The sequence below is a fragment of the Lissotriton vulgaris genome, chromosome 1_1 (assembly GCF_964263255.1).
Source record: "Lissotriton vulgaris chromosome 1_1, aLisVul1.2, whole genome shotgun sequence".
Lineage (NCBI taxonomy): Eukaryota > Metazoa > Chordata > Amphibia > Caudata > Salamandridae > Lissotriton > Lissotriton vulgaris.
In genome coordinates, this window is record NC_141685.1 from 1840092270 (window position 1) to 1840236448 (window position 144179).

The window sequence follows — 144179 nt, forward strand, 5'->3', positions numbered from 1 at the left end:
CACCCACCTCCCCCCGACTAGTTGACAAGGGAATAGGAGATGAGGGACCACCAGAGGACAATAAATAACCATTACAACCATCCCCTTTGGCAGGAGAGAGGTCATCAGAAGAAGAATCTTTACATTTCTGGTAGAGAGCTACCCTCCGGTAATTCCAACTCTCACCATTGGCCAGTAAGATGAAGTGGGGAAAAACTTTCTTGACCTTGTAGGGACCTCTAAATTTGCCAAGACCCTTGGTAAATCTGCCAGGCTTAACTTTGACTAAATCAACCACGGAGATGGGCAAGGAGGCACTGTCATGAGTAAAGGGATCACCACTACTAGAATTCAGCCAAGAAGGGGTCAACTTACTCACTGGTGTGCGACCACGCATAAGCTCAAAGGGAGACTTTTCACCAGACTTATGGGGTGTAGAGCGATAAGCCCAGACCAGTTCTTGGACACGCTCATCAGAGAAACAGCCAGACTCTACAAACATCTGAATCACGCCCTTAATGAGGCGATTCACCCTCTCACAAAGTCCATTGCCTTGCGGATTGTAAAGACTCGTCTTCTGATGTTTGATACCACAATCATTAACAAAAGAAATCATTTTTGAGGAGGTGAGCTGAGTACCATTGTCTGAAATGAGGACAGAGGGGTACCCTTCATTGTTAAATATGCCCTCCGTCCGTAGTAATCTCCTTTACAAACTGTACACACAACCACTTTGAAAAACAGTCAATAAGAACAATTGCAAAGCGGTGATCAGTGGGAAGTTCGTTCATGGGGCCTATGAAATCTATACAGACACTATGCCAGGGCGTATTCTCGAAGAGAATCTTGTGAGTGGACTGGGAGCCTAAAATTTTGAGCCGCTTCTCACCCTCCTTGCAGAAGCTACACTTTAACACGCAATCTACTGCTTCATTATCAATAGAGGGCCACCAAAAGTTCTGTTTGACACGGCGTTGTGTGAGACTTTGACCTAAATGCCCCTCGTGGGCCAAGTCCAGAATTCTCTTTCTTAACGAACTAGGGGGAACAAAGCGATCACCTCGCACTAGAACATCTTTTCCTTCTAAGGAAAGTTCGTCCAAAATTTTCAGGAAGGGTCTGACGGAAGGACTAACAGTGCTTTCCCTCCTAGCACCACTAGACATGAGACTGATTACGGCCTTCAAAGTCAGATCCTCCTGCATGCCCTTGGACCATTCATCACGGGAAAATGTACCACCACTTACCGACAAGACATCTTCCATAACAGCAACTGCAAGGTCATCTGACTTGACTTCAGAACTACAAACAGTGGAAGGCATAGGGAGCCTAGATAGACAATCAGCTTGGATGTTTTTCCACCCATGAATAAATTCAATCTCGCACTGAAAGTCTTGTAAACGAGAAGCTAGTCTCGCCAACCTCGGAGAACCCTTACCAGCACCACCAGGGGCTAGAACGTTAACAAGGGGTTTGTGATCGGTACGTAAAACAAACTTATAGCCCCACAAATAGGTCCGAAAATAACTCGTACCCCAGACTGCGGCAAGGGCCTCACGTTCTATCACTGAGTAGTTTGACTCAGAAGAGGACAAGGGTCTAGATGCGAATGCAATTGTTTTTTCAACGCCACCATGTCTCTGTAAGAGAACTGCGCCCAGACCAATGGCACTGGCGTCCACCATCAAGATGGAGGACCGAGTAGTGTCAAAAGGGGTGAGAACATTTGCGGATTTGAGCTCCTTTTTGATCAATTGGAAACAGGACTCATGTTCTGTGGTCCAACTGAACTTGACACCTTTTTTGAGTAATGATCTAAGGGAAGCCGTCTTGGAAGAAAAATCCCTTACAAATTTCGAGTAGAACTCGATCAAGCCCATAAAGGATCGAAGTTGATCCTTATCTACTGGGGAGGGCGCTAGTTCAATAGCTTCAATTAAATTCTTTTTGGGTTTGATGCCTTCTTCAGATAAGCAAAAACCTAAATATTCTATCTCTTTCAATAGGAAGGCACACTTCTCTTTTCTTAAGGTCAATCCAGCCTCATCTACTCTAAGTAGCACATCGTGCAAGATATTGTTGTGTTCTTGTAGTGAACTACCATAAATCAAGATGTCGTCTTGAAAAAACAGTACTTTATCAAGACCCTTGAAAACCTCAGAGACAAGCCTCTGGAATACGCTAGCAACAGAGACTAGTCCAAAAGGTAGTCTGGTGAACTGGAATGTGCCTTCGCTGGTGATAAAAGCAGTTAAGTGCTTCGAGTTATCATCAAGACATATTTGGTGGTAGGCGTGTTTAAGGTCCAACTTACTAAAGAACCTTGCTCCTCTAAGGGTTGACACCAATTCGCCGATGTTTGGGAGGGGAAACACATCGGCCACAACGCACTTATTAAGAGAGCGAAGATCCACACAGAACCTGATCTTGTTGTCCGGTTTCTGCGAGATCACTACAGGCGAAATCCAAGGAGAAGGCTCGATGGGTTCGATGATGCTTCCTTGGAGCATCTCCTCAAGAGTAGCCTTAACTTCATTGCGTAGAGCAAAGGGCACTCTTCTTACTTTGTGTTGTACAGGTGAGCTGCCATCCTTAAGGATTATGCGATGAGAGTATCCAATAAGCTCACCTAGCTGGTCCCTAAACACATTTTTTAAATCTGACCAAAATATCCTCCACAGATGAGGTCTCGACAATAGAAACAGGGTTATTGGATCTGGGATGAATGACAATGTGTAGATCGTATTGGTGATGACGGCCTAGAATAGCTGGCCCATCTGCTGATATATATATCTTCCCATATGCTGATCTGCCTTTGAAAACAATTTCCGCTTCAAAGAAACCCAGCATGTTAATTCTCTCACCCTGGTAGCCAGACGGGAAAATATCACACGTTTTCAAGGTTCTTTTTCCCCATACTTTTTCCATCAAAGAAGTGGGAATTATGGTCCACTTTGAACCGGTATCGACCATGAGTGTAACAATTTTCCCATCAATAACAAAATCATCTTTAAAAGGATTACCCCTCTGGTTATCACACGCGCACACTGTGTCAGGTAAAACTAAGATTTTGTTAACATCACGTCTCAGAGAATCACATTCATCAACAACTGTAACCTTTGAGTTATTCCTATTTCTACACATTTTAGCAAAATGTCCTGTTTTGCCACACCGTAGGCACTCTTTGTTGTTAGCAAAACAAAATTTCCCATCTGAAGGATGAGAAAAACTACCACATCTTGAACACGTTTTCTGGTTGTTCTTGAGAGATGTCTGTGGCATATTCTTTTTCTGAAGAATGTAGCCCTTCTTCCTGACGATTGCAATGGCAGCAGATTCATCATCGCTATTATCGCTAATGGAATTCTTATGAGAGATTTCAGCCACTTTGGATTCCAAGCCGCTTTTTTGTAGTTCCCTCATACATTTTTCGCTCTCCTCTACGACCTTGGCCAGCTCTATGGCGTCTTTCAATGTCGGGTTCTTAGCCGCCCACAAAGGTTCTTGCACTTTCCTATTGTTGGCTTGAACAACCAATTGATCTCTTATTAATTCGTCTGCCATCTGGCCAAAGTTACACTTAATCGACAGCTCGCGTAGTCTTGCCACAAACTCGTCAATTCTCTCTTCAGCTAATTGTTTGTTCTTATAGAACTTATATCTCTGCAAAATGAGATTCTCTTCTTTACCAAAGCGAGTTTCTAATCTTGTTACAGCCTCTTTAAACTCGTCAAAGTCAGCTTGAGATCCTGCAGGTAGAACTTGTGGAAGGTATCTGAACAAGCGTTGCCCCTCTTTGCCCAACGTGGTCATTAACAGTGCTTTCTTTCGCTTGGGTGAATAGTCTTCCCCATCCAGGGCTTCAATATAGTTATGGAACATGACTATCCAATCTTCCCAAGGTATAGGGGGGTTACCTGGCTCCGACAAAAATTGAGGGGGAAGAGCAACATTGATCGATTGAGCCATGTCTTTTGGAAGTTATCACCAGATGAACAATAAACAAGTATACCAAACAGTAGGGTAAAAATAAATTAAGATGTTAAACAGTTACTGATATCACAAGTGAATTGTGGTAAATTGTTGATGCTTACTAGTTCCTCACAGGCGTTTCCAACGATGTCAAAACAAGAATCTGCACGAAGATAAGCTTCCAGGCTCCGGCAACTGAAGTGACGTTCTCCTGTTTTGTTTTCTTTTACCGTGTGCGCTGGGCGTGAGCGCTAAGTTTCTGTATTTGCCGGCGCGTAACCAGGGTAACGACGATATCGCCAAGATGGCCGACAGCGTCGTGCGTGTGCGTGACACGTCAGACGCTTCACGTCAATTACAGCGTGAGACTGCGTGCATAGGAAAACACGCTCAGCGCTCAGTGACGCAGCGTCGCTAGGAGACTCACCGGCAATGATAGCTGGCTCAGGTGACGTTGATTACGAAGTCCGAGGACGTAGGCTGATGATGCGGCTGTTGGTGGCCAGTTGCTAGGAAACACGTTGTATAAGACGTTAGTTGAGATGACGTCATATACCGTGCCACAAGCAGGAAATCAATCTAAAAGTCCACAAATCTTCACCACGGAGTCGCTGTCACTGAGGAAACAGAGGCGATACTCTGTGTTCATGATGTAGATCACACGCGGGTTCTTTAGGGAGTTGATGCGCTTCTACTTCTCTGGAAATCGATTCAGGCTGCAGCATCCAGGAGGGGACAGTGGTCAGACACTTCTCCAGTCCAAGTCGCCAAATGAAGTAAAATAGATTGCAGACCACAGGAACAGGTAAGCTTTGTATAAGCTTTATTGCAGCACAGAGATTAGTAGATCAGCTCCCTGTCTGACCAGAGCTCCAACTGCCAACAGGGCAAGGGAGAGCTCCAGAACCTAGAACACATGGCGAGATCTAGAGTGCTAGCTCGGGAGGGAAGCAAAGCACTGTACAACAAAGCACAAACTCAGGATTTAAAAGGTACCTCAGTGGTTGGGGTTGGCTTTAATATCAAGAATATATTTCTACCCAAACAAACCTTTTTTTGCAGCATTTGGATAATGAAAAACTGGGCAAAAAATAATGTTCTAACCTATAGCATGCAGTTTGCCTGCAGCTCTTTGATGACAGTTTATTGGTCATTGCGTTATATTAGGATTGTAATTTAGGAACTGCTGGTTACAAAAACATCTCTGTGGCAAAAGTGGTAACCCACTGAGCTACGCACATAAAATACAGTTGTGTGATTTGCATGGTACATGTTCTTTGTAGCAGACATATTAACCCTTTGTGCTACTTTGTGTTGAGTCAAAACTGTCACTAGCCCAAACTCTGATCTCTCTAGCAGGAACATTATCCACCAGAGTTAACTTGCCATTTTTATTGTTGCCTGAAAACTGCTGGAAACAGTACACACAAGGTACTTTGCAGCAGGTGCTATTAAACCCATAAGTTATTTCTTTACACAGCGCCCCCCAGGTCAGCCTCAGGTGCGGCTGCACCAGTCAGTCCTCCCCAAAGAGGTTGGTACCTACCTGATTGTCTGGTAATTGCACTTTATGTATTTATTTATTTTTGAGGTTTTATATAGCGCTGGCTGGACCAGAAGTATCAGAGCACTTTACATGAGTATAAAATAATTGCAGTCACAGGAACCAAAAATCAGCAAACAATCAACAGCATTGAAATATAGCAGATTATAAAATGTTTAACGATTTGTAACTATACACAAACAGGTAAGAGATCAGGAGCAATTTACAATACTGAGAGGAATGAAAGGACGAGGAGTTAGGGTTAAGGCCCCCAATATTTGTTATGGAGGTGCACTTACCAACAGAAAGGGAAAGCAAATGAATCCCCAGATGATGAGCATAGCCAGTCGCACTCATATATTTAATGCAGCATAACGACACAATTGATGTGAACACAGGTTCCTGCGGTGCACGTGCAAATCAATTGCATCATTATGCTGCATTACATATGCAAGTGCGAGGACAGCAATCTGATGCCTGGTATGTGAGGGATGATTTGACATATTTAACACTTTGGATCATAATATCAGATTCAGTTATATATGTAAGGGTAAATATTTTTATTTTCTCAAGTTTTGTGAAGTGAAGGAGTTATTCATTATCCTGTTTGAGAGAGATACATTGTGCAAAGCTTTTTAGGGATGGTTTCACATTGAAAAGATCCCAGAATGTGATATTTCCCCGTAGGGGTGATTATTTAAAGTTTGCTTATCAGTTAAAAAGTTTTGGCAACTGTCACCCAATTACGCTTGCTCCTTTGGGTCTATTTCCAGCAGCGATATAAAGTGTTATAGTTATTTTGTTAAAAAAAGGGTAATACAAGCCATTTCAGCCCAAGACATAAAATTGTTTTTGCAGTGGTTTGCTTGTATAATTGTGCCCCCTTGATAATCACAGGGTCTCTCTGGTGACGTGACTCATTGATCGGGCCCGGTGGGGTCAGTGTGTCACGAGTTGTTGTTGTGGCCAGGTGGTGCCGAAAGTGAAAGTGCCTGCATGCCCTGTCCAGTAATTTAATAGTGGGTACGCAGGCAGCACGGACTCCAGGGAGGGTGCTGTTGCTGCGCCCTAGGGAAGGGATGATGTGAGGGGAGGGGGGGTGTGCAGTGGCCAGGACAGTGTAACAAAAACTTCAGTCGGCCCCTCTGCAAAGCGCTCCTCAGGCTCTCACATTCAGAAACTGGCCTGGAGTGGCAATAATATAGCATAACATGGGACCCAGCCCTTTTTATAACTAAGATACTTTGCATCATAATATGGGTGAAGGTCAGCATGGACTTTGGCAGCTTTCCAGAAGGACACCTGACACTGATGTTAATCAATGGACATTCATGGTTTCCTTTAGCAGAGATCACGAAATCGACAGCCATGTGCAAGATACACCTGCTCCTACACATTACGCCAACTGAAATAAGGCAGACAGTGGGCCCCCCCATTCCCATTGGCTGGATTTAGTGACTTTCTAAGCCACCTTGGAATCAACATTGTGAAATCATGCCGCAATAGCCACAACCCAACTGTGAGGTGGGACACTTAATGTATACCGTCAACAAGTTCCTATGGATTCCGGTGGACCATGGTGAAGGTATGAAATGGAGTCTCCACCATTTCTCGAAAATGTATCACAACACACTGCACAGCACCCCAGTGCCCACCTTAGGAGCTAATGTTCAGAAGACCATCACAAGATGGATTGACCAGGCAAGCACTCATATGTAGCCAACATCGAGGTGCAAATTGCAAACACCCTTCACCAAAGGCCCATGGACCGTTGATGACGTCAGGAGTTCCATGGGGTGGCCCACTTAGATGGAGAGCAGGTAACCCATAATGTGTCATGGTTTATGAGGGTGCGCCGGGGTAAAATGCAAACAACTTTGAGGGAGACACAATGATTGGGGCGGATCTCCCCCTCACCCCACAGCTAAGGAAGACCTAACCCTAGGCCCTGACCCTAGGCTGGGAACAACTAATGCTGGGGGACATGCCCCAGAATCACTGGGGGAAAGAGAAGAATAGGATTCGGGGATGGAAGAAAAACCAGACACCATAGGATGCCAAGCCAGCCCCTAAAGATAAAGGTAACACCAAAGACCAAAACAGATCCCTAACAGGGCTTACGAGACCTTATGGGGCAGATATCATGGTGGTCAGAAACCTGAAGGAGTGCAATGGACTGAGCTAAAGTGGGAAGGGATATGGTGAGCCATTCAGCCCCTATGTAAGGGGGGCTCACATGTGTGCGCACCCCTGTAGCTGGGTCAAGCGAGCAGATAAATAAAAGGGAGCGGGGCCACCCAAGGTCACCCCTGACCGCAAGTGTCTGTTGTTATTACTGCATATAGCGCCGACTATAAGCCCAACATACTACAGCACAATATAAAAGTCCTAAATATATAATTAAATAACGAGCAACAAAATGAAATTTAGACGAACATTAAGCGTGTTTTATCTCTGTAATTCATAATCTTTGTTATACATATTCAAACACGATATTTCATCACGGGCTGCTTTCTGTGCATTACTTTTACTGTTGACGACGTTAATCACTGGGCAAGGGGAGCACCATGCTTTATGCCCTTTAAAGTAAAACAGACACGAGGAATTACTGGTATGAGTGCATCCAAGAAGATTTCAGCTACCCCGTTCTTGTAAAAATAGAAAGGGTTTCAGAGAAAAGGAGGTTTAGATGGAGAAAAGATGACCTTCAGATGAAATATTCTACACCTTCTAGTCCCCAAATAAACTCCTTTACCGGCTGCTCTCCGGTGTATGTTCTAATAAACACATGAATAATATGCGAGAGGTTAGAATTAAAACACGGGAGGAGCTCTGGGTTAAATTTTGTATTTGGAATACTTCAAAACATGGCGTGTTGACATCCTGTAAGTGGTGGTGGGGGGGGGGGGGGGGCGAGCGGTGCCTCCCTGCCCTGAAAGGGTGAAGAGCCTTGTGACTTAACTAGTTCATGAGGCTGGAATTCTACCGGAGAAGCTCACCTGCTGTGTTGGTCAAGAGAGACAGTGTCACTGCTCCAAGTCGGCACTCGTGATGCTGCTGCAAATACGCATGGGGGAATGACATCAGCGCCTGCACCCGGGCCTAGAGAGGCGCGCAGGCATGGCAGAGGAGGAGACAGTGCGCACAGGCAACCTCCTCCTCCTGAAACGTTAGGTTGCTGCACTTAGTTGCACTGCACACACACCATGGCGTCGGGCGGCATGGGTCAATCAATCTGCAAGTTGCTTTGCTTGTTTTCCTCCTGGCTGCAGCTGCAGGCTGCTTGAAGTGACTCACGTCACTCGTCACCAGTCACCACAACTAGTAATAAAAATCAGCCCGCCACAAAACCGGCCCCTGACGGAAACCGGCCCCCACCCCATCCAGCCTACCGGGGGATTGCCCGGTGCCCGACAATACCAGTCCGGCCCTGATTGCTATACATCAAGGGGGTGTTCCATGATTAGACTATTAGCTGCATTAACGGTTCCCTGGCTCCCCACTGTTGGCCTGATAAACGGACTGCTCCGGGACTCACGGGGGACCACAACATCCAGCAGGACTAGCGTACGGACGCGATATAAAGGTAAGACGCCAGCCCGCGACGCCTTGTAGCTGCATTAACTGTTCCCTGGCTCCCCACTGTTTGTCTAACACACGGACTGCTCCGGGACTTATGGGGGACCACATTATCCAGCAGGACTAGCGGCGCACCGCTATAAAGGCAAGACGCCGGCCCGCGACGCCTTGTAGCCACATTTACTGTTTCCTGGCTTCTCGCTGTTTGACTGATACACGGACTGCTCCAGGACTCACGGGGGACCACAACATCCAGCAGGAGTAGCATGCGGATGTGCTATAAAGGCAAGACACTGGCCCGCGGCACCTTGTAGCCGCATTAACTGTTCCCTGGCTCACCGCTGTTAGCCTGATACACATACTGCTCCGGGACTCACGGGGGACCAGAACATCCAGCAGGACTAGCAGGCAGATGCTCTATAAAGGCAAGACACCAGGCTGGGGCGCCTTGTAGCTGCATTAACTGTTCCTTGGCTCCCCGCTGTTTGCAAGATACACATGATAGAGCACGGGCTCACCTGTTCAACATACTCACCTGGGCCCATATATCTATGTATACATTAAACAGGTAAACCTTAACTCAATCAATTAGGATTTTTACAGTTTGGTTTTTATACCATTTATCTTACCAATCCAAGTCACCGATACCTATAGTCCTAAAGGATCAAGGGAGTTAAAGAGAGAATAGGTAGCAATAATAATATTTGGCATTTCATAAATGACCACTAACTCGGGAAAGGTTTAAAATCTTTATCTAAGTAAATCTTTGAAAACTTATAAACATGAAACTCAAATTAATTTCTTATTCTGTTTAGACTAATGAAGATTTTGAAACATAAACATTTCCAAAATGATTTGGAGAGAAAATGTCGTTAAGCATTTAATCAGAGGGTGGGTAAGAGAAAGGGAAAACAGTACAATGACAAACCCACACTTTGTAGTTACCTAGAACGGCGTGATGACCAACCCTGGTCATAGGCTGAGTCAAAGAATAAGAATCCCAAAGTATAGGTGCCAGCAGGAAAGAACAGGTGCAAGCCAGAATCAGGACAAGTTACGGACCAAATTGAATCAGGATAGGACCACCACAGGCTAAGACCAGCACCACAGTTAAAGTTCAGAACACCAGCGTTGTAAACCCTCTCTGCAGCTAACAGTCGAACCCCCATTGGGTCATCGATCTCCTTCCCAGAACCCCAATTGGGTTATTGAATCTTCTGACAGAGTGCTCCGCCAGCAACTCTGCTCCCGATCACCTATTGAGTGCGTTGGGTCAGTGACCGGTCAGCTATTCGGACAAGTCGGATAATCTAACTAGCTAAGCCTACCCTAGTTATACTATTTTTCAGGTCAGTGTACCACCTCCAAATGTTGCAAATGTGTGAATCCCACAATGTTATTGGACAAAGAACGAGGAGTAACCATCACACCATATTTTTCTAGAAGCAACTTGTCAATCATGTATCCAAGTCGTTCCTTCCCATACCTTTATCTACCCACGTTCTTTATTCCGCCCGGTAGTGAAATGCATCAATAATAATTTTAAAACATGTAATCAATTTAGCTTCCTCTGGCAAGGCAAGGAGTTCCCTCTTCTCTGCCTTCCATGTCCGTCTTGGTTTTTGATTCAAGGCTACAGCTTCTGTGGCTTCAAGACTTGTCGCGCAGGCGCAGTTTCTCCAAAGATGGAGTTCAGCAAAGCATTTAGGCCTGTAATTTTGTAACATGTAAAAATAGAAAAGAAACAGTTTTAGAGAAACAGAATAAATGAATGCTCTGTATACCACTTCTTTCTACTCTATTCCCAATATTATATTTTATACTATTGCATTAAATATTAGGCTAAAACAAACAGCTTAGCGAAGCAGCGATGCAAGCTTCTTGCACGTTAGGAAACAACAGCCATCTTAGTTCTATTGCGCAGAAGCAAAAGTTTTCCCACCAAACATGTCACGTGGGCATGACAGACGCATGCGCAGTAGAAAATCCTGCGTAGCAGCAGCCATTTTAGTACCAGCGGATTAAAGTTTGTAAAAGCACATTGGCAATCTTTCACTAGGTGCCTAATATGTTGTGTAATGCAATATTAATAAGACAAAACATGTTAGTTAGTACATTAATATTATTACCAAGAGGGTTGAGTTCGAGCAAGTCACTTTAACGTGTGAAACCTTGCTCCATCACACGGACTGCTCTGGGACTCGCGGGGGACCACAACATCCAGCAGGACTAGCCCACGGAGTGCTACAAAGGCAAGACGCTGGCCCACGGTGCGGGACGCGGGCAGGGACGTGCCGTGGTGAAGCCCGAGACAAGGGCGGGCCCGTCCATGCCTGTCGGAGCCTAGAAGAGGCTAGGCTGGGCCCCCTCTCTAACATCAGCATAACGGTCAGGTACTGTTTTATTTTGGCAGAATTATGTCGAAAAGGAGGGCCCTGTGGGACAAGAATATAGGAGGTGTAACTGCGACCCTAGACTCTTTTTTGATTAGAGTAGCATGTATTCTTACACATGAAATAAAGCAAACTGAAAGGCGCCTTTCAATGGAGCTGCATCTTTTCCCTCTGAGGGTAACACCTGATAGATCCAAAGAAGTTTTACAGGCCATGCAAACATCTCCAATATTGCTAACATCATCGGATCTCCCACCAGACCAACAGGGGTCTTGGCCTTCTTCTTCACCTACTCAGGCCACACTAAGGAGGGAGATAGCAAAATCCCCCGTAAATACGCCCCAGAAGGAGCTTACTCCTAAACTACCGGCCGGGGCACTAGAACAGGGGGGTACTATAAACACGAGTTGGTGAACGTACAGCCTCTTCGAGAAAATCCGAGTGAATCACGTCAGTTGATGGGCAAATGTCTTCATTGGCTAACAGGCAAATTTGAAGGGTTCCCAAATGAGGAGGGTTAGATCTGGGGGTCTCTAATTGGCAGAGGTAAGTACCTTAGACCAAGTAGGGACCCTTGCTTCTAGTCAGGGTGAAGAAGTATACACAGTAGATAACCCCTGCTCACTCCCTAGGTAGCTTGGCACGAGCAGGCAGGCTTATCCCCAAGGAAATGTGTATAATAAATGCACTTAACACAAACAATGATCCCCAATCCACCACAAACCGAGACCACACAGGTAAGTATATTTATAAAAATATACCTTTATCTAGTTTATGCAGTAAAAATCAGCAGTTATACGATGATAGCTCTTTCTCATAAGGTTGCACGTAATCTTGATGGCTGCACTTGTACTTGTCAGGAATGTCCTAATATAAAAATAGTCTCAAGTCTCTCTTAAAAGCAATTATCAAAGAATATGTTTGTAGGTAGCCCTATTCCGATGAAGCGCTGAAACCCCAGATGGGAAAAGATCCCCATTAAGGCACGGCCCACCACAGGGGCTGTGACTGTCCTGAGAGGGACTGCTTCCGGGTACCGGGTGGCATGGTCCACCAAGACCAGGATAAACCTGTTGCCTAAGGCTGTCTTGGGGTTCAGGGGCCACACGATGTCGATGCCCACCCGCTCAAAAGGGGTGCTCACCACAGGAAAGGGTTGGAGGGGTTCCACGCACTTCCCTCCACTCTTGCCACTGGCCTGACAAGTTTGGCAAGACTTACAAAAGGCAGCAACGTGCTTCTTCATCTGGGGCCAGTAAAAGTGGGTGACAAGCCTGTGATAGGTCTTGTCTTACCCCAGATGTCCTGCGAGAGGCACGTCATGAGCCAGACCCAGTAGGAAATTCCTGAAGCGCTCGGGTACCACCAGCACACGGGCTGCACCGGGCTCAGCGAACTTAGGCTCACTATAAAGTAAGTCATCCTCTCAGTAAATCAAATGTTCCTTGGACAACAGGCCTGCTGCCTGGTCTGCAGCCTGCTGCCGCACACCAATGAGAGAAGGGCACTCCTTCTGAGCCTGGCAGAATTCCTCCCTGGAGGGACCACCATCTTGCTGCCACTAGGACAGCTCAGGCAATTCCCCCAGTTCGCCCACCTGTTCCCCTGTCGGTTCCAGGGCATCCCCCTCAGGTTCTGCTTCCTCCTGGACTGTGGGAACGGCGGGGGCTGGTTTTTCCGCGCCCTCTACCCCTTCTTCTCTTGGCAGGTCCCTGGGCCATTGTTCCAGGCTCCAGTTCTGCTGATTCACCCCTACTGGCTGCCATAGCACGTGTGGTCACATAGATCCAAGCAGGCAAGCCCAACATTTCCAAATGAGTTCTGTGCTCCACATCTTTCCATGGAGAGCTCTCCAGGTTGTTACCTAATAGACAATCTACAGGCAAGGCATCACTTACAACAACTTCCAAAATACCTGAGACCCCTCCCCATTCAAAGGGAACACGTGCTAACTTGCAGAGGTGCACTGAACTGTCAGCTGCCACCACAGGACGGAGTACATTGGGAATGATCTGCTCTTCAGACACCCACTGACACCTGACAGATATCACGCTGGCCCCTGTGTCTCTCAGAGCTTCTATCTCTTTTCCATTGATGGTCACCTTCTGCCCATATTTTTTAGTGTTAAGGGGCAGCAAGGTTTCCCGGGCCACCTCTTGGTCTCCTAAAGAGACAAGGGTCATCACTGCTAACCCCTCCTCCCCACTGGAAATCAAATCCCCTCCCAAAGCTACACTGGCTAACCCCGGGGTTGGAGCACAAGTGGGTGCTGGAGTTTTGTTTGGACATTTGGAGGCAATGTGCCCCACCTCCCTACATGCATAGCAAGTAGGCGGGGACCTGTTGTCCTGTTTGCCCTTATGGGGCCAGGACTTCTTAGGCTTGGGGGGTTAAGACTCCTTCTCCTGGGAACTATTTTGGGGCCCTTTAGAAGACTCCTTTTGATTACCCTTGTCCCCCCCACTCTTCTGCTGGGGACCCTGTCCACCTTTGGCTGGGGTACTTACCACCCCCTTGTGCACCCTGGTGCTAGTCCAGCGGTCCGCCTCCTTAGCAAGCTCACTGGGATCAGTTAACTTGCTGTCTAAAAGATGCTGGCGCATATCTGGAACACATAGACTACTCAAGTGCTCCCAACTAATCAAGTGACACAACCCCACATAATCAGTTACTTTGCTGCCCTTTATCCAACCTTCCAGTGCACACGTGTACATACTCACACACTCCACCCAAGTACTAGAATCAAGCTTCTTGAAGTTCCTAAACTTCTGGCGGTACTGTTCTGGAGTGAGTCCATACCTGAGGCATAAAGCCTCCTTCATAGTGGGGTAGGATAAAGTACCTGCTGCTTCTAAGGGTGCCAAGACATCCCTCCCAGAGGCCTCAAAATGCTTCCACAAACCTGCTCCCCAACTCTTCTCAGGCACTTCATTCATCTTCAAGGTAAGCTCATACGATCTAATTCTGTACCAGATCTTTTGGTATATATACTTTACCCGCCTGTACTGGTTGTGCGCTGCCACCATTAGGACTGGACTCCACCTGTTTTGCTTTAATATCCAGCTCCCTCATGCTCAACTCGTGAGCCAACTGGAGTTTCCTCTCTTCAAAAGCGAGAGCATTCCTCCTCTCCTCCGCCTTCTTTTCACTTTCAAGGCGCAGTCTACTCTCTTCTGCTTGGGTCTTGAGTTTTAAAAGCTCAATCTCATGGGCCCTAGCTCTCTGATTATCCTCAAGCTCCTCTGGAGAAATAACCCTACTGGAGTGGTTGCTGCCATCCCTAGAAGCTGGCCTATTCACTGGCAAATCACTGGATTCAAAAGCTTTCTCCTGTGTGCCTCTCTCTCCAGTGACATCCTCTGAATCAACATGTTTGGCCTCCCACCAGGCCCTTACAGCTTTCTGTAGCTCTTCCTTGTTTGCGCTGCCCTTCACTGGGCATCCAAGCTGTTTGCAGAATTGCTTCAGCTGCTCCTTTTTACAGATGAGCAACTCCTGAATTTCAGATTCCAAGTCTACTCCTTCGCTTACTGCTTTCTGAGACATGATGCTTCCTAGACTTTCAAAAATAGGTTTCACCAAAAAGAAAAATCTTGTGCAATCTGTGCTGCTAAACTAGACTAGTGATGTACAAGAAATCACTGCAGGTCAAGTGCAAATATTAGTACAAAATCCACACCGCTGTCCAACAATGTTAAATGTGGGGGTCTCTAATTGGCAGAGGTAAGTACCTTAGACCAAGTAGGGACCCTTGCTTCTAGTCAGGGTGAAGAAGTGCACACAGTAGATAACCCCTGCTCACCCCCTAGGTAGCTTGGCACGAGCAGGCAGGCTTATCCCCAAGGCAATGTGTATAATAAATGCACTTAACACAAACAATGATCCCCAATTCACCACAAACTGAGACCACACAGGTAAGTATATTTATAAAAATATAACTTTATCTAGGTCATGCAGTAAAAATCAGCAGTTATACGATGATAGCTCTTTCTCATAAGGTTGCACGTAATCTTGATGGCTGCACTTGCACTTGTCAGGAATGTAAAAATAGTCTCAAGTCTCTCTTAAAAGCAATTATCAAAGAATATGTTTGTAGGTTATGGTCGCTTTTCAAACGATCATGGGGCCGTGCCTAGCACTATTCCGATGAAGCGCTCCTTCCTTGTTAGACACTCGGATCACACGGACTCCCCCCTGGCCTTTGCTGAACCCGCTAGCTCCCTGCCTGCTCCTGATACGACAGCGAGCGGCAGAAGGCTCAAATACCTTGCTAACACGGAGGCGGCAGGCCGGGGGTGATCGCTGCGGCTTCTTCGTTGTTTTCCAGCTTCGGCGAGGCTCCCGGTATCTCCAGGCGATGACACCTCGCTTGGACCAATCCGGTCGCGGTTCCTCTGGCGAGCCCTCCTTGAGGACACGGCGTTCTTCACAGCGGAGCAATCAGCAGGCCGCTCCACACGCCGAGCTTACCGCAGCCCACCAATCCCAGCGCGGCGCTCGGACGAGCCCTCCGTGACGTAGACACTTCTGCAGGGAGGATCAGCCAACCAGAGTGTGGTGCCTCACGACCAGCCTTCGGCAGCAGCCAATCAGAGCGCGTCCCCTTTGGTGTTGCGAACGGACCCTCGAGGTCGATTTCAGGACCCCGCCCGCGGCGGTGTTTAGGCAGACAGGCTGAATCAACACGCCCGGCACTAGGGAGGCTCACAACGCTTCGGCAACCACAAAACACGTGTCAATGAACACGTCGATCTTGTAACACGGCAGGCAGCAGTCAGCGCGGCACTCTCAATCAGATCAGAGAGCAGCCAGCGCGCTACACGGGGAAAGCAGCAGGTCTTAGTCGAGCAGCCCCCGATTCCCACCGCACACAGCAGCTCACGATCTCTTCAGCCCACAGCAGCTTCAGGGGACACAGCAGAGTTTTGTAGTCCTTAACAACCTTTCTGTTCATGGGTTGCAAAAAAGGAGGCCAGCTCTTCTCAGGCCCTTGGAGATTCAGAGACACAGCACACAGCAAAGTCTTTCTTAGGTTAAGCAGGCAGGGTTAAAACAAACAGCAAAGTCCCTCTTCTCCTCAGCTTCAGTTGGTCAGCAGAACAGGTCAGCCCTTAGAGCACACAGCAAGGCAATCTTCCTTTAGTTCTTCAGCGGTCCTTCTTCCAGCAGAGGTTCCTCTTGATTGTAGAATCTCATTTTTTGTTGTCAGGGGTCCTTCTCTTATACCCCTAAAAGTCTTTGACGTCTTTGTGCAAGTGGGCCCTGAGCCCTGTCTAAACCAGTTCTGGGTGTTGCTGGAGCCATTGGGCTTCCTGGCTTCCTTATTTCTTTCAGTGTGAGGGACAGAGGTGACAGTCGCCCAGCGGGAGGTGGAGGCAGCATTGTGGTCAGGCAGGCACAGCCCTATTCACTCCCTGGTGCTATCTCCTCCCACTTCCCTGGCAGCAGATGCAGCCTTTCAACCACGGGCTGACTCAGACAACCTCCTGGGGCACTCCAGCTCCTGTCACCCTCAAACCAGACAGTCAATCCACAAGCAGGCCCAGGCACACAGAAAGGTTAGACAAGAGAACAGCCACTTTCTAAAAGTACTATTCTCAAACACAGAATTTAAAAACAACCTTGCCTAAAAGATGTGTTATTAAATTCTGAGTTCAGGGATATCAATCTCTAATGTCCCATCTTGTTCCTATAGGAAGATAGGATGGTATCCATTGGAACCATCCTCCCCCATGTTAGTCTATGGAGCAAGATACCCTTGCAGCAGTGAGCACACAAAATGGCTGCTGCTCACTACCAGAGCATGTTACCTGCACTAGTACATGCTCTACCTTACCCATACACTGCACCCTGCCCAGGGGGGTACCTTGAGCCTTCCATAGGGGTGACTGATGTGCACAGACAGGGAAGGGTTAGGCCCAGCCAGTGGGGACACTGAGCAGGCGGACATGGCAGTCCACTGATTGCACACAGGCACTGCGGTGGCAGGCCTGAGACACCATTTTAGGGCTACTTATGTGGGTGGCGCAATCAGCGCTGCAGGTCCACTAGTAGCATCTGTCATCACCAGCCCTGGCACACACAGTGCACTTTACTAGGGACTTCATGGTGATACAAATATGCCAATCAGGTATACCCAATCAATATGACAATTTACATAGGGAGCACTTACACTCTGGCACTGATCAGCAGTGGCAGATTGTCCAAAGCATCTAAACCAGCAAAAACTAAATCCAGCACAGCATCAAAAATACAGGAGGCAGAGGCAAAAAGATGGGGGAAAACCACACCAAAGGTGTCAGGTCTAACAAGGAGTTATCAACTGTTCACTAAACTCATAATGGCAGGGAGAGTGGACTAGGTGGGTGGGACAAGAAAATCGTTTACTGGTGACTGTGTGGTTATTAATTTTAATGATCCGTATATGGGACCTTTCCTCTTGGATAACCTTCATAGATTTTTCCCAAGGATTTTGCAGATCATCCCCTTATCATTGAATCATTTTTATAATCAAAGTGCTAAACCACATAGGGATTACGGGAATAGTAGAATTCCAGTAGATATAGGCTAGAGACTAAATGAAGGCTCCAATGCTAGTTTAGGGCTAAGGCTGCAGAATAGATTTGCACCTCTCTCAGATTTGGACTTGTGTGATTGACTAATTCTACCACTAGTACTATCAGGGAGTGAATATATTCCGGTTCTTCCGGCGCTAAAACCGTAGGTGAAGCCCCCAAACTCATCAGTTATAGAGAGGTCTAGCTCTGTAGCAATTCCAAATCCAAGTAGTCAGGAGAAAGATATGAGTATTTTACCTTCGCTGACTAGTGTAGAAGAAAGTGGGTATACCATGGGATCCTGGAATATAGCAGGAATAGCCTCCAAGCTAGGACATCATGTTTTGCAAACCCTGTGGCAATCATTGGAGATTAAATTTTTTCAGGAGAATTGGGCCACACAGGATTTAAAAACCACCTTTCCTAAAAGATGTGTTATTAAATTCTGAGTTCAGGGATACCAGGCTTTTATGTCCTATCTTGCTGCTATGGGAGGATATGCAGATAACCACTGTACACAGCATTCCCCATGATAGCCTATGGGCAAGATAGCCTTACAATAGTGAAAAACAAAAATGGCTTTAATTCACTACCAGAGCATGTCACCTGCACTAGTACATGCTCTTACTTTCACATGCACTGCACCCTGTCCAGGGTGTACATTGGGCCTTTTATAGGGGTGTCCAATGTGTACGGAAAGGGAAGGCTTAGGCCTGGTCAATGGGGACACTGGCCAGGTTGACATGGCAGTTCACAGACTGCGCACAGGCACTGTGGTGGCAGGTCTGAGATACCATTTGAGGGCTACTCATGTGGGTGGCGCAATCAGTGCTGCAGGCCCACGAGTAGCATTTTCATCACCAGCCCTGGCACACTTAGTGCACTTTACTAGGGACTTCTTGGTAATACAAATATGCCAATCTTGGATAACCAATAACAATAACAATTTACTCAGGGAGCCCAAAGCATCTAAACCAGCAAAAACGAAATCCAGTACAGCATCAAAAATACAGGAGGTAGAGGCAAAAAGACAGGGGGAACCATGCTAAAGATGCCAGGTCTAACACGCAGTACTAATGGCTAGAACTGGAAAAGTAATGCAATCTCTAATTACAGCTTACGAAACGAAGTCAATCATAATAGCAGCAGGGGCAGCTGGAGGGGAAAAACACCCCACTTTTATTTTGGCATCAAAAAAGTTTGAGGTGGTCAATTGCTTTTCATACCTATGAGTACTTTTTGATAAAAATCACTTGTGGTATAACTTGGTGGCAGCAAGAGCCCAGAGTATGGAAATGAGTCTCCAAACATTAAAAGCTTTGCAAAGAAGCTAGGGGTGAACCTCCTGGATTCAGTCAAAAAGAACTACTCCGCAAAAACCAAGGCTGCTATAACTTATGGGATGGGAGTCTGGGGGATGGTTAATGTTGAATATCTTCAGCAATTGGAAGACACCTTTTTTTAAAAACGGTTATCTTAACTCTAATCTTCTTTCAATTATATTTTGCATTTGGAACTGGGGTTACCATACCTGAGTGATTGCATTATACTGGCACCGCTCTTATTGTGGCTTTCGATCTGGCGGAGATCTACTGTAGATCTGACCCAGTGCGTTATTAAGGGCTGCTGTAAATTGGAACATTATAAGAAGATTGGCTTGTTAAACTACGAGGAGACACAATTGACTGTATTAGGGTTAGGTGAATTATTTCAGGACTATGAAAACTGTAAAAAGATTACAAAGATCAGGCTAACCAAGCTATTTTTGCAAAGAGCAAAGGGTGTCAGAAGGGAAAAAATTGTACTCAAAGTTCTTCTGTTGCCTATGATTTATGGGACAGTTCATGAGATAACACACTACATCCCCCGAACAAGATCCTTGTAAAATGATTACTGAATAGCCTGTTTAAAAAGCAGCTCTGACATAAGAGACTTGCATATGACCAATTCATGTAGAACGATGGGTTCCACACTTACATTTCATTACTAACTACCTTTGAGATATTGCTGCAATAAATAAGTGTGCTGGAAGGAGGTTTTCCAATTTTCTAGCGTTAATTATAGAAGGACATTCAAATGCCATATCTAAAATGGACACCGGAGTAACACAACTCGATGTGAGTTTGATCACCACAAGCACTTAACAACTTATTGCTTCCAAAATGAACGATGAGTTCCTAACTACCTTTAAGATACTGCCAGAATGAATAATTGGGTATGAAACATGGTCCCAAATGTTAACTCTAAAGTAGATTCGGATGCCCTATCCAAAATGGCTGCCGGAGTAACACAACCCAATGGGAGTTCGATCCCCACCATCGGATATAACCAATTAGTAAAATAAATACATAAGACATGCGATTTCAACCATAAACATAGGCAACAAAAAGTTTAGTCAACTGGGCACCCATATATCCACGAAGATACACTGATAAAATACTAGAACTGATGGCCCTCACGATATGCCACAATTTAACAAAGACGTGCTCTAGCCTTTACAAAGCGCTTGTAAGATGACAAAGCGAATAGTAATACTTAAGATGGCCCCCGGCTGAGACACGCTAAGATGCGGTCAAGCCTGGGAGACAACAGGTTGATTTCCCGGAGGGTTGCTGAGACAAGTAAGAGCTACTAACCTTTCTGCTCACAATTTAATCCCTTTGGCAGTAGGTTGTGGTCTTTAAACGAAAGCGTCAATTACGAATGGGACATTGACACGCCGAATCGCGGCCAAAAAAAGGAGATAAAAATGTTTTCATAAATATCGGCAATTTGTCTTCTCCAACAGGGCCTTTTTGCATATACACATTTCTCACTAGAAAACAAATGTAATACAGATATTGTTTTTAAGACAAGAGACATTTTTATAAGCAGCGCATCTTTTGACAAAAAAGCATACAAAACTGTGGCATTTTGCGATAATAATTCTAATAATAAGAGCTCTAAGGCAAACCAATTCTCAATGGACTCAGTAGATACTCATTTTCCCGGACAGGTTCAACGATTGAGAGCACTTCTGAACAACACAATGCGGACTCGTTCTTAAGAACCAGGTCTCCTTTTTCCACTCGCATTTTTCAAGTTTAAATTCTTATATTGTAGCAAATTATACATCTTGCCCATTGTGTTTTTTGACCCACGGAGTCTACAGGCCCCTCCACCCAGGTGGATCATGGGGAATAAAACTGCTAACTAAAAAGTATGTTCTTTTTCCAAAATGAACAGGGACAATGTTTAATGTTGCATGTTGTGTTCGTTTATTGTGAGTTTTCAGTTTTAAAACAAGTGTATGTTTTGTTTATACATATTAATCCTTTTGAACAGGATCACTATGGACAGATGGAGTACCACCCACTATTTGTGTTAGTTCATTTGTTTTAGGAGCACAGGAGCATGCACCACAGTCTTTGTTTTTATATCTTACAGGCACAAACCACAACAATCAACAAATGTCTGCTTACTTGGTGTACCATTATGGGCAGGCATTGTGTACTAACCTACAAATCTACATTTCTTTCCCATCATGCAGATACTGCGGGTACAGCGTTAACCGTATGTATATTTACTAGATACACACACTAGGTGTGTCTACTTTATATTTTCCTTAAAATATAGGCTGAATCACAGGAGTGGCATACATGGGGCTGGCCCTCATGTTGTCCTGAAGAAAAGGTGTAGGGGACACCTTGAAACATGTTGAAAGGATTTTAGGGACTACGACCACTTAACAGTTATATTTCCTTTATCCACCCCCTCTTTACCATACCAACTAGAGGCAGGAATAAAAATGTTGGCTTACTAGCTAGGTATTTTTAATTAACACCAATCACCACTCCACCACATACTGCACTACACATAGATTCACAAAAAAGTGCTCCTACGTATCTCTCGCAAGTCGCAGCACGCCCCAAGCAGTAGATGCTTGGGATGGCCTACAGGTCGAGGCCAGCGGTGGATGACTCCCTCCACGACCAGGAGATCGTGGGAAACCCCCTCCGGAGCAGCACAATAGAAGCGATGCCTCTCCGATGCCAAGCGCGATCCTTCGCGCCAAAAGTGACTCGGGAGTGCGTCCTGAAGGCTGGGCCAAGAGAGCCAAGAAAGAAGGAACTGGGAGCCCACCCCAGCCCTCCTGAAGTGCCCTGTAAGGGTGGGAAGCATCTGGCGAGGCGAACAAGCCTGCGGAGGCGCCAGAAGAAAAGCGCCGATTTTGCCGCCAATCGGGTCTCACCCCCGAAGCGTGGGAGAGGGCACGCGGCAGATAGAAGAAACTGGAGCTCGACCCTTGCCTACCTGGACGGTGAAAGTAGCCTGGAAGTCAGTGCTGAGGCCGTGTAAGTCCTGGTTTCTGGAGGAGAAATACTCGGTGAGTGTTCAGCAAAGCTGAGTGAGCTGGAAAGTGAATGAAAGTAAAACTTCGTGGGTGATGAGAACTTTCTGTGTGGCGGCCATCTTTGAGTCAGGCGGTTGGGAAGGACACCCCTGTGAAGTGCATGGGTGCATGGGATGTCAGGCATTCCCAGTGTGAGGCAAAAACAAGCATTGAAAAGACAAAAAAAGCATTGAAAAGGCAAAAACAAGCATTGAAAAGACAAAACAAGCATTGAAAAGGCAAAACAAGCACTGACAAATGCAAACAAGCACTGGTGAGTGCACAGAACAAGCAGTGACAAGTTGCAGAAATAAGCAGTGGACATTGCAAAGGCGAGCACTAGTCGGAACGCAAGCACGTTGGTGACACATCAGACCAGCCATGTCGAATTCACTAACCCGGAATTGAGGTGGTGCTGCAGCAGCCGCGACGGCCCCGGTCGCGTCCATCGTCTCACATCTACGCCCCCCGGAACCATTGACCCTGGTGGCAGGCGGAAGTATGGGTCCTCGGTGGCAGGAGTGGCTAGAGGATTTTGAAGATTACCTAGAAGGGTCGAAAGTCACAGGAGACAGAGACAAACTAATTGCACTCCGCAATCTTGTTGGCAAAGAGATTGGGAAGGTCATCAAAGAATTACCGACGGATGACAAAGGGACTTATGATAAGGTGCGTGATGCACTCAACAGGAAGTTCGTGCACAAAAGAAATGTGGACTATGAGAGGTACGTGTTTCATCAAGCACATCAGGAAAAAGATGAAATGATGAGCACCTTCATCTCACGACTGCGCCGATTGTCGCAGTATTTCAATTTTGACTCCTTTTCAACTGAAGATGCCATCCGACTGAGAGTCATTGAAGGCTGTCATTCAGAGACCCTCCGCAGGCGTCTGCTAAGAAAAAGACATGATCTCGACAAGATTGAGGAGATGACAAGAGTATATGACCAGGCGGAAGAGCACGCAAAAGACATGGAGACAGGCCGGGGAGAAAAGAAGGAGCAAGCATATTGGACTCAAAGCTCCAGCAGTCAGAGAAGATCAGGTGACCATCAGAGAAGGTCTCGTCCAGCGTCCCGACACACACACCAAAGCCATCGACGCTATGAATCAAGAAGAAGAGAAAAGAAAGCGAATTATAACAAAAAGCCAGAACGTACACGGAAATGCTACAGATGTGGGTATGATTTTCCACACACAGACACCTGTCCAGCGATGGGTCAACAGTGTCGAAAATGCGGGCGCATGAACCATTTTGAAGTTATGTGCGGAGCATTCAACAAGGAGAGAAGAAGTGAGACAACCAGATCTCGACCAGAAGGAAAGCGACACCACGTGAAAGCTGTGCAAGACCGAGCACTGTCGTCGTCTGGCTCATCACACTCCAGCAAAGAATCTCACAGATCTCAATGGGGCAGAAGGTCACTGTCGAGGGAATCGAGGTCAAACTCTCGAGAGACGACATACATGGATGAATACATATGTATGGTAGCTGACCCGGATCAACTGAAAAAGTATCCTCTGCTAGACATTGAAGTGGGAACTCATGCCTCCAAATTTGTACTGAATGCAAGAAGATGAAACCACCGCCGACACTGAGTCCCGCACATGTCAGTGTGTTCACTTGGATTGCGAGAAAACCACTTCCCTGTCTGGGCAAGTTTGCAACGACGCTCAAACATGAGTCCACAGCAGTACCAGCATACATTCATGTCATTGAAGGACCGGAGGCTGATTGCCTCTTCAGTCTACCCATGGCAGAGAGACTCAGACTGGTGGAAATACTATACCGAGTACATGACAATCCAGACATTGTCCGGAAGTTCCCCAAGCTGTTCAGCGGACTCTGCAAGATGAACAAGTGCCTGATTCGCCTACACATAAATGATCAAGTGCGCCCCATTGCTCAACACCCAAGGCGAGTACCTTTCCACCTTCAGCAGGCAGTGGAAGACGAGATTCAGGAACTGCTTCAATCTGACATTATTGAAACCAGTTGTAATTGTCCCCAAGAAAGGTACCCCTGAGAAGGTACTGCTGTGCATGGACATGAGGCTCCCCAACACCGCCATAGAACGAGAGAGGCATCCAGGACCCCACCTGAGTGACATGATAGCGGCACTAAATGGAGCCCGGGTATTCTCAAAGTTAGATCTCAACAAGGGATACCATCAGCTGGAGTTACACGAAAAATCAATATACATTACAACATTTGCAACCCATCTGGGCCTATTTCATTACAAAAGACTGAGTTTCGGAATTTTCTCCGCAGCAGAAATATTTCAAGAGGTGATACGCCAAACCATCAGGCACATCCCAAATTCCCTAAACTACAGTGATGACATACTGGTGTATGGATCGAACACACAAGAGCACGACCAAGCCCTGGATCGAGTGTGCCATGCTCTCCTGGAAGCGAACCTAACTTTGAACAAAGACAAGTGTGAATTCCATCAGTCCACTCTCAAGTTTTTCAGTCATGTGTTTTCAGGGGCAGGAATGAAGCCCGATCCCGAGAAAGTAACCGCGCTTAACACCACCAAAAGCCCTCAAGACGTCAGCGACGTCCGATCATTCTTGGGCATGGCCAGCTATTGCTCCAGGTAGATCATGGATTATGCAACAATCAGTCATCCACTTCGCGCTCTCACGAAACAAGGACAACCGTTCGTGTGGAGCCCTCAGTGTGAGCGAGCTTTCCAAGAAATCAAGCAAGCAGTGGAATCAGCGAACAACCTGGCCTATTTCAACACCAAAATAAAGACGGAAATAACGGTGGATGCCAATTCCGTGGGTCTGGGTGCCATCTTAGCTCAATATGACAACGACACTGAGCAGCGCCATATCGTGGCCTATACCAGCCGCAGCCTCTCCGACACCGAGAAGGCTTATTCTCAGCCCGAGAAAGAGAGCCTAGCGGTCGTGTGGGCCTGTGAACATTTCCACGTGTTCATCTTCGGCAAACACTTCACCACGATCACGGATCACCAGGCCCTTGTCACCATTTTCGGCAATCCCAAAGCCAAGATGCCGCCCCGCATTGAAAGATGGGGTCTGAGATTGCAAGAATACACGTTCACCATCATTCACAAACCCGGAAAAGGTGAGAATCCGGCGGACTACATGTCCAGAGTGACACCCGCAGGTATCCCATGAATCACATCCATCGATGGCTGAGGAATATATACACTTTGTGGTAGATGTCGTCTGACCACCGGCAGTCCCAATAGATGCGATCAAGGACGCTACGGCGCAGGACAGTATCCTTCAGAAGGTAATACGCCAAGAAATGCAAGCCTTCCGACATGTCAGTGACGAGCTGTCAACCACCTCAGAGGGGATCCTGCTGAGGGACCATCGGTTTGTAATCCCGAGGCAGCTACGGCAAGGAGTAGTCAACCTCGCGCATGAGGGTCATCGGGGAGTGGTTGCCACAAAGAGAGCTTTAGGGAGAGAGTCTGGTTCCCGCAATTAGATCAAATGGTTGAGCTCACCTTGAAAGACTGTCCCCAATGTCAACTGGTGAGATCGGGAGAGTCTCCAGCTCCTCTTCAAATGACTCCATTGCCGGAAGGGGTATGGCAGGAACTTGCCATGGACTTCTATGGACCCCTCCAATCAGGCCGGTACGTGGTGGCTATCATGGACGAATATTCAAGGTTCCCAATAGCTCAGTTTGTGCCCTCCACCAACGCCTCCAGTACAATTGCTGTGCTGGACGAAGTGTTTGCCGCATAGGGCGTTCCCAAGGAACTCAAAACAGACAATGGTCCACCTTTCAATAGCCATGAATTCAATGAATTTGTGAAGGATCTAAACGTTCGACATCGAAAGGTTATGCCGTTGTGGCCGCAAGCCAATGGCACCATTGAGAGGTTCATGGCCACCCTCAAAAAGACCTTTCAGCAGGCCACATTAGAAAAGAAAGACTTGCAAACAGCTCTGAATGCAGTGTTAAGAGCGTATAGGACTACTCCACACGATACCAGTGGAAAATGTCCTGCCACACTCATGCTAGGGTGACCTATCAGGACAAGGATCCCGACGTGGGAAGGAGCTCTGGCACCGGTGTCCCCAACTCGCACCCATCGAGAAATAGCAAGGGTTGACCAATCAGAGAAGAAAAGGATGAAAACATATGCGGACGCTAAAAGGCGCGTGTTAGAACTGGGTGTCTCTAGTTGGCAGAAGTAGGTACCACCGTCCCAATAGGGACCCTTGCTTCTAGTCAGGGCAAGGAGATAACCCTCTGAGATAACCCCTGCTCACCCTCTAGGTAGCTTGGCGTGAGCAGTCTAGGCTAATCAGAGGCAATGCGTAAAGCATTTGTACCAACACTCACAGTAACACAGTAAAAACACCACAAACTGATTCCACAACAGTTTAGGAAAATAAAGGTATTTATTCTAAACTACACAAGACCAAACGACATAAATCCAACATACACAGTTCAAGAATATGGTTTCAAAAGAGTTCTTAAGGTTATAATCAAAGTTCTTCAAGTTGCGGTAAAGTAAACCACAGATGCGTGAAAAGTTCACAGTTGTGTCACGTTTATTCACAGTACCTTTTAGTTGCAACAAAGTTCCAAAAGCAGGAGCTGGTGCGGTGGAAAAAAAGCGATGCATTGCTCCTGAGACCCTGGGGAGGCGATGCGACAGCCCCGCTGCAGCAGCGGGCGTGTTGCGACGAATCCGGTCTGTATGGGGAGGAAGGCCACTTGTATGGATTCCGGTGCGTAGGTTCTGTAGGAAGTCTGTTCTCGCAAAAGGCACGATGCAACGGTCTCGTAGGTGCTGCGACAATCTCCGGGGCGACGATGCGCGGTCCAGCGGTGATCCTCTCTCTCGCAGCTCCTCGATGCGATGGTTCTGCGACGATGCTCGCAGCGACGTGATGCGGTCTGCCAGCAAGCGGTGCGGCGATCTCACCCAGCGACGACAGGCTCTGCGATGACACTCGCAGCGATGTTCGATTCTCCTGCACCGGTCTGGTGCGTCCCGCAAACGAAGGATGCAACGGTTCTGTCAGCGGCGTTAGGCGCTGCGACGATCTCTACCTTCGTAGCGGCGGAAAACTTCTCGCACTGTCGGGGCTGCGCTCCGCAAGCGAGCGATGCAACACTTTTCAATTTCAAAAGTCTCTCAAGCTTAGTTTCAAGCTTCCCAGCTCAGGTACAACTTCCAGAGGCCCCACAACTGGATCAAGCACTCTAGGAAGGACAGAACTCTCTCAGCAGGGAAACTGGGGGTGAAGTCCTTCTGTTCCTGGGACTTCAGAACCAGGAGCCAGCTCTTCTCAGGCCCTTGGAGGTTCCTTCAAGACAGGGGACACATCTCACAGCAAAGTCCTTCCCCTCTCCTTGGCAACAAAGCAACAGGTCAGTCCAGCAGAGCAGCAGCAGGACAGTCTTCCTTCTTCAGTTTCAGCTTTCTCCTTGGCAGAGGTTGCTTCTTGATTCCAGGATGATCTAATTTTCTGTTGTCAGGGGTCCTGTACTTATAACCCTAAAGTCTTTGTTCTCTCTGTGCATGTGGGCCCTGAGCCGTCCTGAACCAGTTCTGGGTGGATCCTGAGCACCTTTTTCTGCTGGCTGCATCTTTCCTTTCAGAGTGAGGGGCAGGGTCCTCGGCCGCCCAGCAGGAGGTGGAGCCAGCCTTATGGCAGGCAGGCACAGCCCTTTCAGGCCCAGGTGCTAACTCCTCCCGCCACTCAGGTTGCAATTGCATTCATTCAGCCTAGTGCTGACTCATCCAGCCTCTGGGGGAATTCCCCAGCCCCTGTCACTCACAAACCAGACAGTCAATACACAAACAGGCCCAGGCACACAGAAGGGTCAGACAAGAGAACAGCAACTTTCTAAAAGTGCTGTTCTCAAACACAGAATTTAAAAACCACCTTTCCTAAAAGATGTGGTATTAAATTCTGAGTTCAGGGATACTAGATACTTATGTCCTATCTTGTTCCTATGGGAAGAAATGCTGTTCACCACTGTAGCCAGCATCCCCCATGTTAACCTATGGAGCAAGATGGCCTTACAATAGTGAAAAACGAAAATGGCTGTAAATCACTACCAGAGCATGTCACCTGCACTAGTACATGCTGTACCTTTCACATACACTGCACCTTGCCCAGGGGGGTACCTTGGGCCTTCCATAGGGGTGACTGATGTGCACAAAAAGGGAAGGGTTAGGCCTGGTCAGTGGGGACACTAACCAGGCGGACATTGCAGTTTCTAAACTGCCCATAGGCACTGCAGTGGCAGGCCTGAGACACCATTTTAGAGCTACTCCTGTGGGTGGCACAATCAGTGCTGCAGGCCCACTAGTAGCATTTGCCCTCACCAGCCCTGGCACACTCAGTGCACTTTACTAGGGACTTCATGGTGATGCAAATATGCCAAACATGTATATCCAATCAGAATAACAATTTACATAGGGAGCACTTACACTCTGGCACTGATCAGCAGTGGCAGAGTGTCCAAAGCATCTAAACCAGCAAAAACGAAATCCAGCACAGCATCAAAAATACAGGAGGCAGAGGCAAAAAGATAGGGGTAATCACGCCAAAGATGCCAGGTCTAACAGCGCGCAAAATCTCCCTCCCTTCAGAGAGGAGATTGGGTATTAGTTAAACAGGAGCAGACCAAGAAAACGGATTGTCGGTTCAAGGATGAACCTCTAATTGTTACTCAGCAGAAAGGCACCATGATCCCTGCCGAGTCCGAGCAAAGAAGGATTACTCGAAATGTGTCTCATTTTCAGAAGTGCACACCAGGCCTGAAAGAAACACTTGAGAGGGACACAGCAGAACGAGATGGTGGAGGACTAGGTCAGCCCAGTCCAACCTTGAGACTTGACAGGCCACAGGAAGATGCGCCTATAGACTCTGGAACACGTCTCAGACCACGAAGAGATGTACTCAAGCTAAAGAGACTGATTGAGAATGGACTAGAAATAGCTCTAGTTTCTTTTGTTAACAAAGGGGGAGATGTAATGTTATATACGGTCTAGTAGTTGGGATGGGAGGAGTTTCGGGGTTGGAGGAAGAGGAGGGGCAGTAACAGGAAATGGGGCAGTTAGAGTAGGGACAGGGACATAAGAAGAAGCATGGAATAAAGCTCTTACAAACATATACCTTTGTCTGTCATCATTGCTGCCACAACATGACACATTGGTCGCAATTTGAAATTTCTGTTGATCAAAAAGGATTGTTGAAGTACACATACTGTTTTTGTTAAATAATTTTTGGCAAAAAGTCCCTTGATTTGATGTTATGTTATTCAATTTTCATAATTGTTTGCAATTTAATTAATTGGCATTGAATATAAGAAATACAGGATTTAAAAACGTATTGTTGTAAATATTTTATTTTTTTACGAGAACTGCATGAAATCAGATAAAAGCGTATGAAACCTTAGGGACTTAGCTGTGCACTGCGTAGGCTCAGATGCTTCCGGGTCCTCGCACTTACAAGTGGTATACAGGGATTAGGGCTATACCCCATAACGCAGAAACACACAGAACACAGATCATAATAATTTTTTTTAACTATAATTATTACGTTTCAAGTAGATAAATCAGGCGTGCAGGTCTGTTCACTTATGTGGCAATCGTTAAAGCACCATGCTTATGTTTTATTCCATGGAAGAAATACGTTCTCTGAGAACCATCCATTAAAATTCTTCCATTGACTGGAATATGTCTTCAAATTAGAAGAATAACTGGATTGTTGAATTGCAACTGCTAAATGCCCAGGTTTTCCTTCATTTCTTACCTCTGCACTTCCAAACCAAAAATGCTGGGTGATATAGAGATAGCCATCCAAGAGCTACCAGAGGATAGGGGTTTCCAAAAAAGCAGAAAGACCTATTGACCGAGAAAAAGGAAACAAGGATTTACTTGACCAGAGTGGGACCACCAATCTCATCTCTGCCCCTTTCCTCTACATTCTCAACAGTAACCAGGAAATTAGAGGAAAATAAGGGAAAAATGAAGAAGCCTGTGTGAGCACTGAACATAGTGCATCTGCTTCCGATGCTTCTGGAGTTGAACAGAATTTGGTCAATTGAGAGTTCTTGTAAGAGGTCAACAGGTCTATGTAAGGTTCTTCAAATCTGTCACATATCTTGTTGAACACACTATGTGAGAGACAGAGGTCTTAGGATGTTAAAACGTTTTTGCTTACGGAGTATGCTTGAATGGGTCCTTCCTCTGATGTATGTAGCTGAAAGATATAGGAGTCATTCTCTGACCAGGCTCCTATCTTCATTGCCACAAACATCACAGATAGTGATTTTGATTACCCCTATCTGTTGGCATTGGGTACATCCACTCTACTGTTCATTCATATCAACAAGTGATAATGTTTCATAATATCCTGAAAACATTTCAAGAGTCTCCCTGATATGGGGCATTTATCTCCAATTTGATGATTGCTGTCTCTGCTTCATTTGCCAATTTCTCTGAGCTGTTTTATTAAACAATATTGCTCTCCAACTTATTAGGCTAGTATTGGTTGTCAACAAATAAGGATTCTTCGGGTTGAGAGGAAAATATTATGTCAAAGAGGGTGCTTTTAGCCTCCATTGAAGTTGAAGCAAAATCTGTTTTGTCACAGGAAGCTTTTTGTTGTACAATGATGAAACACTTCCGAACTCATGTGTAGTCTTTCCCAAAGAACCAGGAATATATAGGGGGCCATCTGATCTTGCAACCTCATTCATTCACTGTTGCTTCCTTCTTTTTCAGAAGATAACATAGGGAATGTCTGAGTGTCAATGCTCTGTGACGTTGAAGGTAAACCATATCCTTGTTTGCCTTAAAGAGTCCCTATAAAACCCCTGTGCTGAGGTGGATTCTGTTGCCACTGTGCATAATTCAAATCAGGGCAGGACCATTTAGATAATTTTCCTTGATCTTCACTCGATTTGGAGTTTCTTTGTTTGATTTGGCTACCAGAAGCCAACTCTCTAGGAACAGAGCAACTTGAAGACCCAAAGATGAAGGGCTGCTACCAGAGTGTCCACCATCTTAGTAAAGATTCTTGGGAGAGATTTGATTCCAGTTGGCAATACCTAGAACTGGTAATGGGTTCCAAAAATTATAAAAGCTGAGATACTTTTGGCCTTTTACCCCAGTAAGATGTGGAAATACGTATCCATTAGATCCAATGTTACCATTTAAGAACCTGGAGGAATTTAGAGAGCCGAACTCCATTTTGGAAATGTATACTCTTTACCTATCTGTTAGAAATTGGGTTACTGATGGGCTGAGGTATGCACCCTGTCCAGTCAGGAACCATATTCATAGTCCGGGAAAGTTAAATCCATTCCATAAATTAACCTGAGCTTCCTGTCTTGTATCTTGGCACAGAGCAGGCAAGCTTAACTTAAAAGGCAATGTGTAAAGTATTTGTGCAACACTTCAAAAAGTAACAGTGAAAATACCACAAAAAGACTCAACAGATGCTTAGAACAATAGCTAATATTTATATGAACACAACAAAAATCCAAAATGTATAACTGGAGTTAAGAATTTGTGAAGAATAGAGGGAAATATAGCGCTTAAAAGCTCAAATCACCAGACCCTTCGCACGAACCTACAGGTGCACAGACACGAACGGCACTAACATGACAGTGTTTAACCCCACATACCCCTAACACGCATACAGCAGGGATTCTACGACACACGCTGTATATGCATGTAAGAATGTCCGTCACCGCGGGCTGCTATAAATGTGAACAGGAAGTGCCTGAAGGGGGGAGGGCGAGGGTGGGGGGAGTTTAGTTTGGGTGTTGTAGTACCATAATGGAAAATGGAAAAATGTGTATATCCTGTCAGTGCGAACATATGATGCAAATATGTGACTCATGTACCGAAATGCTCTGCACTGCTTACTATAACTGCATTTATCCTGCCAATAAAGAAATTTTCAAAAAAAAGCTCAAATCACCAAACAAAAACATCTGGTCGTGCTTTACGGGGGTACATCTAAAAGTTCAAGCAACAGTGATGGAGTGCGGGTGGGATACAGGGACCAGTCTTGGCCCTCTGAAATGTACCTGGAACAGATTTGAGATGTGTGAAGCAAAGAGGCAATGATTCAAAGGCAATGCATTTGTATAGAACAACTTAATTGAAGGCAATGTGTCTGCACTGAGCTGCGTAAGGTCGGAGATGCGTCGGTGCGGAGCTGCACAAGGTCGGAGATGCATTGGAAACTGGAAACAATGCGTCATGCAATCAGCGCTACTATGTCCACGGCCCATGCAGCAGTGGTGCTGCGTCGGCTATAATGGAGGTGTGCGGGTTTCGATTGGCACAACATTGCTGATGCATAGATTTTTAGCAGTTGTAGCATGTTATACCCACTTGCAATGACCCCGGACTGGATTGGAACCACTTGGCAGGGCAAAACTTGCAGCAAGCAAAGCCCAGGTGCTGTTTCAGGTAGATAATGCCTTTGATGTTACTGAGACTTTGAACAGGGGAGAAGCTAGCATGAACTTGGAGTCACTCTGAGTTCAAGTGAGGTGGGTCCAGTCCTTCCTTAGCAGGGCAAAATGTAGCAGGCAGCAGGGCAGCACAACAGAAAAGCAGATCCTCCAGAGCAGGAATTCAGCAGAGTGGCAGTCCTTGTAGCAGCACAACACTCCTTGCAGAGTTCTTCACAAGTCCAGTTGTGTGCGATTGGTGGCGGTCAGAGACCCAGTATGTATACACAGTTGTGCCTTTAAAGTGGAGGTGACTTGAAAGAGGGACTTTGAAGGGCACATAGGTCCTCCCTCACAGCTTTTGCTCCATTCTCACTGCAGGTGAGAACAGGACACAGCATATGTAGGTGTGTCAGCTCCTTCCTTCCGTCCTTCCCAGGGCAGCCCATCAGTACGTAAAAGCCGACTCAGTCAAACCTAAGTTCTCTTTGTGTATGGCTGTCAAGAGGGAATGTACGAAGTCCTGCTGTCACCCACCCCAGGCATGTATTGGAGACAGGCTACAAGCACACAGGGCTAAGGGCAGAAAAATTGTAACAATCGAAAACGGTGATAAATTGTTCTCTACCAGTAAAGAGGAGTTATCACTACCATTCCAATTATATGAAACATGGCAGAGCTACTCCTTTGTGTTAGACCGGGCATCCATGGTGTGCTTTCCCCTGACCTTTTGCGTCCTGACCTCCTGTTTTGCTGACTTCATTTTTGCTGGCTATAGAATTCTGGGCACTGTACCACTGCTAACGAGTGCTAAAGTGCAAATGCTCTGTACTTCAAACATGATAACATTGTTTTATCCACAGTTGGCATGTTTAATTTATTTCTAAGTCCCTAGTAATGTGCACTAAGTGTGCCCAGGGCCTATAAATTCAATGCTACTAAAGGACCTTTAGCACTGATTGTGCTACACACTCAAAACCCCTTTAAACATATCTCTGACCTGCCATTGCAGAGCCTGTGTGTGCAGTTTTAAACTGCCATTTTGACCTGGCAAGTTAACCTACTTGCCCGGCCCAACCATTTCTTTTATATTACATGTAAGGCACCTCTAAGGTAGGCCCTAGGAAGCCCCATGGGCAGAGTGCGGAGTATATAAAAGGTAGGGCATGTACTTTTGAGATTGGCATGTCCTGGTAGACAAAACTGCTAAATTGGTTTTTCCCTACTGTTTTATGTTGCAGTTCTGAAAAAGCACTTTTAAAAATTTGGCATTTCCTTACTTTAACCCTTCTGTGCCTCTGAATACACGTCTGGGTTAGGGTGACAGCTGGGCTTTGTGCATTCCCTCCAGACGGTCACACGAAGGGAGCAGGGATCTGACATTGGCATCCCGATGGTCCATCACCAGGCTGATGGACCTCCCTGTTATTTAAAAAAAATTAAGGCGCACAGCTACCCCGAGGGGTTTCCCGGCACCGGCAGGTAGAGTGAGCAAAGTAAATGGACGTAAATTACTGATTGAACAACTAGGTCTTCATTTGCCTACTGAAACTACTAAGGACAGTTTGCTCCCATATAAAGATCGGAAGACAGTTCCACAGGGATGGGCCCAGGAAGGAGAAAGACTTACCGCCCATCCTTGTCAGTCTAATTCTAGGGATAGCAAAATTAGACTGTCCAGCTGAGCATACAACTAGATTCACAATTGTTAGTATTGAAGGGCTGTGCCAGATTACATTTTTAACATAAAGCTCAAGGCCTTAAATTTGATAAGTTTCTCCACTTTCAGCCAGTGTAGTGTGCGGAGAGAATCAGTGGCAGACAACATCCTGAGAACCTGACACTCGAGCCCTGCAGCTGCATTTTGCACCACTTGCAGGCTACGTATTATAGTTTTATCAGTGCCTATATATAGGACGTAGTCCAGCTAGACGTAAACAGGGCTTTAACCACAGTACGTTGAACAGAGAGGGGTAACATCCACATCATTTTTCTCAACCCTCTCAGAATGGTAAAGCATGTCGCAGCCACCTTAGTGATTTGTTGCTTCATTAACAGATGGTCATCAATAATGATACCCAGGCTACTAACCTGATGTACAGACTGGGGTAACAAGCCCATTTCAGTGGGCCAATGTTTCGGTCTCCAGAGATCTTGCTCTTTTCCTAAAATCATAACCTCCATTTTTTCTCCATGTAGTCGGAGCAAGTTATTCTGCATCCAAGATGCAATTTTGCTCAGGCCGACTTGGAGAGCAGATGAATCAGATCCCCTAGATGAAGTAAGGGAAAAGATTATCTGTGTGTCGTCTGCATAGGAAAAAAGGGACAGCCCAGCCTCATCGGCAATATATGCCAATGGGCGCACATAGATATTTAACAACAATGGACTCAATACAGAACCCTGGGAGACTTCGTAAGGAGAACAATGGATATTAGAGCTTGCACAGATAAAGAAAACCTGAGACGTTTGATCAGCCAGGAACAAACAAAACCATTGTAAGGCTGAGTCTCCAAGGCCTAAAGACTGCCAGGCCTTTAACAAGACCATATGATACACTGTGTTAAAAGCGGCACTGAGATAAAGTAAGATGAGAACCACCATATCACGGTGGTCCAAATGCTGTCTCAACATTTCGGTAACCCCAAGTAAAGTCAGAGTAGAAACCTGCTCTAAAACCAGACAGAGAAGGATGAAGGAAACTCAGAGACTCCACCAAACAAGTCTGCTGGAAGTTTACATGCTTTTCAAGAAGTTTAGAAACAACCTTAAAGCAAAATAGGAAGAGAGCTAGATGGCTTAGAAGGACTCGCATTAGGCTTCTTTAAGAGAGGGGTGACCATGGCATGCTTCCAGTCCGGAGGAACAAAGCCTTCCATTAAGAATATCCATGATCAGCCGGAGAGTTGGTGGCTCAAGCTGTTTCACAAAGGAAAAAGGAGGTTGATTCAGAGGAAGGAGATGACACTTGCACCTAAATAGAGATTTGACTGCACCCACAGAAAGAGCTGAATAGCCCCCTGTAGTGTGTCTGGAACCAGGATAGGAAAGGCAGGGACCTTGTGATCTTCAAAGGCCTCTTTGATGTCTCCCCAATTCAAAGGCACATTTGGCCATTAGTACTAGACCCCTGACACCGCTGGATCAGATCTCTACTGAAACCAAGGACATTCTGTCTGGAGAAAGAGCTGCTGTGCTATAGGAGGGAATGCCACTTTGCTACTGGCCCTGCTGTGTTTGCCTGCTGACTGCTGTGCTATGGGAGGGACTGACACTTTGCCACTCTCTCTGCTATGTTGACCTTCTGCTTTGTGCCTGAAGTGAGAGGAACTGTGCCTGCTCTCCACAACCTTGAACCCAAGATTCACCAGCGGCTTGATGGCTTGCCTCGTGTCTGGAGAAGTCTCAGTGCCACAAAAGACTACTGCAACCTTCCTGGTGCTGCTGGCCTCTGCCATCTGTAATCCTTACAGATGGCAGGTGCCGTCTCTAGTCCTGCGCCTCAGAAGTGACTTCTGCAGTGGATTTCTGTAAACACCGCCACATCGCCTGACTGCATGAGAAAAATAGATGCATTGCTCTTCGACGCAGTGCCGGATCGACAATGACACTGGTTCGACTGCAAGACGTCAACACTTTTCTCCATACAAGCTACTTTTTAAGCAGACCCAGCATTGGTACTGTAGCCAGCATTCCCTCCATCGCGGTTGGTCTGAACTTTGGATTTGCACCTGTCCCCCACAACCTCACATAACCTTATGTAACCTTTTGACTGCTAGTGACTTCTAAGCACTGTTTTTACTTTTACGGCCATAATACGATGTCAGGCAGACGTTGCAGAATCCGGACTGACCAAACTCCAGTCAGCGGTCCTGACTGCAGCATTACAAAGTGACTTCACCATTTCTCTATGGTAGCTTCTGCTGTGCCTATAAAGGCACTTCAAGGTGCCTGCCACACAGTGCAGGGATTAACAAGGGGGTACAATAGGTGCTCCCAACCGGAGGCTGCAGGGTCAATGGGCCCTGCTGGGGCACCCAAAGGCACTTTCCAACAGGATTTCCATGTCAGAAAGCCCAAAATGGAAATCCTGTTGGAAACGGACATTGTAATCATTACGGCAGAAGCACCATCCATAGGGATTACGGGCAGGCCTCTGACTGACTGACGGGCTCCTTAAGCCCATTGGAATCCAGCTGGAATGACCAGACAGTTTCATTTTCTACTGCCTGCATCGTAATGTGGGGGCTGAAAGTGAAACCTGAAATGAGACTTGGAAAGCCTCCAACATGGGTTCGGAGGCTTTCCTTGTCTCATCATAATGAAGCCCTCAATATTTTAATAATCATATGTCGACTTCTACTTATTTGATTTTTGTTGTTGTGCTCGTGTTAGTCAGATAAATGATATTTATGTTTCCAAACTGGTTTGCAGGCTTTTGTGTTGTTTTCATTGAGTTACTGTAACTAAACTATGCCCAAATACTTCCAACATTGCCTCTTAAGTTAAGTCTGACTGCTCTGACCCAAGCTACCAGAGGGTGAGCACAGGTGAATTTATATTTTGTATCTGACTTCCCTGACTAGAGTGATGGTCCCTACTTGGACAGGATACATAATTCTGCCAACTAAAGACCCCATTTCCATCATTTCTTAATCAGGATTTACAGCTTATAAGTGTGGTGCAGCGGCTAGAGTGGCTGACTCCGGCTTGCTGGGCTCAAGGTTCTATCGCCGGCGGCAGCTGAGCTTAGTACCCTGTGATTGTGGGCAATAGATCACTTAGTCTCCCTGATGGCCCACAGTGCTTTGAGACCCCCAGGGGTGATTAAGCCTTAAACGGTGGGTGTTAAAGGAGATTTGTAGTGCTCATGTAGAAATACACTTGAAAACCTCGTTTTTTAGGTACAATTCAATTGGGTGCTTGCAATAACAATGGGAGAAGAGAACACCCCACTTCTCTCTGCGTAATCAAAAGATTAGGCGCACTTGATAATCACACTAATTGCAACACACCCCTTATCACAAAAAAATTTTTTTTCTTTTCTCTCTAAAAAAGCATTAAACAATCCAAGGCTCTTGAAGTTTTCTTCTTTTTAATTATTTCCAACTCCAGTCCCATGCCAACCCGTTTCGCCGTGGTTAAACACAACCCGTCGGTTTTCTCAAGGCTTGAATCTGTGTCACTTCAGTACCTCCTGTATGGAAACAACTCCTTATCCAGTGTCCTTGCTTCATTAAGAGTTTATAAAATCTATAAATACGCCTGCATTCGTTCTGCGTTTTCAAAGCAGGGCGTGCAGTAAAATAGCTGTATTCCGAAGCTATACCTTCCAATCCCAAATTAGGCTACAATCGCCTCATCTCAATCTCATCTATCAAAATCCGAATTTCATATCTTGCCACCGCCTGCTCATTCACGTCTCTCCCTTCCGTGTTGTGTACCACCCGAGTGCAGATCGCCTGCCCTAGGGGTGATTAGTTCATGCTTTACAAATACCGGATCCATACATACATAGGTGTAATTAGGAATTCTCAATTTGAACCTAAGAGGGGTAAGCCTCACAGTAGTGAAAAATGAATTTGGGTGTGCCGTACTACGAGGACATGAAAACTTAAATTTACATGTCCTACCTTTTGATTACACAGTACCCTGCCCTGTGTGCTACCCAGGGCTTACCTTTGGCGTGACATACATGTAGTAAATGGAGAGTTTAAGAATTGTCATGGGGTTTTAAATTCCAAGTTGACATAGCAGGTTTAGACTGCACACAGGCTCAGCAGTGGCAGGCTATAGACTTGTTTAAAGTGCTATTTGTGTGGGTGACACAGGTCCACTAGTAGAATTTAACTTACAGGCCCTGGGCACATGAAGTGCGCTCTATCTGGGGATTATAGGCAAATTAAATATGCCAATTCTGAATAAGTCCATCAATCCATGTTTTAAGTGCTTACACCTGATTGGCATATTTAGATTATTTGTAAGTCCCTTATAGAGTGGCATGCTATATACCCAGGGCCTGTAAATTGAATGCTACTAGTGGGCCTGCAGCACTTATTGTGCCACCCACTTAAGTAGGCCCTTAAAACGCATCCTAGGACTTCCATTGCAGCCTGGATGTAGTTTTAAACTGCTATTTCGACTTGGTAATATAACCCCCCTTGCAAGTGTGAGAAATTGGTTTGTTGGTTGACGGGGATGTGAACCCTGATCAAGCGGCAACCAAAATCTTTGTTAGAGTAAGCATATGCACTGTTGCACTGGCTGGCAGTGGGAAAGTACTCAGAGTCCTAAGGCCAACAAACATAATTCAGAAAAATTGGGAGCAAACAGTTAAAAAGTTTGCGGTGGAAATCCCCCATAAAGTTGTTGGGTCTAACAACATCTGTTCCCCTCCTTTAAGACTATCACTAGATGAAACCCTCCTGTTATGTTTAAGATCAGAAATATCCTGGAATAGGAGCCTCTGCCCTGTTGCCTCTCTACTACCCTTGTGATTGTTTTCTTGTTCAGCAAAGCTTGAGTCAATATTTCCAGTCTATCCTTTGTATGCTTGTTGGATGGGTCTTGCATTAAAATGGCCCCAGTCTCTGGAGAAGTTGAGTGAAACATAATCAAATGTCCTATTGTTACTATTTTCAGGATCCAGGAGTCTGAAGTAGATTCCACTTACTGGACCTTCATGACCACCTCCAGTAGGGTTGGGACATCTGTGATTTCCCAGTAGAGAGGATCTGCTTTTGTGCTCCCATTGAGTCTGAATGATTCATCTTGTTGTCCTTTTTCACATTGATTATAGTGTTACCTTGAAGGTAGTCTAAATAAAGACTATTTTCCTTAGACAAAAAGGAGGACTGGGTCTATTCGAATAAGATGTTTCTTCCCTTTTAAAATTATCTTTTAGTTCCCTTCTAGTTCAGGTCCAAAACCTTTCTGTACAAAAATAATCACAAGTGTCTTTTTCCGCTTTCTATGTGTGCTGCAGAATGCAGCACACATAAAACAATTAGAAATAAAGATATTTCTCCTCATTGTGCCTCCCTTACGCCTTTCCTTGGGAGGCGTAAGGTTTTGGTGCTACCTCAGATTTCTCATAAATCTGGGGCAGTGTCAAAAGGCCATGGATGTTGCTGGGATCACCCCTAGCAAAACCCATTAGACGTCCCTTTAACCCAGAACACTGCGTTAAAGGGACTGATATTTATCAGGCAACATTAAGCCAAAAAACGTGGCTTAGTGCAGCCTGATAAATATCACTCCAGATTCCGCGCCATGGAATGACTCACAAAGTGACGTTCCAGTGGCGCAATGAAGTCTCATAAATGAGGTGCCCAATCTCTAAAGATGCAGTAACATGTTTTTAATATGGCCTCACAGGAATCAAATGCCCAAGTGTATGATATCCTAAAGTGTGGAGATAATAAGGGCGCCTCAGCAACGTCGGAGTCCAGGAGAAGGCACTGGAGTGGATCATCTCCTTCCTCGTCGGAAGAACACAGAGAGTCCGCCTCCCCCGTTCAGATCTGAAGCCACCGAAGTCATCTGCGGCGTCCCTCAAGGCTCCTCGCTCAGTCCAACCCTCTTCAACATCTACATGAGCCCCCTCACAGACATCGCACGCCAGCACAACCTCAACATCATCTCCTACGCCGACGACACCCAGCTGATCCTCTCCCTTACCAATGACCCCGCCACCGCCAGAGCCAACCTTCACGAGGGGATGAAAGAGGTAGCCGAATGGATGAAGAACAGTTGCCTGAAACTGAACTCAGATAAGATGGAAGTCCTCATCCTGGGATCCTCACCAGCCGCTTGGGATGACTCCTGGTGGCCCCCCACCCTAGGCAGCGCACCCAAACAACAGACCACGCACGCAACCTGGGCTTCATCCTGGACTCCTCACTCTCCATGACCAGACAAGTCAACGCCGTCTCCTCGTCGTGCTTCAACATCCTGCGCATGCTACGTAAGATCTTCCGGTGGATCCCCACCGAGACCAGGAAGACGGTCACCCAGGCCCTCGTCACCAGCCATCTGGACTACAGCAACACCCTCTACGCCGGAACCACCGCAAAACTCCAGAAGAGACTCCAGCGGATCCAGAACGGCTCTGCACGACTCATCCTGGACATCCCCCGTCGCAGCCACATCTCCGGACACCTGAGAGATCTGCATTGGCTCCCGATCAACAAGAGAATCACCTTCCGTCTCCTCACCCACGCACAAAAAGCCCTACACAGCCAAGGCCCAGGATACCTCAACAGCCGCCTCAACTTCTACGCTCCCAAACGCCAGCTTCGTTCGACCAGCCACGCCCCCGCCACCGTCCCCCGCATCCGTAGACCCACCACAGGGGGACGGTCCTTCTCCTACCTCGCCGCCAAGACATGGAACTCCCTCCCCACCCACCTGACCCAGGACCACCTCGCCTTCAGGAAGCAACTCAAAACCTGGTTGTTCGAGCAGTAGCAGATCCCCCCCCCCAGCGCCTTGAGACCCTCTGGGTAAGTAGTGCGCTATATAAATACGATGATTGATTGATTGATTGATTAAGATAATGCAAAAGAAGAGACATCAGTCTTCCGATACTGGTGAGTATACTTTTTCCAATATAGAACCACAGAAGCAGCACAGCAAGCCAGGTCTGACCGTCTCCAGAAAGCACCTTTCCCAACTTCACCCACTCCAAACTCCTCGCCTACAACTAACATCATCATGCTTTCCACATTTTCTTTCCAAAATCCAGAATTTCCACACCATCTACATGCAACACGTCATTTTTTTCACATACACAACTGAACATACTACAATATGCTAATTAAATAAACCAAAGAATTAACCGTACTCGCAATGCTGAAATGATTATATTTTTCTGGAATTCTACAGAACGACTTTCCAACCTCAATGGATTCTATCCAGGAGGTGAAACGGAAAGTGAAAAACCTTTCACATACTCTTCCCTGTAGTACATCTACACCATCGCAGCACACATCGACTCTTTTCATGCTCCATTTTTGCCCCTCCTCAACCGTCACCACTGACTTGGATCTGGGCACATGCCTCCACCTTCCTGTAAAACTCCGAGACCCAGATTTACCAACATTTTGTGCCATCACAAAGTGATGCAAAGTCACCCAACTGGTACAACGCATTGGTTTCACTTTCCAGCACAAAAGGTATGGTTTAATTTCCCCAAAAACACATGCATTGCATGAGTGGTAAAGGTCAAAGCACACATCCACATCCAGTATGTGGGACCTCTCTATGTTTGTCTAGTCATGGGACTTTCCACAGAAAGGGTATGCTTTGAGTACATATCTTATGCTAGACAGCACACACACTGACTTCTGCCAGGCTGTGTGTCGCACAAGGCATCTTTTAGGAGTGCCAGAGCAAGAGAAGACAGCAGCAGGTCTATCGTGATAGATATGGCTCAGTGCTGTGTTTTCCCCCTTGCAAATAGGCAAGGGGAAATCCAAAGGAGGCAGCCAAAGCCTTAGTAGTCACATTATTGTCAGCTTTTTGACGCTTTCCATATGCAAGCAGTTTATGAAGGTTAGTGCTGGAGATGAACCATTTTCCATCTAAAGGTTTGCAAGTGGGTGCTGAGACTTTCCGTTATGATGTATAAATATGTGGTGGGCAAATGCACAAATTGGGTGAGCACCCAGAATATCGATACCAGAATATCGATGGGACACAATATCAAGGACAAAATATCAAAAATAAATTATCGACAGGTAAGTCTAGATTGTCTATACAACCTCCACATATATGCACCATAGCAATATACAAATCTTCAAGGTACTTTGTTGTGGAGTAACACATATTTACCTATATGTACTAACATTAAGATATTTTGTGCTTCGATAATCTGTCCTCAATATTCTGGTACTACAATATTCTAGGAGTCGATATTCAGTATTGCAACCCACAATAGTCCTTCCCATTATAGAAGGTGCTATCATTTGAGCCGCAGACACAGAACTTTCATTTAGTTTACTAGGCCATGGAATGTCATCCACTTAAAACTACTACTACTGCATAGATATACCTCTGCTCAGTGATGGACATGACTAGTCAGTGTGTGACATAATGTAAAGCATGTTAACCCATTAGCCATCATCATGAAAGGGCTGCATGACCTTCCAGCAAAGCAGCCTTCTCATACGAGTTATTTTCTGCAAACACAGCAGTGAATTACAACCAGACAGGATTCTACCTCCGAAGAAACTGAAATTATTAACGGTCTGCGCACTGATGGCCTTTATACTATTAGAGAAAACTGTGTAATGCAGAGATCCGTCTGATGCGGGTCTCGACTTGAAACTATCAATGGAAGAAGTGGCAACCCAATTCCAAATGATCTAGCACATTGCACACACTGTGACTGCTTATAGGTCTGCATATCTTGCTTTTACTTTAACTTGATGTCTTATGCTAGTTTGTTATTCTAAGGGTATCCTTCGGGGGATGGCTACTTTAATCTCTTAAAAATAAAGGTGTTGATTTGAAATGCATAATTGCAGAGGTAGAGCGAATGCAGATATGAAATGTTACTAATTCGGAACTGATTTGTATATCCGTAATGGTACCAAAAGAGACTCTTTTCAATGTGATTAGTGGTGATGGAACAGGGTTTTGCGTACATAAAACCTGCTTAGATTAAACCTTCCATAGTGTGAGTTATTAACAAAGTTTGAAATTAATTGAACATAATTAGCATGCCGTCGAGAAAAATAATTAGATAGGTGCTGGAAAATGACACTGTGACTAAAGTAGGCCACAAACATTTTCTGAAACATGAGTAAAATCTGAAAGATATGTATTGTTTGTTAACATAATTAAGCAAATATTAAATACTGAATAAGAGTTTTAAATGATTTTGTTGTATGATACTACTGAAGAGATTGAAATGAAAATACTGGAATGGGGCTTTTGTTTTTGAATAAATAATAAAGCCTGTTTATTTCTCCTAGAGAAGCTGCACGTTTTACAAGAAGGCCTCAGCATTGTCATTAGGGTTAATTTTGCTTTAGGATGCAGAAATACCGAAATTGAGGTTGTTTCTTCAAACTGTGTATTGTGTTCTTTATTCTCGAGTGGCTGCTATGATTCCAGTGTATCTATGATGCTTCCTACTGTTGCAGGAAAGACGAGTTTCTAATGATCAACTGTACTGCCAAATGTTTCCAAATGCTTCTGAACATGTTTATGCGGAGGAAGGAGAAAATTTGAATTCCTCTGCTGAAAGACGATGGTGACATCATGGAATTAAACAATGGACATTTGAAAGGGAAGAGCGACGGAAGTCGGTGACTTAACACCCCATGCATGGCAGCCAATCAGAGAAGAATTTTTCTAGATTATGTTACAAGAATAATTCAAAAATGATTGTAATTAGGGTATAATTATTAGTGAACTTTTACAAAAAAGAGTGTTTGTCGGTTTGTAGGTGAGGCAGAGGCAGAGTGGGGAGAGCGTTGGTGTTAGATTTATCTGAGGCATTTTGAGTAAGCTGTTCTTTGATGTACTTGGCTGATGCTGTCTGTAAGCTGACTTCTTAACTTGGCTCCTTATTTCTCCTGAGGGTAGCCCCAGCCTTCCCTCTCGACCAGAGGGTTGGCATTTCCAGCTATTAGCAGGCGGTGCTATAGTTTTAAGGTTCTTTTGAAATTCTGTAATTGCATTATTCTTATTGAAAATGCTCTTTTGTTTCTTGCACTGTCCACTCTACTCATGCACCTTGATTGAGATGTTATTGTGTTCTTCTGTAGTGTGTTCATAAATGAATATCCAGATTTGAAGTTGTATTTCTGTGTGACCAATTAATATATGATTACGAAGAATATAGATAAAAGCAAACTAACAGAGAAACTGAGTTTGACATTATTCTTTATAATTATGATAAAGAGATGTATATACATGTATTATAGTAAGGTGTATATATAAATATTCTTTGTTTTAGGTCCTCATAAGGGTAATATTTCATTTACAAAAAAATGTGGCTGTGCACAGTAAGGTTTCAACTCTGTTTTTAATCTATTTAAACCGTGCTTCTTGGCATAACTCCCCGCCCGGAAGTAGGCAATATAACAAGAAAGTAGCACCGACTCTGTTGTGTGGGTGTCCCCTAGGGCACTGGTACCAATGGGCTGTGAAACACCTGCAGTTCTTCAAAAGAGACACAAGTTTCTTTGCGTATCATTCAAATTTAATGATGACAATTCCAATGTCAAGTCACAAATATCTTATGATTCTTAAATGACGTGATTCCAACAGTAGTAATATTTTATGGGTCATCATAAATCCATTCTTTAATCCCAATGCATTTCGACTGAAGCCTTCATCAGGGGATATCAGTTAAATACGCAAAGAGTTTTGGCGGGTGAACCGGCAGGTACCAGTGCCCTAGGGGACACCCACACAACAGTGTTTGTGTCCTTTCTTTTAATATTTCATTTAGTCATTTGCCAATCCCTTTCAAATTCTCCAGTCTGTCAGAGGACCTGATATAAAATGGGCCAAAATGTAGTCTTATAAATAGAGTGAGAACAATATAGGCAAGTAGACAAAGAAGCTGAATATAGCACCTAGTATAAATGATTATACACTCTGCTTTGGCTACCAGAATACCGCTGTGCTGCACACTATCAGTAGCTTTAGCTTTCTTTGGTAAAACTCTTTCCTCTGTTTCAGAAGCCGCTGGCATCTTTTCACTCTTCACAATGGTACCATCTATTTTGGTGGCAGTTACAACACATCATCTATCATGCCTCTGATATTCACAATTCTGTATTGTTCTACTTCAACTGGTAAAAGTACATTGAAGCAGTGATAATTTAAAAGAGTATAGTAGAGACCGCTGTGTATCCTAAACTACAAATATGCCGAACATGAACGTCGCCATTTATGATTGTCAATGGAACTTACAATGCATCTCCCGTCTCATCTTTTCCACTTTGATTGAAATCTGTAGCTAGCATACATTCTGGACAGTTGCAGAGCAGAAAACGGTCCTATGATTACATTCTATTTCTATGATTTCTTACAACATACTCAAGCCTGAAGTACAAATGAAAAAAATACAGCCAAGAGAGCTCCTGAGGAGCCGGTAAGATAGTAAATTAATTCACATTGAATGGAAATCCAGCCTTCAAAACATCACAGAGGCATAGGTATCATAAGTCACAACTGAAATAAGAGTTTAGACTTACCAGCAAATTAAGGCCTTCAACCTTTGCAGTGAAAGTTTCTCCTATATTTCACCCAAAAAACTCCCACTCTGAATATATAAAATAGGCCACTATGCCTTTTGCAGAAGCCCAATGTAAGAAATTTGTGACAACCCTACTCAAAAAAACAACAATCAAAACCCTTGTCATGGTGAACCACAAAAGTCACTAAATTAACAGGTGATTAACCCTCTAGTAGCTTGGCACAAAAGCAGTCAGGCTTAAATCGGAGGCAATGTGTAAAGTATTTATGTAGCACACAAAAATTAATAAGGTGAAAACACAATGACATGAAAATACCAAACTAATTTAAAATACATTTTAATAAACGAAATTTCACAGAAATGAAATAAATCCAATAAGTAGACTAGGTGATATACAATTTTTATATGTATCTAAAAAAATGTTTTAGATAGATATAGCTCCTAAAAGTATCAAGTGCCACAAGGTGTCACCTCATGGTGTTAGACTGGTGGATAATCACAATTTCGGACTGACAAGGATAATTTCTGTGTCTTGGAGCCTTGGAGTCAAGACAGGCCTCTAGCAGCAGGGCAGTCCTCTGGGCAACAAGGCAGTTCTTCTTCTGTAGTGTTCATATGTCCAGGAGTGTACTGAAGAGTAGAAATGGAGGTCCAATATGTATGCCTGGTTTTCAAAACTACCCCTACGTCCCTCAAATTTGGGTCTGGAAAGTGCTTCCCATCCCCTGCCAAAACTTCAAGAGGTGGCAAAAAACACTGGTGTTCTGTTACTTTGTGTGTGTGCTGGAGAAAGCCTATTAAAATGTAGCTGGGGCAGGGAGTAGTTCCAGCCCAGCCAACCTGGCAGGATTGCCCATCCTGCTGACAAGTAGTCAGTCGATGTCTCATTGTCTGGGAGAAATACACAAAGGTCAACAGTAATCCTTTTGCAGTCATGTGACCCAGGACACTGGCAGCATGCACCAAACGGATAGGATAACAAATGCCATCTTTCTCAAAGTAGTATTTTCAGAATTGTGACTTGAAATCTGACTTTTCCATTAAAGAGGATTAGAAATTATAATTAATCTGAGCCAAAAAGTGATATTTTTACCTGTTGCCAATCAAAACTTAGCATGCAGTAAATACGGTAACCCAATGTTATCCTATGGGAGAGGTACCACTTACAATAGCGAAAAACACATTTAGGAGCTTTTTCATCACCATGGCAAGTAATACCTAAAAACGCTTGTCCTACTTTTTAAATGTGCTGTTTTTTATGGGCTATTCAGGGTCTACCTTAAGGATGACTCATATGTATTAAAACAGAAAGTTTAGGCCTGGCAAGAGATTTATTTTGCCAGGTGAAATTGGCAATTTTAAAACTGCCCCAAAACTGCCAGCATCCTAACACTCACAAAATCTCCTTCTTTAAATGCACGCATCCCCTCACAAATCTCTCTACATGACGATCCAATCTCAGTCACCAGAAATCTTCCTGCACTTTCTTCCTCAAAGCAGACATTCCTCAGTGCCCCTCATGTAACGTAACATCATCAATTTTCTTTCCATAATTCCAATGATGCTAACAAACTGTTACCCTACTGTTGAATTCCTCCTTGATAGCACAATCCATGTCACACTAATTTATAATCAATTACTTCCGAAATTTCAAGAGAAGAATGTGACCAGTGCTTGGGCAATATTTCAATGATTTTCTGCATAACCACTTCATATGCCAAGGTTTGTTTGCCCTCGATTTCCATTATCACATTCAAACTAACAATCTTCACATCCACGACCACCGAGTCATTTTCTGCCTCTCAATCCTCCTCTGCAATTGAGAAAGACAGTCCGCAATGCCATCACTGACACCAGGAACACACTTGATAACAAAGGAGAATCCTTGTAATCTTTCTATACAACCACTTTGCAATACTTGGAGATGCTTTGTTTGTCCCTTTTTTAGTGGACAAATCAATTAGGGCTGGTGGTGTGTCCTTAACTCAAATCCTGCACCCCCACACATCATTTTTGAAATTGTGGATGCCCCACCAACATGTCTGTGCTTCCTTCTCCATTGTGGAGTAACTTAATTCTGCATATTTTGTTTTAGAGGCAAAAGTTACCACCCTTTCACATCCTTTAGTTGACTACATCAAAACTAGGGGTAGGAATAACTCACATATTTTGCTATAGCATAAATACACAAACTTACAGCAAAATTTCACAAGATTGCACAGAATTACATGAGTAATGTAACTAAGATTTTGGCGCTATTATCTTAGTGCAAAATGCATCCTCACATCTAAAATGGACCTGAGGATATGTTTTGTGCTTTTAAAATAGTGCTAAATGTAATAGAATAGTCGCATCTGCTCGCTAATTTAGTAATTCCTGTGCTCCTAGTGTAGGACTTTGTGCCAAATTACTCAAAATGATGAGAATGGGCATAATCCATCTCATAGGCATAACACATCAAGCAGCTCAAAACCTCTTCCTCAACCGATCCCCCCCCTCCCAAATAGCTAGCTACCGCCCAACCACAGAATCTTGCCCACAGCACCTTTAAGGCTTTTACCTCACCCTCCGCCTGACTCCCTCCTCTATTCCCCCCCCTCCTTGAACTAGTCTAGCCACAAGGCTATGTGCTCATTATGTGATGCATCATGAATCATTGCGTATACCACTGTTATAATGTGTGAATTCCTCGATACTAATGCTGTATAGCTCTCCAATACCTTCTGGTCTGGCCAGCGCTATATAAAACTCTTAAATAAATAAATTATTGTTTTCCATTTTGCATCGAGAGAGTAATGTTAAATTACAAAATTACTCCAATTACTCCTGCCCTATTACAACTTGGTTCAGACGTAGTCAAAACAGCTTTCAAGCTGTGCATACTTGCATTGTAGCTATAATAATGCGATCAACTGAATAAAATGGTTTGTTTGCCACAGCACTCACAATGCACTTTTTGACTTTCTCAAATACACTCTGGCATTCCTGTGATAATTTATACTTCTGTTCCTTTTTCTTTAAAGCTCTCATTGGTTGAATTTTATCAGAAAAGTGATCAACAAATCTAGTATAATATCCTGAAAAGCCTCAGAAGGACCGTAGTTGTTCTTTGTGGTGGGGACACAGAGCCTTTCTATAGCCTTCATTACTTTCATTTTATATCCTCACTTGAAATAGTGTACCTCAAACCTTCTACCTTATTCCTGGCAAATTTTCATTTTTCAGTTTCTACCCTGAACCCAACCTCCACCAAAATGCTAACCACCTTCCTTAGCAAACTGTCATGACTTTCCTTACTCACACCCTGTATGAACACATCATCCTGAATTTTTTTAATGTTCATTAGCTTCCCAGAAATCGCTGTACAACTCTTTGGAAAACAGTAACGCGGATGTCAGTCCAAAGGTTATTTACCCAAAATGGAATGTACCCTCTGGTGTAACAAATGAGGACAAATGTTTGAAACCAAAGTGTAATAGTATTTGTTGAAACATTCTTGACAAGTTTAACAGAGAACAATACCACCGATACCCGTAATTCTAGTCAACTACTTGTTGATGTTGAGGAGAGGATATCTATTCATCCATATGTTAAGGGCCCTAACATCTATGCACACCCTGATCTTGCCATTGGGTTTTCATACTTTTACAACAGCACTTAACTATTCTGACAATTCTATCTGCTCAATGATATTGTTCATACACAATCTGCCAAATTCCTTCCTCAAGGAATCTCTTGTTGGTAAGGGCACAATGCGCACCTTGTACACACAATTAATGTGGCTCCTTCTTTGCTTCTTTTTTGTGTGCAAACATCCTTAAACACCTGAGATGTTGTCCAAACAATTTCAGAAACTGTTCCCGCCACCTTTGAGTTTCATACTAAAACTTCCAACTATTGGTATCCAATACCATCTCTAATGCCCCTTGATCTCATCAGCCCAACAGTATCCTACCTTCCTTAAGCACATATAACTCACCCAACATACTCCTACCTTTGGATCAATTTCATTAGGAAATATAAGTGGCGATCTCAAATCACAATTCCCCTCTGGGTCAACACCAGTCTCCAACAAATCACACACCGAACTACTCCAAGTTTCTTCGTCAATTAGGGTGTACAGTGAACATGAATCTGAGTACATGCCAATTTTCTCGCCGCACACTTTCACAATGCAGTTTGGGGACATAGGGCTCAACATCAGCTCTTGTTCTGAAGTCTGTTTCTCCTGACATATTGCACTCTACCAATACATCCACTTCGTTATCTGAATTAGCTTTTTATTGGTTTTCCCTTAGACTTACTTCACATTCTCATAACAAATTCACGCTCCTTTTAGAATGTCTGTTTCCTTGCTTACATACTCTACAATCTTTGTATCTAAAATATTTAACTTTTGCAACTGGACAATTACTAGATGGTGCAACATGCTTTACACTACCACATCTATATCATGTTATTTTATCACTATCAGGTGCATTTTTAACTTGACCCTCCTTTAACCTTAGATTTATCACACTTTTAAAGTATTTTGCATTGGTTCAGTCATGGTTTTACACTCCTCATCCCGCACTTTCAGTTCGTGTTCATAGCATTTCCAATACATTTGGCTAAGTTATAGAATTTCCAGTGACAGTTTGTTCATCTCCCACAGTGTGTCCTGCACTCTCACATTTCAAGTGCAGTTGATTTCTTTGTAGTACATCCTTAAATGTGTAATTCACAGCCAAAGTCCACAAAATTGCAATATAGGGCTCAATGGGCTCTCCTGTTGTGTTCCCAAGAAAAAGTGCATGCCTCTAAATAACTACACTAATTCTTTTCTCATTTGTTTCCTTCCATGCCTTCACAGTGGATACGTATTTATCATCTAGTTCAACTTCCATATCCGATTCATGATCCCTCTCTCCACCATAGCCTTCAAAACCTGGCAGAAATGTTTACATTTTCCTTCCCTCCACCCCAAAGTTTGATTTCAAATGCCTCACCTCCTATGGCTTCTAAATAAATCTCAAAGGCTTCTTGCCCATCCTTCTATGGCTTAATGGGTTTTCATGGAGTGGAAAGAAATGTGGATGGGGTAAAGAGACAGAATATCGAGTTGGATATGTCGATCTAAACAAATATTAAGTTGGAAATATTGTGACCTAGAAATATCGACAGCAAGAATATCGTGGTAAACAATATTGAATTTAAGGTAAGAAATATAATTTTTTAAAATATCGTAGTCATTAATAATGTTTGCAAAAATATAGTTTAAATTGTCGATTTTCTTTTTTTAAACATTTTTTAATTAGTGTTATGTCTTTTAGTTTAGATTTTAAATGCATGTGATGTATGTTTGTTTGTTGTATAAGTATTGTTTATGTGTTTTAATATTTGTGTTACATTTTTAGTAGTTATCAATTTTATTTTATTTACATTTTGCATTTTTTTGTTCCGTAGCAGATTGTGGGTTTAAAGGGGAATAGGGTTGAAAGTCATTTAATTATAATAATTAATGAATATTTTCTATTTAATAGCATTTATTTCATTGAGATTTTATAGTGTTAATTGTGGCAAGTAATTTATTTGTAATGAATTATGAATTGGTTGTTAATTGATATGAATTAATTAATTGGTAATTCATTATGGTCATTTTGTAAAAAAAAAATAGGTGTGGGTTGTGGGGTTTATATGGGTAAAGGGTGGGAAATAATGTTTGATTAATTAATAATTAGTTGTTAATTTATAGTAAATAATTTATTGAAAAATATTTATGGAAAATGTGTAACTAATTTTAGGTGCAGGTTGTGGGGTTTATAGGGGTAAAGGGTGGGAAGTCCTTTATTTGCAATTAATTAGTTGATAATTATTATTAATTAATTGATATTTTATATATTGGGTATTTGTTTATATATTTAGTGTGTGGGTCTTACTTTTATAGGGGTAAAGGGAGGGCAGTAAAATAATGTTAGTTTATAATTAGTTGTTAAATTCTTATCGTTTTTAATTTGAAAATAAGTTTTAATTTTTTTAATTTTATTACAGTTTAATTTTAGCTTTGCATTGTGGGGATTATAATGGTAGAGTGTATGAAGTTAATTTTGATGAGTTTTATTTTATTTTTTAATTATTGGTATTTTTGTAATTGGTAATTAATTATGTTAAATATTGAAGTCCATTTTTTAAAATTTAGATGTGGTTTGTGAATTGTGTGGTGTTATAAGGTAGAAAATAAAAAAGTAAATTTATGTAATAATGTTTTTGTAATTAAAAGTATTTAATTGTATGAAAATTATTTTTTATTTTGTTTAGTGCCCGATTCCGAACTGATGCTTAAGGGCTCCGAATCAAATTTAGTTTTACCTAAACAGATCTGGAGCTCTTGTATCTGACCGACTCCTTCCCAATTCCGAACAACAAGTACGATGCCTGGAAATGCTTAGCTCTGACTGAAACGGTTCCAGAAAGTATACGGAGAGATAGAGCCCTCCGGAGCCGAATCATACAGCTCTATGGAGTAGGCTTTCCAAGAGAGCAAGTACTAAGAAAGATTCGGAAAGCCTTTACGATTAGTTTTGCCCGGATCAAAAACGCTGCTGGAATCTGTCTTTGGGGGCCCATAGCATGCCCTTCTTCACCGGGTGTCCTCCCAATCATGCCTGTGGGGGTACCCAAGGGTCCCCCTTTCAGGCCATGCACAGTGTGTCAGGTACCAAGGGGTGCCCCCCACAGGGTGCACGATGATTCCCCAACCACCCCTTTTGTCAATGGGAGCCTGTGTACGCGTTTGGTACACAGGCTCCCATAGAAGTCAATCGAAGTCCAACCAAATTCTATGCAGTCAAATGCATTGTACTTGTTGGACTCCCATGACACAAGTCGTACGGAAAGCATTGTGGGCACGAGTCATTTGGTTTGCTCTCTGAATGAGATCGGAACCGTGCCCTTAGTATAATATTTGTAGGTATGTGTCATGTATTTAAAATTATATGTTCTTTTTAATTTCTTTAATTTTAAATATGTTAAAAATGTGAAAATATATTACCTATTTTTTTTTTTTACTTTTTAAATATTTTTGATATTTTGTTTGTTTTTAATTTTGAACTGACTGTAGTGGGAATATTAATTATTATCCCTCTGCAATCCAACACTTTCCTTACTGTTGCACTCACTGGAGTGGGAATAGTAATTGTACACCTGCGCTATCCAACACTTTCTCTACTGTTACAATTATTGGAGTGGGAATAGTAATTTTTAGCCCTCCGCAATACAACAATTTCTCTACTGTTGCATTGACTGGAGTGGTAATATTAATTTTTAAATCTCAGCTATCCAACACTTTTCCTATTGTTGCACTGATTGGAGTGGGAATAGTACATTTTATCCACCCTCTATCCAACACTTTCCCTACTGTTGCACTCTCTCGAGGGGAAATTGTAATATTTACCCCTCCGCTATCCAACACTTTCCTTACTGTTACACTCACTGTAGTGGGAATAGTAATTTTTACCTCTCAGCTATCCAACACTTTGCATACGGTTGCACTCACTGGAGTGAGAATAGTAATTTTTACCCCTTCGCTTGTCCTACTTTTTAAATGTGCTGTTTTTTATGGGCTATTCAGGGTCTACCTTAAGGATGACTCATATGTATTAAAACAGAAAGTTTAGGCCTGGCAAGAGATTTATTTTGCCAGGTGAAATTGGCAATTTTAAAACTGCCCCAATACTGCCAGCATCCTAACACTCACAAAATCTCCTTCTTTAAATGCACGCATCCCCTCACAAATCTCTCTACATGACGATCCAATCTCCGTCACCAGAAATCTTCCTGCACTTTCTTCCTCAAAGCAGACATTCCTCAGTGCCCCTCATGTAACGTAACATCATCAATTTTCTTTCCATAATTCCAATGATGCTAACAAACTGTTACCCTACTGTTGAATTCCTCCTTGATAGCACAATCCATGTCACACTAATTTATAATCAATTACTTCCGAAATTTCAAGAGAAGAATGTGACCAGTGCTTGGGCAATATTTCAATGATTTTCTGCATAACCACTTCATATGCCAAGGTTTGTTTGCCCTCGATTTCCATTATCACATTCAAACTAACACTCTTCACATCCACCGAGTCATTTTCTGCCTCTCAATCCTCCTCTGCAATTGAGAAAGACAGTCCGCAATGCCATCACTGACACCAGGAACACACTTGATAACAAAGGAGAACCCTTGTAATCTTTCTATACAACCACTTTCCAATACTTGGAGATGCTTTGTTTGTCCCTTTTTTTGTGGACAAATCAATTAGGGCTGGTGGTGTGTCCTTAACTCAAATCCTGCACCCCCACACATCATTTTTGAAATTGTGGATGCCCCACCAACATGTCTGTGCTTCCTTCTCCATTGTGGAGTAACTTAATTCTGAATATTTTGTTTTAGAGGCAAAAGTTACCACCCTTTCACATCCTTTAGTTGACTACATCAAAACTAGGGGTAGGAATAACTCACATATTTTGCTATAGCATAAATACACAAACTTACAGCAAAATTTCACAAGATTGCACAGAATTACATGAGTAATGTAACTAAGATTTTGGCGCTATTATCTTAGTGCAAAATGCATCCTCACATCTAAAATGGACCTGAGGATATGTTTTGTGCTTTTAAAATAGTGCTAAATGTAATAGAATAGTCGCATCTGCTCGCTAATTTAGTAATTCCTGTGCTCCTAGTGTAGGACTTTGTGCCAAATTACTCAAAATGATGAGAATGGGCATAATCCATCTCATAGGCATAACACATCAAGCAGCTCAAAACCTCTTCCTCAACCGATCCCCCCCCTCCCAAATAGCTAGCTACTGCCCAACCACAGAATCTTGCCCACAGCACCTTTAAGGCTTTTACCTCACCCTCCGCCTGACTCCCTCCTCTATTCCCCCCCCTCCTTGAACTAGTCTAGCCACAAGGCTATGTGCTCATTATGTGATGCATCATGAATTATTGCGTATACCACTGTTATAATGTGTGAATTCCTCGATACTAATGCTGTATAGCTCTCCAATACCTTCTGGTCTGGCCAGCGCTATATAAAACTCTTAAATAAATAAATTATTGTTTTCCATTTTGCATCGAGAGAGTAATGTTAAATTACAAAATTACTCCAATTACTCCTGCCCTATTAAAACTTGGTTCAGACGTAGTCAAAACAGCTTTTAAGCTGTGCATACTTGCATTTGTAGCTATAATGATGCGATCAACTGAATAAAATGGTTTGTTTGCCACAGCACTCACAATACACTTTTTGACTTTCTCAAATACACTCTGGCATTCCTGTGATAATTTATACTTCTGTTCCTTTTTCATTAAAGCTCTCATTGGTTGAATTTTATCAGAAAAGTGATCAACAAATCTAGTATAATATCCTGAAAAGCCTCAGAAGGACCGTAGTTGTTCTTTGTGGTGGGGACACAGAGCCCTTTCTATAGCCTTCATTACTTTCATTTTATATCCTCACTTGAAATAGTGTACCTCAAACCTTCTACCTTATTCCTGGCAAATTTTCATTTTTCAGTTTCTACCCTGAACCCAACCTCCACCAAAATGCTAACCACCTTCCTTAGCAAACTGTCATGACTTTCCTTACTCACACCCTGTATGAACACATCATCCTGAATTTTTTTAATGTTCATTAGCTTCCCAGAAATCGCTGTACAACTCTTTGGAAAACAGTAACGCGGATGTCAGTCCAAAGGTTATTTACCCAAAATGGAATGTACCCTCTGGTGTAACAAATGAGGACAAATGTTTGAAACCAAAGTGTAATAGTATTTGTTGAAACATTCTTGACAAGTTTAACAGAGAACAATACCACCGATACCCGTAATTCTAGTCAACTACTTGTTGATGTTGAGGAGAGGATATCTATTCATCCATATGTTAAGGGCCCTAACATCTATGCACACCCTGATCTTGCCATTGGGTTTTCATACTTTTACAACAGCACTTAACTATTCTGACAATTCTATCTGCTCAATGATATTGTTCATACACAATCTGCCAAATTCCTTCCTCAAGGAATCTCTTGTTGGTAAGGGCACAATGCGCACCTTGTACACACAATTAATGTGGCTCCTTCTTTGCTTCTTTTTTGTGTGCAAACATCCTTAAACACCTGAGATGTTGTCCAAACAATTTCAGAAACTGTTCCCGCCACCTTTGAGTTTCATACTAAAACTTCCAACTATTGGTATCCAATACCATCTCTAATGCCCCTTGATCTCATCAGCCCAACAGTATCCTACCTTCCTTAAGCACATATAACTCACCCAACATACTCCTACCTTTGGATCAATTTCATTAGGAAATATAAGTGGCGATCTCAAATCACAATTCCCCTCTGGGTCAACACCAGTCTCCAACAAATCACACACCGAACTACTCCAAGTTTCTTCGTCAATTAGGGTGTACAGTGAACATGAATCTGAGTACATGCCAATTTTCTCGCCGCACACTTTCACAATGCAGTTTGGGGACATAGGGCTCAACATCAGCTCTTGTTCTGAAGTCTGTTTCTCCTGACATATTGCACTCTACCAATACATCCACTTCGTTATCTGAATTAGCTTTTTATTGGTTTTCCCTTAGACTTACTTCACATTCTCATAACAAATTCACGCTCCTTTTAGAATGTCTGTTTCCTTGCTTACATACTCTACAATCTTTGTATCTAAAATATTTAACTTTTGCAACTGGACAATTACTAGATGGTGCAACATGCTTTACACTACCACATCTATATCATGTTATTTTATCACTATCAGGTGCATTTTTAACTTGACCCTCCTTTAACCTTAGATTTATCACACTTTTAAAGTATTTTGCATTGGTTCAGTCATGGTTTTACACTCCTCATCCCGCACTTTCAGTTCGTGTTCATAGCATTTCCAATACATTTGGCTAAGTTATAGAATTTCCAGTGACAGTTTGTTCATCTCCCACAGTGTGTCCTGCACTCTCACATTTCAAGTGCAGTTGATTTCTTTGTAGTACATCCTTAAATGTGTAATTCACAGCCAAAGTCCACAAAATTGCAATATAGGGCTCAATGGGCTCTCCTGTTGTGTTCCCAAGAAAAAGTGCATGCCTCTAAATAACTACACTAATTCTTTTCTCATTTGTTTCCTTCCATGCCTTCACAGTGGATACGTATTTATCATCTAGTTCAACTTCCATATCCGATTCATGATCCCTCTCTCCACCATAGCCTTCAAAACCTGGCAGAAATGTTTACATTTTCCTTCCCTCCACCCCAAAGTTTGATTTCAAATGCCTCACCTCCTATGGCTTCTAAATAAATCTCAAAGGCTTCTTGCCCATCCTTCTATGGCTTAATGGGTTTTCATGGAGTGGAAAGAAATGTGGATGGGGTAAAGAGACAGAATATCGAGTTGGATATGTCGATCTAAACAAATATTAAGTTGGAAATATTGTGACCTAGAAATATCGACAGCAAGAATATCGTGGTAAACAATATTGAATTTAAGGTAAGAAATATAATTTTTTAAAATATCGTAGTCATTAATAATGTTTGCAAAAATATAGTTTAAATTGTCGATTTTCTTTTTTTAAACATTTTTTAATTAGTGTTATGTCTTTTAGTTTAGATTTTAAATGCATGTGATGTATGTTTGTTTGTTGTATAAGTATTGTTTATGTGTTTTAATATTTGTGTTACATTTTTAGTAGTTATCAATTTTATTTTATTTACATTTTGCATTTTTTTGTTCCGTAGCAGATTGTGGGTTTAAAGGGGAATAGGGTTGAAAGTCATTTAATTATAATAATTAATGAATATTTTCTATTTAATAGCATTTATTTCATTGAGATTTTATAGTGTTAATTGTGGCAAGTAATTTATTTGTAATGAATTATGAATTGGTTGTTAATTGATATGAATTAATTAATTGGTAATTCATTATGGTCATTTTGTAAAAAAAAAATAGGTGTGGGTTGTGGGGTTTATATGGGTAAAGGGTGGGAAATAATGTTTGATTAATTAATAATTAGTTGTTAATTTATAGTAAATAATTTATTGAAAAATATTTATGGAAAATGTGTAACTAATTTTAGGTGCAGGTTGTGGGGTTTATAGGGGTAAAGGGTGGGAAGTCCTTTATTTGCAATTAATTAGTTGATAATTATTATTAATTAATTGATATTTTATATATTGGGTATTTGTTTATATATTTAGTGTGTGGGTCTTACTTTTATAGGGGTAAAGGGAGGGCAGTAAAATAATGTTAGTTTATAATTAGTTGTTAAATTCTTATCGTTTTTAATTTGAAAATAAGTTTTAATTTTTTTAATTTTATTACAGTTTAATTTTAGCTTTGCATTGTGGGGATTATAATGGTAGAGTGTATGAAGTTAATTTTGATGAGTTTTATTTTATTTTTTAATTATTGGTATTTTTGTAATTGGTAATTAATTATGTTAAATATTGAAGTCCATTTTTTAAAATTTAGATGTGGTTTGTGAATTGTGTGGTGTTATAAGGTAGAAAATAAAAAAGTAAATTTATGTAATAATGTTTTTGTAATTAAAAGTATTTAATTGTATGAAAATTATTTTTTATTTTGTTTAGTGCCCGATTCCGAACTGATGCTTAAGGGCTCCGAATCAAATTTAGTTTTACCTAAACAGATCTGGAGCTCTTGTATCTGACCGACTCCTTCCCAATTCCGAACAACAAGTACGATGCCTGGAAATGCTTAGCTCTGACTGAAACGGTTCCAGAAAGTATACGGAGAGATAGAGCCCTCCGGAGCCGAATCATACAGCTCTATGGAGTAGGCTTTCCAAGAGAGCAAGTACTAAGAAAGATTCGGAAAGCCTTTACGATTAGTTTTGCCCGGATCAAAAACGCTGCTGGAATCTGTCTTTGGGGGCCCATAGCATGCCCTTCTTCACCGGGTGTCCTCCCAATCATGCCTGTGGGGGTACCCAAGGGTCCCCCTTTCAGGCCATGCACAGTGTGTCAGGTACCAAGGGGTGCCCCCCACAGGGTGCACGATGATTCCCCAACCACCCCTTTTGTCAATGGGAGCCTGTGTACGCGTTTGGTACACAGGCTCCCATAGAAGTCAATCGAAGTCCAACCAAATTCTATGCAGTCAAATGCATTGTACTTGTTGGACTCCCATGACACAAGTCGTACGGAAAGCATTGTGGGCACGAGTCATTTGGTTTGCTCTCTGAATGAGATCGGAACCGTGCCCTTATTATAATATTTGTAGGTATGTGTCATGTATTTAAAATTATATGTTCTTTTTGATTTCTTTAATTTTAAATATGTTAAAAATGTGAAAATATATTACCTATTTTTTTTTTTTTACTTTTTAAATATTTTTGATATTTTGTTTGTTTTTAATTTTGAACTGACTGTAGTGGGAATATTAATTATTATCCCTCTGCAATCCAACACTTTCCTTACTGTTGCACTCACTGGAGTGGGAATAGTAATTGTACACCTGCGCTATCCAACACTTTCTCTACTGTTACAATTATTGGAGTGGGAATAGTAATTTTTAGCCCTCCGCAATACAACAATTTCTCTACTGTTGCATTGACTGGAGTGGTAATATTAATTTTTAAATCTCAGCTATCCAACACTTTTCCTATTGTTGCACTGATTGGAGTGGGAATAGTACATTTTATCCACCCACTATCCAACACTTTCCCTACTGTTGCACTCTCTCGAGGGGAAATTGTAATATTTACCCCTCCGCTATCCAACACTTTCCTTACTGTTACACTCACTGTAGTGGGAATAGTAATTTTTACCTCTCAGCTATCCAACACTTTGCATACGGTTGCACTCACTGGAGTGAGAATAGTAATTTTTACCCCTTCGCTTGTCCTACTTTTTAAATGTGCTGTTTTTTATGGGCTATTCAGGGTCTACCTTAAGGATGACTCATATGTATTAAAACAGAAAGTTTAGGCCTGGCAAGAGATTTATTTTGCCAGGTGAAATTGGCAATTTTAAAACTGCCCCAATACTGCCAGCATCCTAACACTCACAAAATCTCCTTCTTTAAATGCACGCATCCCCTCACAAATCTCTCTACATGACGATCCAATCTCCGTCACCAGAAATCTTCCTGCACTTTCTTCCTCAAAGCAGACATTCCTCAGTGCCCCTCATGTAACGTAACATCATCAATTTTCTTTCCATAATTCCAATGATGCTAACAAACTGTTACCCTACTGTTGAATTCCTCCTTGATAGCACAATCCATGTCACACTAATTTATAATCAATTACTTCCGAAATTTCAAGAGAAGAATGTGACCAGTGCTTGGGCAATATTTCAATGATTTTCTGCATAACCACTTCATATGCCAAGGTTTGTTTGCCCTCGATTTCCATTATCACATTCAAACTAACACTCTTCACATCCACCGAGTCATTTTCTGCCTCTCAATCCTCCTCTGCAATTGAGAAAGACAGTCCGCAATGCCATCACTGACACCAGGAACACACTTGATAACAAAGGAGAACCCTTGTAATCTTTCTATACAACCACTTTCCAATACTTGGAGATGCTTTGTTTGTCCCTTTTTTTGTGGACAAATCAATTAGGGCTGGTGGTGTGTCCTTAACTCAAATCCTGCACCCCCACACATCATTTTTGAAATTGTGGATGCCCCACCAACATGTCTGTGCTTCCTTCTCCATTGTGGAGTAACTTAATTCTGAATATTTTGTTTTAGAGGCAAAAGTTACCACCCTTTCACATCCTTTAGTTGACTACATCAAAACTAGGGGTAGGAATAACTCACATATTTTGCTATAGCATAAATACACAAACTTACAGCAAAATTTCACAAGATTGCACAGAATTACATGAGTAATGTAACTAAGATTTTGGCGCTATTATCTTAGTGCAAAATGCATCCTCACATCTAAAATGGACCTGAGGATATGTTTTGTGCTTTTAAAATAGTGCTAAATGTAATAGAATAGTCGCATCTGCTCGCTAATTTAGTAATTCCTGTGCTCCTAGTGTAGGACTTTGTGCCAAATTACTCAAAATGATGAGAATGGGCATAATCCATCTCATAGGCATAACACATCAAGCAGCTCAAAACCTCTTCCTCAACCGATCCCCCCCCTCCCAAATAGCTAGCTACTGCCCAACCACAGAATCTTGCCCACAGCACCTTTAAGGCTTTTACCTCACCCTCCGCCTGACTCCCTCCTCTATTCCCCCCCCTCCTTGAACTAGTCTAGCCACAAGGCTATGTGCTCATTATGTGATGCATCATGAATTATTGCGTATACCACTGTTATAATGTGTGAATTCCTCGATACTAATGCTGTATAGCTCTCCAATACCTTCTGGTCTGGCCAGCGCTATATAAAACTCTTAAATAAATAAATTATTGTTTTCCATTTTGCATCGAGAGAGTAATGTTAAATTACAAAATTACTCCAATTACTCCTGCCCTATTAAAACTTGGTTCAGACGTAGTCAAAACAGCTTTTAAGCTGTGCATACTTGCATTTGTAGCTATAATGATGCGATCAACTGAATAAAATGGTTTGTTTGCCACAGCACTCACAATACACTTTTTGACTTTCTCAAATACACTCTGGCATTCCTGTGATAATTTATACTTCTGTTCCTTTTTCATTAAAGCTCTCATTGGTTGAATTTTATCAGAAAAGTGATCAACAAATCTAGTATAATATCCTGAAAAGCCTCAGAAGGACCGTAGTTGTTCTTTGTGGTGGGGACACAGAGCCCTTTCTATAGCCTTCATTACTTTCATTTTATATCCTCACTTGAAATAGTGTACCTCAAACCTTCTACCTTATTCCTGGCAAATTTTCATTTTTCAGTTTCTACCCTGAACCCAACCTCCACCAAAATGCTAACCACCTTCCTTAGCAAACTGTCATGACTTTCCTTACTCACACCCTGTATGAACACATCATCCTGAATTTTTTTAATGTTCATTAGCTTCCCAGAAATCGCTGTACAACTCTTTGGAAAACAGTAACGCGGATGTCAGTCCAAAGGTTATTTACCCAAAATGGAATGTACCCTCTGGTGTAACAAATGAGGACAAATGTTTGAAACCAAAGTGTAATAGTATTTGTTGAAACATTCTTGACAAGTTTAACAGAGAACAATACCACCGATACCCGTAATTCTAGTCAACTACTTGTTGATGTTGAGGAGAGGATATCTATTCATCCATATGTTAAGGGCCCTAACATCTATGCACACCCTGATCTTGCCATTGGGTTTTCATACTTTTACAACAGCACTTAACTATTCTGACAATTCTATCTGCTCAATGATATTGTTCATACACAATCTGCCAAATTCCTTCCTCAAGGAATCTCTTGTTGGTAAGGGCACAATGCGCACCTTGTACACACAATTAATGTGGCTCCTTCTTTGCTTCTTTTTTGTGTGCAAACATCCTTAAACACCTGAGATGTTGTCCAAACAATTTCAGAAACTGTTCCCGCCACCTTTGAGTTTCATACTAAAACTTCCAACTATTGGTATCCAATACCATCTCTAATGCCCCTTGATCTCATCAGCCCAACAGTATCCTACCTTCCTTAAGCACATATAACTCACCCAACATACTCCTACCTTTGGATCAATTTCATTAGGAAATATAAGTGGCGATCTCAAATCACAATTCCCCTCTGGGTCAACACCAGTCTCCAACAAATCACACACCGAACTACTCCAAGTTTCTTCGTCAATTAGGGTGTACAGTGAACATGAATCTGAGTACATGCCAATTTTCTCGCCGCACACTTTCACAATGCAGTTTGGGGACATACGGCTCAACATCAGCTCTTGTTCTGAAGTCTGTTTCTCCTGACATATTGCACTCTACCAATACATCCACTTCGTTATCTGAATTAGCTTTTTATTGGTTTTCCCTTAGACTTACTTCACATTCTCATAACAAATTCACGCTCCTTTTAGAATGTCTGTTTCCTTGCTTACATACTCTACTATCTTTGTATCTAAAATATGTAACTTTTGCAACTGGACAATTACTAGATGGTGCAACATGCTTTACACTACCACATCTATATCATGTTATTTTATCACTATCAGGTGCATTTTTAACTTGACCCTCCTTTAACCTTAGATTTATCACACTTTTAAAGTATTTTGCATTGGTTCAGTCATGGTTTTACACTCCTCATCCCGCACTTTCAGTTCGTGTTCATAGCATTTCCAATACATTTGGCTAAGTTATAGAATTTCCAGTGACAGTTTGTTCATCTCCCACAGTGTGTCCTGCACTCTCACATTTCAAGTGCAGTTGATTTCTTTGTAGTACATCCTTAAATGTGTAATTCACAGCCAAAGTCCACAAAATTGCAATATAGGGCTCAATGGGCTCTCCTGTTGTGTTCCCAAGAAAAAGTGCATGCCTCTAAATAACTACACTAATTCTTTTCTCATTTGTTTCCTTCCATGCCTTCACAGTGGATACGTATTTATCATCTAGTTCAACTTCCATATCCAATTCATGATCCCTCTCTCCACCATAGCCTTCAAAACCTGGCAGAAATGTTTACATTTTCCTTCCCTCCACCCCAAAGTTTGATTTCAAATGCCTCACCTCCTATGGCTTCTAAATAAATCTCAAAGGCTTCTTGCCCATCCTTCTATGGCTTAATGGGTTTTCATGGAGTGGAAAGAAATGTGGATGGGGTATAGAGACAGAATATCGAGTTGGATATGTCGATTTAAACAAATATTAAGTTGGAAATATTGTGACCTAGAAATATCGACAGCAAGAATATCGTGGTAAACAATATTGAATTTAAGGTAAGAAATATAATTTTTTAAAATATCGTAGTCATTAATAATGTTTGCAAAAATATAGTTTAAATTGTCGATTTTCTTTTTTTAAACATTTTTTAATTAGTGTTATGTCTTTTAGTTTAGATTTTAAATGCATGTGATGTATGTTTGTTGTATAAGTATTGTTTATGTGTTTTAATATATGTGTTACATTTTTAGTAGTTATCAATTTTATTTTATTTACATTTTGCATTTTTTTGTTCCGTAGCAGATTGTGGGTTTAAAGGGGAATAGGGTTGAAAGTCATTTAATTATAATAATTAATGAATATTTTCTATTTAATAGCATTTATTTCATTGAGATTTTATAGTGTTAATTGTGGCAAGTAATTTATTTGTAATGAATTATGAATTGGTTGTTAATTGATATGAATTAATTAATTGGTAATTCATTATGGTCATTTTGTAAAAAAAAATAGGTGTGGGTTGTGGGGTTTATATGGGTAAAGGGTGGGAAATAATGTTTGATTAATTAATAATTAGTTGTTAATTTATAGTAAATAATTTATTGAAAAATATTTATGGAAAATGTGTAACTAATTTTAGGTGCAGGTTGTGGGGTTTATAGGGGTAAAGGGTGGGAAGTCCTTTATTTGCAATTAATTAGTTGATAATTATTATTAATTAATTGATATTTTATATATTGGGTATTTGTTTATATATTTAGTGTGTGGGTCTTACTTTTATAGGGGTAAAGGGAGGGCAGTAAAATAATGTTAGTTTATAATTAGTTGTTAAATTCTTATCGTTTTTAATTTGAAAATAAGTTTTAATTTTTTTAATTTTATTACAGTTTAATTTTAGCTTTGTATTGTGGGGATTATAATGGTAGAGTGTATGAAGTTAATTTCAATGAGTTTTATTTTATTTTTTAATTATTGGTATTTTTGTAATTGGTAATTAATTATGTTAAATATTGAAGTCCATTTTTTAAAATTTAGATGTGGTTTGTGAATTGTGTGGTGTTATAAGGTAGAAAATAAAAAAGTAAATTTATGTAATAATGTTTTTGTAATTAAAAGTATTTAATTGTATGAAAATTATTTTTTATTTTGTTTAGTGCCCGATTCCGAACTGATGCTTAAGGGCTCCGAATCAAATTTAGTTTTACCTAAACAGATCTGGAGCTCTTGTATCTGACCGACTCCTTCCCAATTCCGAACAACAAGTACGATGCCTGGAAATGCTTAGCTCTGACTGAAACGGTTCCAGAAAGTATACGGAGAGATAGAGCCCTCCGGAGCCGAATCATACAGCTCTATGGAGTAGGCTTTCCAAGAGAGCAAGTACTAAGAAAGATTCGGAAAGCCTTTACGATTAGTTTTGCCCGGATCAAAAACGCTGCTGGAATCTGTCTTTGGGGGCCCATAGCATGCCCTTCTTCACCGGGTGTCCTCCCAATCATGCCTGTGGGGGTACCCAAGGTTCCCCCTTTCAGGCCATGCACAGTGTGTCAGGTACCAAGGGGTGCCCCCCACAGGGTGCACGATGATTCCCCAACCACCCCTTTTGTCAATGGGAGCCTGTGTACGCGTTTGGTACACAGGCTCCCATAGAAGTCAATCGAAGTCCAACCAAATTCTATGCAGTCAAATGCATTGTACTTGTTGGACTCCCATGACACAAGTCGTACGGAAAGCATTGTGGGCACGAGTCATTTGGTTTGCTCTCTGAATGATATCGGAACCGTGCCCTTAGTATAATATTTGTAGGTATGTGTCATGTATTTAAAATTATATGTTCTTTTTAATTTCTTTAATTTTAAATATGTTAAAAATTTGAAAATATATTACCTATTTTTTTTTTTACTTTTTAAATATTTTTGATATTTTGTTTGTTTTTAATTTTGAACTGACTGTAGTGGGAATATTAATTATTATCCCTCTGCAATCCAACACTTTACTTACTGTTGCACTCACTGGAGTGGGAATAGTAATTGTACACCTGCGCTATCCAACACTTTCTCTACTGTTACAATTATTGGAGTGGGAATAGTAATTTTTACCCCTCCGCAATACAACAATTTCTCTACTGTTGCATTGACTGGAGTGGTAATATTAATTTTTAAATCTCAGCTATCCAACACTTTTCCTATTGTTGCACTGATTGGAGTGGGAATAGTACATTTTATCCACCCACGGACTCGATAATTCTCGCTCCGGTGCCTTCTCGACTCACGGGTTCACACTCTGCGACTCTGGGCAATAGCTTGCTTAATCTCCACAACGGCCCCTCGCGGCGGGATGCCTGGCTTTCACCTTGTGGATACCCTGCCGGGGTTATCTCACAGGGGAATACCAGGACGGGTTCCCTAAGCAAGCGCCGGGAAACCCACTGCGGGTAGCTGTGCGCTATATAAGCTCAAATACATTTACATTTACATTTACTATCCAACACTTTCCCTACTGTTGCACTCTCTCGAGGGGAAATTGTAATATTTACCCCTCCGCTATCCAACACTTTCCTTACTGTTACACTCACTGTAGTGGGAATAGTAATTTTTACCTCTCAGCTATCCAACACTTTGCATACGGTTGCACTCACTGGAGTGAGAATAGTAATTTTTACCCCTTCGCTTTCCAACACTTTCCCTAATGTTACACTCACTGGAGTGGAAATAGTAATTTTTACTGCTCCACTTTCCAACACTTTCCCTAATGTTACACCCACTGGAGTAGAAATTGTAATGTTTACCCCCCTGCTAACCAACACTTTCTCTACTGTTGCCCTCACTGGAGTTGGAATAGTATTTGTTACCCCTTTGCTATCCAACACTAACTCTACCGTTGCACTGACTGGAGTGGGACATTTAAGTTTAAAGATTTTGAAATAGTTTCATGTTTTGATTTATAATAAATTACAAATTATAAGATTGTTCTATCCTGGTTTCAATGTGTTCATGCTCTGACAGTGAGTTTCTCCCAGAATGATGTAATATGGGATGTTTGGGTCAGAGACTACAGTTGGAGAAGCCCTGAGCAGCATGCTGGCTGCTCCTGTTGTGGCTTGCCCTGGGCAGAACTACCAGATGTGTAACTACTTCAATAAATACTCTTGAAATTTTACAACAAGCCTGGAGTCAGTTACTACAATTTTATGGTGACGAGTTGACTCAAGTACCTGCGTCTGCTACCTCTCAATATTAAGTGGGAGGAGCTGGTAACATACTATCAAAGAAGCAACATCTGCATCTACAGCTGCATATCATCTACTACTGGCACACCTCGGCCCCACCAGTGACCCAATTATAGGCTGCCCTCTACGCATCTCTACCAGTTCCAGTCTTAACTGCAGCTAAAGTCTCTACATGCTGCCCCTACAGTGCCTGTTTGAACTGCAGCTCAAGTCTGTTCCTGCTATCAATACAGAGTCTGTTTCCAATGAATATTTGGCGTTATCCCTCAGTCAATTACCCCGCATACCATCAATCCACATTTTTTACAACGCGGGTGCAATTACTCCGCGATTCGATTACCCCACAACTTTTTACACCGCATATGACTTTACCACGCATGCCATTACAATGCAAAGGCATGCGTGATGAAGGCATAAACTTAGTAAAAGTACTTAACTTAACTATACATATATGTGTGTGTATATTATATAAATATGTATATGTATATTATTATATATACTTTTTAAATATATCAAAATCATTTATTTCTAAAAATATTTATTTTATATATATATATATACATTTTTATATTTATATTTAATTATGCATATATATTATATATATGTTATTTTTTTTAATTACCCTTTACACCCTAAAAACTAAATGTAATGTAATGTGTCTTGTAAAGCGCACTGCTGCCCTGAGGCGTCGTGGCACTAAAGACCGCTGGGGAACCCGTCCTAGCTATCCCTGTGAGATGGTCCCTACTGGGTATCTCCAAGGTGAAACCAGGCATCCCCAGCGAATGTGTGGGGCCGTTATAGAGATGAGGCAAGCTAATGCCCAGAGTTGCCGAGTGTGATCTCTGGTTAGAGTAGGCACCGAGGCGAGAATTATCGTATGGCCGGGATGCCCGTCACCCCCTCCCAACACAATACCCAAGGATGGGAAGTCGGACGCAGGCTTGAACTTTTGGAAGGCAGGAGGGAGTCACCCTCCCGGCCGTATTTAATAAAATATGAAACAAAATTTAAAACGTTAAATAAAAGTTTCATAATCATGTACAATTTTACATTTATTACATTTCGATGAAGACATGTTCTTTGGCTAACCTTAACAGATCACTAATACAAAGGTTTCCTAGCCGAGTCTAACATCCTGCAAATGCATACATTCTAAATTAAAATTGTACATCCTAGCATTAAGGGCCAACGGCAAGGTCTTAACCTGTGTCAGATCCCTACTACCAAAACTCTCGCCCTCACGGTGTGAGTGGCGCATGCGCAGAGGACTCTACCCTCATCGCCAACTGTAATTTCCCTTGTCGTGGTGGGGGCCCCCTTTCCACTCAACGCCTTTTAAAGGTCGTCCGAGTTCCCGTGTGAGGTATCTGTAGGAAGGACAGCGTGGACTCCCCCCATCCCCACACCCTCTATCCGCCGTCGCGGATATCCGGCCCCCGGGAAATTAATAGGAGGGGCATATAGCCGCCTCCTTCCCTGGGAGGGGCCTATGGCCGTCTCCCCTTAGGCGACCCATCCTTAGTGGGTGCCGCCTCCCCGTGGGAGGGGCCAATGGCCGCCTCCCCCCGGGCGCTCCCATCCATTCTGGGTGGCGCCCCCCTCTAGGGACCTTGAAATTACTGCTTACCGATCATGACCTTACCGCCCGACCAAAAAATAAATACGACAGTTGTTTACCTACTAAAGAAGAAAAAATTCTGACATTGCCTTGACGTGTCATCGACTGCTCACTCCTACAAAGGAAAAACATTATCCTACAGGCAGAAGTCACATCCTTAACCTAAACATTCCTTTACTTTCTACAAAGGAAAAAAGGCCTATCTTCAGCAAAACTTTATTAAAAAACAAACATTGCCATAAGGGGCTGGTGGGTGGGTCAAAATTGCTGCTTGTTCTGTCGAGGGCTCACGAGCAACGAGTGGGTGCAGCCTTCAGAGCACAGGAACAAGAGGACGCTTCTTCGGATTCCCGCTCTATTTATTCTTCTGCGGGAGGGTGTGTACCCTCCTCTGGTAAGCCTACTGGGCGTGGTCATCGGTGTAGGTGTCTAGGACAACCCCTCCTGGGCGGGAAAAGGCGCGCCCTGGCTACGCCGCTTCGGGCATACCAGCCGAGACACGCCCCCCGCCCAAAATGGTTTCCAGGAAGGATCGGGGCACCCAACCATACGTTCGGGGGGACCGAGTGGTCGCCCCTTTCCATATGGCCGCGATGCCCGTCATCCCCTCCCAACACAATACCCAAGGATGGGAAGTCGGACGCAGGCTTGAACTTTTGGAAGGCGGGAGGGAGTCACCCTCCCGGCCGTATTTATTAAAATATGAAACAAAATTTAAAACGTTAAATAAAAGTTTCATAATCATGTACAATTTTACATTTATTACATTTCGATGAAGACATGTTCTTTGGCTTACCTTAACAGATCTCTAATACAAAGGTTTCCTAGCCGAGTCTAACATCCTGCAAATTCATACATTCTAAATTAAAATTGTACATCCTAGCATTAAGGGCCAACGGCAAGGTCTTAACCGGTGTCAGATCCCTACTACCAAAACTCTCGCCCTCACGGTGTGAGTGGCGCATGCGCAGAGGACTCTACCCTCATCGCCAACTGTAATTTCCCTTGTCGTGGTGGGGGCCCCCTTTCCAATCGACGCCTTCTTAAAGGTCGTCCGAGTTCCCGTGTGAGGTATCTGTAGGAAGGACAGCGTGGACTCCCCCCCCATCCCCACACTCTCTATCCGCCGTCGCAGATATCCGGCCCCCGGGAAATTAATAGGAGGGGCATATAGCCGCCTCCTCCCCTGGGAGGGGCCTATGGCCGTCTCCCCTTAGGCGACCCATCCTTAGTGGGTGCCGCCTCCCCGTGGGAGGGGCCAATGGCCGCCTCCCCTCAGGCGCTCCCATCCATTCTGGGTGGCGCCCCCCTCTAGGGACCTTGAAATTACTGCTCACAGGCCGGATAGTTGACCGACTATCCGGCCCCCCCAACTCCTCCTAAAGGTCATGCTTCCTCAAACCCCTTAGCCATGCTATGAAGTCTCCTATGAGTAAATCATTCCCCTCCCGGGACAGGTGAACCCCATCATTCAGATACATGTGATCACCCGAATACACCCATGAGGAATGCTATGCAACTGCGCAGAGCGAAACAATCTACCAATTTTATTGTTCACCTTCTTCACTGAATGGTTCAGTTCTGACACCGAAAGTCCCCCCCGCCATACCTTCCTGGGAATCATGTGGGACCAGGCAATCGTGCACCCTGGGATTCTTTTCGCCAACCAGCTAACAGCAGACAAAACTTGTTCAAACAACACTCGTCTACCCAGTGCCACAAAGTCATTGCCCCCCAGGGGTACTATGACTACAGATGGCGGTGACCTTTGACGCCCTAAGAGACCCGCAACAAATGACTCGAATTGGTCAAAACAGAGCCCGCCCTTCCCGTGGAAGGCCACTCTGTACCCGTATTCCCCAGCTGCGTGAGTCGCGTCACCTGCTTTGAATACGTCCCCGGCGCGCCTCACATACGAGTGGCCCATGACCCATACCACTCTTTCTCCAGTCGGGGATCCTTGACAGCTGGTCTCCTGGTGCTGGGTCGACTGCAAATTCCGCCCCGCGTGACAGGCTCGCGAAACTGTAATCCAAACAAAAGACAAGAAGCGTGAGTGCATGTCAATTGATCATTACAACATGTGCAATCGCACATACCTTTTGAAGCAATTCGAGGACCATCGTCCCAACTGTTTCACTTCCTCCGCACTCTGACCCCTGGCTGTAGCCTCAGTAGCAGCCCCTATCCTAAAGGAGTGGGTCCCAAAATTGCACGGGTTCATGCCGCCGCAGCGATTGTCAGTGCTAGCAACCTCTGGAACTGAAACCTCGTCAGTGGGGTGCCATCCTTGTGCCTAAGAAAACCCCCCCCCCCATGTAGCCGCCCTTAGTGCCAAGTATTCCCCTATACACTTTATTGGGCACGTGGGGGACCCTCGCGCGCGCTGCACAACAACACTATCTCCCATAGCCCCCTGGTCGGTCTTGGACCTGGCTATCGAGACCAACATCGAATCACCCCTAATTTGGACGTGATCCCTGCACAAGCCTCCCTCAACATCTTTCTTATTTCTTGCGACCAGTTCGCTCACCCGCATAGCCCCATGGAATGCTAATGCGAAAGCTGCCCGGAACAGAACTGCTTCGAAATGGGAGGAGCACGTCTCATCCAGCTTTGCTGAAAGCAGAGACAATCTGTGTAAGCCAATAGGGCGTCTCGCATCTTGCTTGCAACCCTCGAGGCGATGCCAGCCGCGAAGGGCCTTCTTAACCAAAAAGGAATCCGTTGGGTCTCTTATGCCATGCACCTGGGCCATAAATGAAATGGCCGCCCTATGCCTACTGGCCGTTGCCGCTGATCGGCCTTCTCTGTGCAGTGCTACCAGGAACCCCAGGAAGGCTTCTTCCTGACCCCAGCTCTGACTCCCTGTTGGACCCAAAAATGTGCAATAGGAACGAAACGCTCCTACGTATGCCTTCCTTGTCCTGGGGGCTAAGCTTGCTGCCACGAGGTCTTGTAGTCCGGGGCACCGATTAGCCATAGTGCTTCGGGGAATGGTGCCGCCACTAGGTCCGCTGTATGCAGATAACCCCTGAACGCCTGCATATGTGAACGAGAGAGTGCATCAGCTGCATGATTCAGTACGCCTGGCACATGTTTCGCCCTAAACTGTACATTCAGTCTCATGCAGAGCAGCACAACTTCCTTCAACAATCTCAAGATCCATTTGCAGCGTGCTGCCTGTTGGTTAATGCATTCGACCACAGTCATATTATCGGACCAAAACACCACTGCGCGGTCCCTGAAGTTGTCAGGCCATGCCATCAGAGCAACCCAAATGGGGAATAACTCCAAGAACCCAATGTTACCTGTGAGACCGCTGGAGTGCCACCAGGCCGGCCATGTTTGTGCCGACCATTGATTACCTAAGATGGCGCCAAATCCCACGCTCCCAGCCGAGTCAGTCCACAGACCTAGTTCATCTGACGATACTGGCGGTTTGTTCCACACGACTCGACCGTTGAAGTCCGCCAGAAATGCCAACCAAATGCGCATATCCTGGCGAACCTCTGCCGACAGTCTCGTACGGTGGTGCCCCTCTTTGAGACCGACCATAGCTTGTGCAATAGAGCGTGAGAAGGGGCGGGCCATAGGTATTACCCTCAAAGCAAAGTTAAGCTGACCCACTGTTTGCTGTAACTGGTGCAGGGTCACTTTCTCTTTACCCAGGCATTGCATCAAGGAATCCCTAAACTTGGCCACCTTTTCCATCAGTAAACGGAAACATCCCTCCACAGAATCGAGCTCAATTCCCAGAAACTCGAGTGAAGTAGATGGTCCAACCTTCTTACCTGGTGCCAGTGGGACTCCAAACTCCCTCATGAGGATGCAGAAGTCGTGCAGCGCCTGCGCACATCTCGTGTCGCTGGCTGCTCCCAAGAACAGGAAGTCATCGAGATAGTGCATAACATGCCTATGCCCTGTGGCCTCGGTGAATGCCCACTCTAAAAAACAACTGAACATTTCAAAATAGGCACAAGAAATGGAGCAAACCATAGGCATGCATTTATCCATGTAATAACTTCCTTGAAATGCAAAACCTAGCAAGCACTGATCCTGTGGGTGTACCGGGAGCAACCGGAACGCCGATTCGATATCTGATTTCGCCATCAGCGCCCCGGGCCCAGGCGATTCAACATGGCCACGGCCTCATCGAACGATGCGTACCGTACCGAACAAACTTCTGGGTTAATGGCCTCGTTCACCGAGGAACCCCTTGGAGCAGATAGGTTATGGATAAGTCTAAACTCCCCTGGGTCATTCTTCGGGACAACCCCTAACGGGGAACAGATGAAATCCGCCACCGGTGGGCGATGAAAAGACCCTGCCACTCGCCCTAAGCTGACTTCCTTTGCAATTTTTCTCTCTACCACACTTGGATTGTGTTGTGCCGATAACTGGTTTTTACAAAAGGAGTTCCCTCGAAAATCCCCCGCCGGGATGTGGAAGCCGTGCAAGAATCCCTTCCTCAACACCCCAGCGGAGACATGATCAGGGTATTTGTTCAACCAAGGAGTCATAGCCATGAGATCAACGGGTGTAGGCAATTGGTCACAACGTACTACCTTACTCCTGCTTGGACCCTCCCTTTCCTCCCGCCCCGTTTTTTTTCTATCTACATGCACTCTCTGGGTGTGAGGAATTCCCACAGCCCGCACACACATGTTTGAATCTACATGTTCCTTGCGGTCTGTTACAGTTGCCTCGATTGAAGCCCCAACAGACCCCCCGCTTGCCGCCATTCCCGCCGGTTTTCGGCTGGTGATCGATACCGGCGCCTGCTCGAAAGGTCACCACGGGCTTTTGGCGGAAGGCCCCAGACCCACTCCCGCCCGGCGAGGATGTCCCTGCCGCCCCCGGCAGGAGCTGCTTATGCCATGAGACCGAGTCGAGGCAGTCCCATGTCAGAGAGGTATCATATTCTTTCGCTTTTCGGAATTTCATGTCATAACCTTTCCATTCCTCTCCCTCATACATTGCATAAAAATCCATAATACGAGTTTGATAGCAAGACAGTTCAGTTAAAACCTCGGGTTTACGTTCCCCCATAACTGCAGTAAAGATTGCAAAGGCCTTCGCCCAATTCGTTATCGTTTCATCAACCCTGAATTCCGCCATCTTGGCGCGCCACACGCTCGGGTGCCACAAATCTTTCTGGGTTTTAGCATACTCCATCTCGCGATGGTCAGTTAATAGCGAAAACATATTGATATACTTGTCTCCCCATATTAACTCTTTTGTGGCCATGGGGATGTGCTGTGCCACCCTCTCCCGCCTTGAGGGTAATGAGCCCTCCCCCGCCACTGGCAAAGCGAGCTTACCCGGTTCAGTTGTTGTTCCCGCCGTTTTCTCGAGGCCAACTGCAGCTCCTACCGGTGTAACCTGTGGGGGAACAAGAGGAAGATTTGCCTTTGCGGCATCTCGCGACTGTCGCAATTGCTGGATTAGTAGCTTGGCCTCTTCGGCCGTGTCTCCGGGTGCCCCTGCCTTTGTATTGAGCCATGCAGCCAACTGGGTGGCCAATTCAGGAGGCATATCCTCAGCGTTAGCGGGGGTAATTACTACCGGGATCGGATGACCTGCGTCTGGGATTGGTACCGGGTTGTCTGCCGGTGTGACAGGGGTGGCCGGGGGTACCTCTGGGACCGGAACCTCTGGGACCGGAACCTCCCCTGAAACCGCCCTCCTCTTGACCCGCTTCCCTCTACCCTCGGGAACGATTCCCGGCAAGGCCGGGCCTATTACCTTCATAGGGTTACCAGGATTGTTCAGTGTCGCCAGTTGTTGCTTGACCTCCGCCAAACCTCGACCGATCGATGGGACTTGACCGAGTTTCCGCTCCATGCCAGCCATCCGGTTCACCAACATGCGTAGCACTTTATCCGTCTCGGAACCCTTTCCTGCTTTCTTGCCAGGCATGGCTTCGATTATCCGCTCCTAGACGATCAACGAGGTCCTGGACTCTTCGCCTTCGAGCAACTGAAAGAGAAACACAAGAATTACAAGTTCTCAAAATTGCTGCTTGTTCCGTCGAGGGCTCACGAGCAACGAGTGGGTGTAGCCTTCAGAGCACAGGAACAAGAGGATGCTTCTTCGGATTCCTGCTCTATATATTCTTCTGCGGGAGGGCGTGTACCCTCCTCTGGTATGCCTACTGGGCGTGGTCATCGGTGTAGGTGTCTAGGACAACCCCTCCTGGGCGGGAAAAGGCGCGCCCTGGCTATGCCACTTCGGGCATACCAGCCGAGACACGCCCCCCACCCAAAATGGTTTCCCGGGAGGATCAGGGCACCCAACCATACGTTCGGGGGGTCCGAGTGGTCGCCCCTTTCCAAGTCCGCTGACCCTGGTCCACGACCCTGCCGCGTCGGAAATTGAACCCTGGTCCCGGGCCGTTCCCTGCTTCCGGGTCTGCCGCCTCTAACTAGTGAGCCACAACACTCCACAACTGAGAACACACCCTGATCTATTAAATTACCCCTGCACCCCAAAATCACCCTTACCCCTAAAAATACTACTGTACCCCAAAACCCCTAAAATTACACCTGTACCTCAAAGCCCAAAAAAACCTGAACCCTAAAAATACGCCTGAACCGCAAAACGTAAACCCACCCTGACCCCTAAAAATACTCCAGCATCCCAAAATCCAAACCCACCCTAAAACCTAAAAATGTCCCTGTATCCCAAAACCTAAATCCACCCTCAACCCTAAAAATACCTGGTGCACCCCAAAACACCTCCTAAACCCTAATAACGCCCCTATACCCCCAAACCTTAATACCCCTAAACCCTAAAAAATACTTCAGCACCCCAAAACCCAAACCCATCCTGAACCCTAAAAATACCTCCTGCATGCCAAAACCTAAACTCACCCTAAACCCTAATAAATATCATGTGTATCCCCAAACCCACCCTAAAAATTATCCTGTACCCCAAAAACTAAATACCCCTAAACTCTAAAAATACCCCAATACCCCAAAACCCCAACCCACCCAGAACCCTATAACTACCCCCTGTACCCCCAAACCTAAACTCACCATGAACCCCAAAAATATCTCCTGCATACCAAAACCCAAACTCACCATAAACCCTAAAAATGCCCCTGTATCCCAAAATTAAATACCCCCTAAACCCAAAAAATACCCCATCACCCCAAATTCCAAACCCACCCTGACCCCTAATACCCCTTGCACCCCCAAAACCTCAGTTCACCCTGAACTCTAAAAATATCTCCTGCACCCCTACATCTAATTACATCCTTAACCCTAAAAATACCAAAGCACCCAAAACCAACCCTATGCTCTGAAAATACCCTGTGCACCCCATAACCCAAACCCAACCTGAACCCTTAAAATACCCCATAACCCCAAAACATATACCCCATAACCCCAAAACTATCACCATAAACTTACCTTAAACTTAAAAATAAAAAACATGATTTTACCATTTATGCTTTTACAACGAATTTTGTTGTAAAAGCATGCGTGGTAAAAGCATATAAAATGTAATGCCATGCTTTATTATGGTATTGCGGTAATGGCACTTTCGGTATAATGGTATGTGGGGTGATTGCATTCAGGATAAAAGTTTAGTTGTAAAGGTTGATTACCATTTCCAATGCAACTCAAGTCTCTGCAAGCTGTCTTTACAGCATTTCTACAAGTAAGATCTTATCCACACTTCAATGAACTACATGCTGTTCCCACAGTTTCTCCACATTTTCATCTGGAACTCGAACACAGCTCCAGGACGGGTGTGCTGGTCTCACAATCATCTTTTCACTTGGTTTTAATGGAAAGGCATACACTTTCAAAACAAAGGACAACCTGCCACCTTGATGTGGATTACAACAAATGCCATCATTTGTAAAAAAAACCTTCACACAGGTACTTTTCCTCTCCTTTATTTTTCAATGTCAGTGCTTTTCTTGGGTTTTCATTGTGATCCAACACGACCACCTACTCACACTGTGTCTTCGTGCTGTCACTATTTACCAAAGCATTTTGTACATTTGGGACCCTCATTGCTGTGCCAGATTTTGGATCGTGTTGCCCTATATCCAAGAGTTACTGTGATCTTTAAGGGGTGACACCATATTTCTTTTTTTTACTTTAAAAGAATGTTTTAATGACTCTGGCGGTCCCTTTAACTACTGGCAGTTCAAATGCAGCTTAATGATTTGAAAAAGAGGAGCGTGGCGTGTTAAGGTTGCACGCTCTTACCTTTTTGTGAATCTTCGAGTATTCTTCAATGACGAGCCAGCGTCAAGAATCTTCTAGATGATCCAGCCATCTTTTGCAGTAATGTTGGGCGCACTCACATGCTGTGAGCTACATCTTTTGGTTGGAATCTGCAGAATTTTCTACATTGCCTTCAATGGACTGTCTTCTACCAACCACATTGTCCACTTGTATAAATGTTGTCATTTTCAATGGCGTTGGCCTACTTCCCGGTCACACCTTTAAAGTTTAAATATAGAACCAAGCCACATTCACTGGATGATGTCATCAATGATGTAATTTGCGATGTCATCAGTGATGTTATCAGTGATGTCATTGACCATGTCATGAATGATGTAATATGTGACATCATCAGCAGTGGATTGCGGGCACGTGATTTATAGTTAGTACAGCTAACTATAACGGGAGAATTCCAATGGTTTTATACGTTACATTACATTACAAAGTATACTTTCTCAGAATGAATTACTTTAGTTTAAATACTTTGCAAATAGGCAATTGACTTTTAAGAACAGTAGTTACAGTTGTTGCAATGGGCAACTCAATTTCAAACGCAATGCAACATTGAGGTCAATGTGAATTTCTAGTTATATGCAATTATTGACTTTTTGGATTACTTTGCTAACCACAAGACTGGATCCTAAATTCAGTCCTGAGACATCACCTGTAACCAGTTTAGTAAAAGCGTTTTGGTTACAGTATTGATTTTTAAGGAATTTCATTGTATATTTAAAATATGACACATTTTCACATAGAATCACCAATGTTCTCCTATGGGAGGCAATTCACTTATCAGGTAAGTAGTGTTAACGTTACTTTTTCTTATTCAGTGGTGGATCCTGGTTCCAGCACGGGTGCACCTCCTGTAAACAGTCGAAATAATGCATTTAACTCATACATGCAATTTTTAAGGAATATTTTTAGTTTGTGAAAACAGACACTTAGACATTTTTCTGGTGAGAACCAGACAATGGAAGGAAATACAAGTTACTGGTAAGTACAGTTAGAATTACTTTTCATGATCAGTACTGGGCTCAAAGATGCAGCACTGACGTCTCTCCTGATAACAGATGAGTAAATCCGAATTCATAGTTCAGCTGATTTTAGAGGAATATTTTTACGTTTCAAAAATCAACACTTAGAAACTTTTCTGCTGAAAACCACACAATGGATTCCTATGGAAGGAAATACAAGTTACTGTAAGTATGCTTAAAATTACTTTTCAGGGTCAGGACTGGGCTAAAAGATGCCGCACTGGGTTCTCTCCTGATAACAGGTGAGTCAATTGGAATTCGTAGTTCGGCTGCTTTAAGAGGAATATTTGTAAAATTGTGAAGGAAGGGGGCGGGCCTGAGTTGACATGTGTGCAAACACACCCTGTGGTGAGTTTTAGGTTGTAGGATTAAGTGCCCTTGAATCCTGAGGTCTCCTGGGGGCCAACTAGCCCACAAGGTACCTTTAGTATGCGCCAGGGGGCTGCACTGCAGAGAGGTGTTCAGAGGCCATGCCCTTTTTTACAACACTCTGCAACGCAGCTCCGTAGCGCTTACTAGAGGTACTAGAAAAGATGTTCTGGTGGCCAGGGATGAGTCTCCACAGTTACGAATTTGAAATTAATTGTGATGTCTGCTACAGAGACCATAGCTTTGAACACCACCAGATTCCTGACTACAACGTAGCCAGCCCAGTACAGACACCGCTGTTAGACAGCAGTAGGCTTTCTACTCGCAGACATCACCATGGACGGATGCGGTCCCACAAATATTAAGATGAGATTCATTTGGGTGTAGCCTCAGCGCTCAGCTGATGCTCGAACTGTTGTAAAATATTTTATCGGCACATACGCAATCGGCACGCTAGATTCTGACCAGGGTCCTGCGTTTAGCTTTAGGGCTTACAAGGAGGCCACGCCCAACTTGGGCGTTGCATTGCGATTTTCGAGTCCATTCCATCCTGAGGGAAATTCAATGTGGAGAGAAAAAAACGTGACATAAAGCATTCTATAACAGCTAGGGTATTAGGTTCGGGTGCCAAGAAATTCTCTGGGTGGAATCACTCCATATGAATTCCTTTTTGGTACTAGAATGTTGGTTGTATATCTCGATCGTCACACGTCAGTGGTGGATAAAAAACACCTTTGATATCAAAGATCATTTAGCTGTTTTACAGGAGCATGTAAGCTGCTCTCTCTGACGAAAACCAATACCGGCTCCCGAAGGACGCGGTGAGCTGGTTGGGACCGTGGGGGCATGGGGGCTCCCCCCAAGGTCCCCAACGTTATATTTGAGCCCTGCGGATTATAAAAATTTGTGATAGAGGCTATATTTTTTTACTCTAGATTTACCGTACGCGTACCATGCACGTACGTACGACGTACGGTGCAAAGTCTGAAAGACGTCCCGTAAGTGTACCTAAGCAAGAAAAATTCAATTAAAAAAATATATTTTACAGATATAGATCAAGTTCATGTGTTTATATGTTGGTTGGTTCTAATAAGACCTTTTCTCTTCATTGGTACTTATAAGTAAGTACTTATGCATAGTTTAATAGAGTGCTGAACTTTTGACCTCTGTGTAAAGTTGACCTTTGCATTATCTGTTGGGGTAGGGTCCAAAGTTATGTCAGTTGGAAAGGGTTGAAATGTTGAACCAATAGAAATGTATGTTTGGTTTTGAATTAATCAGTGTAGGAATTTGTTTTGTTATTGCCTTGTATATATGTGTACATTGAGAGGGAAAATATGCCATTCTTTGGTTTTGCTGCAAACACTGAAGTAGAGAGATTCTGTATAAGAATATCTGCTGTGTGAGTGGCATTCGTCTTAATCTACAAATCCGTTTGAGAGGTGAGTTGATAACTTGTAGGGGAATGTATGTGGTGCATTTTATTTTTAGTAAGAGTAATTTGTTTATCCTTCTAAAGTGTGTCTGTATTTGGATAACTATTGTGATTACATTATTTGGTAAGTTAATGTGTTTAGTGAGTCACCTTTGTGCAATAAAGTGCAGTACTAAAAAATGGAGAATGTGTGCAGTCACTTTTTTAGTTGTTGAGTAGTTAATAGTGTTGCTTGCTTAGAATTAGACTTTTGTTCTAAATCTATAATTTTTCAGTCAGTATACTTACACTGCTGTATACACTCTTGGGTAGATTTACAAGCCCCTTGCGCCTCTTTGTTGTTTTATTGTGTCACTTTATGGATGTAATATTGGCAAAAATAATGCAGCAGATTGGAAATGTATTTGCAAAAGGAGTCAGGGTTGTTCACTGAAATGTAGAAGTTATATACATGGAATGTGTGCAGTTAGTTACAACTTTTAGCGTAGTAAATGTGTTTTGGTAAAATGTATGGTCTCATATTTTTTGCCTAGAATCACACTGAGCGTCTGTGTACATTAAGGAATTATACTTGCCCCTTTTTCCATAATCTCCTCTCTCTATCCTCACAGTATACCTCTCTAAGCTTATACTGTCTCCTTTCTTCTGATATTCTCCCTCTTTCCTTATTCTCACTTCTCTCTCCTCATAGTGCTCCTTGTCCTCATAGTCCTCCCTGTCCTCATATTCCCCCTCTGTCCGCATTGTCTCCTCTGTCTCCTAATACTACCCATTTATTTTTTATACTCCCTCTTCTGTCCTCTTCCTCCTTCCTCTCTCATCATAACTCCCTTTTAACAATTCCACAGTCAGTATAAAAACTGCTGCATACACTCTTGAGCAGATTTACAAGCCCCTTGTGCCTCTTTGTTGTTTTATTGTGTCACTTTTTGGATGTAATGTTGGCAAAAATAAAGCAGCAGATTGGAAATGTAATTGTAAAATGAGTCAGGGCTGTCCACTGAAATGTAGTATTTATATACATGGAATGTGTGCAATCTCTTAACAGTTTTAGAGTTGTAAATATGTTTTGGTAAAATGCATGGTCTCATATTTTTTGTCTAGAATCACACAGAGGGTCTGTGTACATTAAGGAATTATACTTGCCTCTTTTTCCATATTTTACCCCCTCTGTACACAGTCTCCCTCGCTCTCCTTATACTGTCCACTCTCTTGTGATATTCCCACTCTTTTCTTATTCTCACTTCTCTCTCCTCATATTGATCTTGGTCTTCATACTCCCCCATGTCCTCATATTCCCTTCTCTGTCCTGTTCGTCCTGCATTTCTACTCATATTCCCCACAGTCCTCATAGTCCCTCTTTCTCTGCTCAAACTTGCCTCTTTTTCCATATTCTTCCCTCCCTCTCTTCACACTCCCTCTCTCTCCTCATACTCTTTCTTCTCTCCTCATACTCCCCTTTTTTCCTGTTACTCCACCTTCTCTCCTCATTTGTCCCCTTTTCCTCATACTCCGTCCTTTCATTATACTCCCTCCTATTTTCTGATATTCCTCCCTCTTTCCTCATAGACATCCATAATTACTTATACACATCTGTGGGTTTTTATACTCCTCTCTTTTTCTTCATTCTCACTCTTCTCTCTTCATATTTCTCCCCTGTTTGTGTGTCCTCATACGCTGAAGCACTTAAAATTCAGTAAGGCACTCTCCTTACAGAAGTGTAATCTTTTAGTCAGTACTCAAGTATTGATGCAGTTAAGTAGGGCTTAGTAGATTAACTGCTTAATTTTTTATATTGTTATATATATTTGTTTTATAACAGATTCAATTCATCAACAGTAAAAGAAATTCATCATGCCTTCAAAAAGTGAAAAGAGGAAACAACAGAATAAAGCTTATTATTTAAAGAGAAGTCATCCACAAGATTTACCTGAACAACAATGTGTGAACAACAAAAAAAAAAAAAATTCTGGTAAGAGAAAAAAGATTTTTTTGAAGAACTTATCAAGTACTAGGAGTAGTATATACAAATACAAATTGTGTATCTGCAACTAAAAAGAAAAGCAAGAGAAAAGAAAACAACCATGGGAATTCATCTTATAAAAATCAGTGTATTGTAAAAGGAGGAAGAATCAATTTCAGGAAATTAGGAAAAGAATGTTTTATAATAGTTTTGTCAAATTTGATCAAGGAAGTGAAGAAATGTAAAAAAAAAACAGCATTTTATAAGAAGAAGAAACGTGTAGAAAATGTTATTGAAAAAGCTTTGGAATTGAAAAAGAAAATTGTTTATTTTAGTAATTAATAGAATTCGATCACTAGATAAGCCAATCCATTTAATGAAGGCCAAAAGTAAGTGGAGAAGAGTAATTAACAGCAGAAGTAATTTTTCAGAGGTTTTTTTGGGTGAATGGAAACAGTTCAAGTTCTGAGCCTTTTTTAATGAAGAGAGTTATTTTCAGAGTAATGATTTGTTGCATGCAGTTGACACTAGTGGTCCTGCTTATGAGGTTAGAAATGGTTGTCCTATTGAGAAAGAGAAAATGATTCCTTGAAATGCAGAAGAGGTGTTAGCTGATGAAGTTTTAGGGATACGTCTTAAAGCTCCAGTGTACACTTGGAAATGTAGTAGCATTTGTAGTGTACAGCAGTAATCTACTGATTTTTTATGGAATTTCTTACGTAACTATACTAAGAAAAGTGTTAAAAGATTAAGATGTTGCAAGGACTAGACCCTTGCAGAGTGAGAGAAAATACTGGTTTGCAAGGTCATTCTCTGGCTTGTCTTTCTAAAAAAGTATGTTGAAGTGTTTTTCACCATTTCAGGATGTTAGCAGTACATCATACTGAAATGAGGAAATTAGTCAGACGATTGTATTATGAAAAATATCCAGCACTAATGTTAAAAAAGTTGAACAGTGCTCTTTTGCGTGGATCTGTGTCAGATGTAATGAACGTTTGTGATGAAATTCAGGTTACTTACTTTGCCCTGAGGAAGACAGTGCAAAAATTGATACATTAATAGAAGGAAATGTGGAAGAGAATTTTCAACATTGTAGTACAGAAAAATTTTGAGCAAGAAATTAAAAAGTTTAAGGTGATTTCAGGTGAAAGGCCAAATTATTCTTGTATTTGTTGTTGACGTACTCATTATAAAAATCACACCAGGACTGTTGATCTGTATTTAAAAAGTGAAAAGGAAAATAATAATGAGTGGATGGAATTTGCAACTTATTTGTTGGTAGAGAATTGTTTTGATTTGAGTTCTGATCAGCGTATTCGTAAATAGTGTTATAACAAATTAGATGAGAACAAAATGCCTTCTAGAGCTGTGCATAATAATCTTGAGTTGATAAATATTCCTTCTGAACTTATGGATTTAAATACCTATGAGTCTATTCTTATGGAATGTGTGCACCCATTTCAGGCTATTGTTCGTAAGGAGCCTAAGACAGGAAAATTGCCTCCTTCAGATTTACAGAGAGGGTTAAAGGGAAGAGTTGTATATTTGCCTCTAGATTTAAAGATCAATATTGAAACAATTGGTGTAGAAAATGTAGAAGATGAACCTTTAGTTATTTTTGTTAATGGCGTTCCTACTAAGAGTAATAAAATCTGGCAAGAATTAGTGGAAGTTAGGAAAGTGAAAAAGGCAACGTTGCATCGGCTAAAAAATATTCAATATTATAAAAATGTGTATGTGAGAGAAGAAGAAATAACTGTAGAAGAAGATAGTGACTCGCCATCTGGACAAATTGAAAAAGTGGATGTGTCAAGAACTGAAGAAATTTACGAACATTACAGTCTTCATCAACTGCATTCTAAAGAAGTGATGGGGAATACCATAGAGTTATTATAAAAGAAAGAAGCAAAGGGAAGTCCCATTAGTGTATGGGAAAAAAGCTTGGAAGCTCGTTGTTTCCCTCAGTTGTTTACCACAGGAAAAGGAGGACGATATGATGAACGACCTGTGCAGATTCCTGCATCAAGATTGTATGCAGAAGTTCTAAGATTTTGACAATGTATTCCGTATTTGTTTCATCTTTTGTTTGAGAGTGATTTTTCTGGACTTTCTTACGCAGTAAACCATATATTGAAAACAGGTGTACATCTGCAAAATATTTCGGCAAAGGAATTTATGGATAAAGTATAGCACAAAGATAATGTTTTGGAATCTCAGATAATTATTTTCATGGCATGTCAGCGTGGTACTAATGAGTACTGGTACCGTCGTCATGGAGAACTAAAATGTATGCTAAGGAATTTAGGAACTCCTACATGGTTGCTTACTCTGAGCTGTGCTGAATATGCTTGGGATGATTTACTTCAATTTCTTCGAGAGGCAAATCCAAATATACTAAAAATTGAATACAAGACACCTGGAGAATTGTGCTCTTTGGATCCAGTTAATGTATGCAGGTATTTCAATCATAGATTTGAAGCTATGGTGTCTTTTATCACCAATAAAAATCCTCCTCTTCGAGAGGTTCTGGATTTCTTTTGGAGAAAAGAGTATCAAGCGAGAGATGCTCCTCACATACATATGCTAATTTGGATCAAAGATGCTCCCAAATTTGGAACAGACTCAGATGATACTGTGTTGTCTTTTATTGAAGAATATGCTACCTGTGATATACCCAAAGGTACACAAGATAAAGACTTAAGACAATAAGTCTTACGATTCAAAAGTCATCGTTGTGGGAAATACTGTGGTTGAAAGTACAAATCTAAGGAGAAATTCTATACACAAATGTCATTTTGTATTTCCACGTCCAGTAATATTGAAAGGAAAAGTGAACAGTTTTATGTCATCTTTGCAACATACTATCACAAGAAAGTCTCCAAAAAATACCTACAACTTAAGAAGAAAGGAAGAGTCAAAATAAATAAATGACTACAACCCAGTCATTTTGTCCATGTGGAATGCTAACATGGATATTCAATACGTTGCGGACAATTCTATTGCTGTTGCTCGATATATGTAACATCCTACATAACAAAATCAGAAAAAACGGAATTAAAGGAAATGTGTTAAGAGATTTACCACGAGAAGAGTCTAAGTAGGAAATGATATAGTTACAGTTTGAAGATGTTATCTCATCGAGAAATTGGAGCCTATGAATGCTCGGATCGCTTATCATCTGCAAGTCTATATTCCAAATCTAGAAGAATAATTTGGGGAGTCTAGGTCTTGCTGCAACACAACATTGAGTACTTAAATCTGTACAAGAAATTGCATATTTAGCCGAAAAAGAGCCAGAAAGTACAGATATTGTGAAAACTATTATGTTGGATACATATTATCCAAATAGAAGTCATCATTTTGAAAACATTTGTCTCTATGAAGTGCTGCAAAACTATATTTTTAAACAGATTACAGAAAACATCAATAATGGTATAAATGTCATGATTGGTTCTGAAGGATGTTTGGTAAAACAAAGAAAAGGACATTTGATTAATCACTGTAAACTGAGTTGTAAAACTCCTGACAAAAGGGAGTGTTACTACTTAGCTCTTTTGCAACTTTTCAAGCCGTGGCGTTCAGAATTGGAATTTCTTGGAGATTTTGAGAGCTATGAAGATTCCTTCAACGCAAGTAAAGATACTATAGAATGTCCTGTTTTTGTTAATTATGTGAACATGTTGAACAACGAAATTGAGCAAGAAGCTACAATTGCAGCTGAGATTGCTAGAGACAGTTCTCAAGACAGTCAAACTTCTGCTCCGTTGAGTCCGGATCCACTAGGAGAACCAATTGTTCAAAATGAAGCAGCAACTGCTATGGAAGAGGTGTAAACAGCAATGTGTCAAGCTCAAGAAGATGTAACAAAGTTAGGAAACTTGGAAAAACAACTAAATGCTGAGCAGAAACAAATATATGAGCAAGTGAGAGAACAGATTAACCATGGATTACTTCATCAAAGGAAAGAGTGCTCTTGCTCATCATTTCAACCTATCCGAATGTACGTGAGTGGACAACCTGGAACAAGAAAAGTTTTTAAATAAAGTAATTACAACTTATCTACAGAAAACAACTGAGTTGCATTTGTCTTGTGTTGTCACTGCTCCCACTGGGTTGGCAAGTGTTATAGTCAACAGTTGGTCCTAGACGAAAATTCACCATGCAACACAGTTCCTGTATTAATCAAATGCGGCCGCCGTAGCTCACCAGTCGCTGCAACTGGTGAGCTACGGCGGCCGCGTTTGTTTTTCCGAGAAGACACTGCAGCTGCCATACAAACCCCTATCCCATCGAGGGAAGAAGCGCAGCTTACAATCAATACCCCAAATCTTACAGGGCCTCCAAACACAGATCGGGGATTAAGGGAGGGCGCAATCCAAAAAAAGAAAAATAGGGAAACAGAGTAGCAAGGAAAGGAAGGCAAAAAAACCAAAGATAGGGGTAAGACATAATACACCCAGAATTGGTAATACCACACAGGACAGACCTCCAATTGTGACATCGGATGGTCCCCCCTTAGAACCTGCCAGTAACATTACTAATGATTTACCAGCCCCTCCATCAGAACACAATACTGATTCAGCGGAGGAGGATATAACACTAGCAGACATTGGAAACCTCCTTAAGTCATTTCTGAGTCCCTTAGAAGCCCGCCTGATAAAAATGGAAGCTAGATTAACTAAAATTGAGAAAACAGCATCACAGTTCATGGATTCCTGTAAACCTGGGGTTCTATGTCCCACAGCTCCTAATAGTGATCCAAAACCCAAAATCAATACTGACCATGCGAAACCTGCTAAGATCAGTGAGGCCGTACGAACATCAACCGGCACCAAAAAGTCGAAACCACCCAGCCACCAACCACCGAGCGCAAGTGCCAAACCATCTATGCCACGACCCCAGCAGGAGCCCCCAATAAACAACCTCTTAGTGCACAACAAACACTTCCAGTTGCTGATACCACGCATTCTCACTTACAACATAAAAGTCCACCTAAATCTTCATCAACTATAAACCAAAATTCACAGGACTTTAATAACACAGCGCATAAAACAGTTACTGTTAATCTCTCACCAGAGCTCGCCCCTTATCTTGCCATTCTAGCTGGGGTACCCGAATTAAAAGCGGCTACATTCGAGACAGGGGCCTCTCCTAAAAACAAAGAAATCAACTGGCTATCCACACACAGACCACTTCCTAGAGGTATGTCCAGTGAAATTCGTATGGTAAGAAGAGTCTCATGGGTAGGAAAGAGACCCAAAACAATTAGTGGTGACTGTATACTGGTGAGCTTTAAAGAACCAGGAACAGTCTCATACATTTGTGGCCCCTTTTTAGAGGACGAGGGAAATAACATCCACCCACTCCCTCTTCCATTCTTCTACCCAGTAAACACCCACACAACTAATAATCAGAGACGAGGGTACCGTCAGAATGCACAGGGAAACTGGGGGAATAACCAGGGAGGGAGGAGAATCTCCTACAATCAAACGCGAACACCTCTTGACTACCCGCCTACCTATGATGATCTCCAAGGGTGGGAGACTGTAAACAGAAGAGGAATGGGCATGGGTGGATTTGAAAAAGAAGTACCTTGGCCCCCAAGACACTATCAGCCACCGCCTCTACCACTTTTCAACCGGTACGACTGCCTCGAAATGGTAGACTGACAATTGGTCCCTGAAGAAAGGGTTTATAGGCAAATATCATGGCAGGATAAAGGCATTTATAAAACCCCCAATTCCATCCATGGGGAGGTGAACTCTCCCGCTAGAAATTTAGGTCCTTTCCATCAGAGAGAAGAAAGGGGATCCAACTTGGAGGTTCCACTTAGGAGTCAAGAGCACACACAGAGGACAGCCCGACCAGCCCATACATCACAAATGCCCAACCAAACTATGCTGCGGACTGGGCACCATGAACCACAACCATTAAAACTGCTTTCATGGAATCTGGCAGGCCTGGCCAATAAAATAGACTCGGTCGCGTGGGGGAATTAATAAATTCAAAAAGCATCTGTCTCTTTCAAGAGACTTGGGCAAGGGAGGAGACCATATATAGTGGCTTTCAGACATTCTCAATACAAGCTAGCTGGGGATGGAGAGGCCGACCGTCTGGCGGTTTGGCAATTTGGGTGGCTTCCGATTTAGGCTGCTCAGCTTCATGTTATACCGTGGAGTCGGAGGACATACTGGCCGTTTTACTTGAATGGCCGGCACTTTACAAATTACTTGTAATAAATATCTACTCCAGGCCAGTCCCAATAGCTGCCACCTCCAAAACCATCGAGGCACTGTCCCGACTCCTAGAAACCATCCCAGAGGGCATACCATACCTAATAGGGGGGGACTTTAATTCGCACTTCGAACCGTTACCTGGTTTACTTGATGGACCCTCCCTAGAGGAGGATTCAAGTTGGCAGGTACCTCCAACAGAGGCCCCCCCACTAGAGCATGGACACCGCTGGCCATTCAAATAAACACACTTAATCTCACCCATGGCCTGAGGGCTTGTAACGGCCGCATTAGCTCTGATATTCCGAGCAAATGCACGTTCAACCCGGCTGGGAGGGAATCTAGACTAGATTATTTTTTGGTACAGATGCATGAGTGGAAAAGGGTCCAGGACTTTAGAGTAATGCCTAGACAGGATAGCGATCATAACGCCTTAGAGCTAGACTTTGCCATCCCTTGCTCGGAGGAGAGCGCTCCAAGCGAGCAAAATCTTAGAGAGGGACATCTCCTGGAAAACAACAGGAAGAGGATTAAATGGGTTAATCTTGCCTCTAGCGAAGATAAGATAGCCTCCCTATATGCTGGAATCATTCCAACCTTAGAGGAGGTCTTCAATTTGTGGAACTCTGGCTCCACAAAGGAAATTAGTGAGGATCTCGCGCAGGCTCATGAACATCTAATCAGGAAGCTCGAAGCTGACCTCTTCAGCACCAGAGCACCTAGATACCAGGGACTGAATAAATGCACTTGGTTCAATAGAGCTTGCCGAGATGCAAAACGGGACCTCCTATCTAGCATAAAAGCGGGTGGACCGAGGGAAGAGATTTCCTCCCGAAGGAAAGCCTACAAAACACTTATAGCTAACGCCAAGATAGAGTGGGATGTACAGCACTGGGAGAATCTATCGGAGTCTTTAGCAATAAGAGACTCCCGTAGATTCTGGAGAATAATTAATCATGGATGTGGGGATCTTCCTACCGCAATTGAACCCAATATTGCTGCAAATGTTTGGCAGAAACATTTCCAGCAGCTATACTCCCTAGAGAATGAGGGGATAGAACTAGCACTGCCAACTACTCCTGCTGGACAAACCTCTGATCCCTTCACTATAAAAGAAATCAGGAATGCAATAGCAGGGCTCTCCTCTGGGAAGGCACCGGGCCTGGCCGGGCGACTTATTTAAACACGAACCTGGAATCTGGGCACCCTACCTTATGGTTTTATTCAATGCAGTGCTGGGGGGGATGAAAATACCAGATACTTGGCTGGGAGCAGAGGTGGTCCCGATATTCAAAAAGGGGTTGCCCCTGCTCCCAGCCAACTATCGCCCAATCAGCCTCATTGATGTATCCCAAAAGCTGTTTGGCAGACTAGTTCTCAACAGGCTGCTAAGCTGGATGGAGGAGACTGATATCTTAAGCCCTCTCCAGGCGGGTTTTAGAAAAGGAGTTTCAACAGTCGACCAAATACTAAGACTGAATATTATATATTGGAAGACGGTGCTTTTAGAAGGTGGGACATTGTATGCGGTCTTTGTGGACCTCCGCGCCGCCTTCAATTTAGTTCCCAGGGCTAAATTGTGGGCGGTTCTGGTTGATCTGGGCATCCCAGGAGACATTCTCCACATCTTAATTAGGCTCCACACTAACAACTACGCCCGAGTGAGATATGGGAAGGGTGGCAGATTAACAGATAGATTCCCCGTTTGCAGAGGAGTAAGGCAGGGCTGCGTATTGGCGCCGATCCTGTTCTGCTTATTTGTAAACGGGGTGATCGAGCACCTGAATAGGATCCCTAACATTGATGCCCCACATCTGAACAGCAGGAGGGTGCCAGCGATTATGTTCGCAGATGACACCCTGCTGCTTTCAAATACGCCAATGGGGCGTCAGAGGATTCTAAACGGGTTCCTGGGGTTCTGCAATGGAAGGAGCCTAGAAATAAACCCTTCCAAGACTAAATTTATGATCCTCAGTCCCAGACCCAAAAGCTGCCCAAACCCCCACCTAGGATCCACAATCCTAGAGAGAGTATACGTAATAGAATATCTTGGCATAACCCTCAACCAGAACCTGACTTGGTTGCCACACAAAACAAAAGCAACCGCAAAACTAGTCCAGACGGCAGGTGCCATTACTAGAATTCCTAAAAAATCACCACTACGTTCATTGGCACCCGCCATCCATATTTATAAAGCCCAAGCCCGGGGGGGCATTGTCTATGGGGGTGAGATATGGGGACACATACCGCTACACACTGTACAGGTTGCAGAAAATAATTTCATAAGACAACTAGCCGCACTCCCCCCGAGCACTCCTCTACTTCCCTTAAGAATGGATCTGGCACTACGACCAATCACCGAGGAATTGGGACTCAAACCCTTGACTTACTGGAGGCGCTTATGGAGCAGTCAGGAGCTGGTACACTACAGAAATGAATTGCAGGAACTCCTTAGATCAACCTATGCCACTAAAATTCCATGGATAAAGTACATTAGGGACATGTGTACGTTTCTTGGAGTCCCAGAGTTATGGTCCAACCCAGAAGTAGTGGCCGTAAGGATCCCCAGAAAGGAACTCTCAAATTTATTCTATAGCGCTATGCTACTGAAAACTATCAACTCCATAAGGGACGGATCCTCAATGGACATATTTATCAAGACAAAAGACTCCTACAGTCCCGAATATGTATTGGACGCTATGTCGCCTGTGTTTGCACGGAAGATCTTCATGCAATGGAGATACAGTTCTCTCCCCCTGAGGTCCCTTACTAAATCTTGGGAAGGAAATCTGGACTCAGGGGTCTGTCCTGCTTGTAACTATAAACTGGAAAGTGATCTTCATGTGGTCCGGTTCTGCAGAGCATACAGCAGAATCAGGAGATACTGGTTGGTCCCTTATTTGAGGAACCTGGGCTTCCGAACTTATGCTTCGGCCTACAGAGTCCTCAAAACAGACTTATCGGCTCCAACAGTGTTCGTAATGGCAAAATTCCTGACGGCAATGTGGCGATTACGTGCAATAATTATCAGGGACCCTAAAAGTGCCTGAATATTTGCGTCTCTTTTTTAAAACTAACTTGCATTTTCTACCAATTATATCGTAATCATGCTTTTGGGGAATTTTTTAAACTTACAGTATGTTTTTATAATGTTTTAATGATGAGAATTAATTGTACATCTTTTATGATCTTCTATGATCGAAATAAAGATTATTTGAATATTGTTTTTCCGCGTCTTTACCGAGAGACAGAGTAAAGTTATCGCCAGCCTTTAGGAGAAGATTGAGTCCTCCTTGCCCTCGGCATCGATTTGAGTAATACCATTCACACCACGTCAGAAAGCTTTCCTGACATAACAAGCGGTGCAAATTCGGCATCAAGTTTTGGTGCGGACAAACGTCGCACGTGTGGTGGCATACCACAGAAGGGTGCCCACTGACATTGGGGTCCTTTTAACCTACGTGCACATCGAGTTATTCTTTGCCCCTTCCTCATCCCGCCCTGAAGAAGACCCTGTCCTGAGGAATTCAGTCACCCGGTCTCTTTGTGGGTCAAAATGTCGACATTCTCCTTTCCTATTTCCTGCCCCCTTCCTTCCCCCCCCGCTCCTAATCCCCTTGCTAGTAGTGCAAATCAAGGAATACAGAGGTTTTTAAAACCACGAGCCAGTGAAAAAGAATTACATTTTTTGCGAGCTTTTACAGTCAGGGCAGGCTCATTCTTGTATATAAATCATTTTCACTTTGTTTCACTGATCTCCTTGATCAATCACTTGAGCACTCACAAATTTGCCAATCTTTTTCAAATTGTATATTAAATAAGTGAGTCCAGCTGGACTTGATTGAAATTTCAATGTTTCAGTGCTTCTTATGTATCAATTGACATTTTGGGCTAATGTATCTATCATGTTGTGTTTTTTCTAACAACCGCAGTGATTCAATCTAAAGCTGATTATAAAAAGAATTATTTGATTAATAAAGGAACTGTGTTGCATGGTGAATTTTCGTCTAGGACCAACTGTTGACTATACCACTTGATACCTAGGTCCTTTGACTATAATTGGGTCACCCCTTGTTTTATAACAATCCCACTGGGTTGGCGGCACACAATATTAAAGGAATTACTTTACATCGTTTATTAATGCTACCAGTAGAGCATGAAAACAAATTGGAATACAACAAGCTATCTGGAGAAGCTTTTTGTGAAGTTTCAAGAGTGTTGAAGAAAATGAAACTTCTCATTATTGATGAGGTAAGCATGGTATCAAACTTAATGCTTGCCTTTGTGCATTTAAGAATGCAGCAAATTCTTAAAACAGAGTATGACGTATTATTTGGAGGAAAGCACGTCACCGTTTTTGGAGATCAACTATAACTTACTCCTGTAAAAGGACAACCAGACAGTCTTTGGGGAGCAGTGGAAATGTTAACATTTGATAATTTTTTTAATATAAGGAACTTACTACAAATATGAGACAGGCAAACGATGCAGTTAATGGAAGCTTTTTTCAAGATATGAGAATTGGAAAAGTGACAGAACAATGGAAACAAGCTTTACAGAGATGATTACTTTCCAATTTGTTTCCAAATGAAAATATTGTTCCTGAGAAAATATTTATGAGAATTGCAGAAAACCAATCTGTAATCTGCTTAATGCCAACACTGCGTGAATGTTCTATATTCAATGAAGAAATTTTAAAGTTGGGAAATGAAGAAATTATTCAATTGGAAGCTATTGATAAAATAGAACATGAAAGAATCACTATTATTTTGACCGAAATGTTGAAGAGGAAATTGGATTCTTTAGAGAAATCGATAAGTAAAACTGCTTGTTTAGAAAAGAATTTATATGCATGTGTAAACTGTAGAGTAATTTAACAACGTAATTTGAATGTGGAAAAAGGTTTAGTAAATGGAGCAATGGGTAAAATTGCTGATTTCATTATTTATGTAAATAGAGATGGTATTGAGTTTTTGAAAATAAAATTTTATGAAATTGAAGAAGTATAACAATTTAGTCATTGTTCAGCTTGGTTTTTGCTTGTAAAAGATTTGTATGTTCGCAGAAAACGGTTTCCTATTTCTTTGGCGTATGCGGTGACCATTCATAAATCTCAAGGTTTAAGTTTAGATAGTGCTTTGGTGAATATTGGAAATACCGTTTTTAAAGAAGGTATGGCATATGTTGCTATGTCGTGAGTGAGAAATTTATCTGGATTGTACTTGATTGATTTTGATGAGACAAAAATTAGTGTAGATGGGAATTGAGTGAAAGAGTATAATAGGTTAAGAAGAGAATATGCACCAAATGTAGGTCAATATCCAGTATTTGAAAAGCGTGTGGTAGGTAGAAAAAGAAGATTTGAGAATATCAGTAGTGAAGCTGTAGAGAAAGAAAAAAAACAAGATGAAGTTGTAATTGCAAGCAAAAAGAAAAAGGACAGTGTTCAAGACAATGTTGGTTATCAGTTTGAAAATAGTTCTGGTGTCAACTGCTATGCTGATGTAGTTGTTAATGTTGTTTTTTTTCTTGAAAGTTTACAACAGCAAATTGTTGAAAATCGGGAAGAAAGGTTCTGTTCCTAGTTGTATTCTGTTTATGAGAAATGTAGTAGTGATAAAAGTAAAATACAATGTGTTTCTGATATTCGAAATATTTTGGACATATATTCTGGTTGTCAGGAATTTCTAATGTATATGCTTGTTGTATTAGAAGATGAAGGTATAGATATTGAAAACCTTTTTGGCCTTTCTTATAAATGGCGACATGACTGTGAAAATTGTTTGTTTACATGTAGCACTAACATAGACAGTGAAAGATTTATATATTTGACTTCACCAGACTGTGAATCAGTGTCTTGTATTAATCTAGTTAGAGGAGCAAGTCAAAACATGGAGTGTAGCCAATGTAAATCAGAAATGTCATCAACATTATTTATACAGAGATATGGACAGTATGTAATTTTAATGCTGCAACATTGTAGAGCTAATGGAAGAATATTGGAAACTTTAATTAAAAATGTTGTAGCTACTCAGCTATCAATATCAGGAAGAACTTTAGTAGCTGTAGCAATTTTTTTTCACGATTTGACCTTCTACAACATCTGGACATTTCACTGTTCATTTAAAATGTCTGAAAGGTTGGATACATTGTAATGATAGTCAATTGGTTTTTAAACAACGTTTGCTTAAAGAGTTACCAAATTCTTACCTAATATTTTTCAAACCAAAAGTTTTGGAAAAATATTTGGCCTTTCAGGATTACAGCTGTTAAGGTAGGTTGGTCTAGTGTTGTAGCATACTTTGAAAGTGAGGGTGAGGAGCTTCAAGGTGATCCTCTTGTCAATATGAAGCCAGTGTAGATCTCTCTGGTGGTGGATGATGTGGCTGCGGCAGGGGACATTGGTGATCAGTCGGGTGCAAGTGTTTTGTACTTGTTGTACTTGTTGTAGGTGTTTGTCTGAGTTGAGATTTAGACAGTTGATCCTTATGCAGTTGGTGACTTCTTTCGGTGGAATGTGGCTCCTTGGTGAGGGAGGAGATTAGTTGGGTGTCGTTGTCTTAGCAGATAATGTTCAGGTTGTGATGGCGGGCCACTTGTGTGAGGATACCATGTAGATGTTGAATATTATTAAGTTGAGGGATGAGCCCTGGGGGACATTCCAAATGATGTTGGTGGTTTTGGATCAGAAATGTGGGACACGGATGCTGAGGATTACTATTGAGGAACTTCTGAACTAAGAATTTGAGATACACTATTTGGCCATGAGGAAAAGTATGTAAAACCATTAAGGACTATTTGTTCTATATTTTGTCAGCATATATTTGTAAGTTAGTTTATTTTCAGAGTATGAAAATTTATGATAGTATTTTGTTATTTTAAGATTGTTTGAGATATCTCATAATTACGTAAGAAATTGCTGTTACAAAAAAACATTTAACATATGTTTTATTTCTATTTTTAGATTGTTATTGAGAATGTTGATTGTTTTTTTAAAGATAATCTTATTGATTGTCTTTTTTTTACCCGCGGTTACGTGATGAGTACTATTGAACTCACTGTTTCTAGTGAAATTCAATATATTCTGAGGACAGCAAAAAAGGGAAATGACATTATTTTGTGTTGTGAAAGATATATTGTAACTGTTGTTTTTTTGTAACTGTTGTTTTTTTTGTCTTCCAAAGATGCTAATTTTATAATATATAATTTTTTTATTATTTATTATGTTTAAGGTAAGTATAAGTAATTGTTAAAAATGGTCGATGGGATGTGCTGCTACAGAGTTGAAGTAACAAAACATGGATGGAGTTCATAAGTGTGCAAAGATGGTTTGTATCTTTTAAAGACATTTGAAAAACCTAATATATATATACTGAGAGTACCAGTATTCTTTGTATTTTACTACAACACATCTACTTTTTGGAACAGGTAAGGTGAATAGGCATATTGTACTTTTTTTAGTACTGCATTTTATTATAAAAGCCTGAGTGTTTTCCTATAGTGATAAGGAGTGACTGGTTTGAAAATGTAAGAACATTTAAAAACTGAGCATTCATATAAATAATTATATTTATATAATCTTATAAAGTAGTTGAGAATGTTATTTGTATAATATTTTTAAAGGGCCAAATAGTTGATGAATCTAGTTTTGTGTTTTGTATTAGGACAAATGATAAAATGAAGTGTTTATGTTTTTGTACAAGGACCTACAACATAAGAAATTCATTATGGAAAAACAACAGAACAATATGGAAGACTGTTTTGAAACTAGCAACAGTCTCATAGAAGAGCTAAACATACGTTTCACAGGCAGCGCGAAAGAAGAGGAAGAAATTAGTGCTGCAGATATCAGCTGTGATTTCCTAGATGAAAGCTTGGATGCTGATTTTGTGGAAGCATTAGATGATTATATAACTATAATGGTGTGAGTATACTATATATTAAAATATTCACTGTAATAAAAGTATGGCACTTATAGATTCTCTTATACATTTTTTTAATTCTTTGAAAGTCTGTATCCTCTACACTTCCTTCAAACACTCTGTTACTGTTGTTTTATGGACAGCCAGTTGAGTTGGATTAGATCTGGTGTGATGTGATCTCGTTTTTCTAGATCCAGGGATGAGCCTGGCGACCAAGTTTGGTGTGGCCCTTAAAGGGGCCAGTTTAGCTTTTGGTAGACCAGCCAGGGTCACAATTCCTTTAGTCTAAACAGGAGATAATCAGGGATTGGATTGCTAGTTGCATGTCTGCAGGCGGCAGGAATGGTTAGATTTTCTTTAAGGTGTACAGATGTTGATTAGCTCCTCTTGTTATTGCACTGATGTGGTCTTGCATATTCAGGAATGTATCTAATGTTATTTCTAATGATCTAGTTGAGTCAACAATATGTGGGGTGAAATTGAGGGCTGTTAGTTGTTTAAGCCAGACTTGAATTGGGGCAGTATGATTGTGGGGAGCCACCAGGAGGAATTCTATCTTGAAAGAATTTAGCATAAGGTGGTTACATTGCCTGGCTTTAATCTTAAAACCAGGGGGGGGAAACTGCTACAGTATTAGGTGTAAAAGCTTGGAATGTTATGCTTAACAAATTGAGAACGAAAAACAGTTTAGGAAAGCTCTAAAGACCTGGATCTATGGAATAAGTGATGAATCCTCTCTTGCCCCTATATAGACCCTAACTCCTCACTAGTTTGCCCGTTATTCTGTATAGCACCAGGAGCCTCATTTGGGAGTGACAGTTTGTGCTCTATAAATGCCACCTTTCATTTCATTTTATTACGAGATAGCCATTGCTAAGGTTTCAGAAGAGCAGTGTTGAGTATTGATATCGTCTGGTGAAGAGGTTTTCAGATACAATTGAGCATCATCGGCGTACATGTGATAGAGTATGTTTGTATGTTTCAAAATTTCAGTGAGAGGTTCCATGTGTGGGTTGAATAGTGTGGGTGAGAGTGCGGAACCTTGCAGAGCTCCAATTGAGACCGGCTTGCTTGTGGAAAGGTTGTTGTTCAATTTGATTCTTTGCATTCAATTTTGAAGGAACAACGCAAACCAATTTAGGACTTGATCCAATAAGCCTGTCCTTTTTTAAAGAAGGTCAGTCAAGTTGTCATGTTTGACCGTGTCAAAGGGCGATGAAAGATCAAGTAGTATAAGTATGCAAGGTTAATTCTGGTCAAGTCACCTAAGGGCGTGATCAACAATGTGTGTTAGTGCAGATTCAATGCTTTGTCCAGGTCGGAAGCCCGATTGGTATTAGTCCAGTGTTGAAACTGATTATTGTGGTTGCAGAATTGTTTGTTTACACACTTGTCAAGTAGTTTGGCTAAGGTCATGATATTGGAATTAGGACGGAAGTCGTTAGGGTCAGATAAATCTTCATTTGGCTTCTTTAGGATGAGAGTGACTTGTCTGATCTTGAGGCAATGTGGAATCTGTCCTTGCACAAGGGATTCATGTACAATCTTAGACCAGAGAGAAAAGATGGAAGAGGAGAGTTATTTGAAGCATTTGCCAGGCATGGCATCCTTAAAGTGATTTGAAGGTTTTAATGTACATATGATGTTAAGCAATTCTGAGTCATCTGGAAGTGTGAAGGTATTCCATGAAGCATAGTTTTTTGGATTGCAGACCACAGGTCCTGCCAGAAGAGAGCTCACCCAAAGGGGCCTTTGGGAGGGACAGGATTGGGCTAGATTCTGTGAGTCCGGGAAGGATTGTTCCAGTTCTCTTTAAATCTTTTTGTATTTTCCATAAAGTGTGAAAAGAACTCCTCACCACTTGGAAGAGAGTCCGTGAATGTGGAGAGTTGATTGGTAGAGTGGTTTCTTCTTGTTTGATATTTTTGAAGAGTTTTCTTGCTCTATTTTTGGCCTTATTGAGCTGAACCTGAAAGTTATCCATTTTGGCCCACCGGATCTGCTTGTTGTAAGCACGTCTTGTCATCCTTAATAGCTTGAGGCTAGTTATGGAAGGAGAGTTTCTTCAGGATCTTTCAGCAATCCTTAGTTTCCGAAGTACCTTGTTAAGGGAACTATTAAACCAAGATTTTTAATGTTTGATGGAGATCATTTTGAGCTGCAAAGGAGAAAGCTAGTCGGAAATATTCATCACTGAATGAATGTAATGATCCGTGAGTTCATCCAGATTTTTTGTGTTGGATGGGGGGGGGAGAAGTTTATTGCTCATGCTGGAGAGTTCATTTACATTGATGTTTCTCGAATCCCTAGACCATTGTTTGTTCTTACGCGGTTGTCCTCATCTAAACAATACTCTTTTCAGCATTAGAAAAGAGATTAGGTAATGGTCTGACCACTAGCATGGTGATATGTCACCCAGTTGTATGGCATTTTCTTTGGCTATGATTAGATCTAGGGCAGAACCCTTGTTATGAGTAGAACCGTTGCACGGTTGTATGAAGTTAAGGTCAGAGAGTAAAGCCTTGAAAGTGTAAAGTAAAGAGCCATTATTATCATACCAGTGCAAGTTGAAGTCCCGGAGGAAGATATGGTTAGGGAGCTGAACTGAGTTAACAGATATGGTCTCCATTATTTGTTCGATGAACAAAAGATTGTCTCCATGGGGGTGGTATTTTGTGTGGAGTGTACATACTAGCTTGTCATTGTTCAGGGTTTCAATTTCTAGGTGTTCGCAGGAGGACATAGGGGCCCGTTGTGCAAGTCTAAGGGAGAGATTAGTTTGATGGATGCAAACGATGCCACCCACAATTTTAATTGGTCTATCAAGTCTAACAATGTCGTATTCAGGTGGAACTAAGATTTTCAAGATTGGTGAAGAGAAATCATTGAGCCAAGTTTCAGCTAATACCAGGAGGTCTAAGTCTTGCGCGAGTTTTAGGTCAGCAATATCCGCTGCATTTTTTACTGCCAATCTGCAGTTAATGTATTGTGCCGGAATGAGCAGCATTGCTCCAAAATGCCGGTTTACGTCAAATATTGCACTTACACATATGACACGTCTCCACACAGAGCCATTCGAAGGCACAAGATTCTTTTTACATTCGGTCCAATGTGCTTTGCAAAATCAACACTGTGCTTGTGTATTCTGTGTTCTCACATGATTGCAGAACCTTACCCACATGAATACATTCATAAGAGCCTCCCAAACTTGAGTTGAGTGCGCAGCCAGGACAACTCCTGGATAGGTCACACTCATCTAGTGTCGCAATAACACAATTCATAAGCAGGTTGGACTGGTCCTCAGCAATGAGTCAGATCCCATCCTCATCACCACTAAAAAGACACAGGTTTCAAAAGCAGTAGCATAGTGTCAGATATTGAACGTAGGTTCTTTTTTAGTACAAAACAACACAACCTGCCTGGACAGTCTCTGAATCTAACTTCCCTGGTGCATTCTTACAGATTCAAAACTAAACATTTCAAATTCTAGGTTCTCTTGTCAATGAAAAATGCAAATCACAAAACATGCCTACTCAATAACAGGGGTCTTACTCTTGGCTTACATATATTGTATTAACTTGAAATAGCACTGGTGCCATAAGCACTGCATTTGGTATGTTAGTTATGGTTTGCATGGATATTGCGTAAGATATCCATTGGTGATGAATTTCAGTGTTTTTTGCTTTGTTTCATAACCATAAATTCACTTTAATTGTAGTATATGCATATATAATACATAGTCAGCAAGAGTGACTGTGAGTTTATGATTAGTCTGACTTCCCATTCAAGAATCAAAAGCCTTTTTTGCTATTAACTTTGCCATCAATCAAAGAAAAGTTCACCTGATTTAGGTTCAGCATGGCACCTTTTTTTTATTGCAAAGGGATCTTTGCTCTCTGCTATAGAAAAAAATGCTTTAATGATATTTACCAAATATGCAATGAATCTAGTGGTCCAATCAACCAAGGTAAATTTAAACGTTTGGTCTAAACTTAGACCACATGTCTATGTTTGTAACTTTAAAAATTCACAAAGGGCATTTACGAGTACTATATTTATGTTCGCACTCAGGACAGGCTGTGAGGGAATCTCAGGTTGCATGCAGATGTGGCCAGGGCAATGTTAAGGGGAATTTAAAAAAAAAGATTGATTTACTAATAACATTGGTGCAGTTTAAACGGTCTGCACAAAAATTGCCAGACCCTTATTATGCTTACTTTACTCATTAAACTCCGAGGCTCTGATTCACAAACTGCACTTAGTAGTATGTTTTTTGGTAATATACCACAAAACATACTACTAAGTATATGTTTTTGGTAATATACCACAAAACATACTACTAAGTGTAAGTTTTGCCTAAACTTATATGTGCAGCAGGATTCTTCTCCACTATAGCAGAGTCTTTGTGTATGTGAAATTAGATTCTAGTAGTAATTGTTAAAGGGTCACAGAGGAGTGTGTGGGAAAAGGGCCAGACTTACTTCTAAAGGGGATTGGATAAGGGAAATGTATTAGCAGCTTATAGAGAGTCAGGAAGGGTTTTATGGTGGAACATCACCCACCAACCAACACAATAGTAAACCAATACTCCAGGGGTGGAGACATCCACAACACAATAATAAAGTTTAAGAGAGGGGATTTAAAAAAGCAGCATGTTAATTTTAACTCCCATAGGAATGTTTATTTTCTAGTTACAGAAAAAAAGCTAAACAGAATTAAACCAAACCTGGAAGTTACTTTGCTAGGGTTTCTCAGGAAGTAGCTGGATTCTAATTAAGTTAAGTAGACCAATAGTTCACCAAATGTCCCCAAATTTTCTGAAGATTTCTCCAACAGACTAGAGAGGTCGAGGTCTAGCACTGTCTGACTAAGAAAGCTAATGAGGTCAAAGGAAATTGCTTCCCTATTATTTAAATAATGAAATCAGCCACAGTATCTGAGGTCTGGACATATAACTGGAAGTAGACCAAACAATTAAATACCCAGATCAGCCATAAAACATGGGATCTTCTGAGACAGGACATTCATAAATACTCAACTAACATTAGAAACCAAGAAATAAAGTACTAGGTGTTATATGACTGGCATTACATGCCAGTAAAGCTTCATTAGATCTACCCTCTAGCTTCATCAACATACTGTGGGGTGTGGACAAGCTGTGGAAAATATGCTTATCTGTTCGGTTGGCCAACCACCCAGTTTTGAGGGAAGTTGCTAATACAGTTCAGAGAATTCTGGGCTTTTTGCTCCTACTGGCCCCTGGCATGTATCTCTTGAGGCTCAGAACAACCAATTATCCACAGAGAAATGAAATTGTCTGGTGTGTAGGATTACACTGCAAAACTAACAATCGTATATGCCTTGAAAACACTCATTCTCCATGATTCACCAATGGTACCGGAGTTTCTGGACCATTCTAGCAATGGAAAATCAGACCAGTAACTTAAAGAGCTCGCACCTGTCATTTGATGACCAAATGGGATCAGTGCTAACACATTTCGTAGAGGGAAGAAACTCACCTACCCCTATAACAGAGGGTGCTGGGGCTCTAATCATGAAATGGAGGATCACTGTTTGGTACAAGATGGTACACAGGACATGACTCCCGAAGCGACTTTTAAAACCCTCCAACAGGTACAAAATGCTGCCGCTAGAGTGTTGATGGATGTTCCCAGGAGACATTCAGCTGCCCCGGCCCTGAAAACGCTTCACTGGCTCCCCGTTAAGGAGCGGGTGAAATTTAAAGCGTTATGCACGGCCCATAAAATTTTGCACGGTAAGGGCCCCCTATCCTCTCCACTATGGCTCGCCCCTATAAGCCCACACGTCCTTTGCGTTCAGACCAAAGACATCTTCTGCAGTCAGCTAGAGTAAAGAGAGCTTGCTTTGGGGGCAGGCGTTTCTCAGTGCAAGTGGTGGCACTGTGGAACTCCCTGCCCTTCAAGATCCGTTCAGAGCCCAAGATCTTACTCTTTAGGAAACTTCTGAAGACCCACCTGTTTCCTGTGTAGTGATCGAGCGGAGCCTTCTTCTTTGTTCTGTACTGCGCCGGGATGCCCCTAGGTAATCTGAGCGCGTTATAAATTTTATATAATAAAATAATAATAATAATAATAATAATGACTGATGCAACAACTATACATCTCATGGGGGCAGGTAGTGAGAAAGGAAAGGATAAACAGGGTGGGGATGTGACCTACTAAAGGAATGTTGAAACTTATATGTATAACAGAGTGAAATGTCCTCCCAGGAAGGTTCCTTTGTTCCGTTTGTATTCATGCAAAATGCTCATAAAAGAGTCTTTACACATAATTTTATGATCCAAACGGACAATGAGGAAAAAGGGAATATATCTGCTTTCACTGCATATGAACATTATTGTATGTGACAGAAAATGTTCTCTGAAGTGTTTTCCTCTGGAGCTCCCTAAAACATTTCCCAGCTTTCAAGAGTATCCTGTATTTCATAGTACTAAAACATATGAGAACTGAGATAGGAACTAAATTGCTTTTGGTGCAGCAGCTGGACCTAAAAAAGAAAAGTGTTAGTTTTATCATTGCTTTACTAAAGATATGAGAAAGTCAAAATTGAAGTTGTTTCAGACATATTAATTTTATGAGTAACAGCTGGCAAGCTAATCAGATTGTAAGATCACTTATTGCAGACACTTTGACCTTAGCTTAGCTATTAAACCATAATAACTTAAAGTCAAAAATAGCCGTTACTCATTTGCTAAAAATAAAGAATTGTGGGTTGCTGTTGGCTCCTACTGACTTCAATATTTCTTGAATGCCAACATTTATGATAACCTAGAAACAATTTATGTTTTACACTTGAGTGCAGGCAAAGACACAGACTAGACTGTTGAATCAGATAGGAAAAGTAACACATTGAAGTGATATTAGAATTGCATGAGCATTTGCTTTATTCATTGCTTAATATAACAGGGGTTGGATGGCTTCACAGGAAAACATAAACTAAAGAAAACATCATCTACAAAACAGTGAAACATAGATAGAAATTGTTTTTATTATTCATCTGTTAGTCTGGCATCATTGGATATGGACACTAGATCAATTGCCAACAAGTACCCTAAGGGAAAGTTGAAAATAATTCTGAAGAGTGAGTTGAAGAGGGTGTGAAACTTTCAAGAAAGAGGTGAAAGTCTGGGGTCCTTGTAGTCAACCCAGAGGATTCAATACAGCAGGAAGGTTTGTCACTCAGGAGGACAGGTCCCCACCATGGGACTGCCGCCTGTCTGTACCCAGCCCTCGCAAGGCTCATTTCTTCCACAGTGGTATCAAGGGACTGGCTCCTGGTTAGCTGGGAAGGCTTTGGTGTGGCAGGTAGCTCTCCACTCTAGCAGGGTCTGTGGCTTCCACCTTGACAGCATCTTATCCCTGTTGGGGTGCAGTTAGTCAGGGATGGTAATGAGGCCTCCTGCTCCTGGCACAAATCTCAACTGGGGTTGACTGTACTCAGTGTTACCTGATAGCATTGCACTTCCAAGAGGGGAGGCCCAGAGCAGGTGCAAGTGGTCTGAAGCGGGGTTGGTTACCTACCTGACCGATCTTGAAATACTGACCAAGGAATCTAACATGTGAATGAGTCAGAGGACCCACCAAATCTATGTGATGCTGTGGCCTAAAGGTGGATGCACCACTTGTCCATCTCACACACTCTGTTGGAGAGGTGTAGCATTACTGTTTGTGATAGGACCTGAAAGATGGTGAATTATGTCATAGCACGGCAAAGATGGAGGAAATTCTGGTGGAGGCGAATGGATAATCAAACCTACTAGCAGGTGGTGTATAAAAGAGGAACCATCTTAAAAGACAAAATAAGCCACAGCTTTTTAAAACCGTTTGATGGCTTCATTGTTGTCCCCTGGTTTAAACCAAGACATGATTGCTTCTTTTAATGTGAAAACTGCAATGTCTCTCAACATGCCAAAGATAACATAGGTGTGTTTCAGTACAATAGCATCAAAAGGAACAAAATGCAAGACTTCATCAATTGTAATGCTAAAGTTGTCAGGAATTAACACTGTGAGCACATTTCTTGCTTCCTATACAGTGAGAATCATCATATATACTCATTCTTCATATATTTGAGGAATATTATTAAGATGATCTTGTTGCATCATCTTAACTCTTCATAGAACACATCTACCATTTATCCTTAATATGAACCGTACCTTACCAGTTATTTGTTCATTGAACATCTGGCTCGTAAGGCATACACTAGAATCTCAATCATTGTGACGCCTACCATTCATAATTTGGTGATTATTATGTACGCCTCTTGTCAAAATACTTTAATAAGCATCTTGTTTTGTCATTGCCCTTTTGGATATTTTGATGTAAATTACAATGGTGACCTATATGCAGAAATGCACCCCTTTTATTCTAGTAGTGATCCTCCGTAACTTACTTGTAAACCATGGGAATAATACCCCATACTATACTTACAGCACACAACATATACATAATAGTCCCTCCCAGGATGGGCATGCTCAAATGTGAATCCCAGGCTCTCCATGCCACTGGAATCAAGCTATCCTTGCTGATGAGGGCTGAAAGCCCGGAACCGGTCCTAGGATGCTTGTTTTCAGTCCAGGGAGGACCTGGCTTGGCAGTTCGGGCTGGACTGTTCCCATGGGGCACAGGCTCAAGACTGATTTACATATGGCTGGGTTCAAACTGGAATGGCATGGTGAGCAAAAAAACTATGGATTTAGGCCCAGATCTCTGTACTGGGGTGAATGTATGACTTTGTTGTGCATTCTGTCTAGCAACTGTTGTTTTTGCATTCTTCTACTAGGTCATGGCCTTGTAACTGCAATTCCGTTGGTACATTGTATGGGACAATCCACATTTTATTACTGTTCCCTTCAATTAGAACATTGGTCTTTCTGTTTCTTCACCTCCATTTAGGTATACATCAATTTGAATTGAGTACAGCATACGTTTGGTGACTTCACTCATTTTTCTATTACTTTTTTTGGAATCTTGCTAATTTTTATCTCATGTCTTTCCTTACAGTGACTTGTCTACCACAAATTATCATCTCTTTTAATAACTAGATTTTGCAATACAGAAACGTTGTTGATCCTTAGATATTTGTATCCGGACAGTAGGTGAAGCTCATTGGAATATCACTTGGCTTAATGATTTAGGACTACTGGCACTATCACCACTACAAGAGCACTGTGCACTGAGACTCTTTCACTCTTCTTCTGGATCCAGATACATACTATATTCCCAGACAGCATTTTTAGACTAATCCCGGGTATGGCATCTCTGACCTTTTTTCATAACTCTCTGTGTTTGCAAAATTATTTTCTCCTCTTATTTCGACCAAAAACCTCTCAATGATAGCGCACCACCCCCCACTATATTTTAAATGGGTATTTTAAACCTGTCCATTGTAACATCTCCGTTTACTTTACAAACTTAAAGAAGTAGCTTAGACAAAACATATGTTGGTTGTATTATCCTCCTACTAAATCTGCAACTATATACATGAGGTCTCAGAACTACGTACTGTTTCCTAACAAGTCTTCAAATGTATCTGCAATTGATGTCAGTAATATATTGTTGCTTCTGTCTATAAATGGACTACAGTACATTTACTATTACACCAACTATGAACATTGGTCTTATTTAAAATATAAATTCTACAGAACTTTAATAAAAAGAAATGCTTGTTGTAAAATATTTGGTGTGTATGTTTGTTAAGTTACTGACATCACTTTTAGATGTGATGATTGATGATTGATGGTTCAATCTGTTTGGAAATTTGTACATAGTTCCCCTGAAAACGCAGGTGAAAGTAAAGTCACTTTTTACAATGAACTAATGCAAGAAATCCTTCTTCTCACAAACTGTGAACTTTCATGGTTTCCTTGTGGTTTGCGGTAGAATGGGGCCACAAAATAACAGTGCTTTTCTTACTGATCTAGGACAGCACATTTTATTCCATTAATGAAAATTGTATGAATTACTACCATAATGGACACTTTAAAAATGGCCTAATCGTTCATGGATGACTGATAGATAAGAAAAGCCTAATATTGTATACTGAATAGGATGTTTTGTTTAAAAAAATATTTTAAAAGTTAGAAATGTAGAAAAACATGTTTAGTCTTACAAGATAGTATAAAATTAGATAGCATTATGTAGTATTAGGGTTTGATAATCATATACATAGTGTGACATTAAAACAATATTACTACGAGTTAAATGCTATTGTTACAGGTGGTGTTAGGATTTATTAATTTAGTTAGGTAGTCATATGTGAGTTTAGGTTACAATAGACAATATTGATCTATGGTGTTCACGCAAGATACAAACTGGTTTCTTGAGGAGGTAGACTAAATACCGGTTTGGGTTAAACTAGAAAAATCACTTTTAAATGACGAACCTATTTTTGTGCACCTACCAATGCACAAATTCCACCTCCCGCATTTTGAATACATTATGAAAAACAGTAAAAAGATTATTCTCATTTCAGACTACCTCTCAAAAATAAAGATCCCCAACTTGTCATCTATATGTGTCAACCCCAAAATTAAACTTGATGGTCAGCCCATTCTGTGGCCCGAATGGTCAGAAAAAGGAATACATTTGAGGAAACACATCTTTGATGGCGCACTCCTACTCCCATTCTCCACCTTACAATCACATTTCAAGATGGATAACCTCAACTTTTAAACATTTTTGAGGTAAGAGGACAGATATACAAACACCAGGCACTAAAGAATAATCCCTTACTTCCTGCTATAATCAGTAACTTGTAGAGAATGGGACATGTAGTATCCAAAGTATATAAGTTACTCATGCCTAAATCCCTCAAAGCTCAAAGGCGAAATGAGCAAAAATGGGAGGAAGACCCATCTAAAAGCAATATAAAATGTGACTGGAAGCCTATCTACAGATTCACTTTTACAAATAAGATATCACTGATGTTGTCCCATACCAAATACATGATCATTCACAGATACTACTGGACCCACAAACATATTCTTAGTCAAGATTCCAAATACTGGAACACATAGGTGACATGGCTCACATGTTCTTTAATTGTCCCATCTTTCAGAATTATTGAGATAACATCTTCAAATTTAACAAAAGCAGCTTGGGTATTACTCTCACTGGCAAAGTATTATATATACTACTTGAAAATAGACCCTCAAATTAAAAAGGAGGCATATGAATCGCATTTAGACATAATGCTGACCATTGCCTACAAACTTATTCTCACTAGTGGAAAGAACTCCAGCATAGTCTCATTCCATATGCGGTGCGGATGGCTCACATTTCTTAGAGTGGTGCATAACACCTCGCTGCAACACTCTCCTTGGCATCCACCCCATAGACCAATGTGGAACACACTAGATGCTAGTACAATCTACTTGGAACCACCATAGTCCCATCTACCTCTCTTTAGCATCTGGCTCATATATCCCAAGACACTTACGACCTTGGTTTTCCTCCAATTATGATTCCTAATAACCAAATTTAAATGAATTCAATTTAGGCTCTTGTAATCACTCGCTCACTGTATTGACCAAAATATACTAATTTAAATGTTGACTGTTTGTTATACTGTGTGTATAAGAAAGCATTAATGTGGTATTTTAAGCAGACCCAAATGAATCCATTTCCTCTTCCCATACTCACTCGCTTAGTGTATTGACGTAATAAACCAATTTACATGTTGTCTGTTTGTCTCTATGAGTATAAGATATTACATACATGGAATTTTATGCAATCTTGACCCCTTCCCTCTTATTGACTGTATCTACTTCACTCGTGCTTAATGAGCTCAATTGTGCCAATGTATTTTGATTAGAAATGACAAGCATATTCTGTCTCTTATTTATGTGTGTTCCCTAAGTGTCCATATGTTTGTATTATGCATATAAAAAAAAAATAAAGAATTTTTGAAATAAGAAAGGAATAGACCATATGTTACTGTTGTAATATAAAACTGTTGTCGGATAGATGCACAGCTGTGTTAAATTTTAGGTTAGGCAATCTTTTACTGAAGTTAGTGGTAGTTTGGTGGTGCTCAGCAAGGTGGCGTCGAGGGCCCAACGACGTCTGAAATATTAAGAAACGTGAGGCTAGAGGATCTCTAGTCTCATCTCTTCACTGGCACACACATGGTCGTCATTCCTTGGATCAAACAATGACTTTCATTCAATGTTCTTCGTTTGAATATTTTGTTTTATTTCAAGATCAGGTTCATAATTGTGTAATTGTTATATCTTCAGAGTCATTGTCAGTAATATATAAATCAGGCACTGTATTTCAAACGTGTCCAATGCATTTCGGGCATTAGATGGCATGCCCTTCATCAGGGAAATCACACTACAAACAATAATGTAAACAAATATTAGTTTCAATAATCGCTGTGTCCATAAAAACAATACATATGCTACATGTAACCCATTTTGTCAGATAAATTGTTAGCTATTCAAACTCAAGAAAACAGTGCAAAGTTTACATGCTCGTGTTCCACATGTGAGTGGGTGGTCCGTGGTGTTTACATGCAAAGGTGAAAGAGGATAGGGAGGCGTGCCACTTACGTGCCTATCGCGGAAAGCTAGTCTGGGATCTAAAAGAATCGTACGAAAATAAAGCGGTTAGCGTGTGTGTTCCGGGTGCTGTGTAGCGCACTCAGAAATAGGGGCTGGGTGATGGTATAAACTAACCTGAAGATCGGTTTAATGGAGTGTTCCTGATCCGGTATTAGTCTCCACAAAACGCCGGCATCCACAATGGTTTGCCGCGTCTAGTTATTTCAAAAAAAGGGTATCACGTGGTCTGTCACGTGTTGAGAACATGGAAAAAAAACTATGAGTAACGAGGGTACCGAGAGATCGCGGCATGGTTAGGGGTTAGGATGAAACTTGACAGTCGGTGCTGGCATTAATTTAAGGGTGCAAAAAATGGTAGATTGTGGGGAAGAATAATGATATTGAAAGAGGTCGGTGCAATTGAAAAAATATATAGATGGTAGTGCGGAATCGAACTCGGAGGGGGAGGGATGGAAAGCGCAGTGAGTTAGTGATGTAGCTGATGATGGTATTGTCTGAAACATGATTAGAAACCAGGGGTATGTGTGATCTAGGATATAGGAACGTGCACAAGAGCAACAAAATCAGTGTGAGGAACATTTAGTTTAAAGATAACACGACAGTTCAATTCTTTCATTTAAACCCATCGGTTTTTGGGTTGATAACTTCTGTATCCAGTGGTTCTCTCTCATTAGGAGGATAGTGATGGTGTCAAAATACTCCACAACCAGCAAAAAATTCAAACAAATCATTATGAAACACTGGACAATCCTAAACATTGAACCGGATTACAGAAACTCATTCAGCCAACCTCCGCTATTTGCCTACACCAGGGCAAAGAACTTCTACAACAAAAACCCGATGAAACTGCAACATACACCGGTACTAAACCTTGTCTAAATTGCGGCAATTGCAATAACATAATAAGAGGGAACATCATCCACCATCCAAGACAAGGTAACCCCATCAAACTCAAGGTGAACGCAACCTGCGATACCAGTAATTTGATATATGGCATAAAATGTCCCTGTGGGATGATGTATATTGGTAAAACTGAACGACGAATTAAGGTGCGCCTTACGGAACACAAGTCTAACATCCGACTCAAAAACTTGAAATCAGCACTATCTGCACATTTCGTTGAAACTCAACATAATGTCTCTCAAATCAAATTTATCATTCTTGAGACTGTATCAAAACAAGACGGGAGAGACAACAACAAATACCTCCTAATGAGAGAGAACCACTGGATACAGAAGTTATCAACCCAAAAACCGATGGGTTTAAATGAAAGAATTGAACTGTCGTGTTATCTTTAAACTAAATGTTCCTCACACTGATTTTGTTGCTATTGTGCACGTTCCTATATCCTAGATCACACATACCCCTGGTTTCTAATCATGTTTCAGACAATATCATCATCAGCTACATCACTAACTCACTGCGCTTTCCATCCCTCCCCCTCCGAGTTCGATTCCGCACTACCATCTATATATTTTTTCAATTGCACCGACCTCCTTCAATATCATTATTCTTCCCCACAATCTACCATTTTTTGCACCCTTAAATTAATGCCAGCACCGACTGTCAAGTTTCATCCTAACCCCTAACCATGCCGCGATCTCTCGGTACCCTCGTTACTCATAGTCTTTTTTCCATGTTCTCAACACGTGACAGACCACGTGATACCCTTTTTTTGAAATAACTAGACGCGGCAAACCATTGTGGATGCTGGCGTTTTGTGGAGACTAATACCGGATCAGGAACACTCCATTAAACCGATCTTCAGGTTAGTTTATACCATCACCCAGCCCCTATTTCTGAGTGTGCTACACAGCACCCGGAACACACACGCTAACCGCTTTGTTTTTGTACGATTCTTTTAGATCCGAGACCAGCTTTCCGCGATAGGCACATAAGTGACACGCCTCCCTATCCTCTTTCACCTTTGCATGTAAACACCACGGACCACCCGCTCACATGTGGAACACGAGCATGTAAACTTTGCACTGTTTTCTTGAGTTCGAATAGCTAACAATTTATCTGACAAAATGGGTTACATGTAGCATATGTATTGTTTTTATGGACACAGCGATTATTGAAACTAATATTTGTTTACATTATTGTTTGTAGTGTGATTTCCCTGATGAAGGGCATGCCATCTAATGCCCGAAATGCATTGGACACGTTTGAAATACAGTGCCTGATTTATATATTACTTACAATGACTCTGAAGATATAACAATTACACAATTATGAACCTCATCTTGAAATAAAACAAAATATTCAAACGAAGAACATTGAATGAAAGTCATTGTTTGATCCAAGGACTGTTGTAATATACACACACATAATCAGTTCAGGTGTTGAATGCTAAGTGTGGTAAGAAACGGGCAAACACTAGGTGGCAGAGAAGTTATGGAGGGTGTATTCTGACTATCTGATACATGATACATGTTTCTGTGAGGGTATCTTGATGTGTAATTGCACTTTATGTTGTTGGAAGCAACACCAATTTGATGCTGATGGACAGCAACAATTACCCAGTATGAGCCACTTCTTGATACTACAAAAATATCATCTAATTATTTACATGCATGAATGACTGAATGAGATTACGCACTGTCCTTAGCTACTATCTACCACAGCCATGGAACGGGCTTAGCAGTGAGGAATGAAGAGCCTGTTGAAGTTCACTCTATTCTTTCAGTATGAAGAGACATAAGAGGTGTTGGATGCGTGGGAGGTCTTTGGGCTTACATGAAATACCACTACTCTTATCATTAGTTTTCTTACCCACTGAGGTTGAGGGATGAACTCTGTGGGGCTTTTGTTCCGGTCCCATGTGCCCAGCACTCGCCAGATCCAACCCGCTGTGGGAACAGTGGCAGGTAGGGAGTTTGACTGCAATTGTGCACATGTCAAAGAATAATTCAGGTGTCCTATGGTGAGCTCAGAGAGCACATACAACTCCTATGGATCAGAAAGGCAGACAATTCCTTAATTTAAAATGTTGGTATGGCTATAGATCATGAAAGCAAGGCCTCCAAATCCTTCTGACCTTTTGGGATCTAGTAGGACATTACCACAGGGATAACTGGCTTGTGGCAGCCAAACATTCTGTTGTATATTGATCTTTCCTCTGTTTCCATGCTGTACCATGATTCTTACCTGTGTCGTGCATTCCAGAATGTAGATGGCCCTGCCTCCTCCTAGTGTTCTAGGTGGTGACAGTTTGTGCCTGGCCAGCTTGTGTCGAGGTTGTTTCCTTCTGCTTTCCTGCAATAAACCAGCTGTGGTTCACCTGTGGTCTCCAGCTCTTTACTACAATTTTGGCGACGTTTTAACGCTGGCCAGTACCCTTTGAAGACCTCCAGCTGGTGCCCGACTCGTTGAAGACAACGTACTAGAGAGCAGTGTACAGCGGAAAATCCTCGACAGAAACAAACCTGTTGCGTGTGGACTCTGTCAATTTCCACTTGGTGCCTCTCAATTCTGACTGAAGATGCCCCCGTGGTGAATTTGTGAGTACTTTTGGCTCTTGCGCGAGTGAAGCACGAGCGCAACTATAGCCTCAGCAACGGCTTAGTTGTGGCTCCGACGTCATCGTCTTGTTGTTGTTGGCTGCTGTTGCCTAGGAGACGCTTCATCGGCAGGCTCCGACAACGCTCAACCTTCGTGCATTCCAAGCCTCAATAGGTTGTGTTCCAAGCCTCGTTTTCGTCTGTGTCCTAGTGGCGGCCATTTTAGCTCTTACTGTTTGCTTGCCAAGCCTCGATTTCGATCGAGTTTCGGTGGCGGCCATCTTAGGTTGTTTTAACGCGAATTTTCATCGCTAAAACCCTTGCTCATTCCTGTCACAGCGCTTAAACATCGTTTTTCGGACATTTGCCAGACCTTCAAGCAAGAGAGGTATGTTTCTACTGTAATCACAATCTTACAACCTGGTTGTGCAAAATTTTCGTTTTCTTTTTATTTGACTTTATTGTATTTTGAAAATGGCACAACAGTTTGTAGTTACTTTACCTCCTCAATTTTTACCCGAGCCTGGGGTTCCTGAGATACCTTGGGAAGACTGGTATATAATGTTTGAAAATTATCTTGAAGCGCTAGACGGACAGTAATTTTCAGCCAAAAGGAAAAAGGCTATCCTTTTGAGTACTCTTGGCAAGGAAGGACAGAGGGTTTTTAGATTTTTACCGATCACACTAGGAGCTAATGGACAAGACATTGATGAATTTAAGGAAGCGGTTGAACGTCTGGAGATCAGATTCGCTAAGGAGGAGAATTTGGTTATGAACCGCTATAAATTTTATACACAACGCCAAAAAGATTCAGAGACAATAGACGACTTTGTGGCTAGACTTAGAGAGTTATCCATAAAGTGCAAGTTCGGTGCTATGAACGACGAACTTATAAGAGACCAATTAATTGTCCAGTGCTCAAGCAAGAAAATTCAAGAGAGGTTATGGGCTGCTAAGAACCCGACCTTGAAAGATGCAATTGACCTGGCTAAAGTTATTGAGGAGTCCAGCAAATGCATGAAGGTCCTAGACTCACATAAGTCTTCTCCTCATCAAGAGGTCTCTGTTGTTTCTGACAAAGGTAGTGTGGCGGAGTGTGAACATTGCTGTGGAGACAATGTTGCTGTAGTGAAAAACAGACCCAGACCTCCTGCAAAAAAAACCTCCACGAGTAGATTCTGCAATAGGTGTGGCAGTAGTAGCCACTCTTCTGATGCTAGGTTTTGTTTTGCTGCAAATAAGGAGTGTTTGAAGTGCGGCAAAGTTGGACATTTCTCCAAAATGTGCAAAGCCAAAGCTAGACAAAGACTAGCTATTGTTGATGACTACGTCGATGACCCTGTAGCTGAGCCTGATAGACTCCTGGTCATTGATGATGTGGATGTTATCTGTGATGATCCAAGACAAAACAGACCCAGAGCCATTTTCAAGATTGACTCCCATGAGGTGCTGTTGATGGTTGACACTGGTTCTCGCCATACCATCATACCTAAGACTACCTTTGACGCCTTTTGGGAGGGGGTGAATTTACATGACAGTGACATTTCCCCTAAGGGTTTCAATGGCCAGAAGATTGAAATCCTTGGTTTCTTCGAGTCTGAGATTGTCTTCGAGAAGAGGTCTATATTTGGGAAGGTTTATGTTTCAATTGATGGCCCTCCCATCCTGGGTTGGGTACATCAATATGACCTCTACATAGTTATCAACCCTAGGGCAAAGAATCAAATAATGGTTGTAGATGATGACTCTATTGAGTTTATCCTTTCTGAATTTGGGTCTGTGTTCAGGGAGGAGTTGGGTGAGCTTCGTGGGTATGCCCACCTTATTAAGTTGAAGAAGGATAGTTTGCCTCTACAACATCGTGTAAGGCGGATTCCTATTTCTATCCGCGATGAGGTGAAACTCCTTATTGAGAAGATGCTTCAATCCGGGGTGATAGAACCTACAGAAGCATCAGCCTGGGTTTCGCCCGTTGTGATTTCTAAAAAAATCAGACAGAAAATTGAGATTCTGTGTGGATCTCAGGTCCCTAAACAAGTGTGTCGTTGCGGACACCTTCCCTTTACCCAACATTGCTGAGATGGTGTCCACTCTTCAGGGGGCTAGATATTTCTCTAAGCTCGACCTGAAGAGTGCCTACCATCAGGTCAAGCTCCATGAATCCTCGAAACACCTTACTGCCTTTATCACCCCTGAGGGGATTTTCCAGTTTACTCGCCTTCCCTTTGGGTTGATATCGGCAGCGAGTGTCTTCCAAAGGTTGGTCAGCGAAATTTTCAAGGGGCTGAAGAACGTAGTGTTCTTTCAAGATGACATCTTGGTTTTCGGAGACTCTGTGGCAGATCACAACATTGTTCTAAGAAATGTTTTGCATAGAATCTGGGACACTGGCCTTACTTTGCGTAAGGAGAAGTGCTCTTTTCTTGTCCAGAAAATTGAGTACTTGGGACATGAAATCTCAGTCAACGGAGTCAAACCAAAGAAGAATCTTCTTGACGCAATACGTCTAGCCCCTTGCCCGTCTGACAAGGACCAGTTGCGGTCATTCATGGGCTTAATCGAATACTACTCCAAGTTTGTGGAGAGGTTCTCGGAGAAGACCTTGCCTCTGAGGGCTTTGTTAAAGAAGGGTTGCAAATTCACTTGGGGGCCAGAACTGGAAATGTGTTTCAAGGAGATCAAGGAAGCTATCTGCAGTGCGAAGGTGCTGGCACCCTTTGATACTTCCAAGACTTCCACTCTGTTGGTGGATGCCAGCGCTCATGGTCTTGGCGCCGTTTTGTTACAGTCCCATAAGGACGGTGACAGGCCGGTTGCCTTCGCTTCACGCACTCTTTCCAAATGTGAACAGAATTATTCTGTTATTGAGAAGGAGGCTTTGGCTGCTGCGTGGGGTGTTCACCATTTTCGACCCTACTTATGGGGCATTCGATTCAATCTTAAGACTGACCACAAACCCCTTATCCGCATTCTTTCTCCTGAAGGGGGGGCCTTTGGTTCTCCAAAGTTGGCAAGGTTGGCTTCCAAACTCCAGGAATATCATTTCGACATTTCCCACATCTCTGGTTGGAGGAATTTCCAGGCTGATTGTCTGTCTAGGTTGGCTGTTCCGTCTGGTGCTGATGTTGGCTTCAGTCTAGAGGGTTTTGATGAGAATGTTGCCTGGATTGATGATGTTCTTTTACTATCTGAGAGCTCTTTCTCTCGGTCTGAGTGGGTGGATGCTATGTCCAGCGATAGTGTCTTACAGGAAGTCATCCAGTTGATAAAACTGGGTTCCCGCAGGGAGAGCTGTGTCCATGTTTCTGTTCGCCCTTTCCTTAAGGTCATTGATGATTTGTCTGTATGCAATGACAATGTTATAATGCGTGGCGATAAATTTGTGCCTCCTGTTGATTTGAGATCCAAACTCATTTCTTTAGCCCATGAGGGTCACCTTGGCCAAACCCTGACGCAACAGCGTCTCAAGTTAAACTTCTGGTGGCCCGGTATGGACTCTATGGTATCTTCTTGGGTTGAGGACTGTCATACTTGCAAGGTAGGCGAGAAGAGACTGAAAGTTGCTGTGGGGTCCCAGATGGGTGTGTTGCAGTTCCCTGAAATCCTGTGGCACACTATCTGTTTAGATTTCATAGGTCCCATGGCCGAGTTACCTCTTTCGCAGAGGTTTGCTGTTGTCATCGTAGATTGCCATTCCAAATGGTTGTCCGTGGAGTTTATGAAGGATATTACTACGGATACTACCATCAAACACCTGAAATCTCTATTCTTTATGGAGGGTTTTCCAAGTGTCCTTATAACTGACAATGGCACACAGTTGGTTTCGCATGACATGCAAGCCTTTTTGGCTGATTGTGGTATTTCTCACCATAGGACTTCTCTTTACAATCCCCAAGGGAATGGTCTTTGTGAACGCCTTAATAGATTGGTGAAAGGTACTGTTCAAATGGCCCTCTCCAGCAGTTCTTCTGTCTCTTCCCTTGTTCGTGAAATGGTTTATGCGTATTGTACCACTCTTCATGGCTCTCAGCCCAAGTCCCCTTTTGAAATGATGGGGGGTAGGGCCCCCAGCACCAAACTGATTCCCTCTTGGCTCAAGGACATGGTTTGTCAGTCGGTCTTGGGTAAGGTGCCTGTGGGTCTGCCTGCTAAGTGTTCTTCAAGTAAGAGTTCTGTGAGTCTACCTGCTAAGGGCGTTTCGAGTAAACTCTCTATAGGCCACCTGGTTCAAGAGGTTCCAAAGCCTTCTGGTAAGAATTCTGTGGGTCTGCCTACTAAAGTTGTTTCAAGTAAACTCGCCAAAGGTGACCTTGTCAAGGTAAAGTCTGGTCGCGTTTCGGGTGGTTTGTCTAAATTCCGTGGTCCCTTTCTTGTAAAGATGGTCTATCCTCACTATGTAGTTCTCTCTAATGGGGAAAAATGGAATTTAAGGAGGGTCGCTCTCTATCAGAAAGCTGGTACTGGTCCTGTTTCTGTTTCCTCTTCCTCCTCTGTTCCTGCCCAGGATCTCTCATCTTCTGGGTTCATGTTTATTCCCTCTCAGGATTCAGCTCCTGTTGTGTCTGCTCCTGTGCATGCTTTGGTGCGGGGCAATGGTGGTGGGGATGCTCCTGATCCCGTTGTCTCTGATCCCAACCCTGTCTCTGTTCCCAACCCTCCTTTGCCTGCCTCCAGAACTCAGAGGTGCCGTAGACCCCCTGCACACTTGAATGATTTCTGTTGCGATTAGTTTTTAGAGGAGTGACGTGTGTCCCTTTCAATGCCTAGTTTATTGATCAATTGTTGTGTCTTACTGCTTGTTTTTTTGCTCAATTGATATCGCTGATATTGCTTACCTTCTTTAGTTTTGGTAAGTTTCCTTTCCATGACATGTTTGCTTTATGCGTTAAGTTTCCTTTTCATGACATGTTTTTTTCTTTTTATTCTACGGGAGGAGATGTGTTGTATATTTATCTTTCCTCGGTTTCCATGCTGTACCATGATTCTTACCTGTGTCGTGCATTCCAGAATGTAGATGGCCCTGCCTCCTCCTAGTGTTCTAGGTGGTGGCAGTTTGTGCCTGGCCAGCTTGTGTCGAGGTTGTTTCCTTCTGCTTTCCTGCAATAAACCAGCTGTGGTTCACCTGTGGTCTCCAGCTCGTTACTACACATTCCTAGCAACGTCCCATTTTAATCCTTCAATGTTGGCTCTTTCTATCATAGTGAAGCAGAATTCACCAACTGTTAGATTGTTCACTCACTAATAGGGAATGTGGGATGGCTTTCAGCAGTTGTGAGACACCCTAATGACGATGTGTTGTTACAATAGTAATCCTGTTTGTGACATGAGAAATCGCAGATTCAGACTTTTTTGTGTGTATGTACTTGGCTGAGAAGCCAATCAGGTGAAGCTGCCATCTGTGGAATTATGACTGAACGCCTCTAAGTCCGAATTACTCCTAAACCATAACAATACCTTGGTTGGTCTGGGATAGCCAGCCCATGGACTAATGTGTAGAGCAGCTTGCTTGTGGATTAGAGCATAAATGGAAGGGGTTCAACTCCACCACCCTTAGTCCTCTTTGTTTTTTGGTCAGAGTTTTGTAAGTAGCAGAGCAGCTACCTCACTGCGATCTATTGAAATTCATCTTCTCAGTCAAGTTTTTGTCTCTTTCCATGGGTACCCATGCCTCCTGGGGGTCTCTCTGCCACCAGGCCAATGGAAAGGATGGGGATATAGCTTGTGGGAGTACGACTCTACTATGAGCCACCCTGCAATGGGGGCTTTCACTTACTCCAGTATTGGAGCTTTCATATATTCACATACCTGAATCATTTCCCCATCGTCGAAATGGGAGTCTCCAGTACATAAAAAAGCAATGGTTAGCAGAATAGGTAACTGAAAACGGCCTAGGCCCATTTCCCTTTTGCAACCCATAACCTTTGTTATATAAAAAAGGACCAAACTTTTCTCCTAGCCAATCAGACCCACTCACCCTCTAGAACCATCCTGAGAAAACCTTTTGCCCCTCAGATTTTCTACTGGCACATTGTGCTAGGGAGTCTCCTTTGAGCTCTGCTCAAACTCTGGATTTCCAACTGGATAGAAGCTTCGTTATCAGTCTATTTCTTGTGGATTTGAGAAGTGTATAATCTATTTCTCATCTACATCCTTGAGAATGGCTGGAAAAGAAAAAATAGGGTATTTTTAGAGCCTGTGCCACCTGTTCTAAAAAGAGACTCTACACCGATGACCCACATGAAGACTGCATATACTGTCTACCCGGACCACCAAGCAAAGGATTGCAAGGTATGTCGCACTTTCTCTAGTAAGACCCTTAGAGATCGTGAAGGACACCTTTTAATTTGGCTTCAAAAGATCAAGGCCAGAAAGGAGGTGGTTTCTAGTGATAGTGACCAGGAATCCTCCTATTCATCCAGGAGATCTCAAAAAAGATCAAGATCTCCTCAGGCTCACTCCTTAGGGGACCGTCCTGAGAAGGCCTTAAAAAAGACCAGCCAAGGGGCTTCAGGGCGTAGTCCTTAAAATCTCCTCAAGAAAAGCCAAAGGACTCACTTTGAAAGAAAAATAATCCCAAAGAGCCTCTTCTGAGCCTTCAAAGACACCACCGTTAGATCCTGTATCATTCAAGAAGCCATCCTCTAATATTCCTGAGGAGGTGAAAAAATCGACATCGTCGACGGGAGCGTTGATGAGACCGTCAACGAAGAAATCATCATGTACGCCGACGACCAAGGTACAAGGGCTACCATTAATTGTATTGGAGCCAGCGTCAATGGGAGCGTCGACGATGAGAGTGTCGACGACGGGAGCGTCGATGATGGGTGTGTCGACGACGGGAGCATCGACAACGGAGGCGTCGACGACAGGAGTGTCGACGAGGGGAGCGTCAACGACAACAGCGTCAACGCCGGTAACATCGACGACATCGTCGGCGGCGGTGAGGATGACGACGGCAGTGTCGACGACGGGATCGTCGTCGCCGGTGATGACAATGAGGTCGTCGACGGGAACATTGACGACGATTACTATGTCGTCGGCGAGGAGTAGATCTACTGCACTGACAACAGTTCCGTCGACGGTGGGCTCGTCGACGAGTCTAACGCCGGAAAAGAACAGGAAGTAGATCACGCCAGCAGTGACTTCCCCAAGTAAAATTACTCCATTGGTCCCGTCGAACCTTTTGGAGGAGGAAGAGTCAGATGATGAGGTGGATGATGGGCCTTTGGGTATGCCACAAACCTATCTGAGCTTCATGTAAAATGTCAAGAAGATGATGAAGAAGAAGGGTATGAAGAGTATCAGAGCATCTCATACCATCTCTACCAACAAGAGCCTCAAGAAGAGATGGTAGCAATGCCATCATCCATGTTGATGGATTTGCAATCCATGTTGGCGGATTATAAAAAGAGGTTGACTTCATCAGGGGTTCCTCAGGACGTTCCACCTTCACGTCCTCATTCAATTCCGGCCACTCCAGTCCGCAGTAGGGAAAGCCTACTAGACACTGCTCCGCTGACACATCAGGTCCAACAGCAACAGGATCCTGGGACCACAGATGATGAGGACCGCGAAGAAGGGGCGCTAACGGAGCCCCACAGAGAATGGGATGATTACCTGATTCCATCTCCACCATCACCCACCCAAGTACAGGCTGATTCTCCACCAGTGGATATTGGTGGATTCCACGACTTAATGGAGAGAGAAGCAAAAAGATTTCAGCTGCCAATGAAAACAACTCAAGCAGAATGTTTTCTGTATAACTTTAAAGAGCCCTATCAAAAATGAATCAGGTCTATACCAATTATTGACCACATATGGAAAGAAGAATTACAGGTCATGACAACTCCAGCAACTGTTACTGGCGAGGCTGGACAAAAAGTATAATGCTCCAGAGAACGCCCCAGCACGTTTACTGGTCCATCCTAAACCGGACTCAATCATCTTGCAGCAAAAGTCAAAGAATCCAGCAGCACCTATTGCAGCACCTCCGGACAGGGAGGGACGGTGTTTAGATAACGCAGGTAAACGATTCTCCTCCATGTCAGCGCTCCTGGTCAGAGCTGCTAATGCCCTTGCCATCCTGGGCAGATATGACAGACAGATGTGGTGCGATATAGCACCCTATGTTGACCTCCTCCCGGATGACTCTAAGCAGGAGGCGAAGAAAGTTCTGCAGGAAGGGGAGAGAACTTTGGCTGAAGTTATTGATTGCGCTATGGACATAGCTACCATGGCCTTTCGTTCCCTCGGAGGAGCAGCAGTTTTGAGGCGCCAGGGTTGGCTGAGGGCCACTTCCTTTAGGCCAGAGGTCCAAAATAAAATTCTGGACCTACTCTTTGATGGGGAGGATCTTTTTGGGTGCCTGGTGGATGAGACCCTTTAAAGTATTAAAAAAGACACGGATACAGCGAAATCCTTGGTTGCGTTACAGTACCGGAAGGTGCCCGTGGAAGAGGACAACCCTTGTATAGAGGAGGCTACCAGCAAGGAAAATACACATCATACTTTTCCTCTTCGCAGCCCTATCGGCAGTAATATGGACAGAAACATTCTGGGGGCTACTCTAAGTCCACTCCCAGAGGACGAGGAGGTTGTTCTGGAAAAGATAATAATAAAAGACCATGCCAACCTACAGATTGCAGATCCTTTCCCTCCTATCTTGTCAAATGTTACCCTGGGTGGAAGAGTGACTTATTATTTACCAAAGTGGCAGAAGATAACATCGGAGAAATGGGTCTTCCACATAATACAATTCGGACATACATTGGAATACCTCCACTTTCCTCCTCCCACACCACCTACATATCAAGAAGCAAAACACCTATCTCAGATGCGTCGGGAGATTCGCAATGTTCCAAAAGGGAGCAATAGAACTGGTGCCGAACTCCCAAAGAGGACGATGATTTTATTCCCGTTTTTTCTTGATCAGAAAAGATGCTCTCAGGTGGCTTCCAATCTTGGACCTAAGGTCCCTAAATGTCTATTTCAAGAAACACTCATTCAGAATGGTGACCCTGCAAAATATTCTGCTGCTCCTAAACCCAGGAGATCAGATTACCTCCCTAGATTTACAGGATGCATATTTTCATATTCCCATCCATCCGTCCCACAGAAAGTACCTTTGTTTTACAGTAGTCAAAGACCATTACCAATTCAAGGTGCTACAATTCGGTCTAAAATCTGCACCGAGAATATTTACAAAATGTCTGGCGCCAGTGGCGGCCTATCTAAGAAGACAAAAACACCAAATATTTCCATACCTGGACGACTGGTTGGTAAAGGTACCATTGAAGAATTAAGGACAATAGGATTGGCATTGTTGGCCTTCCTACCAAGAATAGAACGGAGATCAGTGTTAGTGCAGACAGACAACACAACTGCAATGCACTACATAAACAAACAAGGAGGCACAAGTTCTCTCTCTCTATCACGAGAAGCTCAGAAAATATGGAAATGGGCAATAGATCACGGAGTGACTCTGTAGGCCATACATCTTCCAGGGGATCAAAATATAACAGCGGACACCATCAGCAGGCAGAAGACGACCTGTCACGAGTGGGAGCTAGATCAGGACACGCTGATGACCATCTTTGCCAAATGGGGAATACCAACGGTGGATCTGTTTGCCACAGCCCAGAACAATGAATGCCGATTCTTAGCAAGCTGGCGTCAAGAAAGGGGATCATGGGGGAATGAGTTTTCGATGGCATGGTCAGGCTTCTTTGCCTACGCCTTTCCGCTGATTCCCCTCCTGCCACGAGTACTCACGAAAATGAAGAAAGAACCGTGCAGGATGATACTGATAGCCCCTTGGAGGCCCAGGCGGCATTGGTTCACAGAGCTGCTCCTTCGATCAGAGACCGAGCCAATACGTCTTCTGACAATACCACCACTACTGACTATGGAGAAGGGACAAGTGGGCATCCAGACCCAACATCATTGCAATTAAAGGCCTGGCTCCTGACTGCGGAGAATTCCATCACTTGAACATTCCAGCAGAATGCAGAGAAATCCTGGCAAAGGCAAGAGCAGAAAGCGCTGATAGGACATACAGGAAGAAATGGAAAAGATTCTGCTTCTGGTGTCAGGAGAATGAATTGCATCCTCTGCGGGCAGAGGCCCATCTGATCATCCCATATTTACTAAGGCTGGCCAAATCTGGATTAGCCCATGCCTCTATTGAAGTGCATTTGGCGGCGATTTCAAGATACAGGAGAAACTCAGCACGACCTTCTCTGTGGTCGGAAAGAATTGTGAAACAATTCATGAAGGGGTTGTTTCGAGTTTACCCACCCATCAGGCCTCCACCACCTTTATGGCAACTGAACATTGTCTTATCACAGCTGATGAAACCACCATTTGAGCCAATACACAAAGCTGATCTGAAATTCCATTACTGGAAGGTGGCTCTATTAATAGCTCTAACATCGGCCAGAAGGCTGGGAGAAATACAAGCCCTTACGACGCAAGAGCCTTTTCTCCAATTCAGAGAAGACAGATTAGTCCCCAGAATTCATCCAAGATTTATTCCGAAAGTACCAACGGACTTCCATTTAAATGAGCCCTTAATCCTGAAAAGATTCTTTCCTCAACCATCGACGGCGGCGGAAAGGACTCTCCACACTCTAGATGTCCAGCGTTGCCTGAAGTTTTATTTACAAAGGACAAGACCTTTTTAGAAAATCTACACAATTGTTTGTGGCTTTTAGAGCACCCAGGAAGAGTTTCCCGTTATCAAAACGGGGAATCGCACAATGGTTCTCAAGTGCCATTCGATTCTGTCATCAAGCAGCGGGAAAGCCATTGACAGCACGTGTTCGTGCGCATTCCACAAGAGCGGTATCAACCTCAACTGCTCTATTTTCAGGCGTCTCCATTCAGGACATCTGCAGAGCAGCCACCTGGAGGAGTAGGCATACCTTCACCAGGCATTACTGCCTATATGCTCATGCAAGAAGCGATGAAGAAGTGGGACAAGCAGTACTGTGGAACCTTTTCCAATAATGGTGAGCCTCTTTCTCATCCCTCCTTCCTTTGTTTGGTAGGAATAGCAAATTTTATTGTTGATTGAGATTGGATATGTCATTGAGGAGCAATATGTCTATGTATATATTGATACAGTTACTACTATGTGCCAGTATCATGTGTTGCATATTGGTGACAAAAAGAAAATGTGCTATAATTTACTGCTCGCTATTCTGATTCAGGTATGTGAATCTATGAAATCTCCAATACTGGAGTAAGAAAACAAGTTACTTACCTGTAACTGTAGTTCTCCAGTATTGGAAGCTTTCATAGATTCACATACGCCCACCCTCCTCCCCTGAGCGGCTCACCTCGGATTTGGCCCGAAAAATATGATAGCACACGTGTCCGAAAATATGAGGGGCAAAAGGTTCTCTCAGTAGGGATCTAGAGGGTGAGTGGCTCTGATTGGCTAAGAGAAAAGTTTGGTACTTTTTTACATACCAATGGTTATGTGTTGCAAAAGGGACATCGGCCTAGGCCTTTTTCAGTTAGCTATACTGCTAACCATTGCTTTTTTATGTACCGGATACTCCTGTCTCGACGACGGGGAAATGATTCAGGTATGTGAATCAATGAAAACGTCCAATACTGGAGAACTACAGTTACAGGTAAGTAACTTGTTTTCTTCCTGCCAGGTACTTTCAGGTGCAGGGAAGGGGGCACGATCCCTTGCAGGTCAGCAGGATGGCCAAATGGCTGGAGCAGGTAGGAGCGAAGTTGCTGGGAGGCCAGTAGGTAGCTTCAGGAAGAAGCTTTCTGAGCTCTGTCCTCAGCATGAATGGCCACTCTATTTGTCATCAGATGACATGCGCCTGTGCGCTCTGGTCACCAGGGTGGGCTTGGTCACTTGGTCAAGCTGGGCCATCTGGTTGCTGGGTCATTGGTTGATGAACCAGATGACTGGATAGATGGCTGGTGCAGGTAACTGAAACATGTGCCCCCCAGGGTTCCGTAAGCCCTACTTTTGGGGGGCTTAATAGTAGAGGAAAAACCACCTCCCAGGCAGGCCAAGTAGAGAGATTGTGGTATTGGCTTCCCCGACTACAGGAAAGCGGAAGGCACCGCACCCAAAGCAGAAGGTGGTAGCCACTAACCAGGGCACAGAGGCTGAATACCCAGGAAGACTCTTGTGCTCCTTTGGGTGGGCCTGGAGTGAATATAAACCCTGCGTGAGGGCTGAGGTACAGGGCACCAAGCTGAACAGGAGCCTGGGAGAACTCAAAGAAGCTTTTGGCAGAAGTGTGGGCCCAATCTTGAAAGCACCAACTGTAGAAGTCCCATGTCACACAGGAGGTACTGTCAGAAGGCCCAGTGTGAGGCTTACCTCTCGGCTTGCATGAACGAGGCCCAGCAAGAGTTGTGGCAATTTAGAAATGGGGTTCGGGAGTCCCAAGAAGCCTTCCCCACCTCCACCAGCCCTGTGTGTCACATAAGGTGCATTACAGGGCTTGCTTTGTGGCCCTGTTCAGGGCAGCATGCTTAGGTACAATCTAGCCAGCGTCATACTCTGGTCAATTGGGCATATTAGGTCTTTTTGGTTTCAGGCCCAAGTTTGTAAGCCCACCGTGGGCTTGGGCTTCGTTCTCCATCCCATCAGGTCATTTCAATCCATTACCACCAGACCACCACCCTTGGCTGCCAATTTGAGTACTCTTTGCTTGTTTTTGGCTAAAGATTGAAGAAGACCCCATTCCTTATTAGTCAAGTTTGAACATTTTTGTTGATTATAATTCAAGGACTTTAGAATGTTCGACCTATGTTTCAAAACAGTCCAGAATTTTGTTTGATAAAGGTGCTGTTAGACCTGGCATCTTTGGAGTGGTTTCCGTCTTTTTGCCTCTACCTCCTGTATTTTTTATGCTGTTCTGGATATCGTTTTTGCTGGTTTAGATGTTTTTGGCACTTTGCCACTGCTGATCAGTGTTAAAGTACAAGTGCTACCTGAGAAAATTGTTATTGTGATTGGTTATCCATGATTGGAATATTTGTATTACCTAGAAGTCCCTAGTAAAGTGCACTGAGTGTGCCAGGGCTGGTGATTCAAATGCTATAGTGGGCCTGCAGCACTGATTGTGCCACCCCCCTGAGTAGCCCTAAAATGGTGCCTCTGGCCTGCCACCACAGTGCCTGTGTGTAGTCTTTAAACTGCCATGTCAACCTGGTCAGTGTCCCCACTGACCAGGCCTAACTCTTCCCTTTCTGTACACATTGAACACCCTTTTTGGAAGGCCTAAGGTACCCTCCTGGGCAGGGTGCAGTGTATGTGAAAGGTAGAGCATGTACTAGTGCAGTTGACATGCTCTGGTAGTGAATTACAGCCATTTTCGTTTTTCACTATTGTAAGGCTATCTTGCCCATGGGCTATCATGGGGAATGCTGTGTACAGTGGTTACCTGCATATCTTTCCATAGGTGCAAGATTGCTGCCAGGGAGAGTGGGAGGACTTTGCTTTGTGCTGCATCCCCTTGCTTAAAGAGATCTCCAAGGGCCTGAGTAGAGCTGGCTCCCTGTTAAGAAGTCCCAGGAACAAAAGGACTTCACCCCCAGCTTCCCCCCTTAACTCTACTGAGAGATTTCTGTCCTTCCTAGAGTGCTTGACCCAGTCACGGGGCCTCTGGAAGTTGTACCTGTTATTTGGGAAGCTGGACAAGAAGAAACTAAAGACAATCTGCAAAGTTTCGCACATCGCTCTATTGGAGAGCGCATCCCCAACAGTGCAAGGAAATTCCTGCCGCTGCGAAGATCGAGATCATCGCAGCGCCTGTTGCAGCTGCAGGAACCGATGCATCCTTCGCTTGCAGAATGCTTTGCTCTGGTGCGGGAATATTACCATTGATGCGAGTATTGTTGCAGAGCCTGTAGTCGCTGGGAGAGATCGTCATACCGATTTCTTGCGACAGCATCACGTTGCTGCGAGTGTCGTCGCAGAGCCATCGAATTGAGGGGCCACAAGAGGAGATGATCCACGCTGCACTGCGCATCGCCGCCACACCTGAGATCGTCGCCGTCCCGAAGATCATCGCATCATACCTTTGCGAGATGCTTCCTACGAAACCTGCGCACCGGAATCCATACAAGGTATCGCCTCCCTCCCCATACAGACCGGATTTTTCGCAACACGCCTGCTGCGTCTAGCGGAGCTGTCGCATCGCCTCCCCAGGGTCTCAGGAGTGATGCATCGCTTGTTTTTCAACGCTGCACCTTTCACTTGAAACTTTTGTCGCATCTTAAGGTACTGTTGGCTAAACGTGACGCAACTGTGGATTATTTTAACGCAACCCTAAGAACTCTTTTGGAATCATATTCTTGAACTCTGTATGTTGGATTTTTGTCGTTTTTTGTAATTTAGTTTAGATTAAATACTTCTATTTTTCTAAACTGGTGTGGAGTCCATTTGTGGTGTTTTCACTGTGTTACTGTGAGTGTTGGTACAAATACTTTACACATTGCCTTTGATAATCCTGTCTGCTCGTGCCAAGCTACGAAGGGGGTGGGCCGGGGTTATCTAAAGAGTGTATCCACCTTTCCCTGGCTAGAGGCCAGGGTCCCTATTTGTCACAAGTACCTACCTGTGCCAACTAGAGACCCCGAAATCTAACAGGTGCCATGAACATGCTCTTTGGTTTAATCTCCCTGTATCTCTGAGGCTCAACAGGTTTAACCTGGATTTCAACAATATAAAAAAGTTATTTTAAGTGTATGTTTCTCATAAATTTAAAAAAAGCAATTTTGTGTTCAATAATGTTTATCTTGTAAGTTGGTATAAATGATGTTCCCTCATTAAAACAGCTGTTTAATGAGGAGTCATCATGACTGAAGAGATGTTGGTCACTGAGTTTTCGAGTAGCTGTGTAAATGCCTCTTGTCTTTTTATTTTTATTTGACTTCTCCTTGTTTTTGTGAAGTTGGTTTGCATCTGGTGTTGGTTGCTGGACTTATGGACAAAAAGTAATTTTGGTCTGTTTATTACTTGATCCACCCATGTATGATTTATCAATGTGTAGTAGCAAGCCCCAGCCAGGCCTACTAGTGCAAGGGATTCGCCCTTCTCTGCTTAGAGTCCTTAGACCAATGGTAAGAAGTTGGCACAGAAACTGGAATGGAAAAGACAGAATTTATTAAACCTCTTGAGGTGGAACTACAATCACACAACACCCTTCGGTATAGTATGAGGTAGCACACTGACTGGAAAGAGCTTGGTCCTTTTATACCCACAAAGGGGCTGAAATGAAGGCGGTACAAGGCACAGAGTATTGGGTTCAAATACATATAAGGTCATACAGAGAGTGTGCTAGCAACATGTGGGAAGGGCGAACAGTAACTTAATTCTGGTGGACATTTCTTGACAGTTACACCTTCCATGACTAAACTCTCTTCAGGGCTATGTTTGAAGACCAATTTTTTTTAACAATGAGAGTTGGCAGCAACACTTAATTCTGTACTCATGATTTGCAGATTACATCTTTTTGATCTGGAATGGAACTCAAGAAGCACTCCAATTCAACATTATGAGTCTCAACTCTAGGAATTCCCAAATTAAATTCAACCATCAGAATAATCAAAGAGAGACAACATTTTTGTAATTTCTTGAGAAATTGACACCTATTGGCATCCAAACTTGTATACACAAGAAACCTACAAATAGAAATAGCTGTTTGCATTTTCAAAGTTTCCATCCTTTTGCCTTGAAGCAATATTTACAATTTTGTCAGAAAACAGATCACATCAGACCCAGATGAATTTGACATCAGTTTGTGAATCATACAATTCCAGGTTTCATAACAGAGGATATCCTCGAGTAATCCTGCATAAATCCATACAATGGGTACAAGCCAGCGAAAGGGAGACTTTGCACAATAAAACTCTTAAACCATATTCAAGGAGGATGGTTTTCGTTTTAAAACTTTCTACAACATCACTGGCCATAAAAACATCATTAACAGATGATGGGAAATTTTACAGTCTGAACCAGACTTTCGAGGACAGTTTTGTGAAAGACCATTATTTTCATATAGTCGATCTAAGAACATCAAAGAAAATCTTACTACTACAGAGAAGAAAATCTATTGTGGTACGTAAAAATGCTTCAACTGCATTCACTGCTATAATGTAATTTACAGCCTCTGTGTCTAATCCCAAAAAGGCAACATTATCAAGCTCAAACATTCAGCTAATTGTAATGCCAAGAATCTTGAGTACTGACTAAAATATCCATGTGATGTCATATGCTGATAAGACAGAAAGAAAAATCAAGACTCAGATAAATGACCATAAAAGCAAAACCAGGAGCAAGAACAAGAATTCAAGTGTGGCAACCTTGTGGGCTGATAAAGGACATGATATATCTCAAGTGCTCTTTCAGATTTGAGAAGTTGTCTTACCACAGTTGAGGATCGACAACCGTAAAAGACTTTTACAAATGGAAGTATTTTGGATAAAAATGTTGGACACCATTCAGCCGAACGGGCATGTTTGATAAATTAGAATTTTCTTACATTTTATAAACCATAGGTATACAGGTTGTGAACACACGAGCGATATATATATATATTTGTTTTTCCATACTGTATGCAATCTAATGAACTTCATTTTTGTACTTCTCTTGAACCATCTGACAATAGATAATTACATATTTAATCATTTGATTTGTGTTGGGATTCTCAGTTATGCGCCTGCTGCGTTGACTAATTTGTTTTTCGGTTTATTTTTACTATGATTGGGAGATGCACACTCCCGATTCTCGAAGGGTGTTTTTTACACACTCTTGATTCTCGGGGTTGTGGCCATTGAAAGGGTGGTGTAAATTTGCTTTTCGGGCGAGCGCGACCACATCCAGGTGCCTGCACTTAGGCACATCATACATGAGGACGTACCAGTTTTCCACTGGCGTCTATGGTACACTGCCAGTTTGAAATTCATGTAAGGGCTCACTCGGCTGCAGTGCTTTAAAAGGAAAAATAGAAGGGCGTGTACCCTGTTTCAGAGTACCTGCTTGTTTCTGAAAAGTGACGGTACTCTCCAGTTAAAAGTATTACTTCACTCTTGAGAAGTGCTGGTAATCCTCTTCTCAAAATAAAAAAGTGACGGCCCTCAGTAACGGACTTTCCCCCACATGCATCAATCTAGGATTTTGCATTTCTTAAATAGCGAAAATTAAGGAATCGCTATTTAGGAAATGCAAAATGCTATGCATCAAGAAATCCTAAAAGTTTTTAGGATTTCTTAATTTTCGGAAATTGCGATTCCTTAATTGCGAAGTGCAATTAAGGAATGGCATTACATTGATTCCTATGGGCCTAGAGGCCCATAGGAATCAATGTAGTGAATTGGAAGGCAGTAGCAAATTGCGAGTGGCACTTAGAAAATTTCATGGGTGCAGGGGGGGGTCCAAAGGACCCCCCCCTGCACCCCTGAAATGCAATTGAAAGTGCATGTTTCACACACACATGTCCTAAGGACATGTGTGTCTGTAACTGGACAGTTTAAAAAATGCATTTTCAAGCATTTTTAAACAATTTCGCAAATTACCACGAGGTTGAACCTCGTGGTAATTTGCACTTCCAATTTGAATAATCGCAATATTTTTTTTTAATGATGCATTGCTTTTAAGGAATCGCAAATTTGCAATTCCTTAAAAGCAATCGCATTTTTGGAATTCGGTAAAAATTACTCAAAAATGCTTCATGCATCCCAAAAAGCACTTTTGCATTCGCAAACGGCCGATTTTAAGGAATCGCACCGTTTGCGAATGCAAAAGTGCTTGATGCATGTGGGCCAGTATCTGGCAAATTAAAGCACTGCTTGGGTGCATACATTCGAAAGCATAGTGGATATCATGCATCTGATGGGATGTTTTGGAGGTAACTTTTTTAGATTATTATGTGGATTAGGGTGTATATTTACACACAGGCGCACAGTAATCCTTTCCACATATTGAATTGATTTTCACGGTATATGGTTCGCAATCTTAGAAACATGATGGCATGAAGTGCTGTTTATTCATTTTTTTTATGAACATCGGTGATAGGAATTTTCAATACACGTTGGTATCAAGTAGATGACGGCTCACACTGGTGTTTATTTTTCAACGTTCACTTGGTTGATGTCACTTTTTACATTGTAATAGAACACGATGGCATGATCGCAGTTCTTTCACAAGAATGTTTAGTACAGTGATTTTCATTTGGAGGTTAGATTGTTTCACGGATTGGTGGCAACGTGGCTTGATTTATGTTTAGCACATGGTGCACTACATTTGTTAACACATGGGCCCTTATTTATGAGGCCTTGCGTCGATTTTGCGCCGCCGGAGCGTCACTTTTTGTGACGCACCAGCGGCGTAAAATATGCGCCTTGTTGCGCCATATTTAAAAAGTGACGCATCTAGGTAGATGCGTCACTTTTTAAACCCCTGCGCCACATTATACCTGCGTCAGGTATAATTTATGCAGAGGGGGCGTTCCCCCGCAAAAAGCCTCGTAATAGTGACGCAGTGAAATCTATGAGATTTCACTGCGTCACTTTTAGGATGCTGATGCGTCAAAATCTTGCGCCTGCCTCACAGCAGGCGTAAGACTGACGCAAGTCCTTTCACATGGGGCTTTCCCCATGTGAAAGGACGCATTGCTGGAGTTGCGTCACTTTTGTGACACTGTGAGGAAGAACTCACCGCTGTAGCTCCATGGGCAGTTACGCCTCGTAGTTCATCAACGGATTACTCGGACACAGAGAGTCCCACTCCCAAATCTGAAACTCCATGCCGTCTTTCCGTGTTCCTACAGAGAGCCAACAATAGTCAGGACCCGGAAGGGGTTGGACATGACCCAGGAGGTACACCTAGAGAACCAATGAAAAGGCGAGTTTACAGGGACGAAGGCGCGTCGGGTTGGAAGAGGAAATCAGCGGAGGGGACGCCAGCCAAGGAGACTCCAGCGGAGGAGACGCCAGCGGAGAAGACGGAACCTTTGCAACGGAACCGGACCAGCGGGCCAGAACTCCGGAACGACGACGGCGCCGAAGAGGAATCGGACGTACCGTGGTGTGAGGACTGGTGGAGTCCCCCGGAGGATGCTGGAGAGCGGCCGTGACTCTGGAGAGTTACGGCAGGGCCGGTGAGTGGGGTGTTACAAGGGACTGAGGGTAGAATACGAAACAGTGATATTAGACAAACTGGTATTCTGAATTAATGACCGTGTAACTCAGTTGTCCTGACATAGCGTTTTGATAAACGGAGAAGTTTGGTTTATCTAGTGAAAACGTGTTGATATTTTGAGAGAGTTGAACAGCCACTTAAAGTTCATATATTGTTTCAGGTTACGCATCCAAATAGGATGTGGTGACCGATATTCTTTATTTGTCTATTGACTAATTGATGTGTCAGTTTATGACCATTGCAACCCAATTCATTTCGTCCTTAGCTTAGCACATGTTAAGTTTCACGTTAGTTGTTTTTCCTTAATTTACACGGAACGTACTGGAAGCAAGACACGTGGTGTGGTGACGGTATCCTCCTATACCTGTTATATAGAATCAGTAATCTGACGGCCCCTTTCTTTTCCGCTTCTTTTATGAGCCTCCGAGGAAACCCTGAAAACTCCGAAGACGAGGAGCTGGGAAACATCTCTAACACAGCCCCTCTACAAGCGGAAGAAACGGACGAGGATATTCACGTTGATTCACGAACCTTTGCTCATCCATCTGTTATTAATAAACAACCCATTCAAAACTATCTTCTGCCTCCACGCCTGTTTATCCGACCTGCGCTCCCACAAGTGGTGTCAGAAGTGGGATCTGAAGGCGCGATGGAGGCCGCACTCGCCAAAATGGCCGAAAATCAAGAACACCTGGGAAAGGTGATGGAACGGTTCGTGACTGTGGTGGAGGAGGACCGAGCAAAAATACAACAAGTGATAACCGGTCAAGGACAAACTCAGGAGACAGCACTCGGAAAACTGACGGAGGCCTTGGGACAACAGAGAGGTCCTACTACTTTGCCCTCCGTCGTATTACAGAGATATGTAAGTGGAGAAGACCCCGATTTTTTCTTTACTAACTTTGAGAGAATGGCGACCGCAGCGTCGTGGCCTGCGGATAAGTGGGGCCAGTATCTAGGACCCTTACAATCAGGCGACCTACAAGCAGCTTATCAGGCGGCAACGGTACAAGGAGGTGTCGCCTACACAGATATAAAAAAATGTATCATGGAACGATTAGGAATTGACGATGAATCATATAGACAAAAGTTTCGTCAAATGAAAGAAGGTCCCCAGGAGACACCACGAGCTTTGTATTTCAGAGTAAAAGACATGGCCGATAGATGGTTAAAACCCACTACCACCGACAAAAACGGCATCATGGCAAAAATTTATTTAGAGCAATACTTGACTTCCCTCCATCCTCCTATCCAAAAATGGGTTCGACAACAGGCCAATCTCACGCTTGAGACAGCAGTAGAGATTGCAAGTGCTTACAGTAGGGCCCAAGAACTCCAAAAAGGCACTGACTATACAGGGAAGACAAGTGGTCCCGTACTCCATCGACCCCCTCGCCCACCTCCACAGAAGAAACCCGAACCTATAGCCATTGTACCCGGATCACCCATAATTCGGGTCCCGATGGGACCTCAGTGCTACCAATGCGGAGGTATGGGCCACATAGCACGATTTTGTCCGCAAAAAGAGAAGGAGGAACCCATGGAAATAGGTGTGGTTCGTAATTATTATTGTTCTTCCTCGGAAAGAAAACAACCACCATACCATTGTACTATATCTGTGAACGGACAGAAAGTAACAGCCTTAGCCGATACGGGTTGTCTACACAGTGTGGTACGACCGCAAGACTTGGGTGCACACATTGGTCCCTTGGATGGAGCAGTAGCAATCAGATGTGTGCACGGTGACACAAAACCCTATCCAACTGCACAAGTAAGAATACGACACCCGAAAGATGAAGGCACTACTCTGACTGTCGGGTTAATTCCTCAGTTACCCGAACAAGCAATCCTTGGGACTGATTACCCAAAGTTAGACCAGTTGTTGCAGGATAAACCACCACAGGAAGAGGAGTGGTTATCAACTGCCCCGTTTTCACAAGACGAAGAGAAAGAATGGCCAGAAGCAAAAGCACGGAAAAGCAAAAGACAAAGACGGGCGGAGAAAAACAAAAATAATATCGCATTGCCGATCACTGTAGACGAAAATCCCTGGGAAACAGATAGAAGTTTCCATGCAGCTCAACAGGAAGATCCGGCACTGCAGGGAGCATGGAGTCAAGCACTCAACGAAGAGGACCCCCAACATGTATGTCCTTACTTCTTTAAGAAACAGGGTTTGCTATATAGAAAGGGGAATCCAACACAGAAAGCTCAACTGCTAGTCCCTGAACCATTTAGGGAAAAGGTGTTATATTTGGCTCATAGTCATTTACTTGGGGGACATTTTGGAGCCGAGAAAACCGAAAAACAAATCTTAGATCTTTTTTATTGGCCTGGGATATATCAACAAGTAAAACGATATTGTAGAGAGTGTCCCATTTGTCAGCGTAACAGTAGGTACCACCCACCCAGAGCCCCCTTGCAGCCTCTCCCAATAATCAGCGAACCTTTTAGTAGAGTTGGCATGGATATCATAGGACCCTTGTTACCCTCACGTAGTGGATGTAGGTATGTCCTAGTGATTGTAGATTATGCCACTCGGTTTCCCGAAGCTTTACCCCTGCGGAAACCGGATACCACTAATGTGGCGAAGGCCATGATTACTGTCTTTACCAGAGTAGGGTTTCCGAAGGAAGTCATAACCGATCAGGGGACCCCGTTTGTATCCCGACTAATGAAAGAGGTGTGTTCGCAGCTAGGGATCAAGCAGATACGTACATCAGCCTATCATCCCCAAACGGATGGTCTGGTCGAAAGGTACAACTCCACTATCAAAGCGACCTTGAAAAAACTCCTAGCGTTAGAAACAAGAAGGTGGGAGGATATGCTGTCATTGGCTCTATTTGCCATTCGTTGCAAGGAGCAGAAAAGTACGGGCTATTCTCCCTTTGAGTTGTTGTATGGTCACAAACCTCGGACCCTACTCGAGATGGCACAAGAACGGTGGGAGACAGAACCACACAATTCAAAACCCATCACTGAATATGTGTCAAATCTTCGAACTCATTTGAGTCAGATAAGGACAATTGTTAGAAACAATTTGGAGGAGGCACAAACAGCACAAAAACATCAGTATGATAAAGGTGCTAAAGCGAGGTCATTTCAAGTAGGAGATCCTGTATTATTGATGATGTCGTCCTCTGACCACAAATTATTGGGACAGTGGCAAGGACCATATATTGTAGTAGAGAAAGTGACTCCAGTAACTTATCGCATCGAGTTAGACTCAATTCGACATGTGACCCAAGTGTACCATGTCAATTTACTAAAAAAATGGGAAGGGCCTATCCCTGACATTGTGAACCTGGCAGAGACAGAAACCACATCTTTTGATCAGTGTATAGACCCAGATTTGGATATAACTTTACGGGAAAGATTGACACAGGTATTACAACCGTTACAAGAGACATTTTCCACTACTCCAGGCAGGACAGACTTTATAGAACATGCAATCAGAATGCCACCTGGGAAACGGGTTCGGTTGCGACCTTATAGAATTCCTGAAGCACGTTGACAGACTATAAGGGAAGAAATACAGAAAATGCTACAAATGGACATTATCGAACCATCCATGAGTGAGTGGAATTCACCAATCGTTCTCGTTCCCAAACCGGATGGGTCAGTGCGCTTTTGTATTGACTTCAGAGAGGTAAACAAAATATCCGAGTTTGATACTTATCCCCTACCAAGAGTCGATGAGATGGTGGAGAGAATCGGTCAAGCAAAATATATCAGTACTCTTGACCTCTGTAAGGGATACTGGCAAATTCCACTTCGCAGAGAAGACCGTGAGAAAACGGCCTTTTCTACACCCGATGGGTTATATCAGTTTAAGGTTCTACCCTTTGGGTTACAAGGAGCACCAGCTACTTTCCAGAGGGCCATGAATGTGATATTGCGACCACATGAACGATATGCTGGCGCTTATTTTGATGATATAATCATCTACAGTGAAACATGGGAACAGCATTTGAGTCATCTTTGCAATGTAGTTCAGTCTCTAGGAAAATATGGGTTACGGATCAATCCTGCCAAAAGCCATCTTGCCTCCCAAACAGTAAGGTATTTAGGATACTTGTTAGGTGAGGGAGTAATTAGACCACAGGCTTCCAAACTCACGGCAATTTCTCAAGTTCCTTTACCTCAGACAAAGAAAGACTTAAGAGCCTTTCTAGGACTGTTGGGATACTATCGGAGATTCATTCCTCAGTTTTCGCAGAGGGCAGCCCCTTTGACCAATTTGTTACAGAAAAATTGTAAGACTGAGGAAATCCTCCGACATCCCTCTCCTGAAATCAGACAAGCGTTTGAGTCTCTTAAAAACACCTTGACATCAGAAACCGTTTTAATCAGTCCAAACTATTCCCTTCCTTTTATCCTACAGACGGATGCCTCCGACTTGGGTATTGGGGCAGTCCTATCGCAAGACACCCAACAAGGTGAAAACCCCATCTTATACATAAGTCGTAAGTTGTTTCCAAGAGAACAGAACTATGCTACCATAGAGAAAGAAGCCTTGGCAATTAAGTGGGCTATAGAATCGCTGAGATACTATTTGGAAGGTAGGGAATTCACACTATACACTGACCACGCTCCCTTGGAATGGTTGGCTAGAAACAAGGGACATAATGAGAGAGTGCTCAGATGGTTTCTTGCTCTCCAACCTTATCGGTTTTGTACCAAACACAGGAAAGGTAGGGACCAAGGCAATGCCGACTTTTTGTCTCGTTTCCCTCAAGAATCATCCCCAAGTAGTAGGACAGCAAGGGAAAGGGAATGTGAGGAAGAACTCACCGCTGTAGCTCCATGGGCAGTTACGCCTCGTAGTTCATCAACGGATTACTCGGACACAGAGAGTCCCACTCCCAAATCTGAAACTCCATGCCGTCTTTCCGTGTTCCTACAGAGAGCCAACGATAGTCAGGACCCGGAAGGGGTTGGACATGACCCAGGAGGTACACCTAGAGAACCAATGAAAAGGCGAGTTTACAGGGACGAAGGCGCGTCGGGTTGGAAGAGGAAATCAGCGGAGGGGATGCCAGCCGAGGAGACGCCAGCGGAGGAGATGCCAGCGGAGAAGACCGAACCTTTGCAACGGAACCGGACCAGCGGGCCAGAACTCCGGAACGACGACGGCGCCGAAGAGGAATCGGACGAACCGTGGTGTGAGGACTGGTGGAGTCCCCCGGAGGATGCTGGAGAGCGGCCGTGACTCTGGAGAGTTACGGCAGGGCCGGTGAGTGGGGTGTTACAAGGGACTGAGGGTAGAATACGAAACAGTGATATTAGACAAACTGGTATTCTGAATTAATGACCGTGTAACTCAGTTGTCCTGACATAGCGTTTTGATAAACTGAGAAGTTTGGTTTATCTAGTGAAAACGTGTTGATATTTTGAGAGAGTTGAACAGCCACTTAAAGTTCATATATTGTTTCAGGTTACGCATCCAAATAGGATGTGGTGACCGAGATTCTTTATTTGTCTATTGACTAATTGACGGTGTCAGTTTATGACCATTGCAACCCAATTCATTTCGTCCTTAGCTTAGCACATGATAAGTTTCACGTTAGTTGTTTTTCCTTAATTTACACGGAACGTACTGGAAGCAAGACACATGGTGTGGTGACGGTATCCTCCTATACCTGTTATATAGAATCAGTAATCTGACGGCCCCTTTCTTTTCGGCTTCTTTTATGAGCCTCCGGGGAAACCCTGAAAACTCCGAAGACGAGGAGCCGGGAAACATCTCTAACACAGCCCCTCTAAAAGCAGAAGAAACGGACGAGGATATTCACGTTGATTCACAAACCTTTGCTCATCCATCTGTTATTAATAAACAACCCATTCGAAACTATCTTCTGCCTCCACGCCTGTTTATCCGACCTACGCTCCCACAGACACACTCCAGCAATGCGTCACTTTTGCGCTTACAGATACGTCAGAAATACTGACGTATCTGAAAGTCCTTGCGACATGATGCGTCATACATTAAATATGACGCATCATTGGTGTTGCAAGGAGTGCGCAGTGAAAAGTGACGCATCGCTGTTTTCACGCAGCGATGCGTCACTTTTCATAAATGAGGCCCATGGATTTGTCAGTGTTAGTTTACTTCACATCTACAAGTGGTATGCAAATATTTTCTCCTATGTTGTAGTTTCCTGATGAGGTGTTTTCAACCTGAAAAGCATTTGGTCCTTTAAATTAATGGATTGAATCATTTCAATCAACTGGCGAATATGAATTGTCATCTCAAGATAATTTAGATAGTGTCTTAATGATGATTGATATTGTTTGAAAAACAATTCCTTGTTACAAATCATCACATGAAGAAATCAATGAATATTAGGTTAGCAACGCAAGCTTTTGTTCCTCATTTCAGAATTTGAAAAAAACTTTTGATTGAGCCCGCGGGTCGCATCATTAGTGTGTCTAGGGAGTGACAAGCGGGGGCACTATCAGCAATTCTTTCATGTGTGTGGGAGGGGCAGAAGTGGCTTGGAAAAGACAACAAGACATAGAACCAGTGTCCCTGTCCACATTATTCATACCAGTAATTATTTGGGAAGCATTTAAATATTGAATAAAAATGGATACAGCATTTTGGTGTAAAATTGAAATGTTTTGAAGTGATGGCGTGTGGAAAGCTACACCAAACTCTTGTGGAAGTGGTGATATAAACCTGCTACCTGGTTCAAACTTTTGATGCATATCATTTGATTATTCCGAATACTCGTGGTGAGTTGTCAGACATGATAATATCTGAGACTCTTGTGCAGCTAATTGGACAACAGGCTATAGACTGGATGAATAAAGGAGTGAATCAAGTATTTGTAGAATTCACTAATACCGAGACTGAGCCTCCTGGTGTTACTTGATAGGTAGCAACCCTAATTAAGCTTAAAACAGGAAAGCAGAAGAGATGTTGTGCATCTCAATGACATCTGAAACGCATTCCATGTACTGGTACTGATGGAAGCAAGGGATCTGCCACCTAGGCAAGATAGCCATATGCGAGGAGTTTGAAAAACTTTGGCATTGCCTGATCTGAGAAGTCTGGTCGGCAAGTTTTGAACAAGTCTTTGCCCTATTTATCTGGGAAGATATCTAGAAAATAACATAGAAGCCAAACAGAGAGTCCTGAGGATATATCTCCTATGGAATGGAAGCCAGTAAAGATTTCTCAGATGGTGCCAAATGATTTGGGACATGGTAGATTAAGAATCAGCCTGACTACTGTATTTTGTACCGCCTGCAAGCTTCCTTTTTTTTCTACCATTTTGCATCCACAGATTGCATGCTATCTCAAACAGCCTCTTCTTTTCTCCTAAAATCAAGCATGAAAAAATGTAATTGACTTCTATTTTTTCTTTGAAATAACCCTCTCCTTACTTTCCATCTTTGCAAGCCTCCTTTTTCAATCACATGCCTTTTAGCCTTACTTTTCTACCAATTGCCCATACCTTGTTTCAAAGCTCACAATCGCTCTCTTGAAAATCAGACCCTGCAACCTAACAAAACCCAAACTCATCTTGCTTGTCTATTTATCCTACCAAAACATCTGCCTATACTCAAATCAGTCCTACCTCCACTAATAATCAAACCCAACTCCTATTAGTTTATTTTTGTAATCTTCTTTACTTCTATTAGTGTAATCTACCACAAAAAGACTGGAGTACATGCATGGAACAGTTTACGTGAGAGCAAACCAACAGTAACCAAGAGTCTAACCACGAATCTTGGGCTTCAAAGCAGCATGGTGCCAGTCAAGTCATAAAGTGATTCAATACCCCATCAGGGGTAGTAAGCATTATATTAATTCAATTATTATTACACTAAGGAACAAAATGTGGTGGATGAAACGCCTGAATTAATCTCAGCTTCTCGTAATTACTCGAGGTTGCATTCCAGTGCCTCATTTTTTTCCATAATGTCACTCAACACAGAGACAGGACATATGGAAATCAGCCTTAATGTTGTCTCAATAGGAAGAATCCAAACTGAAACATCAGATACGGTTCACTGCAGATGGAATGAAATCTGCTTTAGTCCAGTTTGGCCCAAGTAGGTCTCCTCAGTGAGGTATAGCATAATTCCTAAGGCAAAGTGTGCATGGGGGCTACATCTGGCAAACATATTGCACTGAAGAAAATGCACTGAGGATAACACATTGGTGAGGAGTGAAATGCTTGAAATAATGCCAGCTAGTGGTAATTACCTGAGGCTGCATTATAGTCTACCATTTTTGTCAACCCCAGCTTACAAAGCAAGATCCCATTCAGATAGGAACACAAGCAATGCAAGACCAGTTTCAGAGCATATGGTCTTCATCAGTGATACATAAGTTTATTCCTATGGCACTGTGAACATGGGACCTACACAGGCATCACATTGATGGAATCGATTGGAGGAATGCTTGACTTATTCTTAGTCACTGGCAATTAGTCATTGCTTATCAAAGGCAATGTGTAAAGTATTTGTACCAACACTCACGGTAACACAGTGAAAACATAACAAACTAACACCACAACAGTTTAGAAAAATAGAAGTATTTAATCTAAACTAGACAAGAACAAAACGACAAAAATCCAACATACACAGTTCAAGATTATGGTTTCAAAGGAATCCTTAAGGTTACATTAAAATAGTTCACAGTTGCGTCACGTTTAGCCAACAGTACCTTTAGATGTGGCAAAGTTCCAAAACAGAAGCTGGTAGGGTGGAAACCAAGTGATGCATCATTCCTGAGACCCTGGGGAGGCGATGCGACAGCCCTACAGGACGCAGCGGGCGTGTTGCGACAAATCTGGTCTGTATGGGGAGGGAGGCGATACCTTGTATGGATTCCGGTGCGTTGGTTCTGCAGGGAGCGTCTCGCAAAGGCACGATGCAACATTCTTCGGGACGGCGATGATCTTAGGTGCGGCGGAGATGCGCTGCGCAGAGTAAATCTTCACCTCTCGCGGCCCCTCGATGCGATGGCTCTGCGACAATACTTGCAGCGACGTGATGCGCTCCGCAAGCGAGCGGTGTGTTAGAATTTGCAGATAGACTTAGGGCCCGATGTAGGTGCCCTAATACCGATCGGAAACGTCCGAATTCGGCCGTTTCCGACCGGTATTACGGTTTTCAGATGTAGGGCATGCATTTACAGAATCGGTATTTTAACGATTCTGTATTTATCGATTCGGTAAAATTACCGAATCGGTAAATACAGACTCGGTAAAATACCGATTCTGTAAATGCAGATGTAGCTGGCACATGTCAGAGTGCCACAGGGCTTTAAGAATCAGTATTTTACCACCCAATCCTATTGGGTGGAAAAATACCGAATACAGGTGTGCATGCACATCTGTGCATGCACACCTGTGCAATGTGACACACAGACATGCCCTTAGGGCATGTCTGTGTGCCACATGGCACACAAGTCCGGAATTAGGGTGCAAAGTGACACCCCCTGCACCCTTGCAACAATCGGAATTTACTGAATCGGTCAAGGCCCATAGGAATCAATGGGGAATACCGATTCGGTATTTACAGAATCGGTAAATACCGAATCTTACCGATTCGGTATTTACCGATTCTGAATTACCTACATTTCCCACCATCTAATTTACCACTTCTTAAATACGGAATTGTGGTACTGAAAATTCTGGACCCTGCTATTGTATGGTACCGAAGCTCTACACTCGTGTCTGAAAATATCATCATACCATGACGAATTTGGTATCGGCAGACCGGTAATGATTGAGACATTATACCTGTGCATTTGCGTCATGATTGAGTGACGAAATCACCCTTAAATCATAGTTTCTGTCTTGAACCCTCGGGTTCCATTTTGTGAGCGGCATCCATTTTGCGGTTGCCCTTACATAGTCAATTGACCAAGGCCGAATTTGATCTGAAAGGACACGTACACCTTTGCTGACTCCTCTGTGACCTGGGTGAGCTGACTCCACTGCCACCAGCCAAACCTGTTCGGGCAGTCCCCATCCCAATGGCCGAGCGAGATTAGCATCAAAGCACAACACGTCATAAACCGTTCATCGCATACAAGCTATGGCTAATCACACACACACCTGTCCCTGTTTCTTCTTTATGACTAGTTTTACAAGGAGGAGGTGCCCGATTTTATTGGGGGTTCATCGATATCTGATGGAAGTTCTGGGCCTTGCTGGGTAATCTATCACGAACTGGACAAACTGAAATGCGGGCTTACCATCATGACTCTGCTTTTTCTTTGTAGTGGAAATATTCATATGACCAACTGTAAAAACAAAGAATTCTTGCCTGAAGTGTAATATTGTGTATAAAAAGAGAAGGCTGGTTCTGTAAAAACGAGCAGTCTCCTGAGAACATACATGCGCTTCATGCTGTTGTACTTCTAGGATAACTGTTACTGGTTGCAGCCGATAAACTCGATCCTTGACATCACCTAGAAGACTCTGTCTTTCTGTGGTCCAAAACAGGAAGAACTCAAGAGGTCTTTGGGTGTTCCCCCTGGCACTGCCGGGTCCCTAAAAACCCGGTACCTCAGTTGGCGCCCAACTCGGGCGGTATCAAGCGGTATCGGTCCAAGCCAGATATTCGTGAGGAACTTCGTGTGAAAATTCCAGAGGACGGCCAGCCACTTCAGCGGCCCCTGTATGTCGACGTGGTTCCGAAGGTCTTTGCTGCGAGGTTCTCCGCGTCCCGACGGCTATGAAGGACTGCTGCCCTGACTATCACCCTGTTTTGGACCCATTGATGCTTGGTAGAGCGAAACGATAGACGAGTCTTCTAGTGACGTCATCGATCATCGATACTTCAGTTAAGTATAAGTGGAGCGTCTCCCAGTCCTTAGTTTGGTTCTTAGTTTGGTATCCTTTCGATACGCTTTGATTTGGAACTTGCAAGTGCCAAAGCCGAAGGACTCGTGTATTCACGAGGCTATCGTATTCGATAATCCTTTGAAGTTTGAAGCTAGACTAGAGAGCGAAGATGCCTGGTCTTAGCAGACTTGGAAATTTGTTTTGTCTTGGTTGTAGTAGGGACTCCCGATTGGAGGACTCGTGTCCGGTTTCTCGGATTGGAACTCCAACATATGAGCTCTATGTGAAGCATGGCGTAGGCCCTATCACGTATAATGAAGTATGGATCCGATACAACAGAAACAATGGTGTTTTAAAATGGCCTCAATATGGTAGCTTTGATACAGAGATTTTAGATAATCTAGAGGTGAAACCTTTCAAGAAGAAAGCCTGGCTGGCGATGTTTGACTCCTTTCGCCTATGGCGCAAAGAAGCCAAACAGAAAGAAATGAAATTAGCAAAGAAGAATAAACGAGGTATGTCAATGGTACAAGCTGCCATTGCATTAAGGGATAACGAAAAAGAGCAAGAGAGTGAACAAACGCTTAGAAGTAGGAAGTTAGCGGTAGACAAATGCTACCCAGTGTTGCCACGTAAAGGACAAGGATCAAAAGAGACACCTGAGAAGGATCCTTTAATGTCCCACTTACTGAGTTCCCCACCCCCCTATGCACAAAATGCTACTGCACCCCGCAACACTTTGTTATACCACGCCCCACCGCACAAACACCAGTTCTTCCACAAGCACCAGCTCCTCTTCAGCTGGTTTCTACTTCTCCGGCGCAGCCCTCTCAAGGGCCGCCGCCTTTGCTACATACTCCATCTACTTTTTCTACGACTTCGCCTACTGCTCCAACTGCCTATCCTAGTACTCTTTATGCTACGTCCTCGACTTCTGCTTTACATCAGCCTGTCTTTTCTGGCGTTTCTACCGTTCCGTCAGTTTCTCCCTTTGTTCGACAGAGAGTAGCAAACACTGTCACTGGTCTTTTCTCACCTTTCTTTGGGTCGCCTAATACGACCCCTAAAACAGAACGTAGACAGTTGCGGAATCGACATCCTGACTATCAAGAGAGAGAAGTGCTGAATGAGTTAGCACGTAAATGGGTTACCAATACTGTAAAATATGACGTTCAGTCCGTCATGGAAGTCTTCCGTCAGTGGGAAGCATCTACACAGAGATATGTTTTTGAACAAATGTGTATATTCCTCTCTGAAGATTTGGAGGGAAATGATCTAGAGTACGACATGAATGAATTATTCCGTGTGCGATTCAAGTTCGCAGAAGGCATGATTGTGGGTGCCGACGTTGAACAAGCAATTGAGATGTTATTGTCTTATAGGAGTAAGGGAAGCAATTCTCGATCACTGTCTGAGCATGACATGCCAGGTAGGAAAAAGGCGCGACAGTATCCCATGAGAGAGGTTCCCCCAGTTTGGAGAGAAGGTAATGCAAATGCGAATCCAGCAATTCCACCGCATTTCCAGCGTGTATGGGTACATGTTCCTTGGAAAAGATCTGAGGTTTTGGCTCTAAAACAGACATTGCCTGATCCCCGCAAAAATCCTGCAGGGTATTATAAGGAGTTATCACAGACTCCCAGCTCCTGTATTATGAATCTAGCTGATGTAGACATGTTGTTTGGAAATGTTTTTCCACAGCCTTTATGGGGAAAGATTCGTCATGCAGATCATGACCAAGAGTTAGGTGATACATGGGTTAATATTGCTGCTGCTGATGCTAGACAAGTTGGTGGCTCTAAGCCCGAGCCTTTAGTAGCAGAACTTCCTGGTAGGATTTTCACGTATATGAAGACTTTGATGCCCGAATTGCGTGTGAATTGGGACAAGTTGTCTGCGTGCAAACAGAAGAAAGATGAGAATGTGTCTGACTTTTTCACGCGGTTTGAAGAAACTTTCGTTGATCATAGTGGTCAGGATATGGCTACTGAGGGTAGCCAGAGATTGTTTGTTGACAAATTTGTACATAATTTACTTCCTGAACTATGCAATAAGTTGAAGGATTCCGAGAGTGCTTGGGCTGTTTCCACGTCAGCGCAGATTCTAGCCACAGCCCAGTACTACGAGAATAGACGCAAAGATGAGCTAGAGAAGGCAGACAAAAAGACTA